Source organism: Ictidomys tridecemlineatus, chromosome 8, assembly GCF_052094955.1.
Source record: "Ictidomys tridecemlineatus isolate mIctTri1 chromosome 8, mIctTri1.hap1, whole genome shotgun sequence".
Classification (NCBI taxonomy): Eukaryota; Metazoa; Chordata; class Mammalia; order Rodentia; family Sciuridae; genus Ictidomys; species Ictidomys tridecemlineatus.
In genome coordinates, this window is record NC_135484.1 from 104,594,342 (window position 1) to 104,738,520 (window position 144,179).

General features: G+C 39.7%; 1 protein-coding gene and 2 long non-coding RNA genes across 3 annotated transcripts; 2 read left to right on the top strand and 1 right to left on the bottom strand.

Moving 5' to 3' along the window:
* The first annotated feature begins 9,944 nt into the window (after positions 1 to 9,944).
* Tnfrsf21 (TNF receptor superfamily member 21) lies at positions 9,945 to 78,434 on the top strand. The gene is made up of 6 exons (XM_005318599.5): positions 9,945 to 10,079; positions 30,370 to 31,018; positions 32,501 to 32,995; positions 56,352 to 56,617; positions 74,986 to 75,214; positions 77,019 to 78,434. Exons 1-6 carry the CDS (start codon positions 9,984 to 9,986, stop codon positions 77,246 to 77,248), a joined length of 1,965 nt encoding a protein of 654 aa, XP_005318656.2. The 5' UTR covers positions 9,945 to 9,983; the 3' UTR covers positions 77,249 to 78,434.
* Positions 78,435 to 79,651: 1,217 nt separating this feature from the next.
* On the bottom strand, positions 79,652 to 89,918 carry LOC144366190 (uncharacterized). Its single transcript, XR_013425123.1, has 2 exons — positions 89,765 to 89,918; positions 79,652 to 88,335 (listed from the first exon to the last, which is right to left on the bottom strand). It is a non-coding gene; the product is annotated as an uncharacterized LOC144366190 (long non-coding RNA).
* LOC144366189 (uncharacterized) lies at positions 87,725 to 105,445 on the top strand. Its single transcript, XR_013425122.1, has 2 exons — positions 87,725 to 88,026; positions 105,227 to 105,445. It is a non-coding gene; the product is annotated as an uncharacterized LOC144366189 (long non-coding RNA).
* Positions 105,446 to 144,179: the final 38,734 nt, after the last annotated feature.

Consider the following 144,179-nt stretch of genomic DNA (forward strand, 5'->3'; position numbering starts at 1 on the left):
GACTAGAAAGAAGCAATTGAGTTATGAAGTTAAAGAGTACAACTGGGCAAATGTTAAGACCTTCAACTAGATTGCTGGTAGAAATAATGGAAAGATGTATAAAAATACAAGAGACTTTGTTAAGCGCAGGTCTTAGCAGCCAAGTAGAGGTAGGTGGTGTGGGAAAGCAAAGAAAGGAAGGAGTCAGAGATAGTTCTGGGGACTAGGCTCTAGTTGAGGAAGAACAAATAGTAACAAATCAGTGATGGCAGAAAGAGTGGTGGGTTTGTTCTCGAAGTGCAGGATGGTTTCAGAACTTTGAGGGTCGGGACATTCTAAATGGAGGAAGAGGCACTAAGCAGATTGCTGGAAATGCAAATGGATCTTGAGTGAAAGACAGGATCAGAGGGGCAGAGCTGAGAGGTAAAGGACAGAGGCAGTGCTGAGATGGACAAAATGTACATTTGCAGAGGAGAAGTCCTGGAGAGAGAGGGAGAGGGGTGAAGAAAGAACACCAGGGAATGTGCACATCTTAGAAAGAAAGAATACTGAAATGAAGAATAAGGAAGAAATACAAAGAGACAGAAATGTTGCCATCTTAAGGTAACACTGATGTGTGGAAGCCAATGGAGGACAACGGGATTCTCGTTAGCTGGAGGACTGTGGAACAGAAGTGAGAACAGATGGTAGGGATTGTGGTTTGATGAGAGGAAAAACCCAATTAGAGAGATAAGAAAGTGGCTGTGTACAAAGAAAATTTACATTTTCAAAACTTTGTTGATAAAAATAAAGAAAGATTAAGTCGTAACAGGAAGAAGTAGCAGGTAACATGGAATCCCTTCTTTTATGTGCCTATTTCTTAATGTATTTAAGGATGAGGACACACGGGCATCTTATTTATGGGGAAGATCAGGAAAGAGAGATTCTTTAAGATGTAAGGGGAAAAGGAGACACAATTTTAGAGGAGGCAAGAGTTGTAAGCCCTAGGTCATAAGAGGTAGCTTCAGTCTTGGCAAGAAGGACCAGCACTTCAACCAGTGAAACAGAAGAGGGAAAGACAAGGAGAAGGGGGCGGGGAGAAAGGCTTAGATGTGCAAGAAGGAAGTGGAGGAAGCTGGCTTTGCAGAAACGTGATCATAAAGATTATCTGAAGAGAGTGAAGGGACCCAGGTGGGGACAGAGGGTTTGAAAGCAGAAAAAGGTTAGTGCAGACACCAGATTGAGTGTACTGAGAAGTAAAAGAAAAAAGCATGCTTGCCGTCGGGGGGTGAGGACCATGTTGGGTGGGTGGCATACAGCCCTGTTAGTGTCTATACCCATGATGGATCTTCACAGGGGAAGATCTGAAACCTTCAGGCCAGGCTGTGCTAAACTGCTTGAATCTTTTAAGATGGTACCATGGGGTACGGCTTGTTGGATGGTTCTGGGACAAGTGGTGTGACAGTTGAAGTGGGACAACAAAATGGGGAGGAGTAGATAGACCAGAAGTCATGATGGACATCCAGGTCAGACTTAGCAGAGCTGAAGAGTTTCAAATGGCAGTGTTATATCATCCTGTTGTCTGTGATTTTGCTTGTTTTACTTGCTTGGTTCAGAAACTCAACCAGTTTTTTCTAATATACATATTTCTTTTTTTAAATTAATTTTTTATATATGACAACGGAATGTATTACAATTTTTATTACACACATAGTGCACAATTTTTCATATCTCTGGTTGTATATAAAGTATGTTCGCGCCAATTCGGGTCTTCATACATTTACTTTGGATAAGGATGTCCATCATATTCCACCATCATTTCTAACCCCATACCCCCTCTCTTCCCCTCCCACCCTTCTGCCCTATCTAGAGTTTGTCTATTCCTCCCATGCTCCCCCTCTCTACCCCACCATGGATCAGCCTCCTTATATCAAAGAAAACATTCAGCATTTATTTTTTTTTGATATTGGCTAACTTAACTTAGCATGACCTTCTCCAACTTCATCCATTTACCTGCAAATGCCATGATTTTATTCTCTTTTATTGTGGAGTAATATTCCATTGTGTATATGTGCCACATTTTTTTTTATCCATTCATCTTCTCCATATTCAAGGAATGACCTATTTACCCTTTTCCAAATTCTCCAAACTCAGCAGTCATTTTCTGTCCTATACATGTATAGCTTGGGTCACATGTCTTCATACTAAATTACCGTTTGTGATATATACTTCCATGTATGTTATCTCATGTATCTGATTTTCTCCTTTTTCCCTTTTTTCCCTCCTCCCTCCCTCCAGCCAGCCTGTCTGCCTGTCTGCCTGCCTGCCTTCCTTCCTTCCTTCCTTCCTTCCTTCCTTCCTTCCTTCCTTCCTTCCTTCCTTCCTTCCTTCCTTCCTCTCTCTCATCTTTCTTTTCCAGGAATTGAAAGCAGGGTGCTTAACTACCAAGCCACATCCCCAGTCCTTTTTATTTTTTACTTTGCAACTTTTCTGCATGTTGTTGAGGGCCTTGCTAAATTGCTGAGGCTGGCCTCAAACTTTTGATACGCCGGTCAGCCTCTCCTGGCACAGGGATTACAGGCAGTGTCACTGTATCTGATTTTGATGTAAGCTTCTGGAAGGCAAACCTTGCCTAATGTTCTATCTGCAACCCCACACCTTAATACTGGTCCAAATCAAGTCCTCCGTAACTGTTTGATGACAGAGTAGATGAAAGATCAGTCAGAGAGAACAAGTGAGAAGAGTGGAGAACCCAGTGATTCTGTAAGTCCCAGTCCAGACAAGCAACTCCATGATCCTCCCACAGTTCCCAATGTCTGCTTGGACACACCCCTCCTCAAACAGCGCCTTTGTCAATCTTCTCTCCCATCCTGCTTCAAATGGCCTATACTGCTTATATCAGGGGAAAAGATCCCACATGAGCCAATTAATATACTAGCTCTTTGATGGTAGAAAGGATAAGAAAAGATAAATTTGGTCCATTCTCTTGTTTTGTGAATGAGGAAGCTTAAAATGCCAAACAGATGCAGAGATGTACAGGGGCTTGTCCAAAGTCACACAGCCTTTAATGCCAAAGCCAAGTTCAGGAACTAGGATTCCTCATCATTATACTTTTCCCAGTACCACCTTGTAGCTAATCTGAGTAAGTGTTTTTCTCTAAATTCTAATGTATCTGAAGACATTTAAAGCTTTCCAGTGCAATGTTTATTCTTCAATAAGAGGAGTTTATAAAAGATTATCCTCCCTAAAAGGAATTCCAGAGGGGAAGTTGATTTATTGAGTACATACTAAGGGATAAACCATTTGAGGATAATTTTAATTTTTTTCTCATTTGTTCCTCATATAGCCATTATGGGATAGTTTTTTTTTTTTTTAAACTTCCTTACAAGTGAAGAGACTCATAAAGATTAAGGTACTTGCTCAGACCTACCCAATTAATGTAGTAAAATGGAAATTTGAACCCACATCTGGTGGCTTCCCAAATCTACTCACTTTTGATTAAACTATTAAATCTTCTTTTAACAAGAACAGGAAGGGGTGATGAATGGGATCTATTTTTCTCATGAACTCTCCTATTAACTAAGAAATGATTTCAGTCTATGAGTGGGAAAAGCTTATGACAAAATGAAAAATTATAGGAGTGGGCTCCTAAGCACATGGGTGACAGGTGATTGCAGGTGAGCTCCTTTTTTCCATAGTGCTATACTTTTTACACATTCTTTCCTCAGAGAAGGGAAATAATTTAATTACTTCACTGTTCTTGAGAGTTAGACAGATGTGTCATATCTTCTGGAAGGAATTGGCCATCTTATTTTTAAAATCATCCTGTCTTTATCATCCAAGAAAGAAGGAAGCTTCTGGAACAATGCCCACTTTGCAATTCTATCCCCATTTGATCTTATCCAAGGGTGCTGTCTTTGTAGTAGGTCACCATGGAGACTGGATCAAACTCATGTTCATGCACTTAATCTTGCAATCTGTTGCTGAATGGCTGATATTCCTTCTTAGACCAAAGAACAGCGGGTTCTTAAATGAGTTCTTTTAAGGAAAGAGAGCCATGGACAAATTGTTTAATCCAAGTCCCGGACACAACACTTTAGTGATACACAAGATTAAACCTGTTATTGTTTGTGTAACACAACGCAGGATATTTGAATTCAGGCGTGGACAATGGAAAGATACAACAGATGTGTTACATATTCAACTGCTTGCCAAAATTTCCAAGTTTGTTTCAGTCAACAAATATTTACTAAGGAGCTGGGAAAATAATCTCAAATCTTGACTATGGAGAAATGAAGATGATTAAAACACAGTGGTGCATGTTTTATAATCCCAGCTACTCAGGATTGCAGATTTGAGGCCAGCCACTGCAACAGTGAGACCCTGTATTAAAAAAAAAAAAAAAAAGAGTGGCTTTACAAAGAATTTGAACTTCAAATTGAAAATAATGAGGATTCTTTGCTGGGTTTTGGTAAGGAAAGGATGTGATCAGATATAGGTTCTAAAAAGTTCATTTTTCTTAACAAATATGATTTATTGTAGGACTGAGAGATCTAGGGACAATTAGAGGCAGGGAAACCAATCATGGGGTTTGTGTAATCAAGGCAAGAGGCCTAGACTAGAGAAGAAGGGATATACCCAATACAGGAGGGGCAGAGGGCACAACTGATAGAGATAGCAGCAAATTAGAATTGATTGAGTTAGAATTAGCAGTTCTTAGTGTCACATTGTATAAGATGGGTGATGCATAACTAGGACTAAGCCAATGGGGAGGCTTCCCAGAGCTGGTTCACATGACAATTCTGCGTGGACTGAACTTTAGTCACGTAATAATCAGCAGCAGTGGAGTGTGGGAAATGTATTCTTTTTTCCTGGGCAGCCACATGATCAGATGAAAATAGGTATGTATGTACTTATTATGGGGGACAACGGCAATTGTTACTACCCATACCTGTATTATAGCTGCACTATTTTAATCAGTGTTACCCTTTCCTGAGAAGAAACTGAGAGCCCTTCAAAGGCAAGATGGAGTTTTATTATAACTGAAGCAACCTATGGTGCCCAGCACACAGTGGACACGTAGATATCTATAGTGTGTTAAAATTAAATGATCTTGTTGTTGCTTAGAAATGTTTCATGTTCTTCCTCTCTTTGAGCTTGGCTTCAGATGACTCTTACCCCTTTTGTGTGTTCACACTTATTCCTGTCAAATTTCTGCCATTCCTTTATAACTCAGCTCAGGAAGTTGGCTATATAGCAATCATTCCTTAGAATGTGAACAAATGCTATTTTTATTCCGAAAAGTGGGCACATTAGTCCTCCCTTCCTTATCTGCAGTTTCTCCTTCTGCAGTTTCAGTTATCTATAGTCAACTTGCAACATCACAATTCCAACGCTCAGTGATCCTCTTTCTGACTATATATTCCAGAAAGTCAATAGTAGCCTAACAATATGTCACATGCCTATGTCATTCATCTCATCAGGTGGACACTGGGTCACTTCACATCATCACCAGCAAAAGAAGTATACAGTTCAATAAGTTATTTTGAAAGAGAGACAACTTTCATATAGCTTTTATTATCACATAGCTTTTATTAAGTTGTAATTATTCTGTTTTATTAGGAATTATCATTGTTAATCTCATTCTATGCCTTATTATAAATTAAGCTGTATTTTAGGTATATATATATATATATATATATATATATATATATATATATGAAAAACATAGTATATTAAGAGTTGGATGCTATCCATAATTTCAGGCACCTACTGAGTACAGGGATAAGGGGAGAATACAGTACTTACATTTCTAAAAATTTTAATTTTACTAGAACTTCCAAAAGTGTTCAGAATAGAGAAAAAGTTCAAGGCAAGATGGTAACACTAATGCTTTCTCCAGTGTCTAGTTATACATTTTCAATTCTTTAAATAAAAAGTTGGAGAAAACTGAAAAAAATGGAAGGATAGAAAAAGTACACTGATGTACTAAGGAAAATGAAGTATTAGCATTGAGTATGAGACCAAGAAACTAGAAGAATTGTACAACATTGGCAGAAGTAGAAAAGGTTCAATGTTAGGATGGTGGTTTGGAGATAGAGTGATTTTTATGGCAAAGATTTCTCAGTCCTACAATAAATTATTTTTTCACCTGCTAAGAAAAATGAACTTTTTTTTTCTATGTAAGCAGCAAAGAGGTGTTTATTGGGAGCTAGCTCGGTCCTCCGTGCGCACACACAGCAGCTGGTGACACTGAGAGGCCCCGAGCCCAGGGTTTGCAGCAGTTTTATATAGTCTTTGGAGAAGGCAGGGACTTCACATACATCATAGCATCTCTTAGCAAATCATCACACCCCGTGGGAAAATCAAATAACAACTCTAAAACATGATTAGCACATTCACTTTTTCGGGAACAAGTTGGGTAGGGGTGATTGGTCAGTACAAAAGGGGTATTCGTTTGAATTGATTGGTTTAAGCCAAGAGGGGTGTACGTGCTGAACTACATGGTTTCCCAACATGTTATCAACCACCATAAACTACTGGGAGGGTTATCTGGCATCCCACCTGTCTCATGCTGATTGGTGGCTGCTAGGGGGTTGCTATGGATCCCCACCTAGCCTGACTGAGTCAGGGACACCTGGCACAGCAGATCTCTCCTGTTATTTGTAGATAAACAACTTAGCAGGGTGGGAATGTGCTTAGGAGTGCTCTGTGGGTTTTTCCAAGGACAAAGGCCATGTCCCTTCCTTGGGCAGGCTTTGCTCTGAGGTAGAGGCTGGTTTTTCATTCCCCCCTTTGTCTAGAAACTTGGGAACCAATCATGGTTTCCTCAGTTGGGGGCCTATTTGGGCTGGCTCTACATCTTGGTAAACAGTAATCCTCAGGGGACAGTCTTCAACTTCCCAGACTCACTCAAAATTGGCCTCCTAGATCCAACCTGACTCGATTTACCTATCTACACTGCCTATCCATAAAAATGAACTTTTTAGAACCAGATCTGATCATACCCTTCCCTTACCAAAAGCCCAGCAAAGTTTCCTCATTATTTTCAATTTGAAGTTCAAAGTCTTAGTAAAGCCACTTAGTTCTTGCTTTAAATCTTTTGATCTTAGTTATAATTCATCAACACCTATCTTCTCTTTCCTTGCTCTTTGGAAAGAAAACTTCCTTATGTATCATTGAATTTTTATCTTTTCTCAGAAAATAAATGTCTATGTGACTATATTGAGGTAACTAATGGTTGAAACATTTTTACAAAATGAAATGAAAATCATTAATATTTAAAAAAAATTCAGAGTAATAAAGCTTTATACCCCATCTAGATTAGAATTATTCAAGATTCAAATGATCCATAATTTATTAATGTATTAAAGATTGACTTGCGGGGGATGGAATCCAGGGGACCTCTACCACTGAGCTTCATCCCTGCCCCACCTCAGTTTTAAAATTTGGAGACAGGGTCTCCCTAAGTTGCCTAGGCTGGCTTTGAATTGCTATCCTTCTGTCTCAGCCTCCCAAGTTGCTGGCATTAGAGGTGTGCACCACAATAACCAGTTCCATTTGATTTATCACTTATATAATTGGAGGATTATTTAAATATTAGACGTAAACTGGATTGAGTAGCTGTTTTTATCTCTCAAATTGCATATTAAAATTCTGCTTGTTGTGATGAATGTCACATTAGAAAGTAATGAAATCTGAAAGTGATGCAAACAGAAGTAAAAATGTTTTGGGCTGGGTTGTGGCTCATTGGTAGAATGCTTGCTTAGCATGTGTGAGACATTGGGTTCAATCCTCAGTACCACATTAAAAAAAATAAACAAAATAAAGTTATAATGTCTATCTACAAGTAAAAAAGAAATCTTTAAAAAAATGTTTTGGGCGTTAAGAAGATGAATAATTAAGAAAGGATGCCTCATACTTACCTGGTAACCCAAACTCTTAAATTCAGACTTACCCAACTCTATGGGGAAAGTCAACCTGATATTACTTTGAGAAATTTAAGCTTGGATATGGGAAGTTAAATGGACTAACTAAAAACTGCTCCTAACCCTACTCCCTTTGAATACTTAAAAAAAAATTTGATAGTAGTAAACAGTCCTTTGAATTTTTGAAGACATTATTGATACTGTTACACATGGAGACATAGAAAATTGCTCTTACTCCTTGATCTTCTGGAAACAAAGAGTTTCAAGTCCAAATATTACTCTCCCTTGAAAACTCTATTTTTTGGTGAGATATTTTCCATAATTTCTTTGAATTTCACCGAGCTCATATATTATGTATTTTTTTTCCCTTTCAATATGGACAATCCTTTTCTTTAGTGACAGATGTTTAAAGACTAGATTGGAATTAATCCCTGTATTAGGTTTCAGCTTCTTCCAGAGTATGCATAGAATGAAGAATCAAGGGACGCCAACACACTAACCTATAAGAAGACTCCTGTCTTAGTATATTACCTTCAGGATCATTGGGAGTTGGGTCTTGAAGAAGATAATCAAAATATATTTATTTTGAAGGAAGAAGGGGCCAGGAAAGCTAGAATGAGTCCAGTATCATAAAGCTCACAACTGAGTTGTGTGGATCAGAGGGCAGAATGGGTCATTTCAATCTAGTGTTCTCCTTGCCATACAGCAGCTGGATGCTGTCAGTGTGCAGATGATGGCTGACCCATACTAGAAATGGTGTCCACAGTACCGACCCCCAGGTGAAACAAGGTCTTCTCTCACATTCAGAATGTGGAAGATGTCATCCATTCAAGAGAATACTCTAGTTGTTTTTACTAATGAAGCAGAATGCTACCTTCCTTTTATATAACTATATCCAACCAAGGTTTTTGGAACTCAGCTGAAAAACTTAACACATTCTTTTGGGAGGGTGGGTGGTGTGGAGAATGTTTCTTATCTCTGTGGTAATCTGATTGAAAAATGTAAATCCTTTAACTAGGAAAATGCATCTGTCCACAAATTTCAATGAGTTTGATGCTGTGGAAGACCATCCCAGACCCACTACTAATCACTCAGGGTCTGGAATTCTTGGTTTGGATTTCCTTAGTGGCATTCCTTAGCCCAAATATTACCTGATATTAAAATTACTTGGGGGAACTTAAAAAAAAAAAACTCAATGCCCAGGCCAGGCCACATCCTGTTCCAATTAAGTCAGGATCTCTGGAGATATTGATTATCCAGGAATCAGCCCATAAATATTTTAAACTCTCCCCCAGGTTCCAAAGCACAGCAGTTTGAGAACCATCACACCAGTCTCTTTGTCTTGCAGTGGATCTACTGTATGGTCGTTGGCTGTTTTAAATCACTGTGTCAAAAACAATAGAAAGCTCTGGGCTGGAGAAATAGTTTACTTAGAATTATCTTAGAAAAAAAAGAAGTTAGATCAGAGATGTGCATGACTTCGCAGGGCGTCCCCTGGCTCCACAAGCAAATGCGATTTCTTCAGCGAACGCCAAGGGGCGCCGTCTCCCTCCCGGCTGTACCTGGAACGCCTTTCCTTTTCCGACCGCACAAAGAGCCCGACCTCCTCCCGGGTGACATCACAAAGGGCCGGTTCCCCGCCCCTTCGGCGCCACCACGTGTGTCCCCGTGCTCAACCGCCACCCGACTCAGTCCCTTGCCGGCGGGTCTGGGCAGCGGAGGAGGGTGTTTGGTAGTGGCTGGAGGCTTCGCTATGGGAAGTTGTCCCTTTGCTCTCTCTGGGCCAGCCCTCCTCCCTGGTTCTCCGCAGCCGCTGTCTGAGGAGAGCGCCGGGAGGCGCAGGCTGCAGCCGCGGCTGTTTCTCCCAGCCCGGGCGGCCGCGCCGCTCGGCAGGTGCTGAGCGCCTCCAGAGCTCCCTTGCCACCTCCCTCCCGTGTCCGGCTGCCCGGCTGCCGCAGTGCACATGGGGTGTTGGAGGTAGATGGGCTCCCGGCCCGGGAGGCGGCGGTAGATGCGGCGCTGGACAGTAGCAGCCGCCGATTCCAGCTGCCGTGGGGCCACGAGCCCCGGGCGTCCCTGCGAGCCCCGGGCTCAGCCATGGGGACCTCCGCGAGCAGCAGCACCGCCCTCGCCTCTTGCAGCCGCATCGCCGGCGGAATTGGAGCCACGATGATCGTGGGCTCCCTTCTCCTGGTGAGCGCTCGGGGGTACCGTGGGTGGCGGCTGTGCGGAGCACAAGGAGCCGCTCTCTGGGAACGGGGCGGGTCCCCCGGCTGCTAATGCAGGAGATGCTGGGTCGAACTAGCTGGGGTGGAAGGGTTGCAAGGGAAGCCAACATAGCTGAGGGCTCCTAGTAGGTCATTTGGGTTCTGGGCTCAGCTAGGGTTTGGGAATGAAGGCGAATTGTTTCCTTGCTGTCTGGTTGCGCTGGAGGAGGCGCTAGAGGTGGCCGCCCGGCTTCCTGCGCATTTCAGGGCTTTTTTCCCTACTTGGCCTACCTCTCACCCTCTACATCTACCCTCACTCCGAGGTCCCCTCAACCCATCCGCCGCTGCTCCTTCTCGCATGGTGTGGGGCCAGAGCTGCAGTATAGGGCACCCACAGCTAGCCGCTTTGTTGCAGCTGCAGTGTCATGTCGGGATGCTACTGCAGTGGGAGAGTGGTACCGGTGCGCGTCGGATTCTGGAGACCTCTGGGTGCTTCCGCTGGATGCATTCCGTTGCAGGGCACAGGCCGCCCCTTTCTCCATCTCTCATGCCATCTTTCTTCTCTCCTCCCACTTGGCTCGGGTGGGTCTGTTTCTGAATAAAACAAACAAACAAACAAAAAATAAAACAAAAACCTTCACTCTCAGGCGCCTTCAAAGCATACCCGCGCGAAGCCAGCCAGCATGCTGGCACCAGGTTGGTGGAGGGGGGGAGGGGAAAAGAGATCTACATAAAGGAAGATTTATTTCCTCCAGTCTTCACCATTTTTCGTTTACCTGTGGTTAGGCAGGTGACCCTGCAGGGTGATGCAGGCTCCTTCAGCACCCAAACTGCATCCACACCTGGGGTGTGCCCTCTGCATAGTCCTCTAGCACTTGTCTGACCAAAGCCTGAAAACATTCTTGACCCAAAACTTACAACTTCTCTGAAAGTCCCTGCCCCTTGTTTCTAATATTGGGTGAAGGGGTGAATTAAATGGAAGAAATGGATGAAATCAGACCTTTAAGCGATCGTAAGTTTTCCATTCTTTCATCCCTGCATAGAGGATGGAAGTTGTTAGCTAAAAACGTAACAAAAACAAAAACAACAACAAAAAAGAGGCTATTTTCATGGCAATATTGTGTAAGGGAAAAACAGGCTTGCTGTCTCCTTCCCCCAAAGAGCTTGCTGACTGGCCAGCCAAAACCTGCTTAGATCCCAGGGCACTGCTGTTGCTATGGCCTGGGAATTCATCCTACAGACACTCTGGTTCCTTGTGTGTGTGTATTTTAAGGGGAAGGAAGAAACTAAAGAAAAGTTTGTTGCTGTTAGCATTTATAATGAGGCAAGTCCCAGTCTCCCTACAGAGACTCTTTTCTGCCCATTTATAATAATGGCACAACCCAGGTTTGTATCCTTGAAACAAGTGTGTTTAGCAGGAAAGGAAGTTCTTGGGGCACTGAATCTGGGTTGATAGTCTGGACATAGAAACATCTACCCTAATACTGGTAGTTAGATCTGTTACTGGATTTCCCTCTTTAAGGCCTTAGACCCACTACTGTAACCCACCACATGTTTGCTGAGTGCTTCTGATACATCTGAGTATAATAGTCCTCAAAGAGTCAGTCCACTCACTCACTGAATTGTAATTGTGTTATGCAATATTCATTTATTTGACCTTTTAGCATGAGATAGGTGCTTAAAGGAAGGTCTCAATGTAGTCAAAGAGTAGGGTCTTAACTAACCAAGAAAGGGTCCAGCTCCTTTGCTTTAATCAATAAACTCTGCTTACACTGGATTGGTAAGACCAAAGAATATCAGTGAAATTTATAATGGGATTTAGTGGCAATCTCAAAGTGATAACCAACACATGATTCCTTGTTCTGGTGCTAACTATAATAAAAAGACTTTGCTTAACCTATGGAATAGTGGGAGTTTGACCCTGTCATCCTGGGGGATGATTATTGAATTTTCTTCTTTAGGGATCATCAGGGACTATATTATAGCACTCATCCAGGGTGAGGAAGAAATCTTTTATCCTTTCCATCGCCACTTTACATGCCCCACTCCTCAGGACAAGAATTTTTTTTATATAAAAAATATTTTTTAGTTGTTGATGGACCTTTATTTATTTATTTATTTATTTCTATGTGGTGCTGAGACTTGAACCCAGGGTCTTACACATGCTAGGCAAGCACTCTACCACTGAGCCACAACCCCAGCCCAGGACAAACTTAATATGTGAAATAATGATCTCATTACGTTGTCCTGTGGAATTTATTTATTCTTTGGGAGTCTTGGACAAATCAAAATGATAGATACCAGGTACCCAAGGGAAACATTGTGAGGTACCACTCCACATCCACTACTGGAGGATGTGGGGTGGTTTGATTAAACATTGATTATAGTTTTTAATGGTCAAATAGCTCCCTTTTGGTGTGACAGTCTTTGTTATTGTCATTATTTTTATGACACTTCCTTTTTTCCCCCCTCTTTTCTTTTGGTACTGTGTATTAAACCCAGAGGCACTTTGCCCCTGAGCTACATACTCAGTCTTTTACTGTATTTTCTAAATTTGAGAAAGGATTTTGCTAAGTTGCTGAGGGTCTCATTCAAATGCCAGGCCTGGCCTTGAACTTGTAATCCTTCTGCCCCAGCCTCCTGAGTCTCTGGGTTTACAGATGTGTGCTACCACACCTGACATCATGAGTTGTTTCTTTTTTTCCCCATAAGAAAGGGTCTCACTATTTGCTTAGTGAGACCCCATGTTAACAAACAAGCCTACATTGAACACCCTTTCTGAATGAGACACCCACCTAGGAAGTGGAAATACAGAAATGAACTGATATTTGTGTCTTGCCACAAAGGTACAACTTGTATGATCTGCAAAACATCTGTGATCCTCAGTAGTGCTGTTGGGTCTCATTTGCTTATCTGGAACTGGTGGATAATGTCTTAGACTCAGGGTAATACACAAAATATAATTGCTGTTAAAATTTAAAGTTACCTGAAGTAACTTTGGCTATTAGTCTGAAAAGCAGAGAAAGACAGCATTTCCAATTTGAGGTTAACACAGACAACCTCAGTAGGGAAAGTGACTTATAGGAAGTCAGGAATTGGGAGAAATGGGCATCCCAGAACTTGTATTGGAATGAAGGATTCTGACTTTCCCATGAATCATGCCTGTAGCCAAAATGTATAGAATGGGTTCAAGCATTCTCATCTGAACTTCCCAAAGGCATATATATGTTTAAATCTGCCTCAGTCTAGTCCAAAAGAAGCAAACCATCCTCCAGTGTATATAAACTACATGAACAAACAAATTCCTCAAGAAGACAAACAAGCTGGGTATGGTTGTACATGCCTTCAGTGGCTCAGGAGGCTGAGGCAGGAAGATTGCAAATTCAAAGCTATCACCTGAAATTTAGTGAGGCTGTAAGCAATTTAGCAAGAACCTGTCTCAAAATAGAAATATAAAAAAGGGCTGGGGTTGTGGCTTAGTGGTTAAGCACCCCTGGATTCAACCCCTGGCAATTCCCCACACCTCAGCAAAAAAGCAACAAAACAACAACAACAACAACAACAACAGCAACAACAACAACAAAAATCTCATAATGAAATGTATATTATCTTAATTAAAGAGGAAAAAAAAAACTAAACTAAACCAAATAGGCAGAGTTCCACCACTGCTGACATCACATATTTTAGCATAGCTAAATTTGGTCAAAGTTTATCAAGTTGGGTATGGGAAGCACAGTGAATGCCATATTTTCTGGGATAAACTGTAGAGACTTTTTCCAGGTGTGTCTTTGTTGGGTAGGAGCAAGGTATTGTGAGCTTCTCTGCTGGCCCTGGTGAGTAGTCCATGTGCATCTGTTTTGTAAGTCACAATGTGGATTCCTCATACTTTAACATTACACTTGACTCCATCCTCCAAGATGAGAGGTAAAGTCTCTTTGGAAGCTCCATTAATTTTGTGCTTGCTCAGCAGGACCTTTATAAAACATGTAAACAATAATTGGCTTAAGTAAAGTTTATTAATTTTTTTTCTTTTGTGACGGGAAATGGTCAAATGCATCATCAGACTATTCAGGGACCAGTATGAGTCGAGTGACTTTTCCTTGCATAAACAGCTATGCCTATTTTCCAGTAAGCACTAATTCTCTTCTGGCCTTCTTCCCCCAAACGGGCCTGGCAAATTGCGGTGATGCCAGGTCACCAGCAACTTCTTGGCAACCTCAGGTGCTTCTCTTCTGTGAAAAGAGGAGCCAAGATTATCTCTGAGCTTTGGTCACATGTCTAAAGATCATTTGGGCAGACTTAGTCTGTCTAGTTGACAGAATGACAACCAAAGCAAAGCCATAACAGGACTCAGCTTGGTTCCCCAAATCGAATTCCCCTTTAGTGTCAGCAGGAAGCTGAACTTTGTGGCTGATGCAGTAGCAGTTGGCGAGCTTTGGTTCTTTAGGAATAAAGGGTGTGATCATAAATGAATCCTGGCCTTTCTCCAGTGTTTAAATTTGTCAAATACCAAAAAATCAACAGGAATCTTAAATTGGCTTGTCTGCTGCCACCTGGCTTTCCTACCACCTGCTATTTCTAGCCTGAAGCTGAGACGAACTGAATTCAGGCAGAAGGTACAACCTGAGAGGAACCCAGTAGGTGTCAATGAGCATAGGCAGGACCTACAGCTCACTGATGTTTAGATCCACATATCACTGATATTTGATCCAAAGCAGTAGTGACCTGACCATTCTTAAGGGTCACTAAAGGTCACCAGTAAGGTTTTCTTATCAGTGTCCTGGCTTTGGAGAGGACAGATATTTGCAGTGATGGGAATACTGTATACAGAGGAGTCTCAGGCAGGTGTGGGGCTGGATAGGACGTGGGTGGGTCATCAGGGTGCTGCACTAGGTAGTTTCATTTTCTCTTTAGAATATTAGAAAATTATACCTAAGACTCTTCTAAACAAACAAACAAACAATAAAGAAATAAAAACAAAAGGAGAGGTTTTTAAGTTAAGTCATAGCAAGTCTTTGTTATCTAATATTTATATAATTTTCCATTTCCTCCCTCGATGCCAGAACTTCTTGGTGGCTCTGTTGTTTGGCACCATTTGAACATCTGTCTGTTTTGGGAAAAGGAAGATGAGCTTAATGGATTTCGAAGAGAGGTGGAGAGCAGGTCCATGAGTCCTGGAATCAAATAAAAGCAGTTGAATTCAATAAGGCTTCTGAGGAAAGGGACAAGAAAATGCCTGTTAATGTTAATCATTGATATGGATGGCACTAGTCTTCATTTACTGAGTGCTTATCATTGCTGTTGAGTACCTTCTACAAACCATCTCAGTAAATTACACAAGTCCTCAAGGTAGTAGCATTAACCCCATTTTACAGATAAGGGAGTGAGGTTTAACAGGGTTCTTGTTCCCGCTGTTGGCAAGTGCTGGAGAGAGGATTTAAATCTAGGTCAGTGTGGCTTCATAACACACTGCTCTTTCTGCCAAATTGCAGGTAGGGGCCAGGCCACTTGAATTCACTAGAATTTTGTTTTCTGTTCGTTTCCCTCACAGGAATGATTTTACCAGAAAGTTGAGCATGCTCTGATGAGCAGCTCTGCTCCATGATGGTGCTTGGAAGTTTAGCCAAAACTAGTAGTAAGAGTAACCTGTGTGTGGATTGAAGGGGGAGGGTGTGGAACCACTGGCAAGCATTTTCCTATGGTGTGACTCTGACGGGCAGTGGTGCCATGGTTAAGATGGAAAGCTACTCCTGCAAATTGAAATGTTATAAATAGGGAATGAATGCTTTGCTTTCCTGCAACTTGGGTCTCTTTGAAAAATATTTGCTTAGTGAGTAACAGCGTGACATGGGTTCTGCTTAGCAATGTAGTTTCAACTCACTTTTCCTATGTACTTGAGGGCTTTTTAGGAGATTTTTTTTTCTTGCTGTCAGCTTAATTATTTGTATAGGGTAAGTGCATTGGCTTGTACCATCTGTTATTAATATTTCCTTTGTTCAATTTATTTTAGGTCTCTTAGAAACTGGTTTAACTCGGGGATTTGAATGGATCCACCAATGTTGGGTGTGTGCAGTTGATCACACTTACTGGTAGCATCCTCTTTCAAATATATCTCTTTGTAGATTGTAGGGATTGAGTCCATCAGGGAGAGGCCAAAGGTGAGAGGAAGCTGTTTAATTGCTGGTCTTGGAAAAGGAGTTGGAATTCTGGTCTCCTGAAGAACCTTTGTGACAAGAACATTATCTAATTTCTTCTATATATGGCCAGCTGTACTTAATGAAAAGTAGGAGAGATAGGAAGGTTGGGGAGGCAAATGGTAACAGCAGGTTCCCAGAATAATTTTATTGGTTATCATCCAACTCAAGCTCCTTTTTTATGTCTAGAAGTCCATAGTCTTTCCTCTTGGATTTAAATCTTGTGTACCTGTTTTTTTTTTTTGTGTGTGTGTGTGTGTGTGCATGTGTATTAGTTTTCTGTCACTGTGACAAAATGCCTGAGAAAGTTTAAAGAAGGAAAGACTTATTTTGGCTCACAGTTTCAGAACTTCTGGTCCATAGTAATTTGGCCCCACTCTATGGGCCTGAAGTGAGGCAGGACATCATGATAAGGAGGGTGTTATGGAGCAAGGTTGCTTGGCACATGGTGGACAGGAAGCAGAGAGAAAGAGAGGTCAGGATGAGGAGATACCTTTCCAGGGCACACTCCCAGTGACTTATTTCCTCTAACTAGGTTCCACTCCTAAAAGTTTTTTACCTCCTCCAAATAATGGTATCAGTTGTGAACCCATCAATGTATTAATCCATTGATTAGAACCCTTCTGATCTAATCATTTCCCAAAAGCTCCACTTCTGAATATTGCTGCATTGGGGACCACACCTGTAACACATGAGCCTTTGAGAAACTTTCCAGATCCAAACCATAATAACTGGTTCAGGAAAAATTATAGAATGGGCAAAGTTTGTGTGTCTTTTCCTCATGTTCAGGGGCCAACGTTGTTCTTCCACCAGTTTCTAAGAACATGGACAATGTGCTAATCATCTTTGTGTTTCTGGCTCAATGTCCTAACACATAGTAGTTACGCAATAAATGATTGTTGGATGATTTCCAGAAAGATCTTGCTTTACATTAACTCTTTGCTCATTCTAGACAACTTAGGGGTAGTTGGAGCTTGGGCTAACTCCAATACTTTGAGCTTCAACTCAAGAATACTTGAGTTATTAAGAAAGAACATTAAACTTAAGTTGGTAAACTCAAAGAACCTAGTGGATACAAATTGCCTTTGTGTCCTACCTATTCAGTTCTCGTCCTTGACAACATTTATGTATGGTTGAAACCAGTGTGTATGTATTTGCTTGTGTTCTGCTTTTCTGTATGTAGCTTTATTGTTGTTGTTGTTGTTCTCTTACAGAGATACATTTGTATTTTTCATTTATTTAATAAAATTTATGGAACATCTGTTAATGGTCAGGCATGACTAGAATCTGGGTATATGATTGTGAAAACTTATCCACAGTCTTCTCCTCTTGGAGTTCATAGAAGGGGTGATGTTTAATGAGAAGCAACCATTCATAGAGCAGGAGGAAGAACATGCCAGTGGGAGGGAACAACATATAGAACAGTCCAAACACAGGAAGGAGCCCACATGGTCAGGGAAGGGAAGGAAAGTCATTGTGATTAGTGTGCTCAGTCAATGGGGACTTGGATTCAAGTGGAAGAGGCAGGAGGGTTCCAGATCATACAGGACCTCTGAAGATGTCAGAGAGTTTACCTATGGTGAGGTAGGAGGGACCAGGTGGATTTAAGATAAAAGGATTATCAAGGTCTACTCCCAGGTTCCTATGTTGAGTGTCTCTGGTGGGAAGGGCAGGCTGGAAGAGGAGTGGATGGGATTGGGAACCCCATGGAAGTTTATATGTATGAAGTTTTAGGTGCATGTGATTCACAGCTCAGGCCTTCATGTTCAGCATTTTTAAAGAGCCTCACCAGCCTGGCTGGTATGTTGGGCCTTCCCTGCTGTTAGGTGTGTGCATTGCTGCTGTTCTTCCACCAAGCAGCACTAATGAAGTTGTCTCTGGACAAACCAATTACTCTTTTTCCTTTTGAGTTGTTTCCCCACAGTGTATTCCTCAAAGTGGACTTGCTGGGTCAGAGGAGACGAATGAGCAGTTTTATGGCTTTCACTGCATATTGCCAGATTGTCTTCAGGATGACAATTAATTCAGAATGCTACCAGTCACCCATAAATGTGTTTTCTACCCCATGACCTGCCAGCAGTGGAATTTTAATTTATTTATGTGCCTTTAACACACGAAATGCAAGGTATTTGGTTGTGCAGGTTGCCTTTTGGTAGTTGCTAGTTCGTGGATGTCACAAATTTATCCGTATTATGATTACTTTGGTAATTACTCATGTAGTTCTTTGTCTCAACTATTGATTATAGTTATGTTAGTCTCATTTATATTAATTCTTTATATCTTTTTGATTATAAGTTTTATTAGCTGTGTATGGAATGTATTTTTACATTGAACTTTTAATATTATTATTTTTTAAAATATTTATTTATTTTTTAGTTGTAGTTGCACACAATACCTTTATTTATATGTCCTGCTGAGGATCGAACCCACACGTTAGGCGAGTGCTCTACCCTTGAGCCACAACCCCAGCCCCTGAACTTTTGATATTATTATAATTAGTAATATGAACATTTAAGTTTATACTATTAAATCGAGTTTCTTTTGTATGTATAAGAATATTTTTGTTGTTGTTAGAGTTCATTTTGTTTTATTAGTCAAAACTGATTGCTTAACAGATGAGATAAACTATTTGATAACTTTGAATTTTATATATATATATATACACACACACACCAAGGATTGAACCCAAGGATACTTAACCACTGAACCATATCCCCAGCCCTTTTTTGTATTTTATTTAGAGACAGGGTCTTGCTGAGTTGCTTAGGGCCTCACTAAATTGCTGAATCTGACTTTGAACTCGTGATCCTCCTGCCTCAGCCTCCTGAGTGGCTGGTTTTACAGGCATGCACCACCAAGCTCAGCTGAATTTTATAATTTTAACTTTTTTATTTAAAAAATTGTTCTAATTAGTTATACATGACAGTAGAATGCATTTTGACACATCATACATAAATAGAGTATAACTTCTTATTCTTCTGGTTGTACATGATGTAGAATTACACAGGTCATGTAATAATATATGCACATAGGGTAATAATGTCCAGTTCATTCTATTCTCCTTCCTATCACCATATCCCTCCCCTCCTTTCATTCCCTAGGCCCCCTCCCCCTTATTGTTAATTGTAATCTGCATATCAGAGAAAACATTTGTCCTTTGGTTTTTGGGGATTGGCTTATTTTGCTTAGCATGATGTTCTCCAGTTCCATTCATTTACCTGCAAATGACATAATTTCATTTTTCTTTAAGGCTGAGTAATATTGCATTGTGTATACATACCACATTTTCTTTGTTTATTTATCTGTTGAAGGTTGTATAATTTTATCTCCTAAAGGTTGGTTTTGTTAACTTTTCTGGACCTTGGTGTCCTATTTGTGGTGAAGAATTAGCTCACTGTGTTCTACAGGTTGTTAATGCAAGTTCTTTGCATAAAAGATTGTATGGGCAAATACATTTGAGAAGGCTGGGCTCCTCTAATTCCCCATTTCAGTCAGCTCTTCTGCAGAGCCTGCTGGAGCCAATAATAGGTTGAGATTAATTGTGTTTTTCCAAGAGAAAGTTGTAAAAGAAACATTGCTTCAACTTCAGACCAGGTATGGGTAAATTATCTGTAAAGTGCTAGATCATGTGTATTTTTGATTTGGAGGGGGAGCATATGTTCTCTTAGTAATTACCAATTAATTCTGCCTTTATGTGGAAGAAGAAACCGTGTGCAATACCTCGAAGAATGGGCATGGCAGCATTCCGATAAATATTTATGGACACTGAAATTTGAATTTCATGTCATTTTATACATCCCTGAATATTATTTTTTTGTCCCCCACCCCCGCAAATATTCAGAATGTAAAAACCATTCTTAACTTGTAGTTTGTACAAAAGCAGGTGAGTGCTAGAGTTTGCTCACTTTTTTTTGGTAAACCATAAAATCTTAGAGGACTGGATCAGGGAAACTCACCCTGGGAAATGCCTCTTTAATTGCTACTCTAGTTTTCTAAAGTGTACTTATTAATAATAAATTCTTCTCCTCTCTTGTGCTTTCTCATTTGCTATTTACCACTATTTAATTTTAAATCTGTTTTGAAAATTGTCCCTTGTTTCTCTTTTTAAATTGTTGCCATGAATCCTGTATTTTTTGTTCTGTTGTATGCTCCATAATTCAGGAGGGTGTGTATCAGGATTGCAGCTTTTTAAAATCTGGAGTTTTTGATACACTTCTGAGGAATCGAACATTTGGGATGTGTTAAAAGATTATCAAATTCTAAGGGGAGCTCAAATATAGTAAGATAATAAATTGGTGAGATTGATAATTAAAATGACCAACATATATGATTCTGATTCTCAAAACAGTCTTTGAAGAGGAAATATTATTCTTACTTCCATTTTACTATCAAAGAAGTGGAGACACAGAAGTTGAGCCATTTGCCAGGGTTACTCATTATTAAGGATAGAAAAAAAGGCTAGAGTGTTTTTCCTGCTCTCCCACCAGACACCATATTCTCCAGTCACACCAGCTGGAGATGGTGTCACTTGGGTAGTGTTAATTCTGATACCCTCTACTTGGAGACAACATCAAATCCCACAGGTTGAGGGCTCAGTCCCACATGACTGGCCCCAAACTCAGATGCCATCAGGAAGTCTCAAGTTATGATCTGTGCCTCTGGTGGATCAGTTATAAATCAGGATTCCTTTGACCCCCTCTTTGGGTTCAATTAATTGCCAGGGTGAGCTCATAAAGTTCAGGGAAACACTTTACTTATATTTACTGGCTTATTAATAAATGATATTACAGATGATACAGATGAACAGTCAGATAGAAGAGCTACATTGGGCAAGGCATGTAGGAAAGGCCAGGGAGCCCAGTGCCCTGGGTGTGCCACCCTCTAGGCATGTATTCAGCTATCTGGAAGCTCTCTGAACCCTGTTCTTTTGGTGTTTTATGGAGGCTTCAGTATGTAGGTGTGATTGATGACATCATTAGCCACTGCTGTTCAACTCAACCTTTAGCCCCTTGCTCCTCCACAGAGGTGGGGGTGGGTGGGAGGGAGGAGCTGAAAGTACCAACTCTATAATTATGCCTCAGTTTTTTGGTGGCTACACCCCATCCTGAAGCTGTCTAGTGGTGTCCAGCCACCAATCATCTCATTAGCACGCAAAAACACTCTTATCACTTTAAATATTTCAAGGGTTTAGGAGCTGTGTGCCAGCAACCAGGGACAGAGACCAAATATATGTTTTTATATCCCAGTATCACACTCAACCAGTTCCTAGTAGAGCTGGACTCCAGGTGCACTGTAGGCTAAAATAGTTTTTTTTTTTTTTCTTATACATTCATGCTGGAGTTGCCACGCTGGCTGGAAAAGTTGGTTTTGCCTGGGTTTATATGCTTTTCTATAAATCTTTGGTGAGTATAGAGTAGCATCCCCTTGTCTATGCCAACTGTCCTGTATGTGATGTCAACTCGCTTACCACTTAGTGACTAAGGAAGTGGGCAGCCTGCTCTTGGCATCTCTATGTGGTAGAGGTCTTAGAAATAGCTATGGTGATGGAGGGAGACAAGGGGGTGTGGTCCAGTGACTGAGCACAGGGTATACATGCTCTTCTGCATTGCAGATTCTGGGAAAGCAGCATGGGGCTTAGTCTTGCCTGTGTTTTTCCTTTCCCAGTGTCCCCTGAGCTTACCTCCCTCTGGTCCTATAGTCAGCACATTCTAACCATGGCATTCTCTATATTCACCAGCTTTAAAAGCAGTCCTTGCTTTTGCCCTGGCAACCAAAGCCTTTTTTTTTTTTTTTTTTTTTTTAACCCGAGAGGATAGTTGGAAATGTGAGAGCTGACCAAGTTTATATAACATAACTGGGGACTGTCTGCCTGTGATTTGTGAAAGCTTTGTCCTCAAAGCATTCCTTACCATATATTCTTTTTCTCCCTTCAAATATGGAGAATTCCAAGTAGACTGTGTCTTGATATTACTGATTTAAGATAAAGTTGCCAGAAATTTTGAGAGTATCCGGCTCTGCCTGGCCTTTGCCTTTTTTTTTTTTTTAAAATAATTTTTTTTTTTTTAGTTGTAGATGGATGCCATGTTTTTAAATTTTATTTATTTATTCTTATGTAGTGCTGAGGATCGAGCCCAGTGCCTCACGCATTCCAGCAAGTGTTCTACCCCTGAGCCACAACCTCAAATTTGGCCTTTGCCTTTTGGTCATCTGTTAGTATGTTTTATAGCCACCATCACAGGAATAACTTGGTTGCCTTATAATCTCCACAGTAACTGACTTTCCTCTTAAAAATACTAGCTTTATGCAGGATTGAAAAATATTCTACAGCAATCTCCCAGGCAATCTCCTTGCTCATCTATTATGAATAGTGAAAGTTTATCACTGTCTTGAGTTTGCTCATTTCCCATTAAAATATTATTAGTATTTGACAGGGGGAAGAACCATATACATATGTAGTAATCATAAGCTTCAAGGAAGTTTTGTTTGTTTGAAAGATGAGATCACAGAATAAGTATTGTTAAAGAGTGAGTAGGCAAAAACATTCTGGCGTGTGTCCGCGCATCCGGGTGCTTCTTGTCTTCAGTCAGGCCCATCCCTGTGCCCTGGAGTGTAAGTGAAAGAGCACAGGTGTGGTTTGGGTCACCAGGGTAAGCAATGAGATTCTGGAAGCCTTTACACTTGCTTATTTACAGAGACTTCTTCCCTGTTTTGGGATTTGTTTTGTTCTGCTTTTTACCTTCTTATTATGCAATATTTATTGTAGTCCTACATCATGTATGGCTTGGGATAGTATATGATATTTGCCTCCTTCCTTCATTATTGTTTTTGAAATAAGTGTTCTGAAGTTTCAACTAGGATGGAGCTTAGCTAACTTTGGAGAATAATCTCATTACACTGCTTATAATTCTAAGCATCAAGTTAGTAAATCTTCTTTTAAAAAATGAGAGGGAAATGTTTTAACTCTTCAGTACATTAGCTTTTCATCTTAAATACCATGTAGAGGTAATTCTTGTAAGCCAGCAGTGGTTCTGTTTAAACGTGATGCCCTTGGTGTCTTTGGAGGTGAAGTGAACTATTTGTCTTCACACTGACGGGTTCTAGGCTACTCTCTTATGTTATGTGACTACCCTGCAGAGACTTTGGGGGTTTCTCACATTTGTTTTTATAGACTTGCTTATCTTTGGTAACCATCCCTCACCTTCTCATCTGCTGTTTCTAGTTATTCATGGTCTACAAATTTATTCATTTAGACAACAAACCTGGTCAAGTAGACTATGAATCAGGTCTTCTGGGGCTTGGATAGGACCCATGTGTAAAATTAGCCTCATCCTTGTCCTCATGCATCTTGTGGTTCACAAGGGGGAAGACAAACTAAACCCATAAATGTGAATGTAGAAAATTCTGGTAGTCTTAAAGAGAAAAAAAGGGGGTGGGGGAGGTTGTGAAACTTGTTTTCCACTGGGGAGGGGCAGGCAGGGATAGCATTCCAGAGGGGTCCCGACTCTGTTAATGATTTTGCATTCCATCGGAAGTCATGTGGGAAGCCACTGAGAATTTTAAGCTCGGTATGAGGATCCGATTTGGTGTGGGAGTTGGAGCGGGTGGTACAGAAAGGAAGAGCATAACCCCGGCATTCATTGTTAGGCTCTCAGAGGAGGTCTGAGGATTCCTGTGAACTTTTCATCTCTGTATTTTTGACATTTATTTTGACTGCACAGTGCAGGTGTTTGGAGACTTTTGCTATAAAGGACCAGATGCTAAATCTTTTGAGTTTGTGGGCCATTATGGTCTCTGTTGCAACTACCCAGCTCTCCCACACAGCGTGAAAGTAGCCATAGGCGATACCTAGATGAGGATCCGGATTCCATTAAACTTGTTTATTAGAATAATTGGCTTGTTGGAATTAGTTTGCTGGCCCCTGGCTCAGAGGATGCTTTGCTTATTATTTCCGCCATCTTCATTATGGAAGTGGTTGAGCAAGCAAGGAAATGTAGTTGACATGGTTGTCCCTGGCCTTGAGCTGCTTATAATCATTATGGGAAGATAAGTACATACACTTATGGGGCCATCAGTGACCATTACAAGACAATATGTAATTAGGCACCAATATGATGAACAGAAACAGGAAATGTGATGAAGAGTTTGCTCATCTCCTTGGAATTTGGGTGTTTAAGAGTGTGTGGAATTTGGGTGTCTAAAGGCTTCACAAAGAGGGTGGAACTTGACATAAATAATCACAACACAGAAGGTTAGAGTTGAATGCAGCCTAGTGCAAACCTGCTAATAAGTAAGTAAACCAACATCCTGCTGATTTTAAGACAGAGGTTAGAAAAAAATATAAATCTTTTCTAAATCTTTGCCCAGATATTCTTTTTACCCCTGATTTAGTCCACACATGGTCTGGAAATACATATATGATAAATTCTTACTAATAGGAAAGAGAGAATGGAGAGAGAGGTTTCAAGTTATTGGTTGTAGTGAAACTTCTTTTGATCTGGAAGAAAGCAATTCTCAATCAATTGAACAGTGTGGTTGCATCTGCCATTGGAATGGGGGGGGGCGGGGAAGAAACTGAGTGGGTTAGAGGGACTTATAGAAGATAGGAAAATGTATGCGTTGACAAGAAGGCGATCTCTGTGGGCTCAGGTGGAAGAATCTCTAAATTAAGGCATACTCATTACAGATGAAGAGGTCTGGCCTTAGAATGAAGTAGTCTACCATTTGGATGTGCAGATTTCATGCAGTATTAGAAATTGAATAAAGACATATCACCACACAGTACATACAGCTCCTCCCTTTTAGGTAAAAAACAAAGTAACCTAAAGCAACAGTAACAGCGAACTTAAAATAAGTCCATATGTATTAGGTGTAGATACTCAGAAAAGGGTCTGGAAATATATGCACCAAAATTAAGTGTGGGTTTCTCTGGGGATTTGAGTGGATTTGAGCAGAGAGTTAAGTGTTTTACTGTATATTTTCTAATTGTTAGAATTAATGCAAGAATGTTTATGTTTGTTATAAAAATACCAATAAAGAACAACATTAAAATAATTAAAAGTGCCAGGTTGGTTAAGAATCTGGAAGCAGTCACTCTGACAGAGATGGGATTAGGCTATGTCCAAATTATGTCTTTTAATCAGAGAAGATTAGAGCCAGAGGGGTCCTGGATTAGTTCTGGGGTCTAAAACATAGTTGAGTTTCAAAATGATTAGGAGAGCAAAACAAACCACAGCTAAAACAAACAAATTCTTGGTCTCATTACAGGCTCACAGTGATCTGAGAGTATGAGACTAGGGATGTGAACTCTTTTTTTTTTTTTTTTCCTTTTTTTCTTTTTAAAGCTTCCCAGGTAGTTTTGTTGCTGCATTTGAGGCCTGAGGCTTTGGTGAAGAACCTCTGTTCTAGTATATCTACCTGTGCACCAATGTGAGAATTAAGGATCTTGATTAGGTTGGACTCAGCCTTGGGTTTTCTGGCCCCCACTCTCCACTTTTCAATGACTATGTCTCCTGTTTTCCTTTGCATTAGCTTTAGGTATCATCTAAATTTGTTTTGACATTATATGGAGACCATCCTTAAGCTTATACACACAGACACACAGACACAGACACACACACACACACATACACACACACACACACACACACATACATTTAAGCCTCAGCGCCTTAAATATAATTTAAAAAAAAAAATGGGGATTGGACCTAGGGTGCTTTCTCACTGAGCTACATCCAAGGCCTTTTTATTTTATTTTATTTTATTTTATTTTGAGATGGGGTTTTCCTAAGTTACTTAGGGCCTCTTTACACTGCTGAGGCTGACCTTGAACTTGTGACCCTCCTTGCCTCAGCCTCCAGAGCTGCTGGGATTACAAGTGTGCATCACCACACCCAGCTTTAAATGTTGTTTTTAAAAATTGATCCACCTCATCCTCACTACCCATTACTTCACCTGCAAGATCCTTTCTAGGAATGATTTTCCCTATGTTTAATTTTCTTAGAAGCCAAGGGATTGCCACCAGGCTAGTGGGAAAAGCTAGTAGATCAGGAGTCTGCAGTAGTCTAAGAGATCTCGCTATAATAACTTCTCTTAGGTGCCATCTGTCTCTGTAAAGATAAAGGAGAGGTTGCCATCACTTCCTTGGCGTGGCTCCTCCATCTTTGAAGCATAGATGCATTTAGCTTTTGACTTTAGAATTAAAAGAGATCTTTTCAGAATCATTTTAGGAATTAACTCTCTTTCAAATGAATTCTTCATTTAGAAGACTACTCATTAGCAAATTGGTAAATGTTTGAGGCAGAGGTAGACAGTCATGGAACCTACCTCTTACTCCTTCTTGGTTCAAGAGGAGTTTTATGTGCTGTGTCTCGTCCAGTGCTCTTTTGGGTCCAGTTTAAAAGCCATGTCTCTTTCTTCCTCTTTCCCCTCCATAGTAACCACTGAGCAAATCCAGCTAACCGAAGCCCTCAAATCTATTACTTTCTCCCTGTTTCCATGGCTGCCATGCTAGTCCCCGTCACCACCAACTTTCACATATGCTCTCACCTCCTAGGTGCACTTTCTTGTCCACCTCCACTGTCACCTTCCACTTTGCAACCAGATACTTTTTATTCACAAATGTGATTACACCTCCCCCCCAATATAAACACAAAATCATTTGTCATTGCATTTCAAGCTAAGATAAAAATTTGGAGTCTCTTCAACTTTAGCTGTGGCCACTCTGATGCATCTTGAGGTAGAGCCTTAGCATTTTAGTTCCCTGCTCTGAGCTTCTTTATCCTTCACACTTTTGCTCTGAAATTTCCTCTGCCTGATACCCCCCACTTCTCCCTGCCTTTTCCCCTGTAGTTAATTTCTGCTTCTCCATCCTTGAAAGCTTCTTCAAAACATTTAACTTTTCTGAGCTAGGAAGTGCCTATCAATGCCCTCCCACAGAACTCTGTATTTTTCCTTCTCTTCAACAATCTTGGTTCTGGCTGATTACTGGTTTTGTAGCTTTTGTGAATCTCACTTGAGATAGAGTTCTCAAAATTCTGTTTTCAACCCATGGCATGGTGCCTTGCACATACATAGTGGGTCTTCAAGAAATATTTGTCCAGTAAATTCGTTCCAGTTTTTACACAAATCTCACTTCTATTGTTTAGCCCAGGCAAGACCGTGAAAGCATCTGTTCTGTGTCAGCTGATTTTTGGAGTTGGAATCACAACCTTTAGTATGAGGTAATTTAAAGGTCCATTTTCAGACTCAAGAACTGATAAGTCCACTCAAAGCATGGGCAAGAGTATAGGTGCAGTGGGGTTTGGAGGAAGATTTTGTGTAATGCTAGGGAGACCTGGTAATTCAGTAGTCAGGGGTCTGATGGAGAACCTACCATCCTCTATTTCAAATTTAGAAAAGCATACTCTGGGGGAGATATATATACAGCTGTAGGAAGTTGTTTTAGTGAGCTTTTTTGATGCTCTGACCAAAAGACCTGATAAGAACAATTTTATAGAGGAAAAGTTTCTTTGGGACCTCTCAGTTTCAGAGGTCTTAGTCCATAGATAGCTGACTCCATTCCTCAGGGCCTGAGGTGAGGCAGAACATCATGGGAGAAGTATGTGGTAGAGGAAAGAAACTCCCCAGTTAGAACCAGGAAGGAGGGGGGGGGAGAGGTGGGAGGGAGTGGGCGGGGGAGAGAGAGAGAGAACATTCTACTTGCCAAGAATTAAATATATACATATCCAAAAGCAGGCCCTCCCCAATGATCTACCTCTTCCAGCTATACCCTACCTGCCTATGTTACTACCCAGTAATTTCTATTGGGATTAATGTACTGATTAGGTTAAAACTCTCATAACCAGATCATTTCACTTCTAAACTTTCTTGCATTGTCTCATATGAACTTTAGGGGAATACCTTATATCTATCTAAACCATATCAGATGTCTATACCCAATCCCATGCATATTCATAGACAGTGCCATTTTATGACCTGTGCTTGATCTGCAAAGCCACCCTCCTGGTGTGTTTGTGTGGCTGACTGCCCAGCCTTCCATAGAGGAAGGGAGGCAGACTTAGGTCACACTGCACATCAGAGTGTTCATCCCTAACCACCACTCCCAGGCCAGGATTCAGATTCTGTTGCCTGCTTTCATTTTGGTCACCTTATAAATCTTTCAAACTTTCCAGGATGCTGTGGCTATATAAAACTGCTTTTGCATGTTAATGTTACATAATAAAGAGCTCCAAGTAGCAGAGGCCCTGGAAATCTCTTTGACCTCATCTTCAGTTTTGGGGTGATTGGAACTAATCTTGTTCTTGGTATACCTGCCAAATGAACTTGGCCTCCACAGGACAATTCCCTCTACCTAGTGCATCTGCTGTGTTTAAAAGAGGGTGGCTAGAGCTGATTTTCTAAGTAGAAGAAGTGAGAAAAGGAAAGGTAAAGCCAGAAGTGAAAAAAGGGAAGACATCACAGAATTTATCATCAAGTTAAGCTTAAGAAGATGAAACTAAACTTTTTTTTTTCTTTTGGTCTCAGATTAAAGAAAATCTTGAATATTATAAGCCAAAAAGTGTTTGTTGTCACTTAACTGGAGGTTTGTTTGGGATAAGAGAATTTAAGGGAAATAATTTTGGTTCAGATGGTTAAATTCTGGGGCAGGGGAGGAACTGAACCTTGGATGAAGTGTCAAGATGCTAAGACAGGAACTCTAATCACTTTGAAAAAAATCTAGGTTTATTCTCTTAGTTACTGGTACAGTGGTAAATTTAGCGTGAATTTGCCTGGGCAGGTAGTTGGTAGTTTGAGGCAGCTATTGTTTTCTTACTAACTTTCTCCATTTCATAGAGGACAGTGAGAACTGCTGGAACCTCTCAATCTTCATTACTGCAGAAAAGCTTTCTATTCTTACTCCTCCACTTCTCAAAGGACCTTGGGATTTAGTACCACAAAAATAATTTGCTTTCCCCTAGAGTTTTCATCTTGAAGCTAGCCTAAAATCCTTTTTGCTGAGTGAAGTTTCTGTTCTATGAAAGAAATAGAAATGTCTATTGAGTCCCTCTTGCCGGGTCTTCGTGGCTGCAGGCCCATGACCTAGCAGCTGCAGGCTTCAGAGGCTGTATAAACAGGGTGTGAATATAAAAGCATCAACTCTGTTATTTAAAGCACATTACCAGGAATGCCAAGGGCCTGCCTCTGTTTTGAAAAAAGAGGAAGTTTAACTTCATTTAGAAGAAGCCTTTGAAAAAAAAAAAATCATGCCAGGTCTACAGGTTAACCCTGACCATGCAATATGGTGCTAGGAAAGTGGTAGCTTGAATACATGCCATCTTGGTTCTCAGTTGCTTTGTTTTGATATTGAGAAATGACAGCTTAACATTTGGGTCAGGGAAAGGAAGACAACTATTCACTTATTTTCTTCTTACATTTAGGAATTTTTACTTCTGTATAGGACCACCATCATCATCATTATTATCATTATTAGTTTATGTTACTGAGCTGCATCCCTAGCCCATATATACCATTTTAAAATACTATCCACAGAGTGCTTTCATATTCCTATTCTTAATTGATATTTTGCTGGGGGAGCGGGTATTAGGGATTGAATTCAGGGACACTCATCCACTGAGCCACATCCCCAACTCTATTTTGTATTTTATTTAGAGACAGGGTCTCACTGAGTTGCTTAGTGTCTCGCCATTGCTGAGGCTGGCTTTGAACTCACGATCCTCCTGCCTCAGCCTCCCGATCTGATAGGATAACAGTCGTGTGCCACTGCGCCCGGCTCAGTTGATTTTTATAATCAATTTGAGAAGTATTGTCAGCTTCATTTTACAGACGGAAATGGGAAGTAGAGGCAAAGGTCAGCTGAACCAAAGCCTCATAGCCAGTAAATCAGGCACTAATGTGCAGTTCAAGTCTTCGTTTCCCTCCTCCTACCATTTTGAGGCTATTGCGTCAAGTGGATGTGGCATTGGTCAGACCTTTATCAAGAATGATGGCAGTGGTGTTGGGATTGCTGGTCCTTTCTTCTCCTCTTTTCCTATTTAACACCTTCTTGGTTTTTGTTCCTTTCCCTTCCCCTTTTATTTCTTTCAGCTTGGATTCCTTAGCACCACCTCGGCTCAGCCAGAACCGAAGGCCCCAAGTCTCACTGGCACATACCGCCATGTTGACCGTGCGACTGGCCAGGTGCTAACCTGTGACAAGTGTCCAGCAGGAACCTATGTCTCCGAGCATTGTACCAACACAAGCCTGCGAGTTTGCACCAGTTGCCCTCCAGGGACCTTTACCAGGCATGAAAATGGCATAGAGAGATGCCATGACTGTAGTCAGCCATGCCCACGGCCAATGGTTGAGACATTACCTTGTGCTGCCTTGACTGACCGAGAATGCACTTGCCCACCTGGCACGTTCCAGTCTAATGGTACCTGTGCACCCCATACAGTGTGTCCTGTGGGCTGGGGTGTGCGGAAGAAAGGGACAGAGAACGAGGACGTGCGGTGTAAGCAGTGCCCTCGGGGTACCTTCTCTGATGTGCCTTCTAGTGTGATGAAATGCAAAACATACACAGACTGTTTGAGTCAGAACCTGGTGGTGATCAAGCCGGGGACCAAGGAGACAGACAACGTCTGTGGCACACACCTGGCCTCCAGCACGGCCCCACCTTCCCCTGGCACAGCCATCTTTTCAAACCCTGAGCACACGGAATCCCATGAAGTCCCTTCTTCCACTTATGTTCCCAAAGGTAATTTAACCTCATGGATTATTTCTTTGAGGAAAACTTTGAGCCCACTGGAGGTACCAGAAGGGGGCTTGTATCAAGGATGTGTTCTCCATTTTTGTGTATTCCAAAGTCATCCCTTGGAGAAGAGCCCTTCATTTTGTGGCTAATTAAATCTGGCTGCTTTTGAGTTGTTAGAAACATTTAAACTTTTTCTATTAGGAGAGATCAAATATCTAAAACTAGGTCACATCAAGCTAGAAAAATAAGAACCTAGAGAAATAAGGACAGCATATGACCTCATGTAAGTCACTTAACCTCTTCAGGTCTCAGTTTCAAACTTGCTAAGTGAGTGATTTAAGTGTTTAAGGTTCCTTCTGGATTGTTTTCTAACATGGAATAACCCTGGGTGAACACCACTAGAAGGAAAGAGAGCGAGAGAGGGAGAAATTGCCATTACATCTGGAAGGAACCAATGAATCTAAGGTGGGGCAAAGAATGTAAAGGAAAGTTAGAAGCTTCAGAAGACAAGCAAATACACAACAGATTGAAGATAACTAGAAAAGAATAACTTAGTGTTTTTTTCAATGATCTTAACTTTGTGCCCCTCATCAAATATCCCAGTCTTCCTGAGATTCCATTTGAACCTCTGGCAGAATATGGAGTTAGCCTTTATTTTTAATTCTGTTTGATGGAATTTAATTTTTATGAGATGATAACCAACTTGAGCTGTGCATCCAGCAACTCCCTTGTGTAAAGATATTTGGCCTTCGCCTTAACACTATAGGGAGAACCTTTTTATATCTGCCATTTTGAAATAAAGAAACAGACACAAAGAGTTTGAATGGCCACTCCAGACTTTCTCAGGGAATGACACAAGGCCAAGTTTTGTCCGCCGTGGGGCTTCAAAATTCCCATTTCTCACACTGCTTAATGAAACTGCTTGTGGAAGCTTCTCTGAAGGAAGTCCACTCATGTCAGCCCCAATCTTGTTTAATCTATTGATAACAGGTGCTGAAAAAGTTCTGCTCTATTTTATTCACTGACCTGTTCCACCAAATTTTCCACTTAATCAGACTTGGATTTGTATTTGATCTCTGTTCTTTATCTTAGTAATATGCTCATCATTGCATCATGAAAGAGTCTAAAGAAAGGAGGAGTTATGAACAAAGAAATTAAATTTGAACTAGTTTTCTGAATAATCAAAACAATTTAGAGTTGACTGGAGCATTGAATACACATCTCTCCACTCAAGATGTGACACTCAGATGGAGTGGATCCCTGAGTGTGCTCTTGCTTTTTGTGCAAGAAGTGAGTTTAGCTATTCAGATTTTACCTTCTAAATAAAGGTGCTTTTCATAAAAGGCCTTTATGAAAATGTGCAACATAATTTATTCTTAAGCTTCAAAGTTCTTCTCTTTGATTATCTGGCCAGGGAGAGGAGGGAATATATAGATCCCCAAATATGGAAAAGCTCTTCCTTGCTCCTTACTCTTTTTTTTCTAGGCATGACCTCAACAGAATCCAACTCTTCTGCCTCTGTTAGACCAAAGGTACTGAGTAGCATCCAAGAAGGGACAGTCCCTGACAACACAAGCTCAGCCAGTGGGGAGGAAGGCGTGAACAAGACCCTCCCAAGCCTCCAGATAGTCAGCCACCAGCAAGGCCCCCACCACCGACACATCCTCAAGCTGCTGCCATCTATGGAGGCTACCGGGGGCGAAAAGTCCAGCACACCCATCAAGGGCCCCAAGAGGGGCCATCCCAGACAGAACCTGCACAAGCATTTTGACATCAATGAGCACTTGCCCTGGATGATTGTGCTTTTCCTGCTGCTGGTGCTTGTGGTGATAGTAGTATGCAGTATCCGGAAAAGCTCCAGGACTCTGAAAAAGGGGCCCAGGCAGGATCCCAGCGCCATTGTGGAAAAGGCGGCACTGAAGAAATCCATGACTCCAACTCAGAACCGAGAGAAGTGGATCTACTACTGCAATGGCCATGGTGAGCCTTCTTTTTTCTCCTTTCTTACAGATCTCCCTGTCTTTCCCTCAGGTCATTTTTTTTTTTTTTTATAGGAATGGGAAATACAAAGTTTGCGGAACCTCCTTTGGTACACCAAGTGTTACTTGATCTAGTTGTGTTATGGCAGATGATTCTAACCATCTCACCAGAAAAAAAAAGCATTCAGAGAGAATAACTTCTCTGCCATTTCCTCCAGCACCTTTAAAACAGGAGAATGTTGCAGAATCAATTGAGAGCTGAGAGGACCTTGTTTGACTTGTCATTTAATAAAGAAGGAAATGTAGTCCAGGGAGATTTGACTCAAAACAACAGGCTAGTTGTTTGTTCAGGACAGATGGGACGAGACGGCACCTCTCCTGACTTTTGGAGCCTTTCCTCTTCTGAGGTCATTGGGCTGCTAAAAAAAAAACAAAACCCAACTTGTAAGGTTTGAATCTGAATCTTACTTTTCAATTCCAATTGCTTTCCTCATGTACAATTCCCCCACCCCACCAACACACACACTTAAATTTTAGGACCCCATTTTCATCAGAAGGATAGGATGGGCTCTTGGATGACAGATGCTCACACTGGGTTGGGCTCTATATCCCTTATCTAGTAGTTGGTGTAAGTAGATATAGGATGGAACATTTTAGTCTTTCCTCTTTGGAGGGCAAAATGCAGCTTATAGAACTTGTCCCAGAGCCAAATTGAACCTGAAGATTGCAGTTTTCTGACTATGGCTATAACTTCCTGTTGGGGATGCAAATCAAGTCAAGATGGCGCCTGGCAGTTTGCCAGGAGGAGTGGTTTGTGAAGCAACGCCTGTGAGAGCCATTAAGATGATGAGGATTCCTTATTGGCTGACTGCTGTATCTAGATGATGTTAATTGAGTCAAGCTGTGTGTAATCAGTTAGGTATATATGCCCCTGCTGCTCCGTAATAAAGTAGTTCCCGCTTGAACCTTCAAGTTGCTTGTCACCTCCCGGTTATTTGACCAGCTGGACTGTGGCAACTTCCCTTTCTTTAAAGCCTAAAGGAAATTCTAGCCCAGTTTTGGTAATCCCATTCAGGTGTTACTTTTCCCCTAAAAGAATAAAGGTGTGTCCCTAGATATCTAAAAAAGTGATTTGGCCTTTTCTACTTCATCTTAAAAGTGTTATGCCATTTGACCCAGCAATTCTATATTAGTGAAACTATCATAAAGGTAAATACTTCCCCTCTTCCCCATCAGTGCCAGTACAAAAATTTTAATCTTTAACTCAATATTATGTATAATAAACATTGAAAATAACCAAAGGACCAGTTTTAGGCAAATACTTAGGAAATTATGGACTATCTAAATAATAGAATATTGTGTTGAAATTGAAGATTTAATGAAGCTTTTGTTTTTACGTATGTTGTAGGAAAATGCTATATTAAGTTAAGAGAGAAAAAATCCCACCAGGCTACATTCTTTATATAACATAATACCAGTTCTCTTAAAACTTTAAAGATTGAAAGGAAACATGCCAAAATGACAATTTTTTTTTCTAGCATTGTGGAATTATATGGTGGATTTTTCTTCTTTATTAGTTTTCTGCACTTTCCTTACATTTTCTATAATGAGCATGCTGCTTTTATAATAAAAAAGTTAGAGAAAGTTAAAAAAAAATCCATCCATACACACAACTCTTTTTGTCTCCCTTGCTCTGACTGGTGTGAATGATCTAAAGCCAAGTGGAAATCAGACTGAGGCCAGTGTCCTACCTGGGATAGGGCCTATGCAGACTTGAATAATAACTCTGTGCTAGCTGAAGAAAGCTTCAGTTCTTCTCTAATTGCAACCTTATGGAAAGTTGTAAGACTAGTAAAAAGAATACCTGTATACCTCTGCCCATATTGTCTTTTTTTTTTTTTTTTAACATTTTACACTTTGCTCTGTTTTTAGTTGCTTTCTCTCTAGAAAACCATATGTACGGCTGAGGTTGTGGCTCAGTGGTAGAACACTTGCCTAGCATATGTGAGGCATTGGGTTCTATTCTCAGCACCACATGTAAATAAATTAATAAAATAAAGGTCCATCAACAACTAAAAATAAATTAAAATATGTAGAAAAATGTAGATTTTTATATAATAAAATATGTATTATAGAATGATTAATTATTTAATATAATGATATATAACATAGGGAGTATATACATACATATGTGTGTGTGTGTGTGTGTGTGTGTGTGTGTGTATATATAATTTTCTGAATCACTTCATGGCCCTTTACTCCTGAGTACTTCAGGGTCTATTTCATAAAAATAAGCATATTCTCTTGAAAAAGCATAATACAGTTTTTAACTTCAATAATTTAACATGGGTCCAATATTTTGCCATCCACATTTCAGTGTCATATGTTGACCTGCTAAGGCCCTTGATAGAAAGAACACTTTTTTCCTTGAGTATTGGATCCAATCTAGGATTAGATACTGCATGAAATTGTCCTGTAAGTTGCCAATCAGAATATTTGTTCTGTTCCTGATTTACCTCATTAGCAAAAGCGAATGTGAACATCCTGTTAGATTATGTAAATATTTAGAATTGTCCTCTCCTTATTCATTTTATTATCCCTTCCTTTGGTTGTTGCATTTATAGATTTGGTTACAGGAACTGCATTTATGAAACTCTATTTTGCAGTGTAATTTTCAACATGCTTGAGAACAAGGCAAGTTGTAGAAGTAAAAGCTGGGCCAGCAGCAGAAAGCAATTTAATAGGGTGACAGTAGACATTCTTATGGCCACTGTATAAAGTATAATGCTGAATAACTATTATGCCTGTGCCCTTAAAACAATATCCTATTGTAAAAAGAATGGAAATGCCAAGTCAAAATAAATCCAGTGATACCCTCCGTGAAAGCAGCAGTTCAGCAATATGCCTTTCAAACTTAATCACAGTAGTCACATTCAGGTGTGACTGTTTTTCCACAGCTTTGCCTCTCCCCCTGGGTTTTTGTGTTGGGGGGTTTATGTTTAAGGTGTTTTTCTAAGGAAGGTCTTTTCTTTCTAAATTGCTAGTCCCAAAGGTACAACCAGGTAAAATCCTATGACAAAGAGAGTTTCTGTTTGGTACAAGCCATTCCTGTTGCTCAGAGGCCTCTAGAAACAAGGCCTTGTTGATCCGATTGCACTGTGTTCTGGCCAGCAGATTATCCTGTATAATACTATCTCTTCCTGGTTCTTGTCCATTCACACTGAATTGTTCATGAGGATGAGAGTGGAGATAAAACTTTGGAACCCTGGTTCTTTCTATGAGAGATTCTGTGAGACCTCACTTACCCTGTGCACGTTAAATAGGACAGTCAGAGGGCTGCAGTCATAGCTCAGTGGTAGAGCCTTGCTTAGTGTGTGTGAGGCACTGGGTTTGATGATCAGCACCACATAAAATAAATAAATAAATAGAAAAACGCCCAGTTTGAAAAAAACAGAACAAAACAGGACAATCAAGTGCTCCTGATTGCCAAGTAGACCCCCAGTGCTCAGCAGCAAGGCCATGGATGCCCACCATGCTCTCCAACAAGGACTTCTATTATTACTCAACTCCACTCAGCCCTCTCTGTCTGCCATGGACAAAACTGCAATACTACTTTCATGGGGTCCAATGTTGGAAATATAAGATGAGGCCTTATATGGCCAGGAGGATAGAAGAATAGGGGTGCTGTGGTATTTGAAGCCATTGAACCATTGATTTTTTTTTTTTCTTCTGTTGACTTATAAAATGATGTTGGTATTAGGGATTTAAGCAAAGATCCTTTCTGAAGCCAGAGTGATTTTGTTTGGGTAGGTTGGGAATGGACTATGGATGGTTTCTTACAATAAATCTATTTTACCAATAAGAATTGCAAGTCCCTTCAGAATTTTTATATACCAAAATCTACTTGTGAATTTATTACTGGGTCCTAGTGTCATCAATATCTGAGTTGATTGTTACTTCTCAAATTGTCACACTCTTGTCATTTTTGGGAGGGGAGGGGAATTTTTTTTTTTTTGGTAGTATAACTCCAACATAATGAGTAAGTGAGGGAGGTGATCCAAATGTTCTGTTTAATTTAAAATTAAGATTAATATAGGCTCCCATTAATTGGAAGGTTACATGGAAAACAATTTTTTCATTTGAGCTATTTTGCCACAAAAAAGACAATAAAAGCAAAGAATAAAACTTAATTTCCTCACAACTGGCTGTGCGTTGCCCTGACAAAGTCTCAAATGATCTTAAAACAGTCACTTTGTTCACTTCCTCATTTCTAGAGAAGAGGAACTGTAGTCAAGTCCTGGTTGAGAATGCGATGACTGAGAACAGGGGCCAACTGCTGTCTCCTCATTGTTCATTCTGATTTGTGCCATAAGGTTTACCTCTCCGTCCTGTCAATCTCTCCTCTTTCCCTTCCCCCATTCTTTCTTCCTACCTCCTTGCTTCTTTATTTGCTAAAAGTATGACATTGGGTTCTCAGAAAGCTGTTTCCTAGCTGTTCCCCTCAATATGAGAGGGAGTCTGAAAACCAGGTGAAGAATGAAAAGTGCCCTGACAGAACTTATGGAAGAAGCTCTGGAAAGCGGTTAAAGGGAGCAAAGTGTCAGCTGTTCCTGTTTTCCATCATGTTTCCTTTTTCTTTCAGACTTTAGGCTGAGAAGAAAAGGAAAAGAAAAGGGTGAGAAATGAAGGAATTGGATTTATCTAGTTTCCACTGTGTTTCGTTCCTGATGAGGCCTTTCTTCATTGCTCTGCCTGAGGGAGCTAGTAAGCTTTGATGGGGAACAGTGATCCACCCGGGTAGTTACTTAGGGCACATGAGAGATGGAGATGACATCTCCTGTAAGTGGACAGGAGCAGGGATTGTGAGAGCAACTGGGGCACGGTCTCAAGCAGGCTCTTGCACTATAGCAGCAAAAGGACAGGGGTCTCATTCTGGAGAACTAGATTCCAAGATGCTATTTCTTATTCCTTTAGCTTTTACCATTTGCCACTCTGTTTGTGGCTATGTAGATTTTCTCAATTACAAGCTTATAAATTCTTAAAGAAAATCTTAGAGAGCAGACATTGGATCATACTCTGTGTCCCCTGTGCCTGGTCTTTAGCTCAGGGCTCAAGGAAGGGTGATCTAGTTCAGAGCTGGCTCCTAAGGTGGCCACTAGCCACATGAGCTATTTAATTTAACACTAAATGAAAAACTCAGCTCCTCCATTGTACCAGCCACATCTTAAGGGCCCAGTAGGCACATATGGCTAGTAGTTACCCTACTGAATGGGACAGCCACAGAGTGTTTTATCTTCGTAGAGGTTCTGTTGGCTGGCACTGGTCTAGGGCACCCATTATCTAATTAACATACTTATTCTTTTCAAGATTGGATTGTTTTGAAGCCTTTGAACCATTGATTTTTTTTTCTTCTGTTGACTTATAATGATGTCTGTGTTAGGGATTTAAGCAAAGATCTTAAGGTTCTTTATATTAATTTGTCCTAGATGCCCAAAAGAATTATTTTTCAGAGCTAAAGGAAGCTTCCATGCTACCAGCACTTTAAACTATGCAAAAAACAAACTAGGAAAAGATTGCTGATATTCCCCATCTGATTTGCCTCTGTCACAGTGAACACTGACCCATAGATACTGGAGAGCAGGGTGTTGCAAAGGCCAAGGCACTTTGTACCTGTTCAGGTGCTTGTGTTTAACTGTTATAGAGGGAAATGGAGCTATGTGAGTGACCTTAAGCTGAGAAGACTTGTGGGAGTCCTGCGGCTGGATCTGAGGTAGGAAAGAGACAAAGAGTAGAGATATGGATTTGGAGGAAGAAAGCAGCATCATAGACTAGAAATTCTGGGCTCTAAAATTCTGATTTGCCATTTCTTAGTTATGTACTTTTCATTTAGACCTTTTATTCTATGGACTTCTGTTTATAAGATTAGAAAGTTAGAAAAAGGCATTACAACATGCAGATAAGAGCAAAGACTCTAGTTCCACTCCACCACTGGCTGTGTGGCCCAGGGCAAGTGATTTAGCTGTTCTTCATTCACTTTCCTCATGTATCACGTGGAGAACAGTGCAAGTACAAAGGCTGTGGTGAGGATTAAGTCAGGATATGTGTGCTCGGTGCTTAGCACATTGCTGGCCACGTGGTCAGTGGTCTGTAGGTGCTGGCAGTGGTGAGGGTGAGGTCAGGATGATAGAGATGATGCAGAAGGTACAGTGTAAGGTAAAGTGTCCTTTGCTCATGTCATCTTTTCTTCATCCTTTCTAGGTCTATATTTTCTGATTCATAGAAATAATGACCACAAGGAAGGCAAACTTTAAAATACAAGCAGCTGTTCTTGGGGTCAGTGCTGCTAACTTATAAGGGCTTATTAGAAATGTGGTTTTTCCTTCATGCCAGATATGAGTTTTAGCTTAATGAGTTTGCTGTTGTACCCTCTCAAGTGGACAGAGAACCTCTTAGATAACCCAAGAGACTTCTTCCTTACCCTTAGAAATGAGTCTATCTTCTCCACTGTAATATCTTCTGTAACCTACCTTCAGCAGAGATCAGCAAGCCAAGAGATATTTTAGGCTTCGAGATTTATACAGTCTGTGTTGAAACTATTCAGCACTGTTTTTGTAGCCTGAAAGGAGCCAGAGACAGCATGCAAATGATGGGCGGGGCTGTGCTCCAGCAAAACTTGATTTGCAAGAGCAGGTGGCTTATCCTGCAGGCCATAGTTGCCAGCAGGGGCTGTACACCATAGATCCCAGGTCTCTTAGCAGTTTCTACTCCCTCACCTTCTGGTGGCTTGCACAGCTCTGAAAATCAGTCTGATTCTTCTTGGAGCCTTTTCAGCAGTCAGTGCTCATCTTTACCTTTCATGGTGACTGTTTTCCCAGTCTGCTGTCAAGACGAGTAACAAAGCAGAACTATCAGAGTGGTTCTGATATGTGACAATTAGGAGGACATGCCTGTTATCTTAAACACTGTTCTAAAATCCATCCTTCTCCTCCTGATAAATGCCAGTTTTTACCCAGAATCTTATATGTAAGTCCACCCCACAGTGTGCCTTTCATGGACCTACTGCCACTTGGTTTCTTTGCCAAACTGTGTGTGTTGGCGGGGGGTGGGGGGGCAGGGTGATTTGGGTTCCAATCTTGCTTCCTATTTTTATATCTACTTGCTCAGAGAATTGATGTTCTTTGAATGGAGAGCAGGACCAAGAGGAGTAGTGGACAAATGCATAAAGCCTTGGAGTCCAGCTCTACCCTTGTCCTCTTCAAAAAGAAATGGAGAGGACTAATTGAGTCATATGGAATATTTTAACTCCATACTCACATAGTGCTGCTTGAGACCTGGGAGGAAGGGAGGAATGCAGGATGTATACACAGGAAAAAGGACATCTGCAATGCAGTTCTTTAAAAAATATAAGAATGTTGAGCAAAGGCATGGGCTCATTTCTCAGAGGTTGGTTTGCAGTACTGAGGAGCAGCTGTGGGCAGCAAAAATCACATTTGGCTGAGAGAGCTGAAGTCCAGATCTGTCTTGGTATGAAAAGGCTGGGTGATCCTGGCCAAGGCATGCTCTGTCTTTGGAGATCAGCATTCTCAAATGAGGAGACTTGAACCCATCGCAGGAGGGTGGTCAATGTGACAGTTGATTTTTGCTTTCATTTAGTGTACCTGTTGTCATACTGTTATCTGTCAGGGTAAATGCTGGCCTGATGGATTTTGCAATGGGTTGTAGCATGGAGAGCAGCATGCTGCTAGTCAGAAGGAAGAGGCCAGGTTTAATTCCAAGTTGGTGCCAATGAAGGACCGTGTGCTCATAGTAAGGTAAAAGAAGTTTTCTCTAGCTTATCAGAAAGTGACAGCAGGATAGTAAAAATGTCTCCTCAAATTGGGACACATGGTTGGGGAAGACCAAGAGAATGTTCAACAACTGTGAGCTTTTAGGGAGAACATGACACACATTTGTTCTGTTAGAGATTGAACAGTTATTACAGAACAAATGTTTTGAGTCTTTAAGCCTCTACAAGTGTGTCACTAAAAATCATAATTGTCCAACATGCACCTGGATTACAAAGGAATTATGATGCCCTATCTGAGGATTTCATTCTGTTTTTTTTTTGTGCAGAGGGACACCTTGGTCTCATGTGGTCTAACTGGCAGTGGGCACATGCCCTGGCAGTCACTCCCTCCCAAGTCCTGCTATGTATTACTTACTAATTAAGTAGGTCTAGGCTTGGGATACATTGAAGCCATCTTCACTTCAATATATTCTTTTCATGGCTCATGAGGGTCAATATAAGTCTCCCTAGAAAAGGGCTTCTTAAATTACGTGTTTTCTTCAGATTAGTGCATCTTTGTAACTAACTCATTGGGACTTTGTGCTTACAAGGTAATCTAAAAGTGATGCTTGAGGATGGAGAAAACTATCACTCATATAAGGGTAGAAAGCTGGAATTTCAGAAATAATTTACTTTGCTTCCAGAAAGATGGTGTCAGCTGGGCACAGTGGTACATACCTGTCATCCCAGTAGCTCAGGAGGCTGAGACAGGAGGATGGCATGTTCAAAGCCAATCTCAGCAATTTATTGAGGCCTTAAGCAACTTAGTGAGACCCTGTCTTAAAAAAAGCAGGGCGGTGCTGGGGGTATAGCTCAGTGGTAAAGTTAAATCAGTGGGGGTTAAATCTCTAGTACCAAAACAAACAAACAAACAAAAAAAAAAAACAGAAAGACTTTGTCCAAGTACTTGTACACAGAGTATAGCTTTAGCAAAGATGACCATGAGTTTCTTTAGGGAAAAATACTGTGATATATTAGGTTAGAGAGTGGTTAACTTTGTTTTTGTTACATATCTTTCTTTGATCTTCTTTTTGTTGTGTTACATCTGTTTGAGTTATTATTATTTGTATATTGAACTGTTCTCCTAAAAATAAAAAATGAATTGGTCAGTCTGTTAGGTTCTGAATTAATTGTTCTTTGGGCAAAGCAGGGGACTATAATGTATACGAAGCAGACATTTCCTGTGTACATTATGCTGTCCTGCTCTGCGGTGACGGGGTTGGCGGGGGATGTTTGGGATAAATTTGTAACTAGGTTCACCTTTAAAGAATCCTAAGGTCAAGGAAGGACTAGGAAATTTTACACAAAGATTTATTATTAAACCACTTTTGTGGTGTTTTCATTTAATTTTATGTATTTGAACACCAAGTTCAAGGTGCACTGTCTTAGGACCAGGGCTTACTAGACTTTAGTAACATGAACAATGTTTGTTTTTATTTTATTTTTGGAAAACTTACAAGCAGTGAAGATCACAGGGTGGGTGGGGAGGGTGGGAGAGGGAGAGAGAGGGAATGAACAAGGGTTAGAAGAGACTTATTGTGTCCAATCTTCACATTTTATACAAGATAAAGCAGAGGCATAGGGAAGAGGGGTGATTTGCTCAGGATCATGTGGCTTGCAGGGATAGGAGGGAGCCAAGGGCTGTCTCTTCTGACTCCTGGGAAAGTGCTTTTTATATTTTACCTGTTTCTTTTCTGGTCAAAGTTACTACTAAGTCCACAGGCTGTTGTGGTTTGAAATTCAAGTTATTTGAATGTGCAAATGGAGAGTTCATGTGCTTGTGAAGTTGCTGGAGACTTAGGTTGGAGGAGCAAAAGTTCTTTGGGCCTCCAATGGGTCATGGGGAAGATGAGGAAGATGGAAGGTATGTCTTAGGAGCATCCTTTGACCTGATTTCTCTCCCTGGAGTGCCTTGCTGAGAACTGGGATGGTCCATAGAGAGAGAATAACGAGGAGGTGGCATGTGTCCACCTTTGCTAAGCATTGTCACTGAATGATTTCAGGCCATGGAAGGAGAAAGAGCAGTGGCCATGAGATTAACAAGGGGGTCTTGGCTGAGGTGAAAGAAAATGATAGAAATTTGTTAAATTCTTGCAACATGCACATCACCTTCCCACTTTTGCCTAGAGGGGGTGAAGGCACTTCCCTTCCATTTCTCCTTTCCTTGCAGTCTGTGAGCCTATCCCTCAGAGGTTCAAGCAGCTTCTGGCTGCTCTTGACATTCTCTGACTTTACTCAACTTTCCTTGAAATTTTCCTTGTCCAAGATACATCTATAAGAAACTTTCTTTAGAGGAACTTCATTGTTGAGACATTGATTTGTAAGGAGGGAGAGAAATAATAATTCAAACTTATATATGTCAGGCACTGTTTTATGGAATTTATATTTATTTTCCAATTTTGTTAATAGAATAACTTTATGATGTGAGACTCATGACTGTTTTACGTATCAGGAACAGAGGCACAGAATAGTTGAGTAACTTGACTAAAGTCACACCACACGACCATGGTCAGCCTGCGCAGGCACTTAGGCATTCAGTCTTGGACATGAGCTGGTAATTAGTGTGTTCCACTGCTTCTCACTCCTATCCCTCCTGCTTTAGGAGAAGGTATTGGGGTGTGTGGACAGAGAGTTGGAACCTAGACCAACACAAATGTACTGTTGCAATATGCATTTGCTTCGTTTCTTTTTGTCTGCCTTTCTGTAATTCCATGGTGGGGAATGGGAACTAGTTCTGTCATTCCATAGTGGGGAATGGGAGCTAGCAGGGAAACACATTAAAAATATTTATATTGTTGGGTATGGTGGCACACGCCTGTAATTCCAATGGCTCAGCGGGCTGAAGCAGGAGGATCACAAGTTCAAGGTCAGCCTCAGCAACTTCGTGAGACTCTAAGTATCTTAGTGATACCATGTCTCAAAGTGGAAAATGAAAAAAGGGCTGGGGATGAAGTTCATGGGTAAATTTCCCTAAAAGATGGGATTGATGACTCCTATTCCTGGGAGGCAGCATGGTGCAATGAAAAAAGAGAACCAATGAGTCAGATTGAGCTGGGTATGGAGTGTCAGCACTAACCATATATCTGGGCCCGGCAGCTAGGACTATCCTTGGTTTGCTCATCTGCTGCGTGGATATGACTCCTCTCTCAGGGCTGCTCATGCAGATTGAATGAGATCATATGCAATGTTGGTAAAACTGCTAGCCTGGCTTTCCTTCTGTCCCCCGACAAGAAGGACATTGGGATGAACCATACTGGAGCATTCACAGAGAGGTGATGTCAGGACAGAGAGGCCCAAGATTTTCAACCCACGTAGAAATGCAGTAAGGGCCAAATTTAACAAGTCATACAAGCCATGAGAAATGGCTGCAGAGAAACATCTGCACTAGAAACTGGCAGTAAAATGCCATCAAGTCTGATTGCATCTAGTATAAAAGGAACTGGAAAAGAAAGAGTTATTACCTAGATAGTGTGATTCTGATCACTCAGGGTGGGAGGAAGGACATTTGTTCACATTACTGGCACTTGCTGTGGGAGGAGCACCTGCTGGGGTGATGGTGGAGAAGAGGCCACTTTACCAACAGGTGAAAATAGAAATGCACCCAGGAGATATGTGGAGTTGGGCAACACTGGGTGCCGGAGGGAAGCAAGGGGAAGGTCCTTGTGGGGCTTGGTTTTAGTCACCTGTATCATAAAGCCTTTGGTTCAAGTATCTCTAATATCTCCTTCCATTGTAAAATCCTTTAGTGATGCAGATCCTGAAACATGAAGTTAAAAAGTATCCACAACTAAATCTCTTTCATATGTCAAGATTGAAACCTTTTATTTGTAGGACTTTCGTGCCCCAATCAGTATGTGAACCTGTTGTTAGAGGAAAAATACTTCTTAAGAACCAAGACTTAATTTGCTTAGTGCACTTATTTTAAAGGCTCAGACATTGTTATTGAATTGAGCTATGTTTTATGTCTTGAGTTTTTGGTGATAATATTTGTTATTTCTTCCATCCCGTCCTCTATCCACAATTCACTGCTCAAGCAAAGCAAAACGCCACCCCACTTTGTATAGCAAGCAAGGAGAAATAGCTTTTTTTTTTTCAATAACAGCTTCATTCTTGGTTCTAGGTCCTTATGAAGCTCAACAACAGGATTAGAAAAATTTTCCTTTCTTCCCCAAGAGCCATTTCTCCTTTAGGATTGGTTCATTGTGGGAGAACTGGTCTTATTGGGTGTTGTTAAGGAAATTGTCTCTTAGATGTACAGCTCTGTAGCTGCCTTCCTCTTTTCCAGGGTAAGCGGTAAGATCCAATCCAGCTGTAGAGCTGATTTGCCATGCAGAACAACTGTGGGAGTGGAATTGTGTTTGTTTCTTTTTTTTTTTAAAGAGAGAGGAGAGATAGAGGGAGAGAGAGAGAGAGAGAGAATTTTCAATATTTATATTTTAGTTCTCGGCGGACACAACATCCTTGTTGGTATGTGGTGCTGAGGATCGAACCCGGGCCGCACGCATGCCAGGCGAGCGCGCTACCACTTGAGCCACATCCCCAGCCCTGTGTTTGTTTCTTGTATAAATATTTCCCAGGATTTGTAGTTGTTAGGTGACAAGTGTTAAGCAACTGGAACCTGTGCCGTGAATATATTTGAATAATATAAATCAAGTCTTGAACCAGGTTTTAGAAAGGACTTGAGGAAACATTTAATCTGAATTATTTAAACCACCATCTGCAGTTTTCAGAAATGAAGGTATTAGAACTGGATACTAAATTAGTACTTTTCCACTTCAATTTTGTGTAAAGTGAAGTTAGGATGTTTGCTACTACCCACATAGGTAAGACCGTGAGGTGATTTGTGAGTGCAAACATGAAAAACTGAGACTACTAAAATATATTTTATAATATTTTACATATTTTAGCCTTATAAGAACGGTTCCGCCTACCAGTCAAGTTTCCACTGTCTACTTTAATGAAAACTTATATCATGCTTACTGAGTGCCATGTCCTGTTGTCAGTATTTTATAAATAGTGACTTAATTTATATAACTTTATGGAAGGCCACAACTGTCCTCAATTGACAGATGGGGAAAATGAGGTACAGAGTAACTTGCCCAAGGTCTCTTGGCAAGAATTGACAGTGCCTGGTTTTAAACTCAAGTTTCAATCTGACTCTAGACGCTGCTGCTTGATCATAAGAATTTAGATTTTCCATCAATTACTTGATGCTAGGCTTTTCATTTTTTTTTTTTTTTTTTTGGTGCCAAGGATCAAACTACTCAGGGCCATACACAAGCACACTACCCCTTTAGCTACATCTCCACCCTGCTGTGTATTTTTTTTTTTTAAAAAAAAAACCATGCTCAAACCAAGAAAAATGTTATTTCCCTTAGCAAAACCCAGTTTACCCAGCGTGTTCTGAAATAAACCACTTAGAAAATTGTCATCCACAATGAGCTTTCCTCTGTAGAAGCTGCTCTGATTTTCTACTTTTTCATAAATCGCTTGGCATGGAAAAATTTTAAGCTGAGAGGTTTTAAAAAGTAAAGCCTATTTGCAGTAAGTCAGAGGTGATGGAGTCGTGCTGATCGGAACTCACATCACTGTAGCTTGGTGGTTTTCTCAGCACCAGACAGCAGCAGCAAGCAATCATCAGCAGCAGCCCCAGCCCTTCCTCCTCTGCCAGAGACTCCTTGACTAAAAATTCCAGACAGTCATCCTGTCAGCCCACATTTCCTATGGGAAGTACACTTGAAGTGTAAACACCAGGAAGTTGGGCAAAGGGAGCAGATCATTTCTGAGACACAGCAGTCTCAGAGGCTGCTGTGTGCAGGCTCTCCTGCAGCTGGGCTGCTGTCTGCTGCAGTCGTTTTATAGGGCGGGGATGGCTGGGCTGCTCTCCACCCCAGACCCCCACCCCACTGCCTTTTCCAAGTTCGCTTCCAACAGTGCCATTTCCATCAGACAGCACCTTCCCGTTTAAACTCCTAGGGAGTTTGAGAATTATAAGGCACACAGATCTGTGACAAGGGAAAGGCCTCAAAAGCATTATCTCCTGTGCAGAGTAGCTGGAGATGTGTCCTGTGTCCTTGGGAGTTAGAAGCAGCGGTCGTTCCAGAGCCACCACTTCTTCCTCTCGGCTTTAGGGGAAAGGTGTTTTTACTCTTTAACTTCATATTTCCTATTTTTTCCTACAGCTCCTTAAACAGTGTTTGAATTTAAAACTGTTTTAGTGAAAAACGAATCAGCATTTCTAGCACATAGTGCTCAGATACAAATAGAAAAAAAAAAAAATCCCTAAAAGTGTGTCCTTGAATCAACCTGGTCAAGTATTATATAAGCATATTTTGCAGAGGAGGAAGAATTTCTGAAATTGTGTCGATCGTTCTTCACAAGTTTGTGGCTAATGCTGCAGCGGATGTATAGAACTCAGTGTGTTGGGTTGGTGATGATTCATCAAATTTTAACAGATTGATGGGTTTAAGTTTATAAATTAAAAAAATAATAACTCTTACTATACTTCTTCAAATCTGTGACACAGTTGATTGGGAGACATATTATATATATACCACTGATGGGTGGGGGTTACTGCAACCAAGCTATGAGAAGGCATTTGTTAAAATATGCATTTAGATATATTAGCATTAGTGAAATATGGCCATATCTTAGCCACAGTCGTTTCTCTTTTCCATGCAATCTAACAACACAATTCTAAGTTCACTGTTGTGTTCTCAGTTTTCCTCTACTTGGCCTGTGGCAGCTTTCTTTTCTTGGCCTTCAAAACACGACACACTCCCTGTTCTCCTCCTGTGTCTGGCTGTTCCTTCCCTTTCTCCTTGGCTGATTCCTCCCCATCTTCCTGACCTCTAAACAGTGGAGCCCTAAAGCTCCATGCTTGCACCTCTTCTCCATCAAATACTTCCCCCTTTGGTAAAGCATGGCTTTAAATACCATACGTCCACTGGAAATTCCTAGGTGCATCTATCCAGCCTGGACTTTGTACCTGAACTGAAGATGGAAATATCCTTCTGTCTGCTTGACAGATGTCCATTATGCTTATGCTTAAGATGGATAACACTGAATTCCAAACCATATATGCATATCCATTATCATCATGGATAATCATTATCATCATGAATGGTCCCCCATTCTCCCATGTACTCCATCTGAAACCTTGGTCATCCTTGATTCTTCTCTTTCTTTCTGACCCCATATTTGATGCATTAGCAAATCTCATCACTTCTACTTTAAAAACTATATGCAGAAGTTGACCACTTCAAATTACTTGCACAGCCACCACTTGGGCCCAAATCACTCTCACTCCTTTCTGGATTGTTGCTGTGCCCTTTACCTGGTTGCTCCATCTCTGTCTGTACCCCTTCAGTTTATTCTTGACACAATAGCCAGAATGATACTGTTCAAGTTTCAGTCAGATAGTGTCATGTTTCTCTTAAACTTCCAGTGACTTTATTGGATGCAGAGTAACAGCCAAAAGGCCTCATTCCATTTCCAGATCTGCCCTCTTTCCAATTTTCTCACCTTGTGACTCTCACCACTCCCTCTCCCTTACTCCCTTGCTGCAGCCAATCATCTCTCTTTGCACATGCCAACACCTTTCCTTCCCTGCTCCTACCCACCATCACTTTGCATATTCTGTTCCCTCTACCTGGAACTCCCTGCCCCAGATATTAGCACAGCTTGCTCCATTCAGTCTTGACTCAGATGACCCTCCATGAGGCCACTGCTCCACAACATCCTGCTTAATTTTCCTCCTCTTAACACTCCTCACTAACATACTCGGTATTTTATTATTTATTTATTCTTTCCATATTTTCCCATAGAACATGGTCTACACAAGAAAAGGATTATGTGTGTGTGTGTGTGTGTGTGTGTGTGTTGCTTTGCATTCATTCATTGCTGTCTCCCCAGTGCCTAGAACAAAATATATACTCAATGAAATTTTGTTGAATAAATAAAACAATAGCTTTAGATAAATGGGACTTCAAATAACTAAGACAAAATAAGAAGAAAGCATTTTTGTTTTGTTTTGTTTCCTGTGGAATGAGATAAAAGATTATTAGTTTTCCTTGTAGCATTAGGGATACTTTCCATTTGGAAAATTATCTACTGTTTTGATAGTTTGTCATTGAAATATTCTACCCATTAACATAAAGAGATTTTTGCACAGTGGGTTTTTTTTTTTGTTTTTGTTTTTGTTTTGTAGCTTCTAAGATTCACCTGAGTTTATAATTATTGTCTATTGAAACTTCAGTAAGATAGCGATTAATTCAGAAATCATTTTCAGGTTTTTTTTTTTTTTTTCTAAATCCAAACTGTTTGTTCAACCTTTGTGCCTCAACTAGTGAGAGAATATTTTTAACCTGGGGCCTGGTAAGTTCCCAGTGCTGAAAAAGCAGTTTCTTTGTAATAAATGCACTGGGGTTTTCCCCATTGACGTGCCACTCCTTAACCCTCAGTGATGTACTGTTTCTATGAAACATATGGGTTGGTGGCTTTTAGGAGCACTTACTTTGTTGTCAGGGTAGGCAGACATGGCCTACACTGCTGATCTCAGCAGAAAGAAAGAACTGCAATGGGTCAGTCTGCAAGGCCTTTCCACTGTGAGCTCTGGCCTCTGAAGGGCAAGTGCTAGGCTGCCCTCAGTTGGAAGAGGGATGGGTAAAGGAGAGATTCTTATGCCCAAACTGGGTTCCAGGATGCCCAGGTTCCACTCACATTTCTTCATTCATTTGAATGCATTGGTTGTCTTTCCAAATATATGCTAGGCTCTGGTGGGTGCTGAGATAATGGTATTCAAAGCAGATGTGAGACTTGGGAAGGAGAGGATTAGAAAGGCATCTCTGAAGACAGGACAGGACCATGGTACAGCATAGAATGTGGATCCGGGAATGCTGAAGCCAGATTTTCATTTCAGTCTCTGAACCTGATGTATATTGATCTGTACATTGTATGTCTTGTGTCCATTCTTGCCCCTGGATCTGCAGTTTGCAAGACATAGACACAGCACATGCCTATCATAAGCACATCTTTCAAGGATCGGGGTGGTGTTGGGAGGGATGTCGGCTTGAGCTTATGTCTACTGTTATCCACATGTAGCTCTCAGGGGACTGTTGTGTGTGTGTTGAGAAACCAGCATGGGGTAACTGTGGAGTCATCTGTCCTGGGAGGAGGTTTCATGTTAATTGCCTCATTATATTATCTTTTGCCTCATTACTTTTGCCTCTTTTTGTAGAAGGAAAACTGACATCACATTTAATGAGTATGAGAGATGCTTGAATCCTTTTTAACTGATGACTTTGCTACCATCAAAAAGTTTATAACCATATTCAGCCTTTGGATGCACCTATTCTGTGTGAAGCCTGGTTACAGGCCATGAAATCTAGGGTGCTGTGATAACAGAGAGCCTTTGTCTCCTCTGGCTCCATAATTGCTGTCTTTTATACCTCTTCCAAAGAAGGCTTTAGTATGGGTCTTACTGAAGGCGCTCATTTCAGATATTTATCTCCAAAAGGGAAAGGACTTTAGCACCTCTTCTAATTATTAAGATCTATTCAGGATTTTATAAAAAGAAAAGGAAGCATTTTTGCATACTGGAGCTGACATTGAGCTTTTAAGAAGTGATCCTTGAATTAGCATTGTCACCCAGATTATGTCTAATTCAAGGTTTTAGAATGCACTGCAAAATGCCATTTCTTCTGCAATAATCATTTATTACTGTGTGCCTCTATTCTTGCACTCTCTTGCTGTGGATCAAGTCAGTGTCAGCCCACTGATCCTGTTGTGATTCCCTGTGTGCAGCAGAGGTGGTGGCAGCAGTACTTTTCCATCCACATTGGACTTCTAGTGGGTGAGTTCAGTGAGGCTGCCTCTCCTGGCATACACTAGTGAGGGGTCCATGCAGCACAGGAAGCCAGGAGCCTGGTGCTATGCTTGTTGGTTAGCACCTATGATCCCAATGTCTATGCAGAACTCCTCCCACCTTTTAGGTGCATCCTCCCTATGATTCTTATCTATGCAGAAACAGAGGGGGCATTTTTAATACCTGATCACATACATAATCGTATCTATGGTGCCAGACAAAAGGTAGTATTTCCATTTTACTTACATGGACATTGAAATCTTAGAGGTTATCATTTGCTCAAGGTCACTCAACTAACAAATTATGGAGTTGGAGTTTGAAATTGAATCTTGTAATGGTCAAGTTCATGATCTTTCCACTACAGTTCTCATCCTTTCCCCAGGAGCCAAGGCCACCTACCTTTTCAGTTTCTGGCATATACCGCCTCTCGTTTATAGGGCTTGGCTCCTTTGATGACTTCTTCAGAAATTTCAGCCACAACTCTAGGACGTGGCACTATGGGAAAAAGCAATGCTGGGCTGCATGCCCTATCAGCCCTTCAGTGGTGGAGAATTTTGTTACTTTTCAGTGTAAGAAAATGGAGGCTAAACATTCATTCAAATAAACAATTTAGACGAATTCAGCACATCGGGACTGTCTCCAGTCTTAATGAAAACTCTTGGGAACTCTGATGGGACAGATGACCAGAGCACCTGTCTAGCAGAGAAGTGGTCTCACTTCCTGTCACTTCACATATAAATTAATAATTGTGGTAGGAGCTTTCAGTGTGTGTGTGTGTGTGTGTGTGTGTTTAACAAAATATTTTTCTAAATGCTTATGCTATTTAACAATCTAGCTGTGGTCTTTATATTACCAATTACAGGGGTTGTTAACTATAGCCTGTGGGCCATATCCATCTGTCTACATGTTTTTGTAAATCAAATTGTGTTAGAACCCAGCCACGCACATTTGTATGCATGGTCTTTCATGCTCCATGCTATAATAGGGTGTGTGGCTGCTTTCATGTTACAGCAGTGGGTGGAGAAGACACAACAGAGTGTAGGGTTCTCAAAGCCTCAAATATTTACTGTTGTCATTGCAGAAAAAGTTTTTTGAACTTTCCCCCACCCTTTTTTGAAAATTTATATATGATAGTGGAATGCATTACAATTTTTATTACACATATAGAGCCCAACCCCCACCCTTTTTTAAATAGGGTATCAGAATTTTAGTGAAGAGGAATAAATTTGCTAGTCCTAGAGAAAAAAGCCCTAAGTCTGCTTGGTCAGTAATAATAGACCAGGAGGGAGCGTAGACACCATGGCCAGCCTGGAGCACGTTCATGTCTAAACCAGATAACCAGGTTAAGGAAGCATTAATTCCTGTGAGTACTATGCTCCTCTACTGGGTCACTTCCATTAATGACAACAGAAGCACCCCTAACTGGCTGTATGACCTTGTACTAGTCACCAACCTCTACGTGATATTTTTTACTGATAAGGCGAATTGCTTAAAAGTATATGTTTATAAAGCACTTGCACACACACACACACACAGATCTTATAAATATGGTTGTTCCTCATGTGCATGGGGGATTGGTCCCAGGACCCCCATAGGGATATCAAAATCCAAGGATGCTCGAGTCCCTTATATAAAATGGCATAGTACTTGACAGTAACATAGTAATTTAATATGTATACCTCCTCTGATATATTTTAAATCATTTCTAGATTGCTTATAATACCTCATTTGATGCAAATATTTTGTAATTAGTTATTAAATTGTATTGTTTGGAAAATAATGGCCAAAAAATATTTGTACATATTCAGACAGATGTGATTGAAAAAATACTTTTGATCTGCAGTTATTTGAATCTGCAGGCATGAAACTTGTGGATATGGAAGGTGATCATACATGTGTTTATGTATATAAATGTTTAGATAGTTTTAAGAAGAATAATGAAATAAACTTTTGAATATAGTAGTAAAATAAGAAGACCCATTTTTCTACCATCCATCTAGCTTAGGATATAGGACTGTATGAATATCTTTGAGATCTCTTCTGTGTGCATTCCTTTCCCTCCCCCACCCCCTGCCAAGAGGTGACTGTCTCAATTTGGTTAATTACACTATTGCTTTTCTCCATAATTTTATTGTTACTTTTTAACTTAAAACCATTAAAAAAAAACAAAAACCAGAACACTTTCACAGTCTGACAAACTTGTGTTTCCTTGATGTTGCTTCATTTTCTTGGTGATGACTTTTTCTGCCTTCTGATTACATAAGGGTTATCAGTTGTGCAAACACAGCCTAACACACAGGGGCAGCTCAATAAATACTCTAGAAATAGTCACTGGTCTTACTTTCATGATGGGGTAGGGACAAGGTACAGCCAACTCAGAGGCTAGTTCAACGGTTCAGGCTTTTCTCCCCCTCTGGGGTTTTGTGATAATGTATTAAGCTGAAAGGCTGGTATCTCCTGAGGGAGCAGTTGCCTACTCTTTGATTTCTCAACTCTCAAGTGGGAGAGGACAGTAGTGAGAAACATGGCTGGCCTAGGATACTCCCATAGTGGGGAGATCCACTTGAGTAAGAGAACAAGATGAAATCTTTAAATTCAGCTTTCTGATCTGTTTAATTTGAAGGAAAATCTCATTGTATCCATTCTTTTGTGGTTTTCTTTATTTTGTGACTTTTTAAAAGTATAAATACAGGATTTTGGAAAAGGAATGGTTGTTAAGCTTTTTAAACTCTATAATTACTCTATAAAGGCTATGTATTTGCATCTGAAATACATTGAGCCTTAAGTTTTAGTGCTCAGTATATATGCAGCATTTGTAATCTTGGGGGTACTTCCCAAAATAAATCAACTGCATAGAAAATGTTAATCAGCTCATTCCCAGTGACCACAGTGAGTATCTCCATTGTACAATGAGGAAATGGACATGACAGTTAGTGGTTTGCCCAAAGCCACACTGTCATCAGCGTTATGAAGATTTAAGGAATGGTCCTTCTTATAAGAAAATGCAGTCATGTTTTCATGTAAGACACTGTGGGTCTTAGTCAAATTGACCTAAATTAGATTCAGGGACTAACAAGCCTTTTGGCGTTGGGAAGAATCTACCACATTAACCACAAAGAGCTGGCTTGTTTCTTACAGTTACCTGCAGTGTTTTAAATAGAACTTGGTTTTTTAAGGAGTCTATTTGTTTGAAATCAAAAGCTCTGTATCTGACTGAACATTGAAACTAAAAAGCAACTGGATCAAGTAGGGAGAACAGTAAAGTACAGTTATGTCTTGATTTGTGGCCTTCTATATTTTTTTGAAGTTTTTACGTTTTGTGGCATTCTACGTTTACAGTTAACGGGAAAGCAGCCTTCTACAGGAACTTAGTTTTTGAAACAATTTTCAGAGAATTGATTTTGGAATTGATTTTGGACAGTTTTCCAAATCATCTACTTAACAGGATACCTGGGATTGAACTCAGGACTTATATGGAGGAAACAGCAAATCCTCCACTTTCAGAAAATTTTCTGTAATTATTGTTATTTTCTCCGCAAAAATTGATAGCTCATATTAGAAATATTTTCCTCAACAAGTGTTGGGAGCAAAAAGTATTCCCTCCTAACTACTTGTTAATTGAAAAATCCAATTAATCATAATGGTAATAAGCACCTATTTGTTTTCTCTTCCTAAACTTCACTTGAAACTTGACCACCCCCTTTTTTTTTACTAGGTGATGAACATTTTTAAGACATTGTTAATAATAACAATTCTAGTATTGGGGACTGTGACCATATCCACATTCAAAGACATGATATGGATTTGGAGGACTCACTCGCCTATTGACGTAAATACCAGACCCCTTCTATGAGAATACTCTGTATAAGACAGGCAAAGCCATTGTAGAGAAAAGATGCCATAAAGCAGGAGACACCAAAGTAAGCTACTTGTGGAGAATCTCACCTGATAGAAGGTCCTGGCAAAGTGCTTATCATTAGGGATCTGGAGATGTGATTTTGGCATTTCACTTTGTATTCATCATATTTGAGGACCACAGACTGACTCTTAAAGAGTTTACAAGTATGATGATCCATAATAATAATAGCATAGTAATCCCCTACCTGTCCACAGTTTTGCTTTTCATAGTGATACTGACAATTCACAGAAGCAAGAGAAGCCCTAAGTGCTTTCTTTTGCCCAGTTTTTTTTTTTTTTTTTTGGTTGGGGGTATACCTGGGATTGAACTCAGGGGCATCCTACCACTGAGCCACATCCCCAGCTCTATTTTGTATTTTATTTAGAGACAGGGTCTCACTGAGTTGCTTAGTGCCTTGCCATTGCTGAGCCTGACTCTGAACTCGAAATCCTCCTGTATCAGTGGCACAAGCAAGCGAAAAGGTGAAGTTTCTCTGCTTCATAAGGAAAGAAAGAAAATCATAATGCTGGGTTTGCTAAGATTGACAGTAAGAATGAATCTTTCACCTGTAAAATTGTGAAGAAGACAAAAGAAATTTAATGCTAGTTTTTTTTTTTTTTTTTTTGGCTCAAACTGTAAAAGGTGCAGCCACAATGCATGTTAAGTGCCCAATAAAGATGAAAGAGTCATTGAACTATAAGATTAGGTATTGTATTGTTTGTGGTTTCAGGTATCCATTGGAAGACTTGGAAAGTATTCTGTGGATAAGGGAGGACTAATACATATTAAAATATCAGGGGGCGGGGTGTGTGTGAAGATACTTGGCAAAACAATAACAACAGAAACAAAAACAAAAACCAGCCTGGGTACTTTGCTCAAAGGCATATGCTCCCTCTTGGAAGGTAGCATGTATTAACACTTTTAATAGTAGTTACATCTATGGCAGTTCAGATTACCAACCTTGTGAGTTGGGTTAAGTACCCAATCCACCTAATTTTGTGATATTATTCCAGTAGCCTAACATTTCTTGCTATATTTTTTCTGCTTACTTATACATTTGGGATATTAATACCTTATAAACATGTTCAGTTGAACTAATGCCTGTCTTAATACCTGGAAGATAATGATGGTGATGATGTCATTTTGACTGTTATCTTAAAGGACACCATTCCCCCAATCTGCACATTCTTTGTCTCAACAAAGCTGGGTAATAATAATAGCACCGTAGTCCCCTACCTGTCCACATTAGAGATAGTAGTAGTCTTAATTTGTAGCTTATAGTTTTTCTGATTTTCATGAAGTCACCACTTTTATAGTATGGAACCTCTAATTTATTTGGTTAAGGTTGTATTTAGTAGTAACAAAGGACTCACTCTGATTACCTTAACTGGGTTTGGCTTTTAGAACATCTTCTGGGGCTGATGTTTTATACTTACAAGATCAAACCTTCTTCTGGTTTCACGTCCAGAAGTGAATGTTTTAAAATCAATGCACTGGTTGGGTTTGCTTATTTATTTCTGAGTTACTGGGGATTGAGCCCAGGGCCTTGTGTGTGACAGAGAAGCCCTCTACCACTGAGCTGCATCCCCAACCCAGGATATGAAATTTCATGTAAGGGTATCAGCCTAGTTCCCAAGTTGGACAGAGTTTGCCAGGTACCTGGGGAAGGTGGCAAATTCCTTTGACACAGAGCCACAGGAAAGCCTCCTCCTTATAATGCAGGCCTGTTCTGAATTTGTTTTTTTAATTTTATTTTGTCCCTGGTGTAGGTATTGACATCCTGAAGCTTGTCGCAGCCCAAGTGGGGAGCCAGTGGAAGGATATCTATCAGTTTCTGTGCAATGCCAGCGAGAGGGAGGTGGCCGCTTTCTCCAACGGATACACAGCGGACCACGAGCGCGCCTACGCGGCTCTGCAGCACTGGACCATCCGGGGTCCCGAGGCCAGCCTCGCCCAGTTAATTAGTGCCCTGCGCCAGCACCGTCGCAACGATGTCGTGGAAAAGATTCGCGGGCTGATGGAGGACACCACCCAGGTAATGTGGCCCTGGTTGTCTGTCTGCCACTCACTCCTCTTTTCCTCACATTGTGCTAGGTGCAAGTGACAGGGGAAAAGAGCTGATGTGAGGCATTTAGGAGCACATCCATACCCTGGCTCCCAGCCAACGGCTCTCAATGGTCACCCACGTATCATCTAGGGACTTTTTAAATAGTTCTGATGACCGCAGGTCAGTCAAATCAGAATCTCTAAGAAGACTTTGAATCAATACTTTGGAAAATCTCAGTGATTCCAAGGTGGTAATCAAGTTGCTAATCATTGTCTTTGGGATTGGTTCCACGTCAAGCTGCGCTGGTCAGATCTACTCCATCACCTAATCTACAGTCTCATTTTGCATCACATACTTTGAACACACCCAAGAAGAAAACCTCTTTTCTCTGTCCTCTCCCTTCCTCCAGAGGGGTGTGTGTGTGTGTGTGTATGTGTGTGTGTGTGTGTGTGTGTGTGTGTGTGTTGGTGGTGGTGGTGGTGGTGGTGTTGTTTAGGGAGGCTTGTTCTTAAGTCTTGAGGATGCAGGGTGTGCTAGTAACAGTGGGAACACAACCGGTTCTCCTCCTGGTTGTTCAGTCCTGCAGATCAAATGGAAACTGAGGGTTGGGGGATCTGGGAGTGTGATTTATTTGTACTAATGAGCCCTGGCTTTGCAATCAAAACACACTGACTAGGTGGGTGATTAAAGTTAAGATACATCAACTTTTTTGTTTGTTTGTTTTATCATTGTTTGCATTTGTAAACCTATTTTATAAGATTTATTAATACTAGAAATAAAACATAAAATGTCTGGCTTATTTTAGTTGTTCTACAAATGGCCATTCCAAACATGATGCAAATCATTTGACTTAGCCCTTCTTTAATTATGTTGCCCTGAAAGGCCATGAAGTTAGTACAGAATTGGGTATTGGATCATATTTCTCACAGACTTTGATTAAACTTCTGGAATATATTTCTAAAATAAAGAAAATGCTAACTTCTAAGGCTTGATAAAACCCACTTGAGATTCAGAAGGCCATCTGTCTGTTTTATGCCAGTGATCAGACTCCTTACTTCAGAGCTAGGGAGAGGTTTTTTCCCCCCACAACTCAGTTCACTATCATTCTGCACCAAATTTTGTATATCAAAGGACTCAATTTTATATACCTAAAAAGACCAAAAAGCCTTCTTTTATCTATTTATACCAACAGTGTTAGTATTCCTTCACTGCTAAAATAAACACACATCAGGTGGGATTTTTTTAGCCAGGCAACTGTTTGGATAAAAATTTATAGGAGCTAATTGACTTTGAAGGTGGTCTTTAAAGCTCCTGGTATATTTTTAACTTTTTGAAAATGTGGAATTTCAGGAAAAATAATATTTACTAATAGACCAAATATAAACATTGGAAGTCACACACCAATGTTTTATGAATTTCTGAGAAACAATTTCAATAATTGTGACCTGCTCCTAAAACTAGTCTTTAAGTAACTGGATTTTGGGTAAAAGCAGAGGAGAGATTTACCCTTCAATTAAATATAATGCTTGCAGTTTGAATAAAGGGAGTCCAAAGGCAAAGCTGTATTGTGCTTTCGTAGATTCTTGATTTTAAGGGAAGGACTGGTAAGACAAGAGCAGACTTGAAAAAAGATTTAGATTCTTGAGACTACATCAGCAGATCTTTTTGATGATGCCTACAAGAAAGATAATGTGATTGATTGACTCAAGCCCCTGTGGGCCCAGAGCAAAAAGAATAAGAGGAGACCATATATCAAAGAGATTAATTCACAGCATAAAAATAATAGGAAATGAAGAAGAATGAATTAGAAAACAAAGCACCCTTTTCCCAAATGCCAAACTCTTATTCACCTTGATTCTTTCCTTCCTTCTATCTCCCCTATAATACAAAAAGATCTTAATAGTATCTGTTTTTTGTTATTTACTTTTGAGAAAGAGTGGTATACAAGCATTCTGCAGCTTTATGGTTGGTTCTGCTATAGCCTGTATCTGGGGATGGTTCTTGAGACAGCAATACTAAGCTTCTTGTTCCATGTTTTAATAACAGTGTACATCACTGTTTAGCAACACCCTGGATCCAGGTCTTACTCTAATTTTAATAACCAATAGGCATGGATTTTTCGCTGTCAGTTCTTATTAATTGTACAGTATGAAACTGTCTATTCATAGTTTATCTCTTGAAATTTGCTAAGTCAGAAGGCGGGGGGGGGGTAATTTAGGTTTAGTCTTTGCATCTTAAGACGAATTTTTTTTTCATTTTTTAAAAAAATTTATTCTAATTTGTTATACATGACAGCAGAATGCATTTCAATTCATAGTACACATATAGAGCACAACTTTTCATATCTCTGGTTGTACACAAAGTAATCACATGATTTGTGTCTTAATACATGTACTTAGGATAATGGTGTCCATCTCATTCCACCAGCTTTCCTACCCCTATACCCCTTCCTTTTTCTTCCCTCCCCTTTGCTCTATCTAAAGTTCCTCCATTCCTCCTATGCCCCCCTCATCCTCATTATGGATCAACATCCACATATCAGAGAAAACATTTGGCCTTTGGTTTTTGAGGATTGGCTTAATTCACTTAGCATGATATTCTCCAACTCCATCCATTTATCTGAATATTCTATAATTGTATGGGGCTTGAGGTGCGGCAGATCATCATGGCAGAAGAGTATGGTGGAGGGAAGCAGCTCACACCGTGATCAGAAAGCAGAGAGAGTGAGTCCACTATATAGATACAAATATATACTCCAACCCACATCTGATTCCCACCTCCTCCAGCCACACCCTACCACTTTAGTTACCGCCTAATTAATCTCTATGGGGGGATGAATTCACTCACTAAATTAAGACTCTTACAACCTAATCATTTCTCCCCTGAACTTCTTGCATTGTCTTAACATGGACTTTTGGGGAACATCACATCTAAACCCATAGCACCAATCAATCACTGATGGATACCTAGGCTGGTGAATAGATGGGCTGTAGTGAATTGTGCTGCTATAAACTTAGGTATGCGTGTGTCACTTTAGTAGGCTGTCTTTAATTCTTTAGAATAAATACCAAAGAGTGGTATAGCTAGATCACATGGTAACACCATTCCTAGTCTTTTAATTTCCTCCATACTGATTAATATGAACTAAAAAAAATTTAATTGATTTTTTTAAAAATAAATGACAGCGGAATACATTACAATTCTTGTTACACATATACAGCACAATGTTTCTTATCTCTGGTTGTATATAAAGTATGTTCACACCAATTCATGTCTTCATATATGTACTTTGGATGATGATGTCCATCACATTCCACCATCCTTGCTAACCCTCTGCCCCTGCCCTTCCCCTCCCACCCTTTGCCCTATCTAAAGTTCGTTTATTCCTCCCATGCTCCCCGTCCCTACCCCACTATAAATCAGCCTCCTTATATCAGAGAAAAAATAAGGCATTTGTTTTTTTGGGGATTGGCTGACTTCACTTAGCATTATCTTCTCCAGCTTCATCCATTTACCTGCAAATGCCATGATTTTATTCTCTTTATTGCTGAGAAATATTCCATTGTGTATATGTGTCACATTTTTTTTTATCCATTTATTTACTGAAGGGCATCTAGGTTGGTTCCACAGTTTAGCTACTGTGAATTGTGCTGCTATAAACATTGATGTGGCTGTGTCCCTGTAGTATGCTGTTTTTGTACTCCCTGTGTTTAGTGATATTGCTGAACATTGGGGACTTTGCTCCAAGAATTCAATGGACTCTTAGTGTGTAAAAATGACTGTTTTTGTTTTCAGTGGTTAATATTTTTTCTGTCATTGAACCTGAGAGCACCTATGTTATATTCCACCCAAGGAATTAGTCCTGTTGTGGCTTTTAGTTATCTCTGTCCAGGACAGCTGGTCCATTATTAACTATGGTGTCCTGTGAACCATTTTAAAATGAACACATCCAGAGGATCTGTCTTCCTTAATTTGAGGTATGAGGTGTTTTTTTCAGGCTGTCTCCTTTCAAGGTCAATAGTCTAACCTAAGCCCAGCCTTCTAGAATTGTATTTTCTCTTTCAGGGAATGAGCATTTGGAAGAAGCGGCAGAGTAATGGACTGATAGTTAGGAGTTGCAAGGATTTTACCAAAGTTATTGAAAAAGAAAAGAAAACAAAAACCTAATATAGTGTTGCAAATTGTATGTTATCTCATTTTCCATCCTTTTACCGTGTGTGTGTGTGTGTGTGTGTGTGTGTGTGTGTGTGTGTTTATTTAAAGAATGGCTTTTGTAATGACCATATACTTAAGGTGTTCTCTTAAATCTAGTCTGACAGTTTTTGTCATTTAATTAAGAGTATTTCAGTGGGTTTACATTTTTCTTAATATAATTACTCATATTTGTCTTTAAGTCTATTTGTTTCCTATTTGTCCTCTCTCTTCTCTCTCTCTCCTCTTTTGTTTCTCTTCCTCCTTTCTTTTGGATTAAGTCTTCTTTTGGATAAATTTTCTATTATCCTATATTTCCTCCTCTATTAGCTTGTTACACTTAAAAAAACTTTTAATGACTACTCTAGGGATTATAAAATGTGTAATATGAAATATAAATATATTTACATTTTTCAAACCATTTTTTAGATAATACAACAAATCTTAGAAGACTTGAATACTATTTATTCTTGTCTTGCATTTTGGTTTTACTGTCATAAATTTTAATGCTACATGTCTAATGGCACCCAAAGGCATGGTCATGATCATGGTCTTCTACAATCAGGATTTAAGGAGATTTGCCCGTGTATTGATCTTTTCTGGTATTTTTCATACCTTCCTACATCTTCAGCTTTTACCTGAGATCACATTTTTTTTTCTAATACAGAGATACATATATCTAAAGACTGTTTCTCAGTGTAGGTGTCTACAAGTAAACTCTGTTCTCTTTATCTAGAAAATGCCCACTAAATAAATAAATAGCATTATTTCACCATAGTTTTTGAAGGCTAACTGGAAATAGAAGCTTAGCTAGCCAATTATTTTCTTTCAGTGCTTTAATGCCTGGGTTGAAGCTCTCCTCTGCTAAACAGTCAAAGAGATGATGTAATTTTATTTTTAAATCTATATCATGTAATAAATTATGTTATACCAGGCATTTCAGGCAATGTAAAGATTAGTATGTCAAAGTCAGTGCAGTTGAAGGAGCCTGCAGTTGAATAGAAGTGACACATACTTACCTCCTGAGGCAGCAAGTCCAGGGGGCCTGAATGGGGTGTGCTGGCTGTCCTAATAATGGGCTCCAATTAGAGCAGAGGTATGGAGGTGTGTGCCAGTTTAAATTCCTTTCCTGGGGGTATACTCCCTTTGCAGACTCTGGGTAAATAATTTGACCTCTGTACCTCAGTTTCTCCATGACAAATCGGGAACAACATGAGTGAATAGACTGCAGGTTGCTTTGGGAACGAGGGTTGTTTGGCCACAGTAAGCAGCCAGTGGATGTTTACCATTAGTTGCAATTATTTCCCAGCTCCAGAGGCCAGAGAGATGGAAGAATGTTCCCAACTAGCTCCAACAACCACACATAAAGGATCTTTTAAATACTGAACACTGAGGGTCACTGAGTTTTGGGTGGAGAAGTTCTCCCAATTCCAAGACTGCTTGAAGTAGATGGTCAAGGCAGAGGCTTGCTGCCTGGGTTCAGTGCCCCAGAACTGGAAATCCCAGCTAAGTGTAAATATTTATTCCTTACTGGCCGAGCAAGTGTTCCTAGGCTGGCTGGAATGTTTTCTGTAGCAGGGAAACAAAGGTGTGTGTGAAGATAATGTTCTGCTCCCTCAGTGGCTGTCAAGAAAAAAGAAACAACATGAACCAGCTGAATTTCTAGGATTTCCTTCAGTTTAGTTTTCTACGTAACCCCTCTCCCAACTTTTATTTAGGGCCTCTGCAAATGCAGATAGGCTAAGCAATGCAATCTTTTCTTTTCTTTCTTTTTTTAAAAAAAAAAAAACACCTTGTTTTTGGGTCCCATCCCTACCCCTTGGATATAGGGAGACTGTTTCTTCTCCATAGGAGACCCTGGGTGAACAATTCTTTGGACTCTTGAGATTTAAATGGGAATTCAAGAACATGCCCTTCAGACACTGAGTAGTTACCAAAATTAACAGAGGTAATGACTTGTGAAACTGGGATATGCGCAAGTGAGATATGAAAGCGATGTCTAGTGGCATGGTGCTGGGGTGATTGTGCTTTTATGGTTTCATTTGAAAAGTGGAAGAAAAATTTTTCATGTACTTAAAAAATGATAATTCTAAAAACAACCATTGCAATTTAAACATAATAGAAAGTGTCACTTTAGCTGTCTGCTTTGACTAGAGATTGACCCATTTAAAGGACTGATGTTGATCAGGCATCTGATGAGCATCCATGTTGTTGTTCTTTTCACTCCTTCCATAGATTCGGTAGATTAAAACTAAACTATGGTTTAGCAGCTAGTAGACCCAGGCCTAATGTTTACTTTTGTTGCCATATTGACTTCTATGAAGTAGAATGAGTCTTTGTTCCTAGGGAATCTTAGTCATTTCCAGAACCACATAGGAGACCCACATCTCAGGGACAGAGCCCTTGGGGTGCTTCTTTCTCTATACTACAATAGCCTTAGTGTTGGAGTCTGGGTGGCTTTGCTCTGTATAATCAACTGGGACAATCCCAACAGATAGAGAAGTACTGGGCCTTCTATTTTGGCTAGAACAGTGCTCCTGCTTCCTCTGCAAAGGGGATGACAGTTCCTGATTTTTGGCCTACCAGCTGCAGGATGCAGCTGTCCTTATCTATGGATCTGACTGAGACCAGCTATTTTGAGAAATGTAATACCGTGAGGGCGGGTTGAGGCGAATACCAGCTGTACATTTAACTGTTGGCTTTGGGTTATTCAAATTTGTCTTTTGTCTTTAATTTTCTAGTCAGTCAACTCTTAGTAAATAGAGGTTATTGTCCTGACACCTAAAGACCTAGGATCTATGATGGTAGGTAAACTTGCATGTATCTTCACCCCTTCCCTCTGCCGAGTCACTACAGCAGAAAGGGTCAGTTAAGGTCACGTTACTTAATCTTAGGGTGTGACTGTGAGCTCTGGGGAACTTTTGGGGTGGTGAGGAGAAGAGAACATGATAAAAGGATTCTTGACACAGGCTCAGGTACATTTCGTGATGTTTGTGTTTAAGGCTGTCATTGTGCACAAAGGAGCCAGGCCTATGAATAGCCTTTAGATTTTTAATGACATTTCAGACTGTTCTATTTATTACCATATTCCAAAGTTTCATCTACTTAGTCAACAATGTTTTGTTGAGTACCAGCTGTGTCCCTGGTACTAGGTAAAGAAGAGGGTGGTCCCTGGCTTTTCACAGCTCCCTTCCGGGGATGGAAACATATGTGCAAATAATTACAATTCAGCAGGATAAGCAAATGTTATAGTAGAAATGTGCATGAGAAATTATAAGATAGCATCGGAAGGAAGGAGTACTGGACCCACCAAAAAGTACATAGAAAACTAGAACAGATGAATATTTGTCCATTTGAAAGTAATGAAAAAACAACACAGACCATAGTTTCTTGATATTTTGTTCTTCTTCCCTGATACTTTCCCATTTATTTCCAACTACGAAGCCCCATCTGCTTTTTCACACAAAATGCTTCTCAAACCTTCGACTCTACAGAGAACATCTGCTTTACTTATGTCCTTGTTTTTTTTCTGCTCAATAGCAAGCTTTTCAGAAGCCTTTAGCTGTTCTGTAATATTTAAAGGCACAGGAATAGGTTCTGATGTCCCATTTCATGTCAAGTATTGGAGGTTGACTTTGAATTTCTAAGAGCCAATGGAAGAGACTAAAGAAATTCAAGTCTTGGACTTTGTTCCGCTGAATTGGGTTTGAATCTTATTTGTGCCACTCACTGTGTGACCTTTGGCAAGTCCAGTTATGTCTTCAAGCCTCAGTTTCTTTGTAGCTGTCTTGGAAGGATTTCCTGAGAATTAGGGAATGTGGTATAAATATCCAGTCTGCCACTTCACATAAAATAGGAGGTGTGAAGAATCTCAGTGATTATTTTCTATTTTCTTTGTTGGAGCAAATGCAGTTTATAAAAGCATAGTAAGGAGAAAGCAAACCAGCATTGGCTGAGTATATTTATCGCATCCCCAAACTTGTCTGGGTGCTTTACGTTTGGGCTTATTTATCAAGTTTCATGGTCCTGAGAGGTTTAGGTAGGTATTTGCAGTTAAGATGTATTACTACATTTTATTGGGTCTTGTGTAATTTGTAAGATGTACTGTTACTATGTGTACCACTGAGAAAGAAAAAAATCACTGCAAGATACATCCCTCCTTCAGAGATGTTAAAATGTAAGAAGTTATGTGTCATGGAACTAATGAAATATGGATGTTGGACTTTGTATGTATAGGTCATAAGGAGAAAAGCCTGGAAAATAGATACTGATATTAATGTACTCTCCCTCTATAAAACACACACACACACACACACACACACACACACGCACACACACACCACATTTTATCATCATCAGTGTCATCATTATTACCTTCAAGTATGAGATTATTTAATAGAGGCAGTTTATCTAGTAAATATTAACACAGCACTCATTATATATTGAGACCTGTACCAGGCAGCACTGTGAAAGTAAATGGAAAGAAACAAAACTCAAAAACAGAATCATCCATGAATTGGTGTGAATATATTACATATACAACCAAAGGTATGAAAAAGTGTGCTCAATATATGTAATAAGAATTGTAATGCATTCTGCTGTTATCAATAAATAAAATAATTTACATAAAAAACCAGAATCATTCCTCAAGATGCTGACATTTTCATAGGAGGGATAGATATATGAGCCGAACTTTATAATATATTCTGTGAAACTTCTGTAGAAGAGATTAAAGTGAGCTTTTATTATTTCTGAGATATGGTGTCATTCAGAAAAGACCGTCTATTAGTTGATTACATTTTCCATCCCTTTAGTCCACACCCTTACTGGCTTCCTCAAAAAGTGCACTGGAAGAAAATCAGAATCAATAGTGAGAAAAGAAACTTTTTTTCCCTATCGATTACCAGTATTGGAGAACACATTTTCTTTTTTAAAGTCAAAACATATGTGTAAAGAAACTTGCTAACTTCTAATTTTAGCCTAGCTTCTCTCTGTATGTATTTGAAACTGTCCCTTGATCTATTACAACCCCAAGTTTCAATGGAGGGTGCAATTGCTGATAAGGCATCACATCATGTCAGCAGTAGATTTTATTGTGTACCAGTTAATGACAACATTTTAGTGGCTTGTTCCTCACCATTACCTTGAGAAAAATGTCACTATTGGTTTTCCCTAAAAAATTATCCCAGAGGAAACTTTGATGTAGATGTTTTTGTTTGATGTTTTTATGATCACAGCAGTAGGTAAAGCTCTTCTGAGAATGATATAAAAACATAGAAGCCATACAAGAAAGATGAAGCTACTTAACAGAAATATACAAGACAGCAAACATCATGTACAATTCAAAAGACAACAGGACTGTGGGACGGTGGGGGGGGGGGTTGTTTGCAGTATAGGCTTAATTTTCTTAAAAAAGAATTTTTACAAAGTAGTTAAGAGAAAAGTAGGACAGTGTTGTGGACAAGACAGTCCACAGGAAAGGAAATACTGAAAACATTTAAGTACATGCAGATTTTTAACCTCTCAGACTAACCAAAAGGAAAAGGTATGGAGGAATAAAAAAAAAGAATAGTGTCCATTGCTGATATGTATTTAAATTAATATAGCTTCTATAGTAGGTCATCTGGCAGTACTTACTACACTATGTGCCAATTGATCTGTGTTTTCACTTTTAGGAATAATATCCTATACGTATTCAGTGATGCTAGTACTAGAGTATTCGTAGTAGTTGTTATTGCTAATAGCAATAGAGTAGAACCCTCACATGCCCTTCACCAGAACACTGGTTATGTAAGCTATGAAATATCCGTACAGTAGAACTTGGCAAAAAAAAAGTGAGTCAGCTCTTTATCTGATAACCTCCAAAGCTGTTTTGAAGGGGTGTGGTGGAGAATGTACCTATTTATTGGTACTATATCTGGAAAAGTCTAAGGGGAATTGCTAACTGCAGTTTCCACCAGGGAGGGGACCTGAGTAACAGATTGCAAGTGTTTGGAATTGTATACTATGTGTATTATACTTCTAATGGCCTGAAAATTCAGAAAGCTTCAGTAACAAAGATGAAATTGAGCCTTCTTACCTTGAGATTTTGAATTTCCTATGAAATTACATTCTGTCCTCCTCATTGTCTTATAGAGCAAGCTTTAAAAAGGTTTGTGCAACTTGTTTTCATGGTTAGAATTGTCCAAAGACTTTTATTTTTTTGTGGAAAAGAATTTCTAATGGATCTCATTGAGTGAAGTTTAGGGAAACCCCTGCTTTCTGAGGGAGCATGGTCTAATGTTCAGATGGTGCTGAACTCTCACAGGGTTTGGCAGTGTGTTCTATTGTGGGTGGGTTCCAGCTTTGAAAGAAGAAAGCCCACTTAACTATCCTTACTTCCTTTTTTTGAGAAAGCTAATCAGTGAGTCAGCTCTGGGCTGTAACTGCATTACTGTTGATGTCAGCGAAGGGACAGCTTGCAGACGCATAGGCCAGCAGCTGGGCGGGGTGTGCCCTCCCTGCTCCTTCCCTTCCCTCCATCTAGAGCAAGCCGGTTCTTACCAGCTTTGGCCATTTCGCAGTGCATTACGTGGGACATTCGGTAGTTTCCCCCCCATGCATCCAGAAAGGAACAGTTCTCTTGCTTAGGGCAAGGATTGGCCATGGATACTTTGACTTAAAGTTAGCAGTAGAGCCTTAATAAAGGTTGCAGGTAGAGCAAAATTATTTCATTATGCTGTATTTTAACAAATCTAGGGTTGGTGAAGGAGTCTCTTCAAACCATTCCTCTGTGCTTTTGGCATTTTTTCAACCAGGTTAATACACATGGACCTATACCGTCTAGAGTCAAGATTCTTGTGATGGCCAGTGAGTTTATCTTGCAGGCTCTGAATTGGTTCCAGCTAAAGTTCACTCATGTATGCTGGCTGGCTCTGGGAGTTCCCTGAGAAGCTGAGTAGTCTGACTCTGGGGGTTCCCTGAGAAGCTGAGCAGAGCATTTTTAGAATTGCTGTTCCTGTTCCTGCTTCCATACCATGACCTTCAATGACCCAAGACCATCTAGACAGCCAAGGGCCCTCCTGTTGTCCACCTGCTAATTGGTGATATACATTTAAGTGTCAGCAACCTCCTTGCATAGTCTCCTAGGGTCTGGAATGGGCAGAAAAAGAGAGAAGGAAAAACAAGAGGCTATAGCTAAGCAATCAGAAGCCTAGGAAAAGTTTAGGGAATTTTTGTCTTAACAGTTATTTGGCCCTTAAGCCCTCTTTTTCATTACTTTAAAAAGTAAGATCTATGAAACAAAGAAAAATTGAACAACAGTACAGCAAATACACATGGACCTATACCATCTAGAGTCAAGAATTATTTACATTTTGACATATTCGCTTTATCTATGTGAGTGTGTATAAATCTTAATCCATATTTCCACGTCTTAAGATTTTCCTTCCAATTTCTTATAACTGATAATCATTCTTTGAAAGGTTTAGGAACCAGTATTTTCTCATTTCTTTCATCTTTTTTTTTTCTTTTTGTTTGAAAAAAAATCTGAGAAAATTTGGATTGTTCTTGGCAAGACCTCTCTCTCACTCTGTCTAGGTAGGGTCTGATGAGAATTCACTGGAAAGAATAACTTAAAAACTGTTATCTCATCATCTGAGACTTTAAGGAAACCTACCCCCTTTTCCCTCTTTTCTGAAGGTGATGAATTTGTTTTATCTTTTAATTTTAATGAATTTATTTGTACTACTGGGAATCAAATCCAGGGCCTTGAACATGCTAAGCAAGCATTTTACCACTCAGCTATATCCTTACCGCTGTTTTACTTATTTTTATAAAGGAGAAATCATTATATACAGGTGTTCTTCAGTATCTAAACTTAAGAATTGGCTAGATTCAGATAAATTTTTTGATCAAGCTGCTAACCCTTACTTTCTGAATGTTCATTTGTTAAATATCTGAAGTCCTGGAACTACATAGACCTAGGTAAGAAAGCCTTCCTTATTATCTGAATTCCTGCTTTCTAAATAAGGAACAATCTTTAACATATCAAGAAGTATTTATGTGCAGGTGCAATGGCACATTCCTGTAATCCCAGCTGCTCAGGAGGTGGAGGCAGGAGGATTATGAGCATGAGTTCAAAGACAGCCTCAGCAACTTGGTGAGGCCCTGAGCAACTCAGCAAGACCCTATCTCAAAATAAAACATAAAAAAGGTCTGGGGATGTGGCTCAGTGGTTAAGCTTCCCTGGGTTCAATCCCTGGGGTATGAAAACAAACAAAAACAAACAAACAAAACGTATGTGGCAAGAAGGATAACTGGTTGGTGTTTGTTTGTTTGTTTGGGGGGGGGGATTGTTTCTGTTTTTTCCAGAGCCAATCTTAAAGTACTACATTAACCTATAGATGGTCTGAAATCTTATTTGATCTTGATGGCATGCATGGCTGGGACAGAAAAAGAAGCAAGCTTGAGATAATATCATAATCCTTAAATAGTCATGAATTTATATTTGTGACTATAATTCCTTTGAGATTAACCTTTAGTGGAAATTGAATTTGTTTGTTTTTTTAACCGGTCACTGGCCTACTGGGATCGGAAATATTTTCTAACAGAAAACAAAGTTATTGGCTACAGTTGAAGTGTCTGATGTTTACAGAATCTCTCATATTTATCTGAGGACAGTTATCCAGCTGGAGTGTAAATCCAACTTAGGGTTTCGGGTTCTTTCAGACCCTGCTTCTGGACACTTCACTCTGGCCAAAGAGCCAGGGCAACTCCTTGTGGCCATGTATCAGCTTCTAGATGCTGAGTCCAGATGTGAAAGTGACATGGCCCAGCAAGGGGGTCACTTCAAATCTTGACAGAGCTGGTCCTGAATCCTGGTTCCGTAACCTTGGGCAAATTGAGCCTCAATTCTTCATCTATAAATGGAGCTAATATCTCAGCAGCAAGCAGATTATAGATATGTTATGCTGAGTCATCTAGAACAGTATTGGTAATGGCTTATTTCTTAAAGTCCTTTTTTGTTCACTGGATCTGAGTAACAAGCTGGTCAACTTATATGGAATAACAATTAATTTCATTTGGATTTAGCAAATGGGCTTCTAAAAACCATGATTAACGGGATGTATTCACACAAACATAATAGAACTTTTCTTTCTTTCTAAGTGTTAGATGAGGTCTAGAGGGAAAGGAAAGTTCAATTGAAAGGGAGGGTGGCTTTTGACTACAAGGAGCTTTCTTCTGGAGATGGTAGATTTGTCTACATGGAAGTGGGAGAGTAATATCCAAAGAAGGAGTGCCAGGAGTCAAGGGGTTAAGTTTAAACATTTTAGCAGACTTACAAGGAGGATACAGGCTGGGTAATTAATACTTCATTTCAGGGGTCACTGATGCATCAAAGTTGTTAATTAGTTTTATGAAAACAGATTGTGCAACCGCAGGGACACTGTAATTGGATAGTAATTGAAAATAACTCAATGGTAAGCTTTAGTTGAGTGAACCAGTTGTCGGGGGGGGGTAACTTCGGAAGGAGAAAGGAATCTGAGTGGGGTTTAGGAGAATCAAATAGTGGTACTGACACAAGCAATGGAGAAGCCATAATGGAAGGAATGGAAGGAACTAGATGACCTAGTCTAACCTCAGTTTAGAAATGAGGAAGCAGGTCTCATGAGGGAAGTGGTTTTTCTGACACCATGCAGCTAGTTGGTGTTATATCTCCTTTCTTCCCTTGCAATGATTTTCCAGGATTTTCATGACTGTTAAGGGGCTGTGGGGAATGGGAAATGTGTTCTGAAAAGATGCCTCATGAGGCTGGAGTTCTGGCCCATTCCTGACTGCAGAGTCTATTCCGCAGAGCATGGTGGAGAAGAAAAGCAGACACGTCAAAATCTTGTTTCATTCCTATATCCCATGAATGAGGCTTGGAAAGGCTCTGCCATCCCCAGAAGCTAAGGGAAACTGCAGCCTTTCCCAGTGTGTCCTCTTAGGGAAGGTCCATCAACAGGGAAGTGAGTTTTCAGTTTGATACTAGAAGTGTTGAGGATTATTTTTGAGCATCAGTTTCTGATTTTGAGTTGGCAGAGCACCCAGAGTGGGTGTTTCACTTTAGAACTCTGCTTGGGTTGGGAAGGTTGGGAAGGACACAGCTGAAAATGGGGGAAAGGAGAAAATGACAGCTTTGGCTCATCCCAGTAGAACCCCAATACAAGTTAAACCACTGTTCTCATGAATACTGCTGTATTCAGAATGATCAGATCCCCAAATTCCAAGTAAAACTCTGTTACCTAATCCACTGGGATGGTTCCTTGTGCTTACTGTCTTGGCACTCAGAAAGGAAAGGAAGCCAGCAACCCAGCTGTACATGTGAATTATTTGTTGAGTGAGGTCAACCATACATCTCCCTTCCCTTATCAGTTTGGATTAACAAATACCTGGAAGAACTAAGTGAGCCTGCATGGAAACTAATGAGGATAACATTTGGGATTCATCTGATCAAAAGAGATGGACTACTACTGCCTAAGTGCATGCAGTGGAACTCTTCCAATTTGGGCTCCAAGGAGTGCTCTTCCTGCCTTATCCTTGCTCCATTCCCTTTTGGTCTGTCTTACTGCCTCTACTTCATTTCTCAAGTTAGTATGATTATCCCATGGCTTTAAAGCAAAAAGAACTGAGGTTTTCAAGTTTTTCCAAAGGGGCATGCCTGTAATCCCAGCACTTTGGGAGACCAAGGCAACTTGACAAGACCTTGTCTCTAAATAAAATGTAAAACAGGTCTGGGGATGTGGCTCAGTGGTTAAGCGTTCCAGGGTTCAATCCCTGGAACAAAACAACAAAAAATCTGGTGGATGCATTTCCTTTACAGACTAAGTTTTCCCAGAGGCCATTCTTTTAAGTCTTAATATCTGCTTAAGCAGTAAGTTGGGGGTTGTATGAACATTTTTGTATCCATGAACACTTAACAAAAACAGAAGAGCTCAGTCTTGGAGATGATCTTCTAGCTATCTTGTTTCATGGCCACCAATATAAATAAGAGTTGCTGCAGCCACAACATTCCCAAGTTAGCAGAAGGAAAATATACTTATCAGTGGTGACTGCTTGTAAAAATAACATGTATTGTTTTTCTAATTGTAAGATTAATATGTCCCCTTAGAATTTAGAAAGCTCAAAGAAGCTTAAGGAATAAGTTAAGTTACTGTACTTTGTGACTCTTTTGTAAGTTTGTATTCAAAACATTTTAAAGGAATTAAGAACCTTTTCTATGGAAATCTGGCTTTTTTGCTTAGATATTTGTCTTCTGTTCAGTATCCCCAAATCTTATCATAATGGTCTTCATTTTTTATAAACTCTGAATACTAAATCATGAATTTTTGTAATTAAAAAAACAATTTATCTCACAAACCCTGGTGACTGTTTCTGATAGACAGATCACAGTTAACACAGTACAACTACAGTTGCAATGTTATAAACCAACTTTTATAGATATGGTAAATGGAGTAAAGAAATAAGTTTCTATGTGCAAATTTTTTTTCTTATGGGAAAAATACAAATAAATTTCAGACAGATTTGGAATGCAAGCAGCTACTGTTGCATAAAGTGAGAGACAGATATACTTAGTAGCTGAGTGGATTTCTAGAAGGATAATTATCATGCTGTCTCTGGCTTTAGCCATGCTTACTGGCTCCATTGTGGCAATGCTAATACCACTCCAAGGACATTTTCATATCTACCTGACTCTGTTCATTACAGGAGAGCATCAGTTTTGTGTTCTGCCTTTCCAAATTATGTTGGAAATTATGTGCTTAATTTCTACCCATAGAACCTTTTGGAAAAACTGATGGGAAGATTAAAGATGTAAAATTTTGAAATGAGTTCAGGAAATAAGTGGGTGGACTTAGTCTGTTCGCATGTGATTTGTGGGTGGGAATTTCTTTTTAAACAAGAACAGTGCACCATATTGAGGGACTGTGTCTTCCAATGTAATGTCCTTGAGAACCAGAAAGTGGACAAGTACTCTTTGTCTAATTGAAGGCATGAAAAAAAAAGTATCTTGGCATGAACGGTCATGTGCATTTTCAGGAGAAGTGGCACATGCCAGGGCCTATTGAATTAAAAAACTTAAAGCATAGACATAAAACCTGTCTGAGGATCAAAGGAGACCTCTAGGAACAGGTGTTACCCATGCCCGAAACTTGCAGTGGAATGAGAGGCAGGGCGTAGGTGGTGGTTCAGAGGAATAGTGCTGCTAGTATATCAGATGTGTAGAGTAATCAGTGGTCTTACGCAATCTGCCATCTGTTGCAAGAATTTCACAGGCCTTAAAAGTTGTAAAAGAGGCAGTCATGTTTGCTTTCTGCCTTATATAACTCTTCAGTATAATGCTTTGAAATGAGAGTCAATGTTTCAGTTGAAGAATTTGAGAACATTTCACTTTAAGTATATGAGGGAAGTGACAGAGTTCTAAAGAGGGGTGACTAATAGCTCCAGGGAGTATGTATGTACACCACTCCCTGAAGAACTCTGCCCCTGATCTGGCCACCTGGTTCCCAGACCTTCATCTGGGCCAGAAGAGCCAATAAAAGGATCAAGTCAACCAAGTAAGCAGGTGCCATAAGTGCCTGCCATAGTTCTCAAGTCTTTTCTCAAATGAAAGGGTCAAGAGGAGAAGTCAAGCAGGCCTTGCTGAGCCCTGGCTTTCCTCCTTTAAACAGTGTGCCTTCTCTGTACTTTCGTTGTTTCTCCTGTAAAAACAGTCACGTCACCTACGTTTTAGTTTTGTGTCTCTGTGACCAAAATACATGACAAATTAAAGGAGCAATAGTTTATTTCAGGCTCACTATTTTACTCTGAGGTGAAGCAGTACATCATGGGGAAAGGGCAGAGAATGGGAAAGCAGCCCATCTCCCAGTGCCCAGGAAATGGGGCAGGGGTGGTCACAAGGAAGATGAACCCTTCCAGAGCGTGCCACCAGTGAACCTACGTTCTACAGCCACAACTCACCTGTTCACAGTTACTACCCAGCCAGTCCATTCAAACTAGGATGGACTGATTAGGTTACAGCTCCTAGAATCCAGTCATTTTGCCTCCAAACATTCCTGTGTTGACACAGGTGCTTCTGGGGGACACCTCATATCTGAACCATAACAACCAATTGCTTTATTCTGGTTCTATTGAATCCCCCTGGGACAAGCCACAATCACACCTCACCTAGCCATCATAGGAACATCCTAACCAGTCTTCCTACTTTGATTCTTGCCTTCCTAAAAATCCCCTCTTCACACTCCAGCTGTACTGTTGTGATGCTCACCATCCCTGTCTGAACCCATCTTCTTTGCTTGTTTGCTTGCTGTTGTGTCTCTGATATCTACTCCAGAATGTAAGCTTGAGTCTCTGTCACATCTAGATCTGCCCCTTACCTGTTCGCCTTACTTTCAGTTGGGCATGGTGGTGCATGCCTTTAATTCCAGTGGCTTGGAAGGCTGAGGCAGGAGGATCATGAGTTCAAAGCCAGCCTCAGCAATGGCAACTCAGTGAGACCCTGTCTCTAAATGAAATGCAAAATAGGACTGAGGATGTGTGGCTCAGTGGTTGAGTGTCCCTGAATTCAAACCCTGGTATCTAAAAGAAAAAAAAAAAAAAAAAGGGAAGTCATTCCACTTTTACAGTGTTCTTTAGTCTGCTGAGGTTTCACAAGGTACCTCAGCCTGGGTAGCTTAAGTGACAGAAATTTATCTTACCATTATTCTAGAACCTAGAAATCTGAGATCAAGATATCAGCAAGGTGATGTCTCCTGACACCTCTCTCCTATGCTTGAAGATGGCACCTTCTCACTGTGTATCATAGGGTCTTCCCTCTCTGTATCTCTGTTCTAATCTCTTCTTTGTTTTATTTATTTATTTTGTGATTCTGGGCATTGAATCCAGGGGCACTCTATCACTGAGCTACATACCCAGCACTTTTCATTGTGAGACAAGGTCTTGTTCAGTCGCCTCCAATTCTCAGTCCTCCTGCCTCAGCCTTTCCGAATAGCCAGAATTACCTGCCTGTACCACTGCTTTTGGCAAGAATTTAACAATATTAAATTGAACAAAAGAGTGACTGAGGAGTAATTTTTAGTTTCATTATTTTTCTTCTATTTTCATTTTTAATGTATATAATTAACAAAAATGTTTTCTCCCTCCTACAGCTGGAGACTGACAAACTGGCCCTCCCAACAAGCCCCAGCCCACTTAGCCCAAGCCCCATCCCCAGTCCTAACGTGAAACTTGAGAATTCCACTCTCCTGACTGTGGAGCCCTCCCCGCTGGACAAGAACAAGGGCTTCTTCGTGGATGAGTCCGAGCCCCTTCTCCGATGTGACTCCACATCCAGCGGATCCTCGGCATTGAGCAGGACCGGCTCCTTTATTACCAAAGGTACGATACCGACCAGTGGGGCTCATGATGCACGCTCTGAACTCCCCAGAAAAGCCCCAGGGTTTCTCTGTTGCTGATCCCATGGTCTAGTGGCCACTGAATAACTTGTTCTGGAAAACCTGCCCTAAACTCAAAGATAATACCAGCCTCTGCTCCAGAAAACCATCTCATTGACCAACAAGTCTCCACACCTAGGCCTGTGTGGAGAAGTGACTGTCACCCTTTGTCTTCATGATGCTGTCAAATGTGTATTTTGGGAAAAGTCTGATAAAATGTAGTCTGATGGGCTGTGTGTATGTGTGTACCAGGGATTGAACCCAAGGGCACTTAACCACTGAGACATATCCCAAGCCCTTTTTGTTTTCTATTTTGAGACAGGATCTCACTAAGTTGCTTAGGGCCTCACTACATTGCTGAGGCTGGCTTTGAACTTTTAATCCTCTTGCCTTAGCCCCCTAAACCTCTGGGATTACAGGTATGTGCCACCGTGCCTGGCACCTGGTGAGCTTTTTGAAAATTATTTATCAGACTTTCTAAATTCAGGGATTTCAAGTATATTGGGAGTCAGAAGTACAATTTTAGCAACATAAGTTGATCCTCTGATTGCTCTAAGCTACATTGCAAATAATGTTTTTTTTTTTTTTAATAATAGACTGGTACTTTTGGTAAACAACTTGCCACTTTTGGTGTGTACTAGTTAGTGTAGGAATTACGTGTACTATATTGACGGCAAAGTTTTGTTAGAAATTCCCTAGTTTTTAAGCAGTTACATTAAAATTTTAGTGAAAGGGTTATAGTTTTTATTATACTTTATAAAATTACTATGTTTTATGTACATATTTATATATTTTTATTTATTTATTTTTTTAGATATAGATGGATATATCACAATGCCTTTATTTTTATGTGATGCTGAGGATCGAACCCGGGTCTCGCCCATGCTAGGCGAGCCACAATTCCCGCCCCCCATATTTATATTAATATATTTAATATTTGTACAAAATTTTTGTATTTTTGTTTATATTTTATATTTACATATTTTAAAGAGAATGTTTTATAAGTTTAATAGAAGTTAGCGTTTCCTCACCCCAATGTAAAGTATGACCCAAGAAGCAATATTTCTCATTTATGTGTTACTCTCTCAGCAGTTTGAAGTATTACAATGTAATCAGTACGTCAAATAGGCAAACTGCACTAGTTTGAGAGTTTTGATCATTTGGAAAAGGGGCAGGCCAACATACATCTTTGTTTAGTAAGCACATTATTGATGGAAAAAGTAATGAAGATTTTTTTTAAAGTACTTTAACATTTTTTTTCCCTGAGTTTCAGAACAATTTAGTAATCATTTGAGTCTAGTCAGATGTCACATTAATGACACATCAACAACCCATTCAAGCAGGTTCTTGTCTGATCTCTATTGGGCAGATCTTGTTTGTTATCTTATGTTCATGTTTTGTTTTTGGTACTGGGGATTGAACCTAGGGGCACTTAACCACTGAAACATATCCCCAGCCCTTTTTATTTTTTATTTTGAGATAAGGTCTCACTAAGTTGTTGAAGCTGGCTTTGAACTTACGATCCTCCTGCCTCAAGCCTCCCGAGTTGCTGGGGTTACAGGTGCACTATCATATCTGGCAAAAAAAAAAAATTGTGTTTAAGAAAACAAATGTGCCTGATGGTCACACACTCACCTTGAGGAGTGGGGATTGGAGGGGTGACAGGTAGATGTCTCTCTCTAGGTAGCCCCCACTTGCTTTAACAGTCTCTTTCATCTGTCTCTTTTCCCTCCCTCTCTTCCCTGCAGAAAAGAAGGACACAGTGTTGCGGCAGGTACGCCTGGACCCCTGTGATTTGCAGCCTATCTTCGATGACATGCTGCACATTCTGAACCCTGAGGAGCTGCGGGTAATTGAAGAGATTCCCCAAGCTGAGGACAAACTAGACCGGCTATTTGAGATTATTGGAGTCAAGAGCCAAGAAGCCAGTCAGACCCTGCTGGACTCTGTTTATAGCCATCTTCCTGATCTGTTGTAGAAGTAGGGAGACTGCATTCTGAGGATCGTGCTGGAGATTAGTAGCAGGGTGGTTTTGTTTTGTTCCTGACTTTTGTTTTTTTGAGGGTGTGTGTGTGTGTTTAACAGAATATATGGCCAGTGTTTGAGTTCTTTCTTTTTCTTTACTTCTGGGAAGTTCAATTATAAGTCTTTTCAAGGTATAACTGTTGCAAAATATCCACCACTAAAGGTTTTTAAGTTCTGTATTATCTCCGTTTTTGCCGCCTTATGTATTTTCAAAATTGTTCTGTGCACTTTAAATTCACTTAACTTACCATAAATCTCAGTGTGACTTTTCCTGCACACTGGATTATGGGGCTCTTAACTTCTTAAAAATGTAAATGGCATCTCATGAATTCTATAAGCAGTCTTTATGTCTTTCAACACCTACTTTTTTTTTCCACACCTACTTTAAAAAAATTATTACTACCATTTTTATTATTGTTTGTCCTTTACACATGTTCTTAAGAATTAAGGAAATTTAAGACCCTGTTGAGTTACTGTAATGCAATTAGTCTTTGGATTATCTTTTTAATATGTCTGTGTGTAGTTCATATTCATGGCTGAAACTTGACCACACTATTGCCGATTGTATGGTTTTCACCTGGACATTGTGCAGAATGCTTGATTACTTGTGCCCCTCTTAATGTTAATATGCTCTGGGCTAGAGAAATGAAATCCTCAAGCCATCCGGACTTGCCGTTTCAGTGGCTTGACACCTGGGCCACCAAAGAATTTGAACTTCATCTTTTAGGGATTGAGCTGTTCTGGCACACATTGCTGCACTTCGGAAAATCAAAATTGAGTGCCAGTGGCACCTTTTCCATAGAGAATTTGCCTAGCTTTGCTTTCAAAGATGTCTGTTTTTATACACACATAGCCAATAGATCCAGTCTGCCCTCAAGGCCTTGATCTTGCTGGATTTCCTTCATCATTCAAACACTTTAATTAAAAATGGCTGCAGCTGTAAGAACTCTTGTCTGATATATTTGCAACTATGCTCCCATTTATAAACCTACTGTCTAATGCTCAGTTGCCAGATTCTAATGCAAAGGTGGTGTGAACTCCCTTTGTGTGTTGGGGGTTTGTGGGTAGTGGTGAGGGACCGATATCAGAAAAATGCCTTCAAGTGTACTAATTTATTAATAAATATTAGGTGTTTGTTACTTGAGTAGTTTGAGTGTATTTCATCCTTAACTGCTGCGCCTTGTACATATGCTCAGGTTATAACCCTATGATTAGTCTCTTGAAAAAGTGTCTTTTACCTTCCTCAGGGTATCTAATCTGTCAATCATGCGAATTAGCAAAGGTGTTTGAAAAGGTACTTGGAGGCTCATAGAGAAGGAAATTTACCAAGCATTTCCTATTCTTTTGAGCTAAACCTTAGGTTCCTATTGTTAAGATTGTCCTTATTTTAAGAACTAAGGATACAGAGGTACAGCAGAGAGGTGCAAATAATGACTGGTCCTGGGAGTGTGTCCTTACTCATTGCCATTGAAGAAATTTGCCTCTCCTGAGAGGGTCTATCCAAGTTCACAGGCTTCCATAGGAAACCTCATTGTTCCTGAGTAACTCCAATTATAATGTAGTATTATTTATTATATGCCTAGGAGCTTGGGAGCCCTGGCTCTACAGAATTCCAATGACCAAAATCTCAGTTCCTCTTCCAGTGAATAAATGGAAAGGGACACCTGTGTGTACTCTTGTCAGCGACATTACAAGGTTTTTCTGTTTTCATCCACTTCTGCAGTTGGTTTCCAGAGAATTATCTTGACATTTGGTCATTCTGGTTCTCACATCATGTTTCTCTTCCTTTTGTTAATGAAAGACAGGAGCTCCGTTACACAAGGACCAAACTAGAATAGGACAGAGATGGACATGGAGGTGACAGATCTGCCACTTGGTTTATGTAGGAGTAGAAAATATAATGAATTAATAAATCAGCATTACAGTTGTTTGTAGATTATTTGTAGCTTGGGAGTGCTTTTTATTAATAACCCACATTTATATTTTTAAACTTTACAAAGTGCTTTCTACAGAATTTTATGGAATCCTCACACTTACCCTCTAAAATAAGTATTATTATTGCACCTATCAAAATATTAAATGTTAAAATAGGTACTATTATTACACTTATTAAAATTTCTTCTTAAAAGAAATAAAAAATTGCCTTATAAAGCTAAGGTACTTGCTTAAGGCCTCACAGCAAAGTTATAGAGATGAGACTTGAATCTGGGTGTTCTGATTGTCTTACTTCAAGACTATTCAGGAACAGCAACTAGAGACATAGGAGTTGTGGTTAACAAAAGCTTAATTTTGAGCTAACATTCATGGTACATAGGCTATCTAGAAAAGAATGTAAACTCCATCTGCACTACCAAGGTACACAGTTTTTTTTTATTGTTGTTTTGTTTTTTAAATTTTATTTATTTATTTTTATGTGGTGCTGAGAATTGAACCCAGGGCCTCATATGTGCTAGGCGAGTGCTCTACTGCTGAGCCACAACCCCAGCCCAAAGGTACACAGTTTTGATCAGAGCTAAAGATTGCATCATTTGAACTTTGTGATTCCCTGGTTTGGGCTCCCTTATTTTGAGAAGTATGGTGAAACTAGGTTTCCAGTGTGAGGGTGGGGAGGTGGGGGGAGGGGATAACCAGAAGAGTAAGAAACGGAGTTAGGAGCAGCTGTTGGAAACAAATATCCCCTAGGCAGGAGAAAGATTAGCTTCAGTAATTTGAAGGGCTAAGGAAGAGACAATTTTTTTTTTTTTTTCAGAGAGTAACATAGTTTTTGCTAAGCTAAGTTAGACTAAATGCAATTAGATCAGGCTGCTTTTCAGAGAATGATCTCTCTCTGGGAAAAAGTTGGACAGGAGTCATTGGCTCTCAAACTTTCATTTAAATAAAGATTACCAGGGAATGAACAGTTTGTTAAAAAGGCAGATTCCCAAAGCTCAATTAAGGAGGTTTATGGTGAAATCCAGAAGGATTTAATTTATTTCATTTAAATACACACTTTATTTTGGCCACATGTAGAAAACAATGTTTAGATATTTTAGATTCTTATCACAGTGGATCTAGGACCTGACAATATCCACAACACCTGGAAACTAGAAATGCACAACTGGAGGACACTTTGATGTTCTCCTTTAACTTTAATGTGCAAATGAAACAGAGATGGAGAGGTCTTGTTAAAATTCAGGTGCTGTTCCAATTGTTTTGGGGGGTGGGGCCCAGAGACTGCCTCACTAACAAGTTAGTTCCTCGGTAAAGAGGTGCTACAGCTCTTTGCATCATGCTAGGCACCACCGATAATGCCTCCATTTCACACACAAAAAAGTAGCATTAACGTGAGAGAAGATTACACCAATTCCACCTGAAGAGGGAAAAACACATTTCGATGATCCAAAAGGATTTGCTGAACCAAGCACTCCTGGTCAAGATCTACAGATGGTGGTTCTCAGTCCTAGCTGCATATTGGAACCAGCAGGACAGTCCTGATAAAACCAGTGCCCAGCCATACTCCAGAGCCACCATGGTAGAGTCTCAGGATGGGTCAAGAGGCAGAAGCATTTTTAAAAGTTCCTCAAGAGATCTCAGTGTGTAGTCAGGTTGGAGAATCACTTATTTAAGAGCTTGGAAAGATTGCTTCCTAAAACTCACCTAAGATCTGATGAGTAAATCTTCCAGGAAATTAACCTGGGACTCTGTTATTTAAATGTGATTTTGCTATAACCATCCTGAGGAAGCCCATTCACCTCCAGGCAGGTAGGAGGTGAAAAAGGAGAGGAAGGGACTGGGGTCCCAATATCCCCTTCAAGGGCATGCCCCCTGTGACCTAACTTCCTTCCACCAGGTTCCACTCTTCCACTAAGAGTGCCACAGGTTGGTCACCAAGTCTTTAACACCTGGGCCTCTGGGGGATACTTCCAATCTCTAGCGCTGTGCAAAGAATTGATACACTATCAAATACTGAGGGAATGATACCTTAAAACTTAATTGCTGAGATGAACCTGCCTGCAAATAATTCTTCATTGCTTTGATCATAATATATCAGGTATGATTAGGACAAGAATATTAAGGAAGTGATGTTATTCTGGCTTAGGTTACAATATATACGGTTTGTCTGTTTTCAAAGAGCTGTAGTAAAAAATGAATCATGAAAATGCCCTATCTCATAGTGATTTTTGTAGCACCTAGACCATCTGGTCAACATCAATCTTTTTGTATAATGTTGCAAAGGCAGCATGTACCTAAGTTGGACTTCGACTTGAGGAAACAACTGTCACCTCTTGTCTAGCACACATATGGTCCCTTTTTTTTTTTTTTTTAAGGAAATTTGGATGCCATCTAGAAAGCCCTGTGGTGTTCTGGGAGACAACTATGTCCATATTTGCAAGTCAGTGGTGGAGCCTGGTCACCTGAGTCCCAGGAAGCACTCTTGTGTGATACCAAGTTTTCCTTTTGCCTTTACTTGAAAGTTAAAAATAAGATCTACTCATTTGAGTAAGGACTGAGTTTTTGAAAGATTTTTACTTTATTTGATTTTAAACAGCTATATATGTGAAATGCATTTGCATTCTGGAGTCCTGGATTTCAAATATGTTTATAGAATATCTTGCAAGGATGTGTAAGAAACATGTATAAAAAAGATGCCTTGAGGGAGAATGGGCAAGTCAGGAGATAGGAGAAAGGAAATGTTTTTGTCATGATATGCACTTTTGAATCTTTGAGTTATCTACCATTTATATGTATTTTTGAATTTTTACAAATTATAAGTGAAAAATTTTTAGAATATTTCCATGGCATCCAGGAAATGTGCACCCATGAAGTCCAAGGTAGGAATTATATCAATCAGACCTGAAATGCAACTGTCAGCATTGTAGGGAAATCTGTCAAGTGAATTAGCCTCTTGCCTGCTGTTATAGAAATGGTGATTTCCCCTTCTCACCCCAGCTTCTTCTAAGGATTTGGGATCCTTTTGTTGGGGTTTCTCTCAAGCTTATGCAAAAGTAATAAAAAGTTTAAATGGGAGAGAAATTAGAAAGATGGAACCTAGCTTTTTCTTTCCCAAACATCTATCTATCTATATATATTAGCACAGGAATCTCTCATTACATCTTTTTGAAGGAAAAAAAAAGTCACAAATGTCACAAGAGGCTCCTTGGTAGTCCTTTGTCTCTTCAAAGGAGACATTTCTATTCCATACCAGTGCTGCATGATTGCTCATCTTCTGCTTTATCCACACCAAAATGGCAAATAGGAAATCTCATGGGGGATAGAAGAAGAGGTAAGTAAGAAAGTGCATTTCCAAGAGTCCTGTGACATTTGTTTCTCGTTATTTATTACTCCACTCATCCATCCATCAAACATTGTAATAAATAACAAATTGTAACTACCAATGAGAAGTAACTACCATAAATCAGCTACATGATCAAACAGCCCCAGTGCTAAAAAGTGAACATTTCCAGATATATTTCCACAGGTGCACTGCAGGTACAGCTGATGTTCATTGCTTTGTCCTAATGTCTAGAAGCATGCCTGGAACATGGCAAATGACCAGTCACTACATGCTGAATAAATGAATAAATGGAAGCTCCTGACATCCACAAGTTCACAACTTAGTAAGAGAAACTAGGAGCAATATGAACATAACAAGAAACTATGAGAAATATGGATATCACAATCAAATGTAGCCAAGTGTAAGGATAGTCATATGAATGGCATATTAGAAGATCCAGAAACTAAATATGAGTCAAGGATAAAGATGGCAAGATTTTTTAGTATAAGCCTTCCTCCTTATTGATTTCAAAGAAAACTTTGTCAAAAACAAAGGGCTGACAGTTGAAGTGCAGTTCTATCCATTTAGAAGCTTTGGGGAATGATGAAAAGGAGAAGAAAAATCAAGAGGAAACTGAAGTTACATTGTAGACATTCTCATATAAGCAAGGATTTCATACCTTTTATGCCTTGATTTCCCACCATTTCCCAGGCTTTTTGTTAAAAAGCATGAGACAGGAGGTCCAGTCATGTGACTGCTTTGCACATATCACACATTCAGAGAACACTCCACCTTTACAGTATTCAGTGCACTTGAGATTATTCACTGTTCATTCTTATCTAAATCTTGTGGTATAGGAACTCTTACTATTTCTATTCTATCAATGAGAATAGAATAATTGTTTCATGGAATAATTATTTTCTTTTGAGTAGAATCTAAGAGACAGATAACATTATAGCATCCTGGGGAGAACACTGAATTTGGAGTCAGAAGTTCTGGGTCCATGTTGACTAGAAAGTTAAGGCTGGGGAGGTCTGAGTGTGTTCCAGCCAAATATCAGAGTAAGGTGATATCCCAGAGGCCAAGAAGGCTCTCAGAGTTTCAAGGAAGCAAGAGTCCTGAGATAGACACTGTTACTAAAGTCAGGTCAAGCTCTGGGTCAGAAACCAGAGTCTGGACATACAAGAAAGAAAATTGATAGCAGAGAAGAGTAAATTAGAATGTGATAGTGTGGTGCTGGTAACTGAGGCAAGGCTCAGCAGGCTACACATCTCTTCTTCATGTTCTCTCTGGGCACAAACTAAGTCCAGGGATGTATGTGAGTTTCAGGCCTGGAAGGGCTGGATGGACCGGTGAATTATAGGATTGTGAGCCCAGCAGTGGAGTCAACAGAGTCTGAAGGTCCAAATGGGAACCTAACTGGAGAATATGTTCTGGCAATTTCCAGGGGTTATGAGCCTCAGTGATCTAGGGCTTGTAGGTTGTAAGAATAATTTCCAAGTTCCTACAGTTTAAAATCTCAAGGTGGCTCCAAGCAGGAGTAGGATGGGAGATTGACCAAGGCTCAGAGAGCAGGGTATGGCATAGAGAATGCCAATTGCATGTATTGGAGAACTGTTTCCTGAAATAATGGGAATGGGGTAATAAGCCCACTAGAAACCATCTGGGAGGAAATTAAAGACAGGGATTCACTCTAGGCTCTAACTACCCCTCTAAAGAGCTCTTCCTCTTTAAGACTAGATCTATCCCCAGAGTTGAGCTTTAAGATGAGGGCGAGAGTCTGGCCAACAGCAGTCATACACAATACTATCAGAATCCAGCCACCCAGGGACCACAAATAAGGAAAACAAGTGAGTGAACCCCTGACTCAAATGGGGGAACAGATGGGTGGAAATGAAGTCACATCTGGTCTCTGGAGAATCAGCATTGTCCTGTCCTGGGACAATGTTCTCGATGGACCTGAATCTGAATCTTGTCAATCTAAATAAGAATGAAAATCTAAATCTTGTAAAGTGTGAAAATAGATCCAATATGGTCAAATGCCTTCCACCACCATCCATTAAGTCATCAATTAAAGTTTGATCAGTTTTTAGTTTAGAAAAAAAAATATTTTTATACATTTATTGCTCCAGATGTCGGTGACCCAAGGACGGAGATTATTATGTAATGGAAGGTCCATTAGAGGTCATTTTATCACACTTCTCACTCCTGAGCTCTCTAGTACATTCTTTACTGCAAATCAAATTCATGACCTCTGGAACTAAAAACATGACCCCTCCAGCCCTCAAGCTCTGAAAGCAGTGGAGCACAACAATGCAAGAGCGAAGTGTAGAATTTTCAACTGCAAACTAAGTGGAGGTAGTGATCACAGCCAGGTTAGACCAATGGCAACAGTTACCTGCACAACCCCAATTCAGCAGCCAATCGGCAGATCTGCATTTCCTTTTGAGTTCTACAGATTTTGTTCATAAATCGGCTACATGATCAAACAGCCCTGGTGCTAAAAAATGAACATTTTCAGATATATTTCCACAGGTGCACTGCAGGTACAGGTAACCTAATAAAAACAACCACCATAACAACAAAATTATTATTTTCATCACCACTCCCCATCTCATAATTGTTTTGCATTTCTTTTGTCATACCAAGCGAAGCAAATATGTAAAAATCATAAAGTCTGGTCTAGTTTCTGTTTTGAAAACATTTTTTTCTGGTAAAACAAATGTTTGCAAACTAAAGAAATATGTATGCCATGGATAATATTTCTAGCAGAATATAGGTTCTAGATCAGGCAAAAATCTTTCAGGGGAGGGGCACCAGTCTTTAGTTAATTATCAAAGAAATATGATGATCTTGGGAGAACATATTTCCATAGGAGATGATGTCAAAGTTGAAAAGAGGTTTGGTGAATCCAGGCATTTGGGGAGTTCATCATAGCTGTGTCTCTTATGCATCAGGACTCCCTCTCTCTCCCACCTGTCTTTCTCTAGCTGCTCCCTTGCTCTGATTGGTATTGTCCTCCAAAGTCTGGATGCAGTGTATTTTAAAATCTCATTGTTGGCCCCAATGACCTATTTAAATATATTGATCCAACTATGTGGTACATTTTGCAGTTTCTCACATAGGCCCAAATTTCTTCCACAGATCTTTGCTGGGGCTATTTCCTCTGCCTCAAATTCCCTTCCTCCAACAACCACTCCCCCCACCTGCTGCAATCAGCTAATTCATGCTTACTCTGCGAGACTCAGCTGCACCATCACCTTGTGGGAGATGCCTTCCTGCCACCTGTCAGTCCCACTGGTCTACTACACATTCCAATTCTGTCTACTGAATCCTAGGAGCTGTATTGAGTGAATGTTTATGGGAGTAGCAAAAGGAAGTTAGGGCATTATTATGAAGCCTGGAGACTGGTTAGGAAGGAAGGCAGACATTAAGAAGGAAGGGAGGGAGGAGGGCAAGCCAGATGTCCTATGGAACACCAGAACACATGACGTTAAATTCAGTAAGAGGAAAACGTGGATCTTGCTTGCCAGGTGTTTCCAATGTAATTGGAGCTGGTGAGACAATCCCCAGTGAGAACATTAAAGCTGTAAATTTACAGAACTATGATCAAGAATCTATGGGGTAAATATACAGTAGCAAAGCAATTAAAATGGGAGAGTGTTATTTTCTGTCCTTCCCAGGGACTGGGTGTCTTGTTCTTTCCTAGATTCCATCTGTTGTTTAAGGAAAAGTAAAATTTATGTAAAATGTATGTTTCTCTCTCCCTTTCCTTTTTCTTTGAAATATTCTCAACATGAAATGACACAGTGTCTTGGATTTGCTTCAGAATAATTTGGGGTTGGGGGCTGGTAAGTGGGATATAGATGAAACAAGCCTGAGAGTTGATTATTGTTGGATCTGGGGTGACAGGTACAATGGGGCTTATTAAATTCTTCTACTTTTGTGTGTGTGTCTGAAATTGTTCATAATAAAAAGTCCAACATCAATCTTCATCATGAGTCATGAGTTCTTCTCCAGTGGAGGCCATTAAATATTAACTGAACGTTTACACATGCCTTTGACAAGAGGTAATACAGGCACAGTATGTCAGACATTTGACAAGGCACAAGATATTAATTGTGATAAATGCAACTCTCCCCATGCTCCCTGCTTCCCATTCAGCCTGAATACTGCTTGTCCTAAACCCTGACTCAGTTCAGGAATGATTTATTTTCATAAATAAAGCTGGTAAGGGTTACCAATGGCTCTACCACTGAAAAAGGGAGAAGCTTTCTCCTCTCATTGGAAAACACCCAGGGACACTTGTATATTAAATACCCACCAAATGTGAGAACACTTACGAAGGCCATGTTATATCCCCTTTCTTATTTTCCAATATGTAAAATGAATCAGAGTACCTACCTTGTAGGATTTGGGGAGGAGTAAATGAGTCAGCACACAAAATGACCAAGAATTTAGTCCAGCATGTGGTGAGCACCCGGTAAGCTTTACTATCTGTGTTAGCACTAGCATTAGCAGTAGTGTTAGTATTGGTGTTGGTACAGTTCTTGGATTGTTAGAATGACATTTCTAGATGGAAGCGATCCAGATGGACTGATAAAGAAGAAGGATTCCTGGAAGAAGTGAGCCACACCTTGATGGAGAGGCAGATTAGTTTTTTGACAGAGGAAGAAGCATGGTTTTCTGAATAGAAGAAGAGGAGAAAAGACAATAGAGTTAGGAATGAGCATGGACATTGCAGGGGACAGTGAGGTGATAGTAGTGTGTGGGATGGACGATGGGGAGTGAGGCGGCATGGGGGTGGAATGTGCGTATAAAGAATAGGGAAGCGAAGTTCAGACTTGAAGAAGGAGGCAATGTGGAGCCAGGGGAATGATCTGGTCCGGGGAAGGGTGAGATGAAAGCATATTCAAAAGGATTAGGCTGGCAGGAAGCATAAGATATCTTGGTCTTGGGCAGGTTCAGACCAAAGGTTGACACGAAGTCCCAAAGGGACTGGGGTTTTCTGAGGTTTGGCCCAGCTTTGGGCTCTCAGCTGCAGTTTTGACCCTCCTTGGGAAAGGTAGTTTTCAAATAGGGGACCCCGTGGTGTCTCTGGGTCTCATCCCACCACTAGCTCTACTCAGCAACGTTACCCCAAGCAGGCTGGGATTTTCAGAGGCAGCTCCGAGAACCTGTCTCTTCTGGCTTTCCTCCCCTGCAGAGAGGAGAAAATGCATTGCTCAATTTGGCCAGGGGCCTTTGTAGTCATAGGACCATGGTTGACCTTGGCTTCTCTTTGACTTACCTCATATGCCCCTCTCCTCCTGTGTAACCCTTTCCCCCACCTGTTCATACCTTGAACTCATTTAAACCTTCTCCACACCCCTCTGGCTCCTTTGTGTGAAACCTCTAAGGAGGACTTCTGTTTCCAGGCCCGGGAGCAAGATTTGGAAAGACAGTGTGTGCTGCCAGGAAGGAAAGTTAATGAGTGGGTGAGTATCCTTACTCTGACTTTCTTTCATTGCTAGTATTTTATAGGTAACAAGAAAAGCTCCAGGCATTTGTATCCCAGCCCCAGGTAGGCTGTGAGCAGGGCCAGAGCTGCAGTTCTTGCTCAGCCACCTCATGGCCCCAAATCTTGCACCCTCTCCAGGAACAACTCCTCCATTTGGGCAATGGTGACTTGGGCTCTTGCTCTGTATATCCTTTCAAGCTCCAGTCTTCCAGGTTTCCCTGAAAATCTTCCCAGTCTGAGTGCATTGACTTGGCTGCAATCCTGGGTCTAACCAGAGCTGTGGCTGCTGAGAGGGAAAATTAAATAAGTAACCATGGAGGAACCAGTCTTGCAAACAAGTCACAATCACATGTATGCACACGCACACACACAAACTCTGACTCTGTCCCACTCTCCACAGAGTAATTTACTCCCCCAAACCTTCCTGCGGTACTGGGAATTTAAACCAGGGGCACTCTACCCTGAGCTATATTCCCAGATCTTTTAAAAATGTTTATTTTGTGACAAGGTCTCACTAAGTTGCCAAAACTGGCCTTGAGCTTGCAATCCTCCTGCCTTAGCCTCCCAAGTTGTGGATTCCTGCACAAGCCACCACACCAGGCTTGATTTACACTTGTCTCAAGAAGCTTCAGTGAATATACCACTTATGGCCCCAGGCAATCCCCTCTTTAGAGTGAAGTTTTTCTGTCTTTATTACTAGTCTACTCACTACAGGTGCTTAAACTTATGCTTTGAGGACTTTAAGGAGAGAGAGAGAGGGAGAGAGAGAGAGAGAGAGAGAGAGAGAGAGAGAGAGAGAGAGAGAGAGAGAGAGAGAGAGAGAGAGAAATGGAGGGGCCGGGGACAAATTATACTCTCCAAGGACTTGTTCCCAATGACCAACTTCTTCCAGCCATGCCAGACTACAATTACTGCCCAGTAACCCATTTGAATAATGAATACATCAAATGGATTATCTATTGATGAAGTTACGGCTCTCATCATCTAATCATTTCCCCTCTGAGTGTTCCACCATTGCCTAGCGTATGAGCGTTTTGGGAGATGCCTCTTGTTCCAATCAGAACACAGCATAAAGAGCTGCACTGGAAACACCATGCACTCCCTTTTTTGTTTGATGTACTCTTCTACCAACTAAGTCAATGCCATTTAGTTACCTTTGTGGTAACAGAGTGCTCACCAAATGAGGGAGTAGCTTAGAAATCAATTTCCTTTGCTGGGTGCAGTGGTGCATGCCTGCAATCCCAATGGCTCGGGAGACTGAGGTAGGAGGATTGCAAGTTCAAAGCCAGCCTCAGCAACTTTGCAAGATCTTGCTTCAAAATTGAAAATAAAAATGGGCTGGGGATATGGCTCAGTGGTTAAGCACCCCTGGGTTTAATCTGCTTCTCCCCAAAAATGAAATCTATTTCCTTGAGGCACTGGCTCTTTTTTGCCCTTGAGTTCTGTGGTTCTTCCTAATCTTTGAATTCATTAACTGTGTTCTCAACAATATCCATAACTCTAGGTCAGCTGCTTTACAAATGCAGGTACCATTCTGAGTTGAAGTAGTTCCATGTTGAACTGTCACTACTATTAAGAGTCGACAAGAGTTCTCCCAAGTTTGGACCAGCATGTCCATGGTCAGTAATGAAAGAAAGTGACATGTACTATTTTCTCAAGAAGCTGAGCTTTCATCCCTGTTAAACAAGTAACCAATTAATCAAGCATGTACTCACTGAATGCCTTTTATGCCATGAAGTACTAGGTTGCTTCCCCTCCCAGGAATTCTGACTTCAGCTTATTCCAGAATCTCTTGGTTTCTCTGAACTATTTTCACGTGCTTCTTCCTCTGAAAACTGAAGAAATATCTGATCTCTAAGCACCCATGGACCAAGCAGAGAACTTGAATAATTAAGAGTCAATAAAAGAAACTCATTCAGTTATTAAGTTGTCCATTAACTTTGGACCTTATGGATTTTTAAAAAAATTTATTTTAAAGCTATAGTTCACAGTTAGAGGAAGGAATAGCAAAAAGTATCAGTTCCTGAATACCCACTAACCTGTTTCATCAGAAATTGACATTTAGACAGTTGCTTCAGGATTTTCTCTTTTTTTTTCTTTCTTTTTCTTGTAGTGCCAGGACCTTGTACACCCTAGGCAAGTGCTATACCTCTAAGCTGTATCGTCAAACCCCATTTTTTTTTTTTAAAGAAGTGGAGCTTTGTACTTTAGTTCCAGTTCTATTATGAGATGTAGGGATGAGTTGGTTATCTCTGTGCTCTGTATTTAACATGTGGTAAAGGGTGAGGCTAGGCTAGGAAGGAAGTGATAAAAGTTTCAGAATCTATTGCAGCAGAATTGTGAAATATGCCTAAGAGAAATTCTAACATAGTTTAGACTGGAGCTTATCAAGTGTACTAATTTTTTAAAAAAAAGTTTAAGGGACTCTTATTTTCTCCAGCTATAAAAAGTTTTTGGAAAACTCTCAATCTATAACAAAATAAATTTATCTTTCATTTGTAATGTTGTCTCTACTCTCTTTAAATAAGCCATATCCAAATGATCATCACTTGGAATTTAAGAAGATGACTTTCATTTGGTTTCATTCCTTATAAATCTCAAAAGTTCGATGTCATTTTTCTAGTTTTGCCTGGTTTAATGAATCTCTAGAATGTTTTCTCTAAAGAGAAAGATGTGTGAGTAGTTAACTCAGCTTCATTAATGAGTTGCTACTTGAGGACTCTGAGCTTCAAAGAGTTTCACTTGATTCAGAAACTTGGTTTATATTCTTTCATGTATGTTGAATGAAATGATCTAATAATCATTTATGGAATTTAGAAAATGTAAAGCATGTGAAAATACTTGAACAAGTTAAAGATGACTCTAAAAAGCTGGGTGTGGTGGTGCATGCCTATAATCTCAGAGACTTGAAAGACTGAGGCAGGAGGATCACAAGTTCAAAGCCAGCCTGGGCAACTTAGTGAGACCCTGTCTAATAGGATATATGAAGCCCTGGATCTGATCCTGCCCCCGCAAAAAGACTAAAAATTTCCAAATTTTCCATGCCTGTTATAGATACTGTTAAAATGTTGGGGATATAGCTCAGTGGTACAGAACTTGTCAAACATAGGTGAGACCCTGAGTTTGGTTCCTAGTATAGTTTTAAAAAAAGTTACTATAAAAATCATTGTCTTCATATACACAATACAATATTATTCAGAATTAAAAGAGAATAAAATTATGGCATTTGCAGGTAAACGGATGGAGATTAAGAATATAATTCGAGTGAAGTTAGCCAATTCCAAAAAATCAACTGCCGAATTTTCTCTGATTTAAGGATGCTGATTCATAATGGGGTTGGGGGGGCATGGGAGGATTAGATGAACTCTAGATAGAGCAAGGGAAGGGAGGAGAAGGGAGGGGACATGGGGGTAAGAAAGATGGTGGAATCAGATGGACATCATTACCCTAAGTACGTGTATGAAGACATAAATGGTGTGATTCTATTTTGTGTACAACCAAATATAAGAAAAATTGTGTTCTACATGTGTAATATGAATTGTAATGCATTCTGCTGTCATATATCACAAATTAAAATTTTAAAAAAAGAGAAAAAAATCATGGTCTTCAAAGACCAAGATTATGTCATACATATTATGTGCTTAAATGAATTTAAGAGAGAACAGTCAGTTGAGTTCAGTTTGAATGACGACAGTGACAATGAACTTAGCTCAGAACTATGAGAGGTTCAAAGATGACTAATTGTTAGTTCATCATCATCAAATTGTGTAGTCAGGGAGATGACATGTGTATACAGCTAAATGGACCTCAAGGTAGCAAGAAGCAAGTGCTTCTAACAATCACACACAGGAAATGAAACGTTAGCACTGAGAGGTTTGCTAATTCAGCAAAGATTTATGTGGCAAGTACTGAACAATCCATTCTAACTGCCAGGAATTAAAAAAAAATCCAAGATATGAGGGTACTTTTTTATTTCTTCATTTCTCAAGCCAACAACACTCTTTATTCCTCTTACTTGACCTCTTGGCAGCGTTGACACTGTAGTCCATTCTCACTCACTTTACAGTCTCATTCCTTGCTTCTGCAACATCTTTGCTTTCTTCTTCCTTTTGTCTCTGATCTCCATTCTGTTCCCTTTTCTCTGTCAATCCCCTCTTACCCCAAATATTTATGAATGCATTTTTTTCTGTTTTCATAACATCCCTCTTCCTACCCTATATCTGAATAAATTGTATTTAACCTTCAGGCCTCAGCTCACGAAGATTAACTGATCTCCCTATTCCCCAAACCTTGCTCTACCCAGTCAGGAGCCCCTAGATGGACACACCTGGCTAATTCCTGGGTTGGTAACTTCCATACTTCATTGTTTGTATCATCTAATTTTAAACACAAGTCATGCTTACCACCATATGCCCAGCTCATAGTACAGTGTTGGGCTAATATGGAGCAACTTAATAAATATTTCTTGAATAAATAAATGAATGAATTTTTTATTCAGGCATCAAGAAATACAGCTTGGTTAAGAAAGGTTCATATAGGGGATGAAGGGGAAAAAATAGGCTCAAGAGATAATCTTGGCTTTCCAGTTAAAAAAAAATAGGTCTATTCTCTAGATAAAGTTGATATTTAGAGGCATCTGAGCCAGAGATCCACATGTTCTAGTCTTAGTCTTAGCAATTTGCTTTGTTATGTGATGTGGTATGACCCAGGCAGTGAGACTAGTTGGGGTAGTTTGGTTGAGCACTGATGAGGCAGACCCACAGCAACTGTAAACAGAGAGCAATGGTAATGAATTGGAGGATATGGTAACTGAAGGGATGTTGGGAGGTAATGGAGGAGAAGCAAGCTCTGAAAGGAATTCTGAGCATTCTCTTCTAGATCATCACCATTCACTGGGAGAAGGGAAGCAGAGGGAGGGCCAGGATTATGAGAAAGAGAGTCCATTTCTTGATAAATCTTGAGCTGACAGGATATTTGGGAGATATTGCAAAAAGCCATTTGGGAATTTTAGCCTATAGTTGAGGAGAAACTCTGAGTCAGAGAGGTAGGTTTGAGAGACATTTGGAAAGAGGTAATGGTTGAAGATATTGAAGGACATTGGGTTGAATAGAGAAAGAGGAAAAAGTTAAAGACTGTGTGTGCAGGACCTTAAAGAAATCCCTTTTTTAGTCTCATGCGGTGGTGCACATCTGTAATCCCAGGCAAGAGGATCGCAAAATCAAAGCCAGCCTCAGCAACTAGTGAGGCCTTTGGCAACTCAGACTCTGTCTCAAAATAAAAAATATAAAAAATCTGGGGATGCGGCTCAGTGGTCAAGTGCCCCTGGGTTCAATCCCAGTTACCAAAAAAGGAAGAAAGAAGGAAATCAATCAATCAATCCATCCATCCATCCATCCTATCTTTTATGGGCTTGGGTATAGTTCAGTGATAGAACCTTTGTAATAGCTTCTTCAAGGCTTTTGGTTCCATCCCCAGCAACAAAAAGACAAAAAAAAAAAAAAAAAAAAAAAAAAATCCCACCTTTCATGAGAGTGAACACAAAGCCCAAAGAACAAATGAAGAGATTTTTCAAGAAGGAAAAGGTAGTCACCCTCAAACATTGTTTTGGCTGTAGTCTTCATAAAAAGGTAACTTGAAAGTTGATAGACAGCAGTGGCACAAAGGGACCAAAAGTGATATGACATGGATTTCCAGGGAGAACAGATTATTGAGGAGGTAGAAGAAAAAGCAAGGATGATCTAGGGTGAAGGACAATGAGAATGTATCCCCCTTCTTCACTTTGAGTTCCAGGAGAAATGAGAAAGGAAGCCAACAATGCCCCAGAAAGTTAAAAGCTAAGCTAAAGAGAATGTCAGGTTCTCAGGAGTGGAAGGAAACGGAAGGGAAGGAAAGAGTGAAAGTGTTCTGGGGAAGGGTCCAAAGTGCAAGGAATTGATTGGCAATGGACCTAGAGTTCTCAAGGTTCCAGAGGAAAGACTTAGCCAGTCAGTACATTTTTATTGTGTCAAGTCAGCCTGACATTAGGGCACATCTCGTCAGCTATATCTATGGCAGATATGTAAATTAGAGGTTAGTTAACTTTATCATTGTTTATCCTGTTTCCTATAAATAAATATTGACTAGTTGTTATCATTCCATTGTTCTGATTTTCATTAGTTCTGAGAACTGTTCTCCTATCACTGTCTTTAACCGGACTCGTGTTTTGTATGTTCATTCTAAACAATGCCCACAAAATTACTAGTTTATACAATTTATATTGAAATGTTGTAAATTAAATACACAACTTAAAATAGAAAAGGTTTGTACAGGTAGAGGGTGGGATCTCTTAACTGACGTCAGAATCCAAATCTTATCTCCAGTCCTACCTCTGTGACCCGAGAACTTACTAATCTGAGTCTCAGTTTTCTCTTAGGTAAAATGTGGACATTGTTGGATATACTTTAGCCCACTATTGTCTTCTTTCTCCCCCCAAATTTTAAATATCTCTACCCATCTTGTCATAGAACTTATTTGTCACTTGTCAAATTCTACTTTAAATTTTCATTCAAGGAGAATTACTTAGCACTCATTTTGTGCCAGTCCCTGAAGGTAGTTGATGTTCAAGACCCAGGAATTCATAGCCTGCCTCATGAAGGTAGTGACAGGCATTCGGCCACCGTAGCCTATAGGGTCTTTAGTGTAAACTCCAGAGAACGGCTCTGATCATAGGGAAGTTCTGCCAGATGTTATGACTCTTGAATCAAGGCTCAGAGAATGAGTCAGAGTCAGTCATATAGATATGGAGGATAGGATTTGAGGCAAGGGAGCAGAAAGGGAATGGAAGTGCCCTGGGTATGAAGGCACAGTACACTCATAAATCTCTAAGTAGTGACCAGTGGCTGGAGAATAGGGCAGGGAGAAAGACCAGAGCAGGAGACTTTGGATTATGAGGAGCCTTACATGCCATATTAGAAACACAGATGATACATGGTATGGGGTAGAGGCACAGGCTCTAGAACTTTATTTTTGGAGTTCAAATCCTTCTGCTACCTAATAGCTGGTATTCTTGGGTAAGGAACATAATTATCTACATTGTAGTTTCCTCATCTGTAGCATGGAGATAATATTAGCACTTGTATATAAAATACTTGAAACAATGCCCAGCACATAGTCAGTGCTATAAAATGACAGTTATTGATAATGGAAGGCCATTGAAGTATAAAATTAAGGGAGTAGCTTGGTCAGATTTGAGTCTTTGAAAGATGACTCTAAGAGGAGTATAAGGGACGAATGGAGGACCATGGAAGCTGAGTCAAAAAAATGCTAGGAGGAAATTACTGTCATTCCACAGCAAAGTAAGGACAGTGTTAGAGATGCTGATGGAGAAAGAAGAAGATATGAAATCAATTAAGAAAGAGCCATTGTAAGTCTTGAAAGGCCATCAGATGGAAGATAGGATTGGGGGTGAATGAGAAAGAGGAGTTAACACCCACTATACTGTTATGAGCACATGGCTTTCTATTTGTGACACTAACTAAAATAAGAAAACTGTGGGGTTTGGAGTCAGGTGGTCCTGGGAGCCAATCTTGCATTTATTCAATCAGCCATGGAATCTTTTCTAAGTATTTGACCAGGCTGAGGCTTGATGTCTTCCTCTCTAAAATGGAGAGAAGTAAAATTGACCTGGTAAAGTTGTGAGAGTGGAGATGTAGTCCTCTCGGAAATGTGCCCCAAGGGTGCCTGACACTCACACTGGAGGTGCTCATTGAATATGTGTGATGGTGATGGTTTGGGTCTGAATGTGCTACATTCCAGCTGCTGGGGAATATTCCTATGGACAAAATATCTTTCCAAATAGAAAAGGCATCTTTCGTTTTGTTCCTTGCAGCACTTATTAAGAGTTATACCTTCAACAAAGAAGCCATCGGGACACCTTGATTTTGATCTGCTATCTCCCTTCTTAGAGCCCAGGGCGGTTGCTGTGTTCAACACCAGGGCTTACCTGGATTCGCAGATGAGTGAGAAGCCACTTAGATTTGGACAAGTGGAGGCTGGAGAAGGTCAGGAGCAGGAGAGAAGGATCAGTACTCTGAAGAATGATAATTCAGTAAATAGAAGGTATGTCCCTATCTGTAGATCAGACTCAAGGTGACTGATAGGCCTTTTCAGCAGTTATATATCCTCCCTGGTCAAGATTTAAAAGAGCAACAAGATCTCAGTTCACATTTCAAATATCACCCTGAACAGTTTCAAGAAAAACACTCTCTCCTTCACTCTGGAGGACAGAGGAAAATCAGGCACAGTGCCTCACATCAGCAGAGCAAATTGTTGTCATACTTATCCCCATGTGTATTTAATCTTTGAGTGTGTCCCCTTGATTGAAGAAATTTCTAATGTCAAATGAAGTTCACTGCTGGGCACAGTGGTGCATGCATGTAATCCCAGCAACTCAAGAGGCCGATAGAACATTCGGGGTTCAATCCACAGTCTCTCTCTCTCTCTCTCTCTCTCTCTCTCTCTCTCTCTCTCTCTCTCTCTCTCTCACACACACACACACACACACACACACACACACACACACACAAATACAATCTGTCATGCTCTCTCAACAATTTGTCATCTGTTGAATTGGATTTGGGGAATTACACAAAGCTCCATTCCCAGTTGGTACTCAGTTTGTCCTTCATTTCAAACAAGGGTAGAAATGCTTTTGTGGGCTGCCTGGCTAATCAGATAAAATCTTCTGAGACCAAATCTAAAAGGAAGTTTCTGGGGGGGTGGGGGTGGGGAAGCTTCACTATAAACAGTCTAGGAGTCTGTACCTGGTCTGAACTCTCCTTTGACTCCTGGCTTGAATGTTGCCTCTGGACCAACACCAGCCACTGCTCTGACTTATCTCTGAAGTACAAAGAAGGTCTTCAATTGCCTGAATTCTAGAGGAGAAAAGGGAAAGTGATATAGCCTCTTTATAGCATCAAGGAGCTGGATTTCAACATGCAAAGAATTGATCTGTTTTCCTTTTATTTTGAATATCAATAATAGATATTGTAAAGCCAAACCAATATTAATCAACAATATTTAATTATAAACTAGTTTCAAATGGAAAACTACCTGACCATTATTGGCATCTATAACAAACTATGTCATTTCATACATGTCATCACATTTAATTATATTAATCTTCACAACAAATGAGTGAGGTAGTCCTAATCTTGTTTTAGAAATGAAGAAACTGAGATTCAAGGTCACTCAGTTAATATTTTGCTCTCACAGTAGTCAGTTTCCAAAACCAAGGATATGTCCTTTTCTCAGACCAACGTCCTTATCCTTGTCTGTCTTTGGAGCATGTTGGTCTTTGACTTTTTCCAAGCCCACCTCCCCCAGCACCCTGACACCCTGGATTCAATTCAGCCCTTCCTGACCATGTTTACCTTCTCCTTCTCCTTCTCCTCCAATTCTGGGTGCCTGGTTCCCCATCTAGAAATCAGTTGCAGTTTTCTTTGGAAAATATTGCCTTTTGTGTGTGTAAAGTGTGTGTGTGTGTGTGTGTGTGTGTGTGTGTGTGTACTATGGAAAGAAATGGTTATTTTGTTATCTCCTAATGATCCAGGCACAGTAGGGAACATTGGGAGACCACTCAAATCTGACACATATTTAGTGCTACAGTCTCATCCCTGTTTGTAAAGAGGAAATAAAATGAGAGAGATCAGCAACTTGTTTTAAGGCCTCCAGGCTGAAAGGTAATTTCCAGCTGCAGTTCACACCCAGTTCTCTGACTGCAGCCCCCAGGCTCCTTCTCCAAGCCTGTGATTATTCACCCGGGTTGTGCAATGCAGTCAACAGAGCTTATCCAGTATTTGGACCCTATCCCAGAGATTTTGATGCAATTATGTTTTTATAATCATCGTAGTTATATTACTGTCCTCTTATCCCCTTTGTTAAGACATAAAATAAAAGGACCAAACACAATCTAATTTGATTTTTCCATTGTATCTACTTTGTGAACTTGGGCCCTAAAACTAGACTGTGATTTGCATTCAAGACGATTTCTCAACTGCCATAGATTAACCCTAGGAATATGTGTGCTCCCTACAACTGGAAGTATATATACAACCATTCAGAGGTACCAAAGTAGAAGCCACATCACATATTCTGCTCCTCTGCTCACCATGTGAAAAGACTCCTTAAAACAAACAAACAAAAACCAAAAATGCCTTTTGAGGATTTTTTTTCCCCTCAAGTTATTTTGCATTGCTTTCTTTGGGAACCTTTTGTTATAAGTTATACCATTTTCAGAGATTTCTTTGTTGATCATCACCTCATGGACTATTTCACCTTTCTTTAGGCCAAGATGAGCACACTTTTTTTTTTTAATTTTTAAATTTTACTTATTCAAATTTGTTATATATGACAGCAGTTTTTATCTTATTTCTTCCTTCTATTTTACTCTAAGGATTTTGCTAATTATATTCACTTTTTTCCTTTTGTCTCGGAAATTCTTGTTCACAAAGAAACCTATCATGTGCCATTAATTATCTACATTTAAAATCAATCTTTATTTCAATACCATTGACCTGTTAATAAGAACTATAGTCTTTGACCAATTTCATTTTTGTGAATCTAGATTTTTCACTGTAAATCAGGAATAGTAACATCTATCAATCGGGATTTACCCAAAATTTATTTACTTCACAAAATTTATGTTTTATTTGTTTAATGTGTCCCTTCTGCTGAACTATAATTTCTTCTAAGTATCAAATTTAGATTGCACACTCTATACCTGGAATTGTGATGGGGATTTAGTAGGTGCTCAGTAAATATTGGTGAAATGTTGACTATTGAGTGGGCTTGAGAATCAGCCTTGCGTGGTTCTGTACCACTTGTGAGCTGTGTGACCTTGAGAAAGCTGTTCAACTTCATTATTAAATACCTCATCTGATTGTGAAGATTAAATATGCGGTGTATAAAGAAATCAGCTTAATGCTTGGCACATAGAAGAACCTTATTATTACTATTGAAAATGGGATGTTTCTTAGAAATATTGATTTTCTCAATAATATTAACGGGAACTGGAAGTACATTGCACAGTTAAGAGTTAATAGCCTCAGCTGGGCGGGGTGGCACACACCTGTAATCCCAGCAACTCCGGAGCCTGAGGCAGGAGGATTGTGAGTTCAAAGCCAGCCTCAGCAGTGGCGAGGCACTAAGCAACTCTGTTAGACCCTGTCTCTAAATAAAATACAAAAAAGGGCTGGGGATGTGGCTCAGTGGTCGAGTGCCCCTGAGTTAAATTCTGGTACCAAAATAAATAAATAAATAAATAAATAAATAAATAAATAAATAAATAGTTAATAGTCTCAAAAAATTAATTGCAATTGAGAGCTAAAGATATGGTTCAATGGTACAGTGCTAGTCTAGTATGCATGAAGGCCCTGGGTTCCATACCTAGCACCACAAAAATAAATACATCAATCAATCAATCAATAATTGCAGTTGAGCTCCAGTGAGGAAAGTAATGATGTAGATGTTTATTACTTGCCTTTTCCTTTGCTTTCTCCTGTTAAAGATTTTCTATTTATGAAATAGGTAAATCCAATTCATGCTGAGGCATTAAAGACTTCAGGAGTTATTCTTACTGTTAATATTTTTATTTTAAAAGAGGATCTGAAGTAAGACTTATTGGTACACTAAAGACCTGTGGGTTTGACTATATATAAATAATACCCTCTTTTTCTATTACTGGAGATTGACCTCAGGGATACTGTACCACTGAGCTACATCTATAATCCTTTTTATTATTTTGAAACAAGTTCACCCCAAGTGGCTGAGTCTGGGCTTGATTTTGTGGTCCTCCTGCCTCAGCCTCCTGAGATCCTGGAATTACAGGCATGCACCACCAGGCTGGGCTTAAATAAGAAACTATGAACAAATTTTAAACTCTAGTTTACACATGCTGTAGAGTTTGGGGGGTAAAGTGGACTGATGTCAGCAACTCACCCTGAAATGAATCAAAAATATCATTCAAGGATGAATGAAGAATGCCTAGATATATAATAAAGTGAATATAGCAAAAATGCTCATTGAAGTATCTACAGGTTAGAGGTGTCCACGGTATGGTGTTCCATTCGGTGGGGACTATTAGGAACAACTGATCATTTGGTACATTGTTATAACAAAGTTGAATTTTGGACATGTCTTTGGAAATGTATGCTAACTTTGGTTAAAGCCATAAATTTTTTTAAGTGTGTGTGTGTGTAAATAATTTTGAGAATTGTGTGTCATCTTATCAGTTAGCATGGTTTAGAAATTTGGTTATAGGGTTGGAGTGTAGCTGAGTTGTAGAGTGCTTACTTAGCATGAGAGAGGGCCTGAGTTCAGTCCCTAAAACTGCAATACTGAAGTTTTCCCCTTTTTTGTTTTTTTTGGCAAAGGCAAATATGGTTGATAAAGATAGGTTTTAGGTTTATGTACATATAAATACTCAAGAATTATTTTAATCTAAGGAAACACAAGTAGTTTCTCTTGGTCATAAGGGTGGCTGATAGAGGGCAGAAAGACTTCAGAAGAGAGACAGAAAGGAATACCTGTGGTATCATGCATAGAACAAAAGGGCCATGTTATCATCATTAGCTTGTTAAAGTGCCAATTATAAGGTTCATTTATTTGACTTTTTCCTCTGTTTGTACAAATAGAAACACCCTCCAGTGTTTTTTTAAAGTGGGTGTATTAAATATCAACACTGAAAACTGGATTGACCAGGAAATAACACACATTAAACAAACAAAAAGTACAGAATGAACAGGATCAGGGAAGACAAGTAAGAGAGAGTAATGTGGCAACCTGCAGGAATCCTGGTGAGGGAAAATGTACCTAAATCAAAATCATGGCTAAGACCGGCCAGTCACATGGGGAAGACAGCAATTAAGACTCCCAGCTTTACCATATGACTGAGAAATGGAACCAGCTTCCTATTGGGCTACTTTGACAACTTTGTGAAATTCCCAGGGTTTCTAACAACAGTTCCCCAGGCCTGGACTTTAGGGAGGTTGTGCATGGAAAGACTGTGCTACTCCATACTATGAAGTGCTCAGGGAACTTCTAGCAAGAGAACATCTCTGTGTGTGCAACAAAAAGGAGCACTCTGTGGGATAAATTACAAAAGTGTGCCTCTTCTTCTGGGATGCCACAAGATTTTGGAAGGGGCATGGTGGCTAGATTTCAGCCCCTGCTCCCTTTCAGCTGGTCCCTTTGCCAAGTGCATAAGCGGCCCCAAAGAGCTTCTTACCTACTTACTGTAGGTGTGTCCCTTTTTCACAGGCATGAGGAAGTTAAGTCTTAGGAGCCCAAACTGTCTTACTTAAGGCTATGACCTAAGCAGTATTAGGAGGCAAACTATTCAGAGAGTTGGCCTTCATCAGGCACAGATGTTAGACACCTACTACATGCAAATATTCTGCCCGGTATCAGGGTGTGGGCAACATAGATGCCAGGATGTTTCTAATCTGGTTTGAGAGGTGGGCAGGCCATGCTCTGTGCAGACCCCGTGCAAGCTAGGGTGTGTCATGGGAGCTCACAGAAGGGATGACAAGTCAGTCTTTTCTGGCAGTCAAAGACGTAGAGCTTAAAAGGTGCGCTCTGAGATGAGTGGAGAATGGGTAGAGCTTAGAAAACCAGAGAGGATCAGGCAAGATGCAAGGGGGAGAAAACAGTGTGAGCAAAAGGGATAGAGAAAGGTGTCACTTTGGTGACCCCAGTCTCTCCAGGGCAACTGTTCGCTACTCACATGGCCCCTCTTTACTGCAGCCTCGCTCCAGACCTACAGCACTCTGGTTGACAGAACTTTCCCAAGCCACATCTCATGCATCCCAGGCCTTCCTTCTCAAGGCCACACTCTTGGTCATTTAAGAGAGTATGGGGTTTACTACACATTGCCTACCTACTTGACATACAATTTAATGAGGAACTTCTCGACAGACTGTCATAAAATATTTCTAAAATGTTTGGAATTCTCCACTCATCTCAGGGCAGAAAGAATTTATATTTGGTATCGATTGCTGTGCAATTTCCCCCTAAACCTAGCATTTATTACCTCATAGTTTCTGAGGCTCAGGAATTCAGGAGCCACTTGGCTGGGTCAGTCTAGCTCAGAGTTGCTCATAAAGTTGTAGACAAGATATTGGCCTGGATTGTGTTATCTGAAGTTTGAGTGAGGCTGAAGAATCTGTTATCTAGTCACTCATGTGGCTTTGATGGGTCTCTCTACAGATGAGTTTTCTGAAGCTGGCTTCTATCCTAGTGAGTGATCTGAGAAAGAGCAAACAGAAAGCGCAGTACCTGTTATGACTTAGCCCTTGAAAACCATCACTTCGTTATACTGTGGTCATTCTGACCATGTTTTTAATTCAGTATAGAAGGGAGCCCTCAAAGGAATGAAAACCAGAAGAAATGCTCCCAGACTGATACATTTGAGTTCATACACTGGGGAGACTAGAGCTTTCAAAACGTTTATCACAGGTGATAATAGTGAATGGGATGTCCTCAAAACATATCTTTAAAACACTATAAAGGGGCTGGGACACAGCTCAGGGGTAAAATACTTGACTTGCATATTCAATGCCCTGGATTCCCTCCCCTGCACCACAAAACAAGACAAAAATCCACCTGAAAATACTGAGTGAGATATTTTTAAAAAGCCTTTACAAATGCATGATGATACAGGCAGGAAAATAAGAGTCAAACAAACTAACAAGCGAGGAAGCACGAATCCAGAGAGGTAAGTCGGTGATAAACTGAAGACTTCTCTGTGGTTATCCGTCTACCCCCCAGGGAACCTCCCCCCCCCAAATTGGTTTTACTATCCACACACCAGACAGGACACAAAATATTAAGGGATGTGGGGAGTCAGCTTGGAGGCTTTCTTATAAATTATAAATCATCTATATCCCGAAAAACATTTCTTAGTGACAGTTTACACCAGGACTTTTTGAAGTTTCCTTTCCCCGTTGAAAGAAAGGAAACTTGCCTATCTCCATCCTGCCTCTAGATGTGGAGGAAGAATCTGAGGATTTATAACCAGAGGTCAGCTTTGTGTGTGCTTGCAGCCACATTTATGCTGTCAGTGTGATTTGAAAAACCATAGCTAATAATTTGTTTTAATGTGGCACAGAATTGGGAGTATTCTCAGCCTAAAGACAAATGTGAATCCTCATGAAGGAACCACTGTTAACCTAAGACGCACAGATTCCCAGATAGAAAATTCCACTGAACTGGAACTCACTTAAAGAAATTACCATGGTACATTTGAGGAAAAATGGCATGTTGAGAAAGAACCAGCAAAAGCCAACAGCCAGCATGCACAGCCTGGCAAATACTGCACACATTCAATTATTGATGATGGAATAAATTTAAGCACCTTTAATATGCTTAACACAGAAAAAAATTTTTTATCAAATGGTAGTGTGAAAAACAAGAGACTTGAAAATGATTAGGCCTATCAGATGACCAAATAAAAGCTCTACAAATGAAAATTAAAATTATTAAAAGTAAACAATTTATATTTAAAGGGTTATGCAAATACCCACATGATATATCTTGGCTCATAAAACTTAATGCATTTATTATTCAGCCCTTTATAGAAAACCTTTGCTGACCTCTGCTTCAGAGGCTCTTGCTCAGCCTGGGGTTGAGATGCAGGAGAAGCCAGGCAACGGGCTGGCCACTGCAGACCAGGAGGCATGAGGGATGGAAAGAAGGAAGACTCTTTGACATGTCTTGGCCTCATAAAAGAAAGGAGGCTGGTTTTATGATGTCTATTAAATACAGCCAGATGGACTTCCCAAATGACCCCCGAGGATCATTGGAGAGGCCTTGGCTTCTCAACTTTTATTACCAGGGGAAATAAATCTTAATTATTCCTGAGCTTTAAGAGTTTAATGCATTATTATAGTGATGCCACATCAATGTTTATAGAAACCCAATTCACAATAGCTAAGCTATGGAACCAACCTAGGTGCCCTTCAACAGATATAAAGAAAATGTGATACATATACACTATGGTATTTACTCAGCAGTAAAGAAGAATAAAATTATGGCATTTGCTGGTAAATGGATGAAAATGGAGACTATTATGCTAAGTAAAATAAGCCAATCCTTCAACACCAAAGGCTGAATGTTCTCTCTGATATGTGAATGTTAACACAGAATAAGGGGGATAGGGAAGAGGGAAAACTAGAAGTTTACCGGATTAGACAAAGGGAAATGAAGGAAAGGTGGGGGATAGGAATAGGAAAGACAGTAGAATAAATCAGACATAACATTCCTATGTTTACTGTGTAATTACACATCATGTACAACCACAAGAATGGGAAGTTATACTTCATGTATGTATAATATGTCAAAATACATTCTATTGCAATGTATAACTTAACAGAATAAAAAAGGAGTTTAATGCATTAATATAGGAAGATCATCTGGGGCAGAAAGATATAGGTCCATTTTGTAATTATTATGCAATATGGATGGCATTCTGCAAAGATAACAAATTAAGAGGAGTAAGGAGGAGAAAGGAGTTTTTTTTTTTTTTTTTTTTTTGGTGTAAATCAAGTACCTCAGCTGAATACCTCCACATATTTTCTGATTGCCAGAGGTGGATTAAGGTCAAGTGCTTCTTTATGACCAGTGTCTGTGCTAAGATGGACCCCAAAACTGTGTTCCTTGAGCACCAAGGGCTGACACGTTTTCCCTCGGAGGCGTGAGGGAGGGGAGCTCCCAAGGGTATAAGTTGTGAGAACCAACATACAAAGTGATTTGGAGAAAACAAGGCAAAAGGCTAACCAAGCTCTGGGATCTCCTTTTCAAGACAGAAAACACACCTGATCTCTTCCAGGCCTCCCTGAGAATGTGTGCTCATCTCTCTCCTATTGTTCAGAATGAGTCAACAAGGACTGACACCCAGAGGAAGGAGCCAGGCTATAAGGAAATTTCTGAGTCTCTAGGTTATGCTAAGTGCTTTACACATCTATGATCTTCACAATAATCTCCCAGAGTAATTGTTAGCCTCCTCACTTTGCAGATGAAGAAACTGAGGACCAGAGAGAAGCATTAAGAAATGTGTCTTAGGCAATAAAATAAGTTGGCAATGAATTTGAGCAGATGTCATTCCAAAACCCAACCCAGCTCTTCCCCCCTGCCTCCCACAGGCGACTGCAGCCAAGAGCCACAGGGAGAAGCAACGCTACTCCTTTGTCAAGAATAGGAAGAAAAAATGAAAATCAAGCTCTGCGGCCCTCACGCTCCATTTCTTACCAGATGCCCCAGTGACCTACTACTGTGACTCTTCCTGTCTGATGGGTTAGCTGCATTCTCAGTGTCACAAATGAATGGAATGACCAAAAAATAAAATTAAAAAATGTAAAATATTCTGTTATCACGAAGTTGCTATGGAAATATTTACATGTTGGGAGTGGAGAGGTAGAGAATGAATGGTGTATCTAGATTTGCTGTTAGGCTAGAGACATCAAGCTGTTAGGTTAAGAAAAAGCCAAGATAAACCATCTCTGAAGCCAAAAGGGTTGATCCCTTCATCCATTTCTCTGACTAGAGGAAGGTGCCCAAGGGCATAGAAAGTGGATCAACCTGACAACTTCTGAGTAGGATCTGCAGCTGGGAGGTCAATATGTGGTCACAGACTGTTTCCAGATAAGACTGACATTTGAGTTCATAGACTTAACAGAGTAGATTGCCCTCCTGATGTGGGGGTGGGCCTCATCCAATTAATTTAAAACATGAAGAGAACCAAAAGGTAGAATAAGGGAAAATCTCTTCTCTCTGGCTGACTCTTGTTGAGCTGGGACATGAGTTTTATGAAGCCTTCAAACTACTACTTGGACTGAAATTAATATGACAGGCTCCCCCAGTTCTTGAATTAGCATTTGGACTGGAAATTATATCATTGGTTCTCTTGGATGTCAAACCTTTAGACTTGGAATGGAACCCATTGGCTCTCTTGGGCTTACAGATTGCCGTTGGCATATCATGGGACATCTCAGCCTCCACACCCATCTGAGTCAATTACTTATAAAAGTCATACACACACACACACACACACACACACACACGTATATGTATCATCTATCTATTCATCCACATCTATTAATTTATCTATCTACCTATCAATCAAACTTATCCATCCCTTCATCCATTTCTCTGAAGAGCCCTGACTATCCAAAGTAATACAAACATCTTCCTTCTACTAACTTTTCTTCACTTTGAGATCTCCACATGAAAGTTGTGGATAGAGACAGCTTTGGGAAATAACAGGAACAATTCTTTTTTAAAAATATTTTTTGTTTATTCTAATTAGTTATAGGTGACAGTAGAACACATTTTGACACATCATACATACATGGAGTATAGCTTCTCATTCTTCTGGTTGTACATGATAGTTACACAGGTCGTGTAGTCATATATTCATATAGGGTAATAATATCTGATTCATTCTACTATCATTCCTACCCTATGTCCCCTTCACATCCTTCATTCCCCTCTAGTCCAAAATACCTCTATTCTCCCCGCCTCACTTATTGTGAATTAGTATCCACATATCAGAGAAAATATTCAGATTTGGTTCTCTGGGATTGGTTTATTTTGCTTAGCATAATATTTAGCATAATATTTGCTTAGCATAAAATTCTCCAGTTCCATCCATTTACCTGCAAATGCCATAATTTCATTCTTCTTTAAGGCTGAGTGATATTCCATTTTATATATATATATATATATATATATATATATATATATATATATATAGCAGTTTCTTTATCCATTAATCTGTTTAAAGGCATCTAAGTTGGTTCCATAGTTTACCTATTGTGATTTGAGCTGCTATAAACATTGAAGTGGCTGCATCACTGTAGTTTGCTGATTTTTGCTGATTTTAAGTCTTTGGGGTATAAATCTAGAAGTGGGATGACTTCGTCAAATGCTGGTTCCATTCTAGGTTTGCTTAGGAATCTCCATACTGCATTCCAGAGTGGTTGCAGTCCCACCAGCAATGTATGAGTTTATTTTCCCCCACATCACAAGAGCAACTCTTGAATGCCATAATGCCAGTTTAAGGGCTGGCAATCTTTTTTTCAATCTACAAAATGTTTTATTTACTACCTCTACTTTTAACAATGTCCGCACACTTCTAACCATGTAGAAAGATTAGATGTCTCAAATAAGGACTTAAGTTGTTCACTATGTGCAGAGTAGTCCTGAATAAGCTACACACATGTAACAATGGTTATATCTGAAAGTGTCTTCTAAGTGGGAACATTCTGGTTTATAATCCCTTATTTCGTCCATTTCCTTCTCTCTTGTATCACATGTGAGACAGGCATGTGTGTCACTCAGATGTGTTACCATTTCACTTCCAAAAGTCCTTTTCAGAAGACTGCTTTTCTATGAATTTTAACACAAAGAATACAAAATGTGTTAGTTTACTAACTACCTTTGTCACATATTGTCAGCCTCTTTAATATCTAGAGACTAGATGTTATAAGATTAGGACTCCTAATCCAATATAGACACAACATGTATATAGTACAGAAAAGTTAAATGAAATGCATGTAATATACAGGGCAATGGGGAAGCTGAAAAGTTCTAGAACAGTCTATCAAAGCACCTTTTGCAACTCCCCTCCTACCTCCCTCAACCCAATGAACAAGTATGGTTGGGACACTGTCAGAGGTGGCTTAAGGATTCCAAACACAGCCTTTCCCATAAGCTTTTAAAAGCTATTTATGAAAGTTTTATTCTACTACTACTACTTTTAAGTATAGCAAGCATTTCTAAATCTCTAGAAGGACTAATATTTCTTACATGAATTTGTCTTCTATGCACACAGCACTAGTAAATAAATTTGCTCCCATAACCACGGTTATAATGTGGGGGAATCTTCTAATACGACCATTTAGGCCTTGAACCTTTTCCTCCTCACTTCTTTCTCTCTGCCTTCAGTCCAGTGGACGAGTACAGGCATACGTAGCTTAGAGATGGTTGAACAAATTCATATCCAAAAGTCAGTTACAGAGGACAAGAGCTGGCAATTTCATGATAAGTGGGCTGGAAACAATGGACACAGGGTCAGCTTTGTGGACATGTGCCAGTGCATTGACATAGGCCTCTGCACTCAGTATGGTCCACACTTGGTTTAATGATCTGTACTCTTGAAATTCTTAGTAGATTTTGAATAAGGGGTGTCACATTTTCATCTTTCACTGACCTCCACAAATGATATAGCTAGTCTTGAATGAACAGATATGGCAGTGTCCCTTGGAGAAATGTTGGTGACTGAGATGGGAAGTGATAGCAGAACTGGGACCACATAAAAGCCTAGACGGTGTCCCCCAACTCCTCCAAATATCCACCCTCCCTCACTACGACCATTAACCTTAGGAGCCAAGGGCTTCAATTTCTGCTTTAAAGAGTTAGGTGAAGGCAAGTTGGAAAGCGCTGATTTCTGAAGCTGAAGAATCTTCCCATCGGAAAAAGGACTTTCCATTTCAGGCCCTCAGGCTAAGTTTCATTACCCTTTGTTAACAAAGACCTTTCTCTCCAGGTCTGACTAAGAGGTTAAGTAATGTGAATAGTCTGGTAAGGCCTTCCTCCCCTTAGAGAGAAGATGATCTCCCAAGGCAATAGGTGATAGTGAAGTGCATTTTATTGGAGGGGGTTATCAGAGAGGAGCTGGGAGTAGGTTCTGAGGCTGCCTTTAATAGAGGTAGGACTGGACTTGGCCAAATTGGATTTTTAGTAGGTTCTGAGGCTGCCTTTAATAGAGTTAGGGCTGGACTTGGCCAAATTGGATTTTTAAGTACCAGATTACAGCTCACCAGCTTTCTTGGGCTGAGGATTTCAAACTGATTGTAGTCAGCATTCTAAGCATATTTTAACCTAAAGTATTTATTGAGTTTCTAGTGAGAGCTGGGATTTATTCTGCAATCATAAGCAACCCTAGACTGTCAGTGACTTGCAGCTACTAAGGTTTTTTTTTTTTTTTTTCTCCCTTAGATCTCATGCCAAATATGGACCATCAGAGAGTCTTGGGACGCTGGGTGACAGAGTAACCAACATCCCTAATGTTACTGCTTACTAATTTCTTTGCCATTGAATAGATTTCTCGTATTTTCTCCTTTAACTTTTAGGCCTGAGCTCTGTGAATGGAAAGAAAAGAGTTGTGAAGGTAAAGTTATGACATTAGAATGGAAGACTTAGGTTGAAATACTACTGAATACAGAATTTTTGATTTCCAACAGTGTTTTGTTTGTATATAAACACATCCTCCCATAGATATTAAGGTTATAATTTCCATAGTCCTATCAGAGTATATAGCTCTGGCCATGTGGAATGAAATGATTTTTTTAACTGGTGGTTCCCATCAAATGCAATCAAAATGATCCATTATTCTTTTGCACAATATTTGGGCTTACTCAAGTGTTTCTGCTAATTTGTTTAACTTTCCTTGATAATGCCTTCAAATCAATTGTTAACTGGACAACCTCAGGAATTACTTGAGCTTTATGTAGTTTTAGAAACAACTTAAAAGTCTTTCAGTCTTTTAGTGCAGGTAATTAGAAGATTGTTATCCATTTTTCCTTCAGCCAGGTTTATTGTCTAATAAGCATGCACAATTAGTTTTTTTGTGTGTGGGGCAGGGTAGTGGGGATTGAACCCAGGGACACTTAACCACTGAGCCACATCGTTAGCACCTTCTTATTTATTTTTTTGAGACAAGGTCTTAAGTTGCTTAGGGCCTCACTAACTTGCTGAAGCTGGTCTCAAACTTGCAATCCTCCTGCCTCAAATTCTTCTTTAACTTAGCAGGACTCCATTTGACTAATTGATAGATATGCATAGATCCTGTTGTCATTTTCTGGTTATCTGATGATTAGCAATTACTGTTCAATCCTTTAGTCAATAAAATTTTACACTCCTACTTTTCTAGAAAATTATATGCATAAAACACTAAATGTGCAGTAACATAACATTGAGCAGTGCTCAATAACCATTAATATAATTGTGAATAAGTATAATTGAGATTATACTTAGAAATGATCAACATGGACCACAAATTATTAGGATGGGTTTTATAAGCTTCCCCATTTCTAGCACCTGTAAATTTGTTCTTCACAGAAATTGAGAAATGAAACAAAGGGAGTCACACAGCGGTTAGCCTGAATTTGGGGAGACTATAGAACAAAAAGGAGAAGTTGTTGAAAATGAAGACCCCATTCTGTTCCATTCCTCTTCCTTGTGAGTTGTCCACGTATTGCCCCGAGTATCCGTTCCAAGAAAATAATCATCCATTGATTGGGTGAAGAAGTCTTTGAAGTCTTGGCAGATGCTTGGGGGAGTGTTTTGTTTTTTAGCTGCCAGAGCATCCTTCCCCTTCTGAAATACCGTCCTATCATCCTGCGTGTTAGTGAACTTAAGAGGTGATAGGAAAATGCTCCTACAGCCCTTCAAAATAGACTTCCACCTTGTGACAAAAAGAGCAAAAGGACTACCTTTCTTTCCCACTTCAAAGGCCTTGTATCCGGGACAAGAGCCCCATAGTCTTGCTTTGTCTAACTCTCCCACTTTGACCTAATTTGCAACCCCCTGCAGTCTCTTCTGCATACTTTCCCATGTGAAATTATTTATCTTCCTTAACAGCCAACTTATTTGGAAAGGATGCCCCCCCAAACTCTGTTGGTAATCTATTCCAGTCCTAAATTGCTATTGTAATCACAAGTTCCTAAAATAGGTTGTGTTTCTCCTGCAGCTACAATCACCTCTCACTCTACCTAAAAGCATTCCCTATCTTCTCATTGCTTTTGAGCTAAAGTGTCCCCTATGGCCTTGGAGGCTGCATATGACCCAGACTCATTTTCAGCCTCTTGTACCACCCACTCAGCCATTTTGCTCAGGACATATAAGCATATGTCTAGTGTATTTCCTCCTCTTGGAGATACCTCCTCCTTCATCCCTAAGTAGTTCCTGTTCTTTCTATTTCCACCTTAAATCCCACTTCTTCTTGGAACTCTTTCTTAACCTCCTAGACAGGATCAGACAGTAGTAATTGTATTACTTGGGTAATCATTTGTTTAATGTCTGACTTTCTCTCGAAGCTATAAGTTCTGTGAAGGCAAGGATCACTCCTATCCTGTTCATTTCTGTGTGACCAGGTTTCTGCACAAGGCTTTGCTCACAATAGGTAATTACAATGCATTTTAAAAATGAATCGCTGCCCAATCAACATTGTCATTGTTGGAGCTGAAGGTGATGACCACTTTCCTTATTTATGATCGACAACCTTAAAGGCTCCTCTGATATCAGTTTATTTAAAAAATGGTTTTAGTTTGATATCATCAGATTTACATGTAACTTTAAGAAATAATACAAATACTACCCTTTGTCTCGTGTCTCCCAATTGGCATGACTTGCATAACTCTAGCACAGTATCACAACCAGGAAATTGACATTGATAGAATCTACCAATCCCACTCAGATTTCACTAATTTTACATACAGTCATTGTGTTTTTATGTATGCATATTTAGTTTTATGTATTTTTATCATATGTATAAATTCATATGTCACCACTACAATTAAATACAGAACAGTTCCACCAGAAGGGTCACTTATAACTTTTAGAGCCATAGCTGCCACCTTTCTTCTCCTCGTCACATTCTCTGGCCACCAATAATAGTCTGATCTCTCAATCTATAATTTAAGTCATTTTAAGAATGTTGTATAGATTGAATCATAAGCATATAACATTTTGAGAGTGACATCTTCCCCTTCGCATGATTTCCTTGGTAACCAGCAAAGTTTTTGCATATATCAGTATTCTTCCTTTTATTGGTGAGTAGTATTCCATGGATGGATCACAGTTTATTTAGTCATTCCTTTATTGTAGGATGTTTGAGTTGTTTCTACTTTTTGGTCATTATAAATAAATCTGCTATGAACATTCTTGTACATATTTTTGTGTGAACATAAGTTGTTATTCCACTGGGATAAATGCCTAAAGAATACACTTGCTGGGTCATATGGTAAGCATATGTCTGGGTTTTTTTATTTTAAAGAAATTACCAAACTGTTTTTAGAGTGGCTGTACTGTTTTATTTTCCCACTAACAGTTTTTGAGTGATCCAGTTTCTCCACATCCTTGCCAGCATTTGGTGGTATCTTTTTTTTTCCTATCCTGTTAGCTGGGTAGTGCTTTATCATTATAGTTTTATTTTGCATTTCTGTAGAGGTTAATGGTCTTTTATATATTTCTTTGCCATCTATATATGCTACTCAGTGTAATGTGTTGTCTTTTGCTCTTTTTCCTAATTTTTGAATATTTTTAGACTGTTGAATTTTGAGAGTTCTTTATATATTCTAGATACTAGCAATCTCTAGTTTATCTCCTTCACCTTCAATTAAGAAGACAAGGTCAGAGAGGCAAAAAGACTTTGGCAGTCACTTAGTAGCCGAGAAAGGAGGAACTGAAATCATCGCCTCCTGAATCACTATGCAATTCTTCCCCTCAACTCACCTCCCTGTCTGCCTGACTCAGTGACTACCCTCAGTTTTGCCCAAACAATTTCAACAAACACAACACTCTTTTTCTGTCATGCACCGTTCTAGGGAGAGCTGTCTAAAGTTTGGACTCCTACATTTCTTGCCTTTATTAGACATCCCAGGTCACATGGAGAGAGACTCTAATTGGTGCTGGGATTTGACTCCTAGATTCTCCATTAGCAACAAAAGAGTCCTTCCCCATAGCTGCAGAGAGTATTGTCCTCAGAACTGTGACCTGACAATCCTCTTCAGAATTATTCAAAGATAGCCTCCTCACCCAAATTCAGGATCTTGCCTGTTTCTGATGACTAGTTACCATGTGTTAGAAAGGTGTGCTCAATTCTGCACAACTCTAGATAGATTCAGAACCGCCTGAAGTCTTACTGAGATTGTTTCCCTGATTCCTTCTCTCTTCTGTAGGTATTAATTGCAAGAACAACCTGTAATACATTTCCTGCATGCTACTTTCTATCTCAGAGTCTGCTATCTGGGAATGCAAGCTGTGTCACTTGGTACTAGGAATGGCTGGAGAGACCTAAAGATGGGAATTGGGAGCTGGACTATTTGCTATGCAGTGGTTACTGAGGAATTCCACCAGTCACCAATCAGCAGTGCTTATCAAGACTCAGAAGTGGACTGGAAAAGTATTGTTGAAGAAAATGGTCTTGTAGGTGACATGTTTCAGGTCTTTGAGAAAGAAGGGGAAATAAGATCCCTGAGGACAGTGAAATGGTATGGCTGTTGCTAAGCACAATTGACAGTTATGAACTAGATAATGAAAGGCTTCAAAAGTTTCATTAGCAATTAAAGACCAAACGTGAAAGCTGGAGAGCTTCTTTGGTAGCTTATAAAAGGCTCTCATCTTATGCAGCCTGAGGGCTGAGAAATTATGATTCATTATGTAATTGTAAGAGTGGCAGAACTCCAGAGAAGGCTAAGATCTCAAGTTAGGCAGGTCTGCAGTGCCAAGACCCTCACCTTGGTTGGGAAAGAATTGGACCCTGATACTTGAGATAGGACTAGATTGTGGCAATGAAAAAAAAAAAAACCAAAAAAAATTCAATTAACAACAACAATAACAAAAACTTGAATTTCAAAGTTTCTTTTTATGCTCTGAACTTCCAGAAGGGGTTTGACTCCTTATTAAGTATGAATGCTCTTCCTAAACTTGAAGATCATGCAGAGCTCTCAGAATCTGTTCCCACCTTTCCTGGTCACCAGGCCAAGAAGTAGGATTAAATAATAACCTAATTCGGCAGAGAACTGATCTAGTACCAATAAGAGAATTGGTTCTGTACCCAAAGGGGCTGTAGGACCTAGCAAGAACAAGCCTGCAAGAAAACCAGAAGACTCTGAATGGGATTAGATTTTGCGAATCCTGCCTCAGGATGATAAAACATAAAGTTGGATGAAGGAGAATTTAATAATTGGGAAGAATTATGGTATAGGAATTAACACCTTGGCAAGGATACCTGCAGATGGCATGAACTTGCTATTAGATGGCTCTCACATTAAATGAATCATGGACAAAGCTCACTCTAAGTGAAGATGAAATGCATTATTGTCATAACTATGGAAGAAGAGAATAAAAGACAGTGGTATATCACACAAACTCAGAAAACTCACCATATGATGATGTTCTGTATGATATGCCATTGAACAAAGGATTAAGGAATGTGCTGAGAAGAGGGAACCAGTGTCATTGAGAAGTTCCATGGCATCTAACTTCTGTAGATAAGGACTGGTCAGAGAAGATGCCTTGGCAGAGCTGGACTCCCTGATAATAATGGGGAAGAGAAGATCCCAACAGGGATCTGGTGGTGCCACTTAACCCTCACAGCCAGGTGCATAGAATTTATTATAAGGAGTGTCAAGGACCAAGGAGTAGCCAGGGATCTTCTATATCTTAAGGTCAATGTCAGGACTAAATGCACAGTAGCCTTTATCTGCCTCAGGACATTTTCCTGTTCTGGGCCCCAATCAAAACTAGCAATCTTCAATGTATATGATAGAGTTGAAGTAATATTCCTAGGTATGAAAAATGCAGACTTCAAAACCTCAATAGGTCCACCAGGTAGTAAGCTTTGTTTTTTTGTCCTGAGAGGTGCACAATAGAATAATAGATAATTTGCCCTATCCTGCAGATATGTTTCCTTATACCACCATTGTTTTTTTTACTAATATGGGTACCCTAAATATTTTATTTTTTTCCTATCCTTTGAAGTGCATACGGCTCCCGATGAACTAGCATTTTTTTTTCATCTGATTCAAATAGTCTAATTCAGTGGTGGGGAAATACTTCATATACAGATTATGCCAAGTGACAAGGAATATTCATAGCACAGACTCCCATGATTCTGGAGCAAGACCATGCGATCGTTAGCAAATACTTGTATGTATTTCAAATAACAGCTTCTGGCATTCGAAGCTGAGCCGTGGTAGCAAAGCAATGACTGATCATGAGACATCAAATGAATACAGAGTCAGAACTTCATCAAGAGTGGGGTTCTGTCAGACCCACCAAGTCATAAATTTGGGCAGCCACCATCCATTGCAAGATGGAAGCACATGCCACCATGTGAGGGATGGAGCAAAAGCAGGGGCAGAGGACATAAGCAGATGTATAATCAAGTCCCTATGTCACTCCTATAAGCATTTGGGGATAGCTAACAGTCAGCTGATGAATGAGGCCAAAGTCTGATTCAAAGATGGGATGGCTTAATTTGTGGGTTCAAATCACAGTCCTAGCAGGGACTGAACATCTGGGGGAAAGTATGGCTTCTGTTACACAATGGAGACAGGGAAAGCAATGTCACCCAAGTATTCTTCCTGATACTCCTTTGGCCGTTCTTGATGATACATGGGCAAATGCAGTAGCCACTGCCTGAGAAGGACAGGCTGACAGGGGACTGAGATCACTCAGGGATGAACAACTGGGTAATGTCAACTTTGGGCCATTAGAGTTAGCATAGGTGCTCGCCATGAGGGAGGACAATTTCCAGTGGTTGAAGAGGAATGACATGATGGAAATCAGCTGTGACCCTGAAACCACCTGTGATGGGCAGAGGTTCAGTTTTTCCTACTAACACCTCTATTCTAAGTTCCCCAGGGAGACTCTCAACCCTTCCTCTATTCTCTTTCCCTGTGGAATCCTAGTGGAGATGCTTCTAGAACTTAAAGAAGTGGGTCCCATCAGTAGAAAGGAGAAACTGTAGATGCTGTGACATAATGCTTGAATCCCTCTTAGTACTTGCTATGGTTTTCATGTAGTTTGAATGTCCAAACTATATGAAAAGGTCCCCAAAAGGTTTCTATGCTGGAAGCTTGGTTCCAGAATGGTGATACAACTTTAGGGAACTGGAGTCTAGTGGAAGGTGATTAGGTCTGGGGGAAACCACCCTCAAAATAGGTTAATGCTGATCTTTCAAAGAGTATTGTGTTGGCAAGAATGGGTTTTTATAAAGAAAGTTCCCTTAGCTCCCTCTTTTGCTTCCTGTCTCATCATGTGACCTCTTTCTTGAATGAACTCCCACCATTGTGATACCATCTGCCACAAGGCCCTCACTAGAGCCAACCAGGTGCTGGCATCATGTTCTTGAGTCTCCGGATATGTGAGTGAAAGAAATCTCTTATCTTCACAAGTCATCCAGTTTCAGGTATTTTATAATAGCAACACAAAACAGAATAAGACTGTATTGGAGGACTTATTTCTCTACTGGTAGTGCTGTGTGCAGAAACCTCAGCCTCAGTCCTGTGCAATGTTTGCTCTGGCTAAAGAAATTGCCCTGCTCAAGGTACGTGCCTCCCTTCTGCTGCAGCCAACATCCAAAGACTGAAGGAAAATGCCATTGAAGCGTACTAGCTTATTAGTGATTTCTGGGTTCTCCAAACAGACAAGTACTTTGCTTGGGGTAGTTTATTAGTACATTTCTGTTTATTGGAGTTGGAAGCTAGTAAGGATGACTTTAATACCAAAGTGAGGAGCCAATGGACTCAGCAGGGAAGCTTCCAGGTTTTGAGCAGGATTTAGCGATGATGTAGGTTGAGGTTAAGGAATTTAATGAGCAGGATTCTACCTACAAATAATGTTCAATTTTTTTTCTCCTGAAACCTTATCCCTTTTACAGTATATGCTATAAAACACAGTAAGTGAATATCATTTAATTTTGCTCACTCGTATTTCATTTGTGATCATCTCTTCCCATCAAAGTACATAAGTTCTTTCAGAATAAGAACCAGTTTTTAAACAACTCTGTTTTCTATAGCACCAGACATGATGCTGTCTTAGAAGACACACTTTTGCCAATCAGCTGATTTGTAACACAGCTAGTGGGTACAGTTTACATTCTCCAATTCCTAGGTGTTGTGGCAAATCAGATTTTCAGTTTTGTTTGCTGTGTAGGTGTCATAGGGAAGAGCCCTGGGGGAGGAAGTTGCTACAGATGAAGGGAAAACAAACTATGATCCCAAAGGCAGCAATTCGGAAAAGAAATATCTCTTTCCTCTCCTCTCTTAGTCTCTTTCAATCCTGTTTGAATTTCATCACAACAAATAAAAAAGATTTCTCTGTTCCCTTGCTGCATTTAGAATGAGTTTTGTTGTTTGTTTGTTTAACAGAAACATCTCATGGTTCCTAGAATCCTGAGATCTTGGGCAGAACACACTCAAATGGAAAAAAAAAAAGTAAAAAAAAAAAAAAAAAAAAAAGACTCCTCCTTTCTTTCCCAGACTTTTGAAATTGATTTGATGCATAACATTTGGTTTTCATTATTGTTGTTTTAAAATTCTCATTTTATGCAAATTGGGATGACACTCAGGGAATTTTGGGGGCAGAACTCTGGAATTCCCTGTGCTTTCTGGTTGGAGGTTTTTCATTTATATTTCACAAAAAAAACTTGCCTCCAAGAGCACGGTGTGATGGTGTGAGAATGCTTGCTTCATTTTGCTGCCCATTTTCAGAACACACGGGGCTGCGTGTTATTTTCTTGACACATTCTACTGGTGGTGTCATGGTAAGAAATATTGAAATGATGAGGTGTGGCTGTGCCTAAATCTTCAGGCTTATCAATTTAGGAAATAATTTTCATAAATGATTAAATGAAATAAGCCAGTTGAGGAAGAAACAATTAGCCTTTCCCTTTCTCCAAAGCAAAATAAATACCCTCAAAGCAAAAACAAACACCTTGGATTTAAAAACATAAAATCTTAGATAATCTGCATTTTGTTTTACTGTGTAGGTTCCCAAAAGGCAAGCATTGCTCATAAGCTTCATTTTACTGAGGAAAGAACTTTGAGATTAAAAAGTCTTGGATTCAAATAATAGTTCCAGAACATACTGCCTTTATAACTTTGATTATTTGCTATTTTGTTGACTCAAATTTCTTATTTACAAAACTGAAATAAAAAGGATGATATTGTAAGGTTGTTGTGAGGCTTAAGTAAAAAACTTAAATCATCCGGCACAGAACATTGCATGAAGTGATCAGTTGGAAAGCAATAGTTACTTATTTTCCACTCTTAATATATGTGTGTATATATATATATATATATATATATATATATACACACACACACACACACACACACAGACACACACACACACAGACACACACATACATATATTTTAGTTGTAGTTGGACACAATACCTTTATTTTATTTATTTATTTTTATGTGGTGCTGAGGATTGAACCCAGCACCTTGCTCATGCTAGCGCTGTAACGGTTGAGCCACAACCCAGCTCTTCCACTCTTTTTTTTTTTTAAATGGATGCTATTAAGAATAAATCAATAATGTACATGATGGGATGGCATCTGAGTGACAATGATTTGAAATGCTACAACTTCCTCTGCTGTCATTTCCAGCGGGTCTTATTCCTAGTCTCTGTCCTATGCTCACTAGCAGAAAAGATTCCAGAAAAATGACCCTAAACTCAAAAGGACTATGAGAAGATGTTGGACTGTCAGAGGAAAAGATCCCCTAAATTTCCCTAGAGTAGAGGGGGAAGAAGCAAAATAGATGGAAGTATGAGAGGCAAAGATCAGCATATCCTTCACAGGGTACAAAACCTCATTTTCTGCAAGGGAAGATCCAATGGTCCATGGCTGGAGACACTAGAATGAGACATTAGCCTCATGTTGAGCCTTACTATGGGGATTGGGGCAGCCTTGCTCCTCCATTATAAGGTTGATTGCCCCGGGGGTTGATAGGAAGAACAGGTTAGAGATGGACCCAAGATTTTTATCTAATATTCTTTGGGGAAAAAGACATAAGTGAGTGAGAGAGATGGCCATAAGTATGTATGAAGGGATGAGGACAGATGGCAACAAGCTTCAGGTGCTAAAATAGAATTGATGCTCCTAATCACTCCAACAGCAGGGAAGATGGAGATAGGGTAGCCAGCAATAATATTTTCTTTCTTCCTTTAAAAGAAGTTTACAGTCTGCATACTGATTTTTTTTTTAAAGAGAGAGTGAGAGAGGAGAGAGAGAGAGAGAGAGAGAGAGAGAGAGAGAGAGAGAATTTTTTTAATATTTATTTTTTAGTTCTCGGCGGACACAACATCTTTGTTGGTATGTGGTGCTGAGGATCGAACCCGGGCCGCACGCATGCCAGGCGAGCACGCTACCACTTGAGCCACATCTCCAGCCCTGCATGCTGATTTTGAGATGTAGTCCCCAAAATATTATCTATAATGCTTTTATTTTAATCAGATTTTAGATACATAAAAATGATAAGGAAGAGGGGTGTCTCAGCCAGTTTTCTATTGCTGTGACAAAACATCTGAGAAAATCATCTTAGTGGAGGAAAGATTTATTTTTGGCTCACAGTTTCAGAGGTGAGGCAGATAATCATGGCAGGGTATAGTTATGGGAAATGTTAATTACTTATTTTCCACTCAGCTCACCTCATGGTGCTGGGAAGCAACGAGAGAGGGGGAGAAAGGGGCTGGGGACAAGATGTATTCCCCAAGGGCATGCCTCCAAGGACCCATGCTCTTCAACTGCATCCCAACTCTTAAAGTTTTCACCACTTTTCAGTAGTCCAATCAATTATGAACCAAAAGTGGATTTAATCCACTGACGAGGTCAGAGTTTGCCTGAGTCCAACAGCTCCACCTCTGAATATTGCTGCACAGGGGTCCAGGCCTTCAACACATGAGTCTCTGAGGAACATTCCAGGTCTAAACCAAAACAAAGAAAAAGTAAAGAAAATTAAACTAGCTAAGATGCAATATAGACATTATAGACGTAGAGTCTAAGCATAAGCAGGTAACATGCTGAGAGAGAGGACCTAAATACCTATAGCAATGACAAATAATGCATAAGTTAAGCATAGAATGCTGTAGGAGGAAAATAAAAGAAACTACAATTCCAAGTTCACTGGGAAGATACGTAGTGTGGTATGGTTGAAAGTCCATGGAATGTGGTGGGGGAAAAGATATGGAATCTCAGCTTTCCCATTTATTAGTCTAAGTGAATGCTATGAGCAGCAGTTTTCCCGTTGTGAAATGAGGTTAACCCTGTTATATAGATTCGTTCTGGGGATCCAATAAGATGATACATATTATATAAGTTAGGATCCTTGGTTGCAGGCAACAGAATTCAGTTTGGGCCACTTTAGGCTGAAAAAGAATGTATTAAAGAACAATAATTTAAAGAATTTTCATCAGGACTAGAGAATTGGCATTAGGAGCTATCTAGTCCAAGGTGCCTATAACAGGATAGAAGATCTGGTCCTTGGGGTGAGCACAGACACAGAATTGACCCTTCTTTTGGCACAGGTACACTGGAAGCTATAGCCAGCAACTCCTATCAGTACTGCTTTGGGAAACAAGATCTGCCTTTCAGAATCCTGGCCAAAATGGAACCTGTGTGGTGACCTGCTCCTCGATTCTACTAGCTTCTAAAGCAGGAGGTTCTGATGGCAAAATCGAAGTCACATGGCAGGCCTAGCTATAAGAGGGTCTAGGAAAGTTTGTATAGTGTCCGCATGAGAAAATTTCTAATGCCAAAAGTGTGTTGAAAAGTGCTAGAAGATTTGGGAAAGACAGACAACGGTTTACATATATAAGTCAGCAATTCATGTTCATGTAAGAGCAGGGTCTTCAATTGGGTAGTGAAAACCAGTGGGAATAAGCCCCCCTTTGTGGCTCTGAGCTAGATAAACTGTTAAATTCGGAGAAGTGATTGGTCCCCACTGATTGGGGAATATCAACTGTGATTCCTGTTAATGAGGTTTGTTTAACCTTAGTGCTAATTTACTTCTCCTCTAAGAGGCTGGTGAGCTATGTTTTTAAGGACATGCAGAGGCATCCATATCATTAGACCCACTAAATAATTCAGCTTGCTTTTTTTAAAAAAAATTTTTTTAGCAGTAGATGGACATAATAACCTTATTTATTTTTATGTGGTGCTGAGGATCAAATCCAATGCTTCCCATGTGCCAGGCAAGCACTCTACCACTAAGTCACAACCCCAGGCCTCAGCTTACTTTTTAACATCAGCCCAAGTCCTCACTTCTAATCTTTATGTAAAGATTGCTTTATAATTCACAAATTGTCAAGTAATCCTTTTTACAGAAAAATATTCATTCGGAATCCAGGCCATTTCTCTATAACCAGCACCTGTTAACAGAGACAACAATATATAGACATCCAACACACCACACACACAAACAGCAAAGCCAAAAAAAGCCTGACTATTCACCATGAAAAGAAAGAGAAGCATCCAGCACCCACCTATGGCTCTTTGTCACAGAAAAGTAAATACGTTTTTTCTTCTTACTCTTTTGTAACCATATAAATAAAGAGGTGCCTGAGCTTTTGCAAGCTGGCCTCGCTCTGCAGTGAGCTGAGAAACAAGCATGATTTCCTTCCTGAGTGAGTTTTTTTTTCTTTTTTTCTTTTTTTTTTTTCCTTGTCATTGGCAACTGAAAAGATTGATGGCTTTTGGTTTCTACTTAACCTATTTTCTTTTTCATCTTCCAACTCTGAACTTCCCAGAACCCTATTTGAAAATTCAAAGCTCAGCATCCTTCTGCTTTAGGACTTAGATCCAAAGTAAAGTTTGTGTGGTTGGTGTAGCCACCACCATTCTCTTGGATCTGACTCTGTCTTGGCAACAAGTTGACATTTGACACCTGTCTAGGGCAAATGACAAAGCACAATTGTGACCTCACACTGCAACTGCCAGATGCCAGGTTTCTCAGGGCATAATAAACTGGGTCACTGGTCCTAAGTTGGACACTTTGAGGAAATCTTGAGCTTGTTTGGCTAAAGTGGGACTAAAGGGTAGACAGGAAAAATCTCTATGAGCTCTTGTTAGGGGGGAAAAAGAAGTCAACATCTCGTGGTTATACACCCTTGGTACCCCACACCCCTCAGGGAAACCCAGATGGGCTGACTGTGCAACATCATCACCTGCACCCTCCAGAACCCCACAGTCTGTCTCTCTCTCTCTCTCTCTCTCTCTCTCTCTCTGAAATTCCCCTGCCCATCACAAGGAGAGACTACTCCCCTGTTCTTTTAAACAAGGTTTGGATTGCTAGTCTTGTTCCAAACTAAACCAGCAAGAGACTGATTCATACTTCCCTAGGGGAAAGTGTCCCATCAGGGCACTTTTGCTGGATTTTATTAAGGATGGTGAAAATCCTCTAGAGCTCTAAAGCCACTCCTCTGTTCTCCTACATTTTTACAAGAAGGAAGAGACAGGAAGTCTCTTCTTATTCCTGTGGGCTCTCTATTCTCCAGGGGAGTGGAGAATGTACATGCTGTTGCTCATGGACCCTTGGGGAAGGGTTTTTTTCATATCAGTGCAACATCTGTGAGCAAAACAGAAGTTACTTGGCCGCAGCCGACAACAGATTAATGGAGGCAACATGAGGTCCTTCCTACGGAGTACTTATAAGGCTGCTCTTATGTTTGAAGGAGAAAGCATGCTGGAAAAATATTAGATGAAGGTTTAGAAGCCCTTACTCAAATACTCTTGAGACCCACTGGCCATATGCACTAATTCCCAAACCTTGCAGTGCATCTGACTTACCAGGAGGGCTTCTTGACACACAGGTTGCTGGGCTTTGACCCTAGAATTTTGGCTGTCTGAGGTTCAGAATTTGAATTCCTAGCAAATTCCCAGCTGATGTTGATGTTGCTGGTTCAAGGACCACACATACAGAACTCTGGCTGGATGCCCTGGTCCCCGGCATTGGCTGCATGCTTGTTAAGTGGAGAGACCATTGATTGCGTCTAGTACCAGGAAGGCCTGGATTTCAACCTTGCTCTTGTTCCTTATTGCCTGTAGGATCTGGGGCTGTGCTCCCCGACTTGTGTTACTACACCAACCTGGAAGGTAATTTATATAAAGCCCTAATCAAAGTGCTTGGCAAATGGCAGGTGTTTTTAAAAAATACTGTTTTCTCTCCCCATCATTCCTTTTCTCTCAGTGTGTTGCTACCATTTAAAAATCACTTGAAGGGGAATGAATGCTAAGCTAGAGGTTAGACTAATGCTTTCAAATCCTGACTGTGTCAGAGGCCCTGCAGAAAGTTAAAATTTTCCGATTTCTGTCTCACACTGGACTGAGTTAGAGACTGTGGGTTTGGGCCCAAGCTCCAAGAAGTTTTCAGAGCCCCATGTAGGATTCAGTGGTCCAGCCTTGCCTACTTCTCCAGGATTATCTTACAGCTACATGGCGATGGCTTCTTCTGGGCTGCTCGAGGGCTTCTCTTGTCCTTCCTGACAGGGATCTTTGCACAATTCCTTCTGCCTGCCTCCTGGGCCCTTTCCACACAATCAATCTGATAAACTCCTTTCCTTCTCTTTCTTCAAATCTCCACTTAATGTCCATTTCCTCAGGGAAGCTGTGACCATCTGTTGAATCTGAATATCACAGCTCACAGAGATCTGTGCACAAGTGCTTAAATTTTGTTTGATTAAATGATTGATATCAGTATCTTACTGAACTCTAAGCTTTGCATAAGTAAAATCTGTTTAAATTTTTCCATATATAAGCTTATTTTTTTTTCCAGTATTGGGAATCGAATCCAGGGCCTCACCCATGCTAGGCAAGTGCTCTCATACACGTGTTTCATAGACATTTATCATACATTGTCATCCAGTATCTGACATATTTCCTAAATTTCACTGGTTTTCTTCATTATCAGTTATGCACCTTCAAGAAAGAGTTAACCTATCTTCCCTTGCAACTAAGTACAGGCAGTTTACCCTGGATACAACAATCAGAGACTATTCTTGTGAGACTGATTCAGAAGCAACCATGTGGAATAGCAGGAATTCATCTGTATTAGGTCATTTTCTGAAACTATAATAAAATACCTGAGGTAGGGTGCTTAAAAAGGAAAGAATTTTATTTAGTTCACAGTTTTGGAGGATGAAAGTTCAAACATCAGTTTTGGTAATGACCTCCTAGTGTGTGGCATCATGGTAGGAGTGTATGTGAATGTGTGTGTGTGTGTGTGTGTGTGTGTGTGTGTGTGAGAGAGAGAGAGAGAGAGAGAGAGAGAGAGAGAGAGAGAGAGAGAGAGAGAGAAGATCATACCATAAGATGGGAAGTCAGAGCCTGTCTGTGAGATGCCATTAATGACTGCCCGCAAGGCCCTATCTCTTAAGGTTTGAGGATCCCAATCACTTTTCAGCATTGCCATGTGAGGACCAAACTCTTGATACATTGAAACCATATCCACATCATAGCATCATCTTTTGGCCAGAACAGTGATGAAGATTTTAGAGGAGAATGGTGGCAAAAGTTCTGGCATCTGGTATCCAGCATTGTTGGGGCCATCTGTGGTGTTGATGCCCAGTGCTGGGCACTGGGTACTTCCCTGGATCAGAAAATCTTCATACACACACACACACACATACACACACACACACACACATACATAATCATAAATGCCATCTATATATCTTTATATATCACATTAATTGTTCAACTCTTATAATTAGTTTAGCTAGAATAGGTCTGAAACCAAGAACCAGTTACCTTATTTGCCTTCTGCCTAGCATAAAGCATACAACAGATGTTAGATGTTCTGTGATGTGTTTTGAAAGAAATAGTTTATTAAGTCTTTCCTACAGTTCCACACTAACCATAGGAAGTTATGTGAATTCCCATGCTTCCTCACAGACTTATTACCACCCATCTGGTGGACTGTGTAACTTCTGCAAGATACTTGCTGTCCTTTTTGTGGGGAGGGAACTACACTTCTCTGCCTTATTGATAAAGGCTCAGCCATGTCTTGCTCTAGTCCATGAAATCTGAACAAAAGTGTTCAGATATAATTTCCGAACAGAAGTCTTAAGAATCAGCAGGTGATCCTCCATGTCCTTTTATGTATGTATGTATGTATGTTAAGAGTCAGGCAATATTCCAAAAAGAGGCTGCTCTGTCAGGCAGGGTCCTGGAGAGAATTTGATAGAGAGTGAGGATGCAGGGAGCATGGCCTGGCTGGAGCTGTTGGTCACTGGGATGTTGATGCGTGTGTTCATGGCCTCACCTAATCTGTCCTAATGCACACACCCGTTTGCACAGGAAGACACTAAGGACAAGCAGTAATTGAGACTGTTTTTGAATGAGGCATTTTAGCTCTAGAGTTAATTACATCCTACACACATACTAAACCCTACTGAGTTTAATCAAAAAGAAGGAAAAAAATCCCCCAATGATGTATATATTTATAAATGAGAAATTAGAAATAGTTACACATTCTATGGTTATTTACAGCATTATTACATAAAACCTTAAAAAATTACAGGCAAATGAACTTGGAAACTTGGACAAGAAGATGTTTGCTAAAAAATAGGAATTAACAAAATGAACCTTAGCAGATACAAAGATACAAAATGGAATAAATTGAAAAGATGAATGAAGAACCATCCATGAACTTCCCTAACACCTCCACCTGTCAGCTATTTCTGAAAATGTCACGCCTAGGTTACTTTATTGGTGAATCATTTCAAACCTTTAGGTTTGGGGCAACAGATAATTCCAGTGCTACTGAAACTATTGTGCTGACAAAGGTACAAAACCCTCAAACTTTTTAGAAAGTCAAAGTTGCATTGTACCAAAACCTTTCAAAGATAACACTAAAAGTAACATCCAATGTCACTTAAGAATTGGGATGACAAGTTCATGTTATTAAAAGTAACACAATTCACAAAACATTATACTGTTTGAAATCCATTTTTGAAAACTAAGTATAGCTCAATACCTGACATATATTATAATGTATTATATCAACAGAGATTAGAGGAAAAGTGTATATTCATCTCAATGACCAAAGACATCTAATAAAGTTCAGTAACTAGTTCAAGTTTAAAAACACAGACAAATCAGAAAGCAGTAAGACTCTAATAGATGTGTTCTTTCTCCACCAAACAACAGTAAAAACAATATTTCAAATTGTCAGCATTAGTCTCAGGATGAAAACACTAGAAACCAAAGACAAAGTCCCCAGTCTCAGCACTATTTTGAGACATTTTGGCTAAGCACTGTCTATTGCAGTTAAAGTATTACTCAGAGATATAAATACTACATGAAGAAAACTAAAAATTGAAAAACTATTACAATAACAAGACATCTCAAAAAATGTATCAATTTTTACAAAAGTAGTAAATACACACACACACACACACAACTTGTTTTTCCTGGGAAGGGATAATAGGGCCAGAGTTTATCCTCCTAACTGAAATAATCAAAACACTTATGAAATAACAGTTTTTGAAACAATGGAAATTAGTCAATGAAGGTCAGTGAATCCTGACAGGTGGAAAACATATGAAGCATGGAGTTAGAGAAGATAATGCTAAATGAAGTTAGCCAATCCCCCTACCCACCCCCCCCCAAAAAAGCCAAATGTTTTGTCTGATATAAGGAGGCTGATTCATAGTGGGGTAGGGAAGGGGAGCATAAGAGGAATAGATGAACTCTAGATAGGGCAGAAGGGTGGGAGAAGAAGGGAGGGGACAGGAGGTTAGAAATGATGGTGGAATGTGATGGATATCATTATCCAAAGTACAGGTATGAAGACACAAATTGGTGTGAACATACTTTTATATAACCAGAGATATGAAAAATTGTGTACTGTATGTGTAATATGAATTGTAATGCATTCCACTGTCATATATAAATAATAATAATTAAAAAACATGTGAAGCAAAGGCTAAGTTTGCCTAGCTCCCTACATTCAAAGAGCTCCAGGCTGTAGCTCAGGAGGAGATCAGTGGACTCCTTGAGTAGAGGATCATTCAGAGGATAGAAAAAAACTTTTAAAATCAGTAATTAAATTCCAAGAGTCAAGAGAAGTTACAGCATCCTCAGAGTAAGGCCAATGTCTTGATAAACAAGGAAAGATAAGAAAGGATTCTTGGACGTTTAAAATAAGAAAGAATGAAAGTGAAGGAGGCTTGAAAGATAAAGTTGAGAAACATTCTTAAATATAGAACAAAAAAACCAAATTGCTATGAAGCAGGAGAGAGGGAGGGAGGGAGGGAGGGAGGGAGGGAGAGAGAGAGAGAGAGACAGAGACAGAGAAAAGAAGAAGAAGAAGAAGAAGAAGAAGAAGAAGAAGAAGAAGAAGAAGAAGAAGAAGAAGAAGAAGAAGAAGAAGAAGAAGAAGAAGAAGAAAACTTGGATGAAGCTCAAGCTAGCAGATAATAATTCCAAAAATAGAAATTAAAAAAAAAATACTGCTGGGTGTGGTGGCACATGACTAAAATCCCAGTGATTTAAACGACTGAAGCAGGGGGATAAAAAGTTTGAAACTAGGGCTGGGGTTGTGGCTCAGTGGCAGAACACTTGCCTGGCCTGTGTGAGGCACAGGGTTCGATCCTCAGCACCGAATATAAATAAATAAATAATCAAGGTACATCAACAACAACAACAAAAAAAAGTTTGAAACCAGCCTCAGCAATTTAGTGAGATGAGTCTCAAAATAAATAAATAAATAAACAAACAAACAAATAAATAAATAAATAAAGGGCTGGGGATGTGGCTAAGTGGTAAAGCACCTCTGGATTCAATTCCCAGTACAAAACAAAACGAACAAACAAAATACCTGTGGAAAGAGATGTGTGAAAACAATACCAGTAAACATCTCCTAGCAGAAGAATCTGATTCTTCTGATAGAACCTACCAAGCGACCAAGTACAATGACAGCAAAATGACCTGTAATTGGAAATTTAAAAAAAAAAAATTCTAAAACCCCTCAGAAGAAAAAGCAGAACATTCCTGAAGAATAAGAGTAAGAATGGTATTTGTCTTTTCAGTATAAAAATGGGAAACAAGAAGACAATGAAGAAACATGTTTACAATTCTAAGAGGCGTTTGGAAGAAGGTACTCTGGGAGCAAGGTATGTGGAATTCTTTACATGTCCCTTTTTTTTTTTTTTTTTTTTGGATGGTGCTGGGGATTGGGCTCAGGACCTCCCACATACCAGGCAAGTGTTCTAGCACTGAGCCACATCCCCCAGGTGTGCTGAATTCTATACCTAGACAAGCTCACAAGTCAGGGCAAAGGGGAGAATTGACTTGGGCAGGCTAGGCAAGTGCTTCACTCCTGAACTACATACCCCATTAAATATTATAAGACTGGCAGTGGCTTAAAAATTTGATTCCTTGTAATCCCTTCCTCCAAATATGCTTTGGATTTGCATCTCAAAATGAAGGATTAAAAAAAAGAAGAAATACAGGGCCAGAAATATAAAGATGGAAGAGAAAGTCCAGAACTATTCGGGCAAATAATTCTCAGTGGAAGAAGAAGAGGGAAGACCCAGGTAAGATTTCCTTAGGAAAACAAAACAAACAAACAAAAAGATCTATAGATTTTCTAAGGAAAAGGATCACATGGAAATAGAATTCAGAAAGGTGTCATACTTTTTAGAGGCCTTGGTACAAATGATCATTAGTGGATTTATCAACTTAAATGTGATAGAAAAGTCCTGCTCTAAATTGTTTTTCTATTCTTTTCAGTATAGAATTAGTTATCAATTATTATAATACTTTTCAATTGCTAAAGGAATTTTTTAAGTGGATAAATTATGACCCCAATACAGTATAAAATGAACATGTCAAATATTTTACTTAAGTTATCAGCTAATGAGGAAGCCAGTAAGATTGCCAAGGGAGAATCCATAGAATAGTTTTTCAAACTGACAGTAAGTAATATTGTGAATTGCATTTTCTAATACATGCCACATTGACCACTTCCACCAAGGAGAAACTGATTGAATCTCTCCTGCACACAATCCTTTGCATCTTTATTTTTGTCAGTGGAAGAGATCCAAGGCGTTCCTAGAGAGGACCTCAACTCAAGATGAATGAGGTTCTTGACAAACATCACAAAAGTGAATTTAAGGATGAGTCAGAGACACAGAAATTTATTTAGGAAAGCAGAGACACATTCAAGGGAGAATGCAGGCCTGGAACAGCAAGAAGCAACAACTCCTTGATCTGAGGTGTTAATATTTATAGAGGGACATATTTATAGCTAGGGGCTATAATAAAAGTAGAGTCAGGGTGTAGTTGTGATTTCACACCATTTTTTTTAAAGAACACTTGCACTTTGCCCTTGCATCGTATTTTTTTTTTTTTTTTTTTGAGGGCAAGGATGTGGAACCAGGGCAAGGACCAAGGGCCAGGACTGGATTGCTAAGGAGTTGCTTCTTGTGCATTCCACTTGTTCATCGGCCTTTCCTGCAACCCAACAGTTCCATAGTTGTGGACACTTCTCTTTTCAGACTTAGTAGATCTTCCTTTCTCTGAGTCCCCCAATTCTGATCTCCTCTTCAATTTTCATTTGCATTACTCTCAGTTCTCTACAACTTATAGAGTTGTAAAATAACTTAGTTCATGACAGTCATGAGCATAGGATCTCTTTGAAAGGTCCATTACACAATATATAGTACTCTATTGAGAGAATTTCAAGTACAATTTTTGTTCGTTTCAGATTTTTTTTTCACATTTTCTTTCTGACACACAATTTGAATTTAAATCCCACTTTTATTTAAAAGTATAATGGAGAAAACCATGTGTGCTATAACCCTAGTGAAGGAAAGCTTAGCTGTTTAATAACTGGCCAGACTTGAGCAAGTATCTTAGAGCATTTTATTGAAGCTGGAGTTTTGAAGGAGGACAAATTTCTAAGACATGATCTAAGATTTCTAAGCCTTTATAATGACAAGAAGCCCCATTGTAATGAATACTTATTACATACTCTAAGCGGATCATCCAGAACTCCAAGATCAAACTTTTTAGTTTGTGTTGCTAAATGGCATTTATGAGAGGTCATTGTTTTGGATTGAGCTTCTGTGTTAGGCTCTGGTAGACCAGACCAAACTAGAGTGAAGTCACATAAGTTAGGTGTTACAAAATCAAACTGAACTTAAAGACAGGCCCATTAACACAAACAAACAACAAACCCCAGAGCAACTATTCAATAGGGGTGCAGTTGACATGAGCAAATGTGATAAGGAAGTCCCTGCTGCTTTAACCCATACAAGAAAAATAGCAAGATTGAGCACTCCACAGTCTGCTCCTATTTCCACTTCTTCAGCCTTTTCCACATGTATACAAACCATCTCCTCTGCTTAGCTCAGAGGCAAGTCTTTCTGTTTCACAGATGGTGTGCGGCCCAGGTCATGAATTGCTAATGAAAACCAACTAGTTCTTTAAAACTCAATTTGTTGAAATTTGGTCCTTCGACAGTATTGACTATCATCTTTTCTAGAGCAACTAAATGATAATGACAGTGATAATCAAAGGAGGAAAAAGACGGTGTGTAAAATCTCTGGGATAGAATTAGTTCTTAGTCTATGTGTAAGATACAGAAGCAATGAATACAGCTTAGTACAGTTAAGATGGTACATAGCCAGATATTCGACTTAGAGTAGAATTTTCATCTATCACTCTCCTCCTTTCATCTGGCCTTTAGGATCTTTCCATGAACTCAAGAATGCAGGGCTGGTGGAGAATCTGAACTGCATAGAAGAGAACATCTCTTAAAACATTACTATGTTTTAGTAATAATGATAAAAACTGAGGAAAAATAGCTGTATATCTCAGAGAGTTATTATAACTCACCTCCAGGAGACCACCAAACCGGACAGGAGTTATTAGACTAAATAGAAAGAAAAGGACATGATCCTAACTATGCAAAATTTAATTTAATATCATCATTTCTATTTGCAAGTGCTAACTTCAGCAAAGGAAAGTGCTCTTCATTCAGAGCTTGTATATAAAATTCTATATTACATCAAATAATGATTTTCTTAAAGACAGAACCTAGAAGATATTCTACTCTGAAATATTCAGCGTGGTCTTTATACTTCCACTATTCTCTTCTCCCAAAGATGGTTTGAACAATTGATTTACAGATGATGTCAACCAAGAACTTATGGTGAATATCCTTTCTCTTCCTGGCTTACTGGGGATGAAGTAGAGCCAGTAGGAGATCATGGGATTGGACTGAACTTGTGTGAAGATCTCAGTGTGTGTCAGGCTCACTGCTATGCATATTATCCTGTGTTATAGAATTCCTCCTTTTAATTTTATAAATAAAGATACCAAGTCACTGTATTGGGCCCAATCCATGATAGTTTGTTGCACCAAACTACCTTGCTAGCAGGATGAGGGTGAATCTGTTCAGTCTTGTTACCATCTGTGACTCTTCTTCTGGAGCTCTCCTTGTGTCACATCTTGTTTTCCTGCATTGTGAGTTTGTGTTCCCTAACTGGTCACCTTCTGAGCCACTCTGAGTCCTATTCCCACCTTCCCCTTTTGATCTGTCTGTGCTGTTTGCAGTATTCTACTCAATCCCTTCTCTTGGAGTAGCTATGAACATCCTCAAAAGTCTCTCCTCTTACTTCTCATGGCCCTTAGAAACAGTTCTATTTTTCATGTGTGTTTCATGTCCTGCTTTTGGTTAGACATCCTCTCTCATACCATTGGAGTCTTACATAGATCCCTAAATAGATGGCAAGATTCCAAGGCCAGGCATATACTCTTAAGCCTCTTTAAAACTCTCACGTCAAGTATAGGACCTTGCACAATAAACCCTTGCTAAATACATACATGAATGAAATTCTTCACAAAAATTTCCCAATCTTCCTCTCTCTACCTTTGAAATGGAAATAACAACATATCATTTCTTCAGAATTCCTGCAAAAGGGGCAATTTCTGGTTAAGTAAAAATTTTCCAAGACATGAATGAGTAATCAAGGACCAAGGTTTAATTTATTTGAACATTCCCAAGAACTGATCCCCACCCCCTCACCCCAAGGCTGTTATGGAAATCTGTGGGATTTCAGGACAGGCTTTATTAGGAGGCCTGTAGACTCTTCTCATGGAAGAGACTGACAGGTGTCATCATGCCCAATCCTGGACACCGTAGGGCTGACACAACTAATAGAATCAGTTCTACTGTGCTTCTTCCCTTTGCCCCATTCTGCTATGCTTCACAGCACCACTCTGATCTTGGGATTCTCTCTGTGGAACTGGCCTGATCTCAGCACCCTTGTTACCCCTTTCCAGAGGGTTCCAAGAAGAGCGGCTTCATATCTTGCCTTGCTTTTCTTCTACGTCCTCAGTAGAAGGAAAAAACAAAACAAAACAAAACTGGCTGGACTCAGTCTGTTTATGGGTATTTTCCCACACCAGAACCTCTAAGGGTGACTCCGTCAAACTCAGGTCAGCTTCTGTAATTGAAACGATCCATTTCATTAACTTTAATTACCTTCCCATCATTTCCCAAAACTTTCTTTCCAAAATACCACTTACCAGACACGTAGCTTCCTATCGGTTTAAAAAAAAAAATCTTTTTTTTGTCTATTTAGTTCCAAGAATTGGATTTCTTCACAGACGTCATTGCCCAACTTCATGTCTAAATGATTTAAAAGAAAGCTTTTCAGTTTGACACGGTGGGCTGGGAAACCAGATCCCAGTTTTCCATGCAAAAAACTAAGATACCTATACAAACAGCTTTTATTTTATTTTATTTTTTTATCTTCAGGAAAATGGGAAAAATCGAGATGGACCTCATGGCCTCCTCTTCTGGGCCCATTTCCCTCCTCCACCAAGGGCTTTGTAAATTAGGCAGAGTCACTTGCATTTTTACATTCTTAATACATTCATAGAAACATGCCATTTTGCCTTTTGAAAGCCAAGTAATAATGTTGGGATAATTTGGCAGTGAAATGACATCCCACTCCTTGATTTAAATAAGGGGGAAGGAAAGCCATTAGTTTCATATCCATCCTTGGGGGAAAATGCATCTTTAAGAAATTATGGGGAGAATAGTTCCATTTAGAAAGTGCTCCAGTTTTTTTTCTGACATGTCATGCTTAGTATCAATTATCCATTTTTCTTTCTCTGTGTGCTACCCTTAGAATTCTTCTTGAGAAGCTGACTTTAATCTTTTGCTTTGTCTCAAAGCCTATATTAGATTAACCTCTTTTTTTCTTTTTCATTTGGGAATGACTATTTAGCCAGAAGCAATTAAATTTAAAAATTAAACTCTGCACAGTAGATTTTCTCAAGACCCCTAGGCACTGTGGGCAGTATTAGAGACTCTTCTGTAGAACCTCACTTCTTGCTGTGTCGTGGTTGCCAGGAAGATGAAATGTGTTTTAGACCACATCAACTTGAATAACATACTGGGAGCTATAAATCTATTCTTCTGTCCCTTCAGGGTGAGATTTCATTTTAGAATCAGGACAAGAAATTTTCACAGCCTAGAGGACAAAGGAATTTGGTATGAAATACTGCTGATTATTGTAGAGTTTAGGACTATAAAAGTCCAAGTATATGATTTAACTCCTTCATTTTAATGATTAGGAAAACGAGATGCCAATTTAACAATCCATGACACCTGCAGGTTTATACAGGTCTGGTTTGTACTCTCTGTTAGTATTTTCTCTAATGTACAATTCTCTGAATATGGGCACTGGAATGTTTGATCTGGTTTCCTTCAGCATGTTCTGAATTTCAATTGCTTTTTCTCACAAAGTGACCCCCACCCCCAATCCCTGAACTGCAAGTGTCTCCCAATACCACAGTTCATTCCTTTCTGACTTCTGTTTTTTTCTATCTTCCTTTTTCTCCTATCTTTTATTGTGTTGCTTTTTGGTAGCTTTTACTTACTGAAAGTGCTGATATTTCTGCTTGCTGGAGAATGAACACATCCCTGGATTGGGGTTTCTGACTCCGCTTTTTCCAGCCTGTTCTAGGGATCTACCCACATCTCTCAGTCTTGGCCTCTTCTCTCTCCGTTGTTGGCCTAAGAGAACAAGGCTCCCCAACTCTAGCTGCTAACCAATAAAAGAAGTAGAAGATGGTGCCCTGTGTTCTATATGGATTTAGATAAAATATGCTTTTCTTTTTTTTTTTTTAACACATGAAGTGGTTTCAAAAAGCAAATGGGTTCTGTCTAAGAAAGCAAAGGCCTAAATAAGAGCAATCCAAGAGTGTTAGCAGTGATGATAATGAAGACAGTGGCTTGCATTCTTATTGTTCTTCCCTGAATGCAAAACTCCTTCAATTTTATCAGCTGATTCTGTCATCATGGTGCTGGGAGATGAATTAGATCCATATTATTTTTACCATTTTATATGGGAGCAAAGGCTGGAGTGACTTAACTCATGTGCTCAAGGACCTCACCCCAAGAGAGATGAAATCAGCTTCCAAACCTGTGTTTTAGGACACTGAGCCCTGAGCTGTACTGTTTCTCTGAAATGCAGTCTGATCAGGGGGCAAGACAATGGGCACCCCACGGCCAAGTTGTATAAAGTAATTAAATTATCACAAAGCTTTAGGTACACACAAAGGGAAAACAAATCTTGATAGATAACAAAACATGGGACTAGTTCGCTATGGGAGATTGTGTAACCTCTCCTTAGCAGAGGGTTTACCTGAAGGGACAGGTTTGTGGTTATTCTCTAAAACATTCCAAAGCCAGAAGACAAATCTGGCAATATGAATCAAAGACATGAATGACATGACTAATAGTAATCTCTGACAAATTACTCAGCATCTCCAAAGTCATTTTTCTTGTCGGTAAATAATAGGCAGGGAGGATTAAATAGTGTTTTGTAAAGAGTCTGGAACAGAGTGAAGGCAATAAATATTGCCAATGTTTTAAGGATAACAATGATAATATATTTCTTTGCAAGAGGAAATAACAAAATAAATACTTAGTGACAAAGATACTTTTTACTGTTTTTGTAAGTAATAGAGAAAAGTTGGAAACAACCTGAAGCCCAGCAACAGAGAATTGTAGAAAAGGGTCTGCTTGTATATATTGGTGCAATCTAGATTATTAGACAATCATTTAAAAGGTCATAGAATATGTTATTATGCAGTAAGGTGTTCATGATTTTTTACATTTAAAAAAGCAGCTACAAAATATTCAGTAGAATGTGCTTTTTAATTAAAGTACATGTGTGTGTGTACACATATGTGTATGTTTGTATGCATAGTTATAGGTATAGGTAAAAATCTGGATGTATGGACATAACTATGTTAACCATCATTGACCCTGGGGAGAGAATAATGAATGCTTTTTATTTTCTTATCTTTCCTTATATGCACTTAGTTTTTTCAACAACAAATATGTACTTCAAGTAAAATAAAACTGTATTTATTTTTAAAATTTCAGGTTTTCATTCCTCCTCTCCTTTTCCTCAGTTTAGCAGAGCTGTGCTGCAGGGCATTAGGAACAGACCGTATTTACTAAATGGTTAACAAGAATTTTTTGAGTGTCTTCTGCAGCCCAATCCTTGTTCTGGAAGCCGAATGTAAACATACAAGCAAGGTGTGCCATGCTGTCCCCTGAGAGCTTACATTTGGTGGAGAGAAAACTCCCAACATATACACGAAGAAGGAAGAGTAGATTCCATCTCAAGATGAGGTGGGAGTTTCTGGTAGTGCCAACCTTCCTGGCAACATTCACGCCCTATTCCTCCAAGGACCCTGTGGTCTGAGATCCAATGTCATTTGTTTTAATAAAGCCGTCTTATCTTGTAATGTGCACAGTCTGCTTAGAGGTAACATGCTGTGTCAATATTGATAATTTAGACGTTGGTATGAGTCATTTCCTGAGAGCAGAGTATTTGCCCTTGAAGGGAAAGGGGCTGGGAGTGAAAGCACTTTAAAGAAGAAACAGGTGGGTAGAAGAATCTGGTTTCACAGCTCCCCATTTTCAGAAAAAAAAAAAAAGAGGAAGTGAGAATGGGATGGGGTGGGTGGAGTCTGGCTGTGGAAGATACTCTAGTGGAGAGAGAGTGAGTGTGAGGATGGGGTCAGACTTCTGCTTCTCTGGGCTTCCACAAGCTGGCCCTGGTTCCAGCTGCTTTCTCTGTGAGAACAAATGGCACTGACTCTCCTCTGTCTCTTCTTCTGTCTTTCCCTTCTGAGGTTCAGAAGCAGATCTACCTCCTAAGTGTAGTTTTTGTGTTATCTATACCTTGATCCTCCCCCTATTATTATTACCTTGATCTGACACCCCTTTATCATATAACATTTTTTTTACATTCCTCCTATGCAACGAGTAATTTTTTTGCGTTGTGTTGTAGTCACATGAACGTAGGTACTCCATCTGTTTCGCAAGAGCAGATGATCATGGAGGGCAGGTCTCTGTTTATGGATCTTTGTATGGTCCCACAACATCCTTAAATAGGTGCAGAAATAGTCGCTTCATGGTGGCACAATTTGGTTAACACAATAGGTGTTTAATAAGTATTTATTGGGGAAATTGAATGAATGAACCAATGAAAGCAAGATTTGCTACACATGGGTGCCACTCAGCCACCCCCACTGGGATTTTTTCACTCAACAGCAAGTTGCCAGGGCAACAGTCAGTGATAGATCCCCTTCCCTTGTTGCACTCCACTCCTTCTCTCACCTCCTGGCCACAGCCCTTGGAAAGAGGTGGGACTGGGGATCTGCAAGAACTTGAGACTCTGGGCTGCCATTTAACTAAATGGTGAAAGGAAGGGTCAAGCTGACAATGTGATGGGCTTGTTGGGGGCAAATCCTGAGGAAATTGTGTGCTAATCTCATATAAATCAAAAGTCTTTGATTTCCAGAGGGAAGGGGAGAGCTATGCCTGGATGGTGAGAGATGGACCCTTCAAATACCAGTTCCGTGTTGAACCACTGAGTCGATTCCTTCTATTTCAGCTGTGTGGCCCGTGGGCTGAATTTCTCTCTCAGCCGGACTCAATTGTCTTTCAAAGCTCTAGATCTCCAGCAAAGAGAGAGTTTTGAACCCCTGGTGTTTATATTTATAGATTGTTGGAGACATGAGAGTGATCCCAATAATTCCTGGAGTGCATTTCCTCCCTCTCCATAACCAAAATAAACTTCCTCCAGCAGCGTGGGTATTCTAATTCCACCGCATCCTTGCTGTATCCACAACCCTTTACTGTTTCCCTGGCAACTGCACAGCACGGAGAGTGGGACCCAACAAAATGACTTCTGACAAAGGTGTCTGGTCTGTGGGGTTTGGTCTCACATTAGCCTCTGAGCATTTCTCATCGTTACCTTTCCTAATATGGCTGTGTCAGTCCCCACATCCACGTAGAGTCAGCATTGAGAGCACTCAGGTCTTAGGAAGCTCGCTTAAAGAAAGACCAAAGAGTTAACAGGTATGATCCCTGACTCATGAGGTTTGACATAAATTATTTTTTTCGGATCTATTTTGCATTTTTATTCTGCTATTATTTTATATTCCCAGCATTCCAATGGTCCCAGTGACACCAGACAATGCTTACAGAGGAAGTGGCCCTTATTATAATCTGAAAAGGCTTTATACATGTTATGCTGGAGGCCTCCATAACTGCAGAAAGCAGCTTCTTCATTCCACCCTTTCCTACAATTTGCTCATTCTGTTCCATGTGACATATTTAGTTTCTTTGTCAGGAGTTTTATTGTTTAGTTCCCCATCAAGCATGAACAAATTTCAGGACATAAATCTAGAGAAGACCAGGCAAGAATTTTCAATAATTAGGCAAAAATAATTTTCCTAAGTCATTCAAAATTTATTGTTATTCCAGGAACAGATCTGGGCATTTGAAATACTTGAACAAATATATGAAAATGTCTGCAAACATTGGGAAGAACAATGAATACTAAATATAGCATATGAAGTAAATAGCATAGTGTAAGGTGACTACAACTGGGGAAAAAAAAACATGGAGGTGGGGGGAAGGAGAAGGGAACAACATTTTATTTTTAAAATAGAATTTCTAGAGTGGGACACACCGAGAAGATGACAAAAGGAAGGGTGTTCCAGACAAGGGGGATCAGGCATGGTGAAGCCTTGGTTGAGGGAAGCAGGGGTGGTCCTTGGAGGACTGTGAGCAAGGCTCAGGCTGGAGCTTGGAACACACAGGCAAGGCAGCAGGAGGTGGACTGAGATGAGGTCATGGGCCAGGGCTTGTGGGGAAGAGTTGGACTTTGACTTTGAAATGAATGAGACTGACTAGAGGACTTAGGCAGGGGAGGGACCTGGCTGCTTTTGTTTAAAATAACAAAAACAAACAAACAAAAAGTCTCCAAGAGCACAGGGAGAAAACCTAGATGGCTTCTGAGAAAACCCAGACCAAAGATGGTGACACTCAACCTGAGAGGTGGCCATGGAGAGGGGGGAGTGGTCTGATTCTGGATGTATTTTGAAAATATTGCTAATAGGACTTCTTAATGGATTCGATATGGAGTAAAGAAAATAAGGTCAGAATATGATACAGCTATGTATGTTTGCTTGAGTTTAATGAAGCATAGTAGATAAACTATTAGCCAAATCATTAGTAATGGCTCCCTGGAGGTCAGGAAAGGGTTGGGGGGCAGCAGTGTTGGGGTTTCACAAATCGGCGTATATCTCAATATTATTTGGCCTATTGCAAGTCTCACTGTTGATTTCATGGTTTGAAAGCAAAACCCAATAAATTATTTGAAAAAAATTATCCCTGATGATCAGTTGACTTTTCCTCCTCACCTGTGATTAAGTGTTGGTGGGGCTCACTGAGCAATTTGTCCTTGGCCCATTCCCCAGTCCTAAAAGCAGGGCTTTTGGCTGTCTGTGCTTTTTTTTTTTTCTTTTTCTTTTCACCATTTGCCAAGTGCTTGGCACTATAGAGAATAATATGTACCCTTTGGCCCCACATATATTAAATGCAAATAAAGAAAATGTTATTTTAATATTTTGCCACCTCCTGGGTCACAGGGGGCTATTGAGGAATGGTTAAAACAATTCGGGCAACTTTATGCCTGTTGCTACACATTTGTTTCTTAATATCTAACATTTTAACAGAGGGGGGAAAATTGAGGCAGGATCCACCCTAGCTTCTAATCAAGAGGCTCCGAGGTGAGCTGGCTGACATTTCCTGTTGCCCAAAATTTTGTTCTTACATTTTCCCCCACCTTTCTTTTTCTTTTTTAGTTATTGCAGGTCTGATGAAGTAGAGATGAGATTCACCAGAGAGAGTTCCTGCTTTGCCCCATGACTGGGGTTCTTTATAACTATTTCTCTGATCACAGGGAAAGGAAGAAACACTTCCCAAAGTGCAAGAAGCCCTATAGCTACTGTTTCACCCATTCCATGGGGGTTGGGAAGGAGTCATCAAGGGGCAGTGTGCTATCCACATTCTGCATAAAAATAGCTCCAGTGTGGTTAAAAACATTTGTCACCCACACAGAGAATCCTGCAAATCCTCACAAAAGGACACAGGAATATCGGGTAAGGACTTCTTCTCACCTGCCTCAGCCAATAGCAGCCCTAAAGTGAAGATTTCTTACGATTTGGCTGGGATCTAGGTTCTGCATTTTTATATTAGATTTCATTCTGTTTTCTGTTTATTATATTTAAAAGTGAATGTGAATGATGCTGTCAACATCACTCCACGTACACAGAAGATTCTCTTTTCCTGGCAGAGTGAGGACATCATACTTAAGGCCAGTCCCCCTGAGTGTATGTTGCTTGTTCACCATCAAATTTGCCCAAGCCTTCCAGATACCACTCTGTCAGTGTCGATGGTCCAGGGGAGTTCCCACTCACCATCAAGGGACTTTTTGGCACCACCCATATTAGGTACTATGCCACTCTTGACCTTTTCAAGTGTTCAAGTGATTTGTGATAAGTTAAAAAAAAAATCCTTGCAATGATTGTAAAGGACTTCTGTCTATATTTGTGTGCTTTTCCAAAAGATGTTTTCACTACGAGGTTGGGGGCAAGCTTTCAGAGTAGTGGGTCTTCAACTTGAGCTTATAGAGGACACTGGCTCTGCTCACCCTCAGTTGTTTGTTAAGTTTATAGCAATGTTGTTCTTCTCCTTTCTCTGTCCCCACCCTTTAGGGCGGGGACAGAGTTCTTCTTAGGGAAGAACAAATTTATTTGGCAACAAATTCATTTGTACAACCCTAAGAACTTTTCCTCAACTTCTTGTGTGACAAGACTCTGAATTTCTTCCCTTAGCTCTCTCTTAATGTCCCTTCTATTTTTTATTTGTTTTTCTCATTCATTGTTAGCATTAGAAGAAACTAAAAGATGGGGTCTTTCTTCTAACATGAAATGAACCCACTTTCCTAAAGAATATGATGGCTGTAGGAGAATCAGGTGCCTCTCATATTGCCTCCGTTTAGTCTTGATGAACTTTAAACTGACTCGAGGGCATAATTGATTTTGACTTCAGTGTTTACTCACTAAATAGTTATTTTTGTTATTGACCCAGGCTACATCACTCTTTGATTCCACCATCTAAACCCCCAACACTTTTTCTCTTTTTTAAAAGAGAAGTTGCCAGTAGCATACATTGAGGGACACCAGCAGGGTCTGGAAGCCTAACATCAAGGTGAGGTTCAGACAATCTGCATGGGTACTACAAGAATATAGGGTATAAACTGCAATATCTCAGATCCACACTGCAAGAAACAAAGACATATAGACAATATAAAAAAAAAAAAAGAAGAAGAAGAAGGATAGTGCCCCAAACAAATCAGGATACTACAATAACAGAACCTATGGACAGCAAAGTTGGTGAAATGTCAGAGAAGGAGTTCAGAAGGTTCATAATTAAAATATCTGTGAATTAAAGAATGACCCAAATGAGCAAATACAGCAAAAGATTACTTTAAGAAAGAGATAGAGACTGAAAAAAAAGTCAGAAATCCTTAAAATGAAGGAAACAATAAACCAAATAAAAAACTCAAAAGAAAGCATAACCAACAGACTAGATCACTTGGAAGAAAGAATGTCAGATGATGAAGACAAAGTATACAATCTGGAAAATAAAGTTGACCACACAGTGAAGATAGTAAGAAACTATGAACAGAACATCCAAGAATTATGGAACAGCATCAAAAGATGAAATCTAAGAGTTATTGGGATAGAGGAAGGCACAGTGTTTCAAACCAAAGGAATGCACAATCTCTTCAATGAGATAATATCAGAAAATTTCCCAAGCATGAAGAATGAATTAGAAAAACAAATACAAGAGGCTTACAGGACACCAAATGTACAAAATTATAACAGATCTATACCAAGGCACATTATAATGAAAATACCTAGCATATAGAATAAGGATAGAATCTTAAAAGTCATAAGAGAGAGGAATCAGATCACATATAGGGGGAGACCAATTCATATCCCAGCAGATTTTTCAACTCAGACCCTCAAACCCAGGAGATAATGGAACAACATATACTAAGCTCTGAAAGAAAATGGATGCCTACCAAGAATCTTATATCCAGCAAAATTAAGCTTTAGATTTGATGATGAAATAAAAACCTTCCATGATAAACAAAAATTAAAAGAATTTACAACTAGAAAGCCTGCACTACAGAACATCCTCATCAAAATATCCCACAAAGAGGAAATGAAAAACAATGATGAAAATCAGCAGAGAGAGGGATTACACTAAAGGAAAATCTAATCAGAGGAGAAACCTAATCAAGTTAAATGGCTGGGAATACAAATCATGTTTTAGTAATAACCCTGAATGTTAATGGCCTAAACTCATCTATCAAAAGACATAGACTAGCAGATTGGTTAAAAAAATACCCAATATTATGCTGCCTCCAAGAGACTCATATCATAGGAAAAGACATCCACAGACTGAAGGTGAAAAGTTGGGAAAAATCATACCATTCACATGAACTGTGGAAGCAAGCAGGAGTTTTCATCCTCATATAAAATAAAGTAGACTTCAAGCTAAATTTAATCAAAAGGGATAAAGAAGGACACTACATACTGCTCAAGGGAAGCATACACCAACAAGACATAACAACTATAAATATATATGCCCAAAACAATGGAGCATCTATGTTCATCAAACAAACTTTTCTCAAGTTCAAGAGTCAAATGGACCATAACACAATAATTCTGGGTGACTTTAACACACCTCTTTCACCACCGGGTAGATCTTTCAAACAAAAGCTGAACCAAGAAACTATAGAACTCAATAATAGAATCACTAACTTAGATTTAACTGACACATATAGAATATTTCATCCTTCAATGAGCAAAAACACTTTCTTCTCAGCAGCACATGGATCCTTCTCTAAAATAGACCATATATTAAGCCAAAAAGTAACTCTTAGCAAATATAAAAAAGTAGAGATACTACTCTGCATTCTATCTGATCATAATGGAATGAAATTAGAAATCAATGATAAAATAAGAAAATAAAAGCTACTCCAACACCTGGAGACTAAATAATTTGCTACTGGATGAACAATGGGCTTCAGAAAACATAAAGGAGGAGATTAAAAAATTTTTAGAGGTACATGAGAACACATATACAGCATATCAAAATCTCTGGGACACTATGAAGGCAGTACTAAGAGGAAAGTTCATTGCATGGAATTCATTCTGTAAAAGAAAAAAAGGTCAACAAACAAGTGACTTAACGTTAAATCTCAAAGCCCTATAACTCTAAGGTTGATATAGAGATATATAAGTTAACTCATACACATAAAGCCCTTAATACCCTGGTTGGCCATACTAAGGCTCAATTAAGTCTACCTAGTACTTTGTGACCATAAAGATTGAGGGTACAAAGTTTAAATAACTAGTATCTGAATACAGAGCCAACTTCATCAATTACTCCCATTCCTTACATTTCTTTAAGTTATAAACAGAAATTAAGAAGTCCAAGATTAAATTATATTCCATATATACATGTTATGTCAAAATGAACTCCACTATTATGCTTAACTATAATGCACATAAAAAAATTTAAAAATAAAAAAAGAAGTCCAAGGCCAAGATGTCACTTACAGCTTGAAATAGCAGTAGCCAACACAATCAGTGCATTGGCAAGATAATATATTAGGTATTACAAGAAATACAAATATGAATCAGTACAGCTATTGAGCTGACAAACTAATTCTGCTAAGTCCAAGATCAAGATACCAGCAGGTTCAGTGTCTGGGGAGGGCCAGTTCCTCAAAGGTGGCACATTCTGAGTCCTCACATGGTGGAAGGGGAAGCTGGCTCTTTGGGACTCCTTTAAAGGACATTAATCTCATTCATGAGAGCCTATCCCTTATGACCTAACCTCCCAAGGACTTCATCTTCTAATACCATTGACTTGGTGATTAGATCTCAACACATAAATTTTGGGAGTACATAAATACTACAATCATAGCAGATGTGCAGAAATTAGGGGTGAATTGTGAAGTGTTTTGATACTCAGAGTCAGGAGTCTGGCAAGTAAAAGTTTCACTACAGGTATTGTTATTTGACTTATATATATATATATATATATATATATATATATATATATATATATATATATATATATATATATATATATAGAGAGAGAGAGAGAGAGAGAGAGAGAGAGAGAGAGAGAGGAAATCCATTACTCCAAAAGTTTCCTCAACCATATTGTGATTCCCCTTTGTACCTCTTTCCTGACCCCTCTTGCCACCTTTGATCTGCTTTCTGTCAATGTAGATTGTTTCACATTTCATATGATTTAAAATATAATAATAATCAACTTGCATCATCAACATGAACATATAATAGCCTCCCCTCTGCTAATCTTTTGACATTTGCTTACAACATTTTGTGGAATAACTTTTCTGAGCATCAGTGAAATGGACTCTCAGGTGGGAAGAACACTGCAGGATCTAACTTGACCCCTGGCCTGGCCATTAACCAGCACAGAGTCAGCCAAATCAATCAATCTTGTCTTGCAACCCCTAGTATCTACAGTCCATGACCCATACTAAAACAGTTATTGTGATCTAGATAACCAGGTCAAAACAAACAAACAGAAGGAAAAAATCTTAGCAGAAGAGAGTATTTGTCTTTTGAGAGAAGATATTTAGGAAAAAAACCATGCATTTACTTCCATGGCATTGAGTAATTGTCTGTTCTTTATTCCCTTTATTGCAATGCTGTTAAGGTCAACATTAAGCAATTATAAACTAATTCACTTATAATTATTTCTGAAAAAGGAATTTAAGTGGAGAAAGATTATTTTTCCAATATAGAGACCACTAGAAGTCTAAAATTTTTAAAAAATTATTTTTTCTAGTCTGAA

Coding starts and splice junctions, on each gene's coding strand:
- Tnfrsf21 (XM_005318599.5), top strand. CDS start 9,984: ATGGGGACCTCCGCGAGCAGCAGCACCGCCCTCGCCTCTTGCAGCCGC. Junction 56,618..74,985: donor TGATGGAGGACACCACCCAG/GTAATGTGGCCC, acceptor TCCCTCCTACAG/CTGGAGACTGACAAACTGGC. Junction 75,215..77,018: donor CGGCTCCTTTATTACCAAAG/GTACGATACCGA, acceptor TCTTCCCTGCAG/AAAAGAAGGACACAGTGTTG.